Here is a 144,179-nt window from a genome sequence, read left to right on the forward strand (position 1 = left end):
CAACCGTCGCATTGGCCGCTCGCCTCAGCCCCCCGTACACATTTGCTGCTTGGCTCAGTCCCGCCCCCTGCACACATTGGCCGTTCGGCTCAGCCCCACCTCCGCACACATTGGTCGCTCGGCTCAGCCCCGCCCCCCGCACACATTTACCGTTCGCCTCAGCCCCGCCCCCCGCACACATTGGACGCTCGCCTCAGCCCAGGGGTGGGATTCAGCCAGTTCTGTCCGATTCGGGCGAACCGGTTGTTAAAATAACAGCCGCTTCACCGAACCGGCAACAATCAGTGTCGGCGATCCAGTTCCCTGTATTCATTTGTATCGGCGTCTTTAAGACGCAGATAAAAATGAATCCCCGTACCTTCGTGCACGCCGCACTTCCGGGTTCAGTGGAGCCAGTTTGCTCTCTGACCTGGCGTCCGGCGGCGTGATGACGCTGCAGAGGTCACGGCAACGTGGTGAGATTACCTCACCATACTGCCGCCTGTCAGCGTCAGTGTGCAAAGTGCCGCAGAGGAGGACGGAGAAGGGGCCGCCGACACTTGGAGCAGGTAAGCACTCAGTGAGCCAAAAATGCGACTCTGCAGGGGAGAGGAGGCCACATAGACGCTGCAGGGTAGAGGAGGCCACATGGAGCCTGCAGGGCAGGAGGAGGCCACATGGACGCTGCAGGGCAGGAGGAGGCCACATGGACGTTGCAGGGCAGGAGGAGGCCACATGGACGCTGCAGGGCAGGAGGAGGACACATGGACTCTGCAGGGGAGAGGAGGCCACGTGGAGCCACACCTCCCCACACATTGGCCACTTGGCTCAGCCCCCGCACACATTGGGCACCTATAAATCTCCCCCCAGGGCTACTCCTCCTATTATACTCCTCTCTCCCTAGGACTACTCCTCCTATTATACTCCTCTCTCCCCAGGACTACTCCTCCTATTATACTCCTCTCTCCCCAGGACTACTCCTCCTATTATACTCCTCTCTCCCCCAGGACTACTCCTCCTATTATACTCCTCTCCCCTCACCTCCAGGACTACTCCTCCTATTATACTCCTCACCTCCAGGACTACTCCTCCTATTATACTCCTCTCCCCCCAGGACTACTCATCCTATTATACTCCTCTCTCCCCAGGACTACTCCTCCTATTATACTCCTCTCCCCCCAGGACTACTCATCCTATTATACTCCTCTCCCCTCACCTCCAGGACTACTCCTCCTATTATACTCCTCTCCCCCCAGGACTACTCATCCTATTATACTCCTCTCTCCCCAGGACTACTCCTCCTATTATACTCCTCTCCCCTCACCTCCAGGACTACTCCTCCTATTATACTCCTCTCCCCTCACCTCCAGGACTACTCCTCCTATTATACTCCTCTCTCGCCAGGACTACTCATCCTATTATACTCCTCTCCCCCCAGGACTACTCATCCTATTATACTCCTCTCTCCCCGGGACTACTCCTCCTATTATACTCCTCTCCCCTCACCTCCAGGACTACTCCTCCGATTATACTCCTCTCCCCTCACCTCCAGGACTACTCCTCCTATTATACTCCTCTCTCTCCAGGACTACTCCTATTATACGCCTCTCTCCCCAGGACTACTCCTCCTATTGTACTCCTCTCTCCCCCAGGACTACTCCTTCTATTATAATCCTCTCCCCTCACCTTCAGGACTACTCCTCCTATTATACTCCTCTCTCGCCAGGACTACTCATCCTATTATACTCCTCTCCCCCCAGGACTACTCATCCTATTATACTCCTCTCTCCCCGGGACTACTCCTCCTATTATACTCCTCTCCCCTCACCTCCAGGACTACTCCTCCGATTATACTCCTCTCCCCTCACCTCCAGGACTACTCCTCCTATTATACTCCTCTCTCCCCAGGACTACTCCTCCTATTATACGCCTCTCTCGCCAGGACTACTCCTCCTATTGTACTCCTCTCTCCCCCAGGACTACTCCTCCTATTATACTCCTCTCCCCCCAGGACTACTCATCCTATTATACTCCTCTCTCCCCAGGACTACTCCTCCTATTATACTCCTCTCTCCCCAGGACTACTCATCCTATTATACTTCTCTCTCCCCAGGACTACTCCTCCTATTATACTCCTCTCCCCTCACCTCCAGAACTACTCCTCCTATTATACTCCTCACCACCAGGACTACTCCTCCTATTATACTCCTCTCAACTCACCTCCAGGACTACTCCTCCTCCTATTATACTCCTCTCCCCAGGACTACTCCTGCTATTATACTCCTCTCTCCCCAGGACTACTCCTCCTATTATACTCCTCTCTCCCCAGGACTACTCCTCCTATTATAATCCTCCTATTATAGTCCTCCTATTATACTCTTCTCTGAGGGGTGTGCAGCATGGGGGATGGAGCACCATGGGGGATGGAACACAATGGGGATACACACCTCCCCCAAAACACACACACACCGCCACACTCACAACACCCAACACATAAAACACCACGCACCCACAAACACCGCGGCACACACAGACAAATATACACAAACACCGCGCAACACACACACTGCACAAACATACCTCACCCCAAAACACATAGACGCACCCCACACACACCCACACACAAACCGCGCAACACACACAGCACCAAACACACATACAACGCTGCAGACACACAGAGCTCCACAAACAACGCAACACACACAATGCAACACACAAACAACACTGCTCTCACACACCCCCAACACCCAGAACATTTACAGCACCCTACACAACAACATTTATATATATAACAAAAATCATACATTAACTGCACAATACATTCTAGAATACCCGATGCGTTAGAATCGGGCCACCATCTAGTATTTGATAAACTGCAAATAGCCTTTGAAACCCGCACGGAAGCGGTGCTGAGGATGCAATTTTACAACTGCAGACAGCGCCCCCAGGAAAGCATTAGAGACTATGCCCTGAGGCTACAAACCGCCCTGCGCACCCTATAGCTAATAGACTCTATCAATGAACCAGAGAGCAATAAAATCCTTGTGAAGCAGTTCCTGCAGGGGCTGGGGTCAGCAGAAGATCTCAAGCAGCTGCGGCTGTGGGCCCTGGAGCACCCGGACTTAAACTTTGCAGTTTTAAAGGACCGGGCCATAAAGGTTCTACAGACCACAGAGGTCAATGACTCTATACCATCATCTTGGCCAGCTGACACCTCTCACCTGCTGGTGAAACCTTCTCTATTAGCGTTACCAGCACTTGCAGTGCCAGCAGCATCCCCTGGAGCCCCCGGTGACCTGTCATCCCAAGTTCAACAGCTGAGCAAGGACGTCGCTAGGATCCTCGAGGCCATGCAACTCCAGACAAAGACCAAGCCGGCGGAGAACATCTAGCTCACCGACAGCCCTGAGGACGTCCACTGGATGCAGAGAAGGAGCAGCAACCGGTATGAACAACCCGTTTGTTACAAGTGCAACAATACCGGCCATTACGCCCGACGATGTCCTTTAAACGGGCAACCCCTGAGGCCAAGGGCCAGTCCTCAAGAATAGACCAACAAGGCCCAGCTGATTGGCATGAGCGGTATGTCGTAGGCCGCCCCATCATCTCCCTCACCGTTGACGGGATTCCGACGTTTGCACTTCTGGACACCGGCTCGCAGGTAACGACTATACCCTATGTACTGTATAAACGCTACTAGTCTGATGATGACCTTACCCCGCCAGGTTCTGGCCTCACCATTATTGCAGCCAATGGACTCCCAATGACCCAAGTGGGGTTTAAAGAAGTGACTCTTAAGGTGGGGGAAGTGGAGTTAGAGCATCAAGAACTTATAGTGGTGCAGAATGACCCTAGTGATCGTAATCCGAAAATGGTCCTAGGAACCAATGTTATTGAAAATTGTATGGGGGAAGTATTGTACTTGCTTCAGCAGCTGTATGCAACTGCAGGAGCAGACGGCAGAGGGTCCTGCAACGTGAAATCCGGACACTCTTGCAGCAGCAACAGGTGACTCTGGCTGGTGGAGAGATTGGTGGTGTGCAAGTGATCGATGTAGCTCCCCTGGTACTGCCTCTGCGAAGTGAGATGATGATTTGGTGTAGGGCAGCAGTAGGTTCCCTTGGACAAGATTATCAGGCAGTGGTGGAGCCCCTGTCCGGAAGGGGAGAGTGCCCGCGAGAGTGATGAATTGCGGAGAAGAAGAGGTTAAGCTACCCAGATATGCCACTATTACCAAGCTGTTCACAGTAGATACACATGTCATCCAAGCAGCAGCATCCACCAACACTGCACCCCAACCAGTCAGTGGCAGCTCACCAAGTCAGTAAGAGGAGTGGTGTCAAGAATTACATGTAGGCACTGACTCCACACCATCACATCAAAAGAAGTGGGTCTACAGGGTAGTGCAAGAATACAAGCAAGTCTTCAGTAAACACCCGCTAGACTTTGGGAGAATAAAATGGGTCCAACACTACATTCCCACAGGTGCACACCCACCCATTAAAGAAAGGTACAGGCTAATACCACCTGCACATTATCAGTGTGCCAAGGACATATTGAGGAACATGAAGGAGGCTGGGGTTATCCGTAACATTTGTAGCCCCTTGGCAGCTCCGTTGGTCCTGGTAAAGAAGAAGGACGGCACCATGAGAATGTGTGTGGACTACTGAAAAATTATTCAAATCACCCACAAGGATGCGTATCCACTTCCCCGTATTGAGAAATCGTTAGCTGCCATGAGAACTGCAAATTACTTTTCTACCCTTGATCTCACTAGTGGCTATTGGCAAGTGTCTGTTGCTTAGGAAGACCGTGAGAAGACTGCCTTCGCCACCCCGATGGGTCTCTGTGAGTTCAATAGCATGCCCTTCGGGTTGTGCAACGCACCACGAACCTTCCAGAGACTGATGGAGTGCTGCTTAGGACACCGCAACTTCGAGACGGTACTGCTATATCTAGATGACGTCTTCGTCTATTCTAAAACGTATGAAGATCAACTGGAACACCTTGCAGAAGTCTTCGAAGCTCTCTCCAAGTAAGCGATGAAGTTACAACCATCCAAATGCCACTTGCTGAAGCCTTAAGTCCAATACCTCAGGCATGTGGTTAGTGCAGAAGGTGTGGCTCCGGATCCGGAGAAGATAACAGCTATCCAGAATTGACCAAGACCCACTACTATCAAGAAGGTACGACAGTGCTTGGGCCTGATGGGCTATTACCGCCGCTTCATCAAGGGCTATAACAAGATGGCAGCTCCTATGCAAGATCTCCTTGTCAGACACACCAAGCATGGCAAGCCTTCTGGTCCTCCATTCACATGGGGTGAGGAGCAGGAAAGTTCCTTCCAATATTTGAAGTCAGCCCTGACCGGAGAAGAGATCCTGTCATACCCCGACTACGGTCTCCCGTTTATACTGTATACGGATGCCAGCAACGTGGGATTGGGAGCTGTCCTATCCCAAATGCAGAATGGCAAGGAGAAGGTGATAGCTTACGCAAGTATGAAGCTCTGCCCAACAGAAAGGAACCATGAGAATTATAGTTCTTTCAAGTTGGAGTTCCTAGCGCTCGTCTGGGCTGTGACAGAGAGATTTAAGCATTACCTGGCTTCTGCAAAGTTCACTGCATATACGGACAACAGTCCTTTAACCCACCTAGACACAGCGAAGCTTGGAGCCCTAGAACAACGCTGGGTAGCCCGACTGGCGAATTATGACTTCACCATAAAGTACAGAGCCGGTCGTAAGAACACCAATGCTGATGCGTTGTCTAGAATGCCACACCTGCCTGATGATGGATTAGATGAGGACGAGTTGGAAGAGATTGAACTGCCCGCGTTCCATCAACCCGACAGTTTGGAAAACACCAAATATTACAGTGGTCAACAGGAGGCAGCATTCAACGCATTACCTCATCACGGTTGGCAAAAAGTGCAGGATAGAGATCCTGCAGTCCGATTGATCAAGTCGCTGATTTCCCAAGCTGATTCCAGGTTGGAGTCCACTGCTCCGGTATAAGCTCAGAGGCTGTGGAAAGAGAGGAGCCGGTTGTATTTGCAGCGAGGTAAGTTGTGCAGAGGACTGATCAATACGTAAATGGAAAGGTGAGTCCTGCACCACTCATGCGCCTCTGTTACCAGATTAGTAAACTCACATTCAGGAAGGTGCAGCACCAGGATAGGTATTACTCCGGACGCAGCGTGCTGGTCAGATGAGAAGAAGCATTCCATTCATCAAAGGTAAGGAGAAAATGACCGCAAAACAGCTGCTGTGCCGGATGATCTTTATTCAGACTTCAGTGCAGGATAAAAACATCGGCGGGAGGAGACCTGGATACCGGCCCCTCACTGAGGACGACGGCCGTTTCGCCTGTAATTAGGCTTCCACGGGTCCACTAAGATCCCCCTATGTCATACAACCCTCTGACTTTGATAATCAGAAGACCTGTCTTATTAGCAAAGACCAAGGCAGAATTACGGCTACATTCTCCAGGGATCACTTGAAAAAGTGCCCGGGACCTCTGAAGATCCCAGAAGAAGTTCCCACTCCAGTCCTGGGTGTCGAGAAACGGAAGGAGGTGATCCATACCGTCCTAGGTGACTTCTCAGCAGATTGGCCTATGCAAAATGGAGCAGTGATTGTTCCCGTTCTAACATTCCCACAACCCGTGGAAGAGCCAGAACCAGAGAGGCCTGCTGACATTGCACCAGTAAACACACCAAGAGTCGCATCTGTACCCATGCCACGCACCCGTAGGTTTCTACCTACAGTACCCATAACGGAGAGTGAGGAACCCGTAGACAGTACAGCACCACAGGGCCTAGGAGAGAACTTAGGGCTGAGGAGGTCTACACGCCCTAACCTAGGTCAGCCACCACTCAGATACAGGGAGTGAGAGATGCCTGTATGTACTTGTATATAGCAATGTATGTATATAAACAAACTGTAAGTGTTCATTAGTTGTTAATGTCAAAATGCCAATTAACCGTGTACCTCACCTGATTCACCTACATGAAAAGAAGGAGTAAACAGGTAGTGGAACCCGGCTACCCCCTTTCCCTGTTTTAACCCAGCTTTACCCTTTTTGTTGTTTATGGACCATGGCCTCAGGACTAGCAGAGGCCACCCAAAGACTTTCTTGGGTTCTTGTACATAACCCCATTTGCCTTCTTGTTCCTCTGCCCACCAGGACTGTAACACCCACTGGAGAGGACTGGTTGGAGGAAAGGCCTGTGGTAGAGTCGGCCGAGGCCCAGTCACTAACAAAACCGGTGGCTAACCTCCAGACCAGAGGGTTCGGGACTTTGGGACTCTTTGGGGTGGACTGGTGGGAAAGGGACTGTTTTTGCAATGTTCAAGTAAAGTGCCTCCCTTTGAAGGGATGAAATGTACATAATGTTTTATAACATGTTAACGTTTTACCTTTTACAAAAGCAGTTAAAATAAAAACCGGTGGCCGGATAGCCCGAGGACGGGCTGTGTTCTACCAAGGGGGAGCGTGACGCCCTGACAAAATCAGGTTGTCACAGGAGACTGCATCCATCTTCCAGATGCAGGATTCTCCCCTCCTTGGCCTTCCATCACAACCCCACACAGGTACATAACACCAGCCACAAAAGCCTAGTCACCCCCCCCAGGACAATAGGGACACACCAGTGGGCAGGGCTAGGCAGATGGTGACGCCCACCTAGGGGTTCTGAGGTGTCAAGGGGAGGGAACAAGTGAGTTAAGCTTGGACAGTGGAAGTGAGAGGAGTGAAGTGGTAGTTGGGGGTTGTAGCTCCTGGACTACTGGAGCTGACTAGGTGGCAGATGGCAGAGCAGAGCCACAGGCGACAGAGAACCGGTCGCGAGAGACCTTAAGTGGACCGGGGCAAGGTTGTAGCCCGCCAGTGCCGACAGCGGAAATCCGGTCCGGAGGCCATGCACAGTCAGGGGTACCTGGACCCTAGGGCGGGGACAGCTGCACCTTTCCAATTAACCAGCAGGAGACAAGATTCCAAGTCTTGTCCCACTAACAGCCCAGATAGAGCGAGACGGAAGCCCAACGAGGGGGATAGGGCGTCTGCAAGTGCCTGCTAAAATTTCACGGGTCAGTTCTCGTGGGCGACAGCTCCCACAGCATGGACACCGAGAGTGGACTTTCCCCATTTCATGCGGACTAGTCAACACACAAGACACCAACCTAAAGTGCAGGAGGAAGGGCCCCTGTTCTGTCCACCGGTGTGCGGGACCAGAGCACACCCCTCTGGAGGCTACCGGTTACCGGCAGTTGGTTTACTATATGGACTCTGTGTGACTTTATTCAAAACAGTGAGTATACCGGTATCATCCGTTCCATCACCGCAGACAGCGCCCCATGACTCTATCTCACCGACATCTGAACCCCGGGACAACACCGCCCCTACCCATGGAGGGGATACCATCCTGCTGCCTCGCTCCATCAGCCCCGGGCACCCCATACCGAGGCAGCGGTGGTGTCACCAACAATCACCGCAACCCACGGGTAGCATCACTGACAAACTCTCCCCTGTAAATAACCCCCCCTTTTCACTTGCGGGCGATGGACGGGTGTTCAGGCCCGGGTCCGACTTCCCCTCGAGCCACCGTCACAACCCCGGATCCGAGCATCTCGAGCAGCCCCCTTGCCGTGGTCTGTCCCCCGCCCGCAACACTAACTGTGTTTTGTATGAAGTATGGTGTACACCGGTGAATGACCTCCTCCTTACCCGAGATGGATACTACACCTCGGCTGAGATGCAGTACCCTGTGGCGCCTGAATCCGCAGGGGCGCCACATATGCAACCTTCACGAGTGACCATACATCTGTCACTAAGCCTTCATGGGCTCTTTCTAGAATGAATCATCACTTTCCCTCTCAGTTGACTCCTCCCAGCTAGTCCCAACACTTAACTACTTTTGACCTTGTTGTCAAGCAACTTAATTACTAAACATATAAATACTGTATATCATGCATTTCACTATATACCATAACAATACATTGATGAGATTGGTGAAAGCGATAACTTTCATCCACCACTCTTACAATGACATAAATGTACAAGATTGGAACACCTCTTTAAATTTGACATCATCGCTACATATTTGCATATCAAAAAAATATCTGACATCTGCCAAGGCTGGCACTCTACATAGCATATGGCAGAATCAATGGATGCAAGTGAAAGGGCTCCAAAGATAGAAGTCTCACTGTGATGCCCATGTGCCGAAATACAGTACGTGTAGTGCTGGTCCAAACATAGGAAATTGCCCTAATACAATATCATTGTTGTATTATCTCACGATCAACATTGATGATCTGACTATAGACCACGATGTCCGGATAGCTTCATGTATACAAATGAGGGTGTTGAGTTTGGGTCAGAGGACCCAGGGCCGCTCTGGACTTCATGGTCCAAAATCGGACAGCAAAGTAATATGTAATATGTTCGAGACAGAGGACCCAGGACCACTCTGGAATTCATGGTCTGAAATCGGGCAGCAAAGTAATATGTAATAGGTTCAGGACAGAGGACCAAGGCCACTCTGGATCATAGTCTAAAATCAGACAGCAAAGAAATATGTAATAGGTTCGGAACAGAAGACCCAGGGCTACTCTGGACCTCAGTCCAAAATCGGACAGCAAATAAATATGTATTATGTTCGGGACAAAAGACCTAGGGTCACTCTGGACTTGATAGTCCAAAATCAGACAGCAAATCAATATGTAATATGTTGGGGACAGAGGACCCATGGTTACTCTGGACCTCATAGACAAAAATTGGACAGCAAATAAATACATATTAGGTTCAGGACAGAAGACCCAGGGTCACTCTGGACCTGATAGTCCAAAATCAGACAGCAAAGCAATATGTAATATGTTGGGGACAGAGGACCCAGGATTACTCTGGACCTCATAGACAAAAATTGGACAGCAAATAAATACGTATTATGTTCAGGACAGAAGACCCAGGGTCACTCTGGACCTGATAGTCCAAAATCAGACAGCAAAGCAATATGCAATATGTTCGGGACAGAAGACGCAGGGTCACTCTGGACCTGATAGTCCAAAATCAGACAGCAAAGCAATATGCAATATGTTCGGGACAGAAGACGCAGGGTCACTCTGGATCTCACAGTCTGAAATCGGCCAGCAAAGTAATATGTAATAGGTTCGGAACAGAAGACCCAGGGTCACTCTGGACCTGATAGTCCAAAATCAGACAGCAAAGCAATATGTAATAGGTTTTGAGAAGTAATGTGATTTTTGGTGCTGTACCTCTCTATGGAATCCAGGTGGTACGAGTTGCTGAATGTTTTCTAAACCCTGAAAAAAAACCAGAATGATAAGTACACTGAAATATGTCAGTATAGAAATAAGAATATTTAGCTACTCAATATCCCATAAATACAGGGTCCAGGAAGCAGAGATCTGCGCTGCGGCATGCAGGGTCCTCGTAAGACAAGTCCTCCTTGTGTGACCACCATATTGTATATACAACAGACAATGTGCATGTTCCTAGGACCTTTCAGTATGACTTCGGGGAAGACAGAGCCTTGATTTTCCTGCTAAAAAAAAATCAAATTTTCCCCATAGCCATAGGACAGGAGGTAACTTGCTGATCGTTGGGGGTACTATTGCTGGGATCCCCAGTGATCCCAGGACCAGAGATTTGGAACCGTGTAAAAATGAGGCTCTGTAGCCCTGTCCTGAATGTTTCCAGAGCTCCAAAGACTCAATCTTGGGATCACTGGGGGACCTACATAGAACTCCTAGACAGCCCAGTCTAATTTTTTTGATACATGCAGGTTTAATTATATTAGGTACATGTACACTCATATACATGCATTTTAATAATTTTAATAATTTTCACAGTTACATTTTTCTTGATACAACATTTATTTTAGTATCGTTATATATTCATACACTCTATTTTTTGCGACACATGTAGGTTAATTTATATTTGGTACATGTATACCTATATATATGAATTTTTATAGTTGATGGGATATAATAATTGTATTTAAATTAATATTGTTTATATTTTTCACGTTTCACATTAATTGGATACAATAATTAAAATCACATTTTTTTCTACACTTATATAGATTTTTTATACATCATTAATATTTATATTAATTATGCATAAGTCACTTTATAGATATTTTGTCAACATAATATTTATAATTTTTATCACTATAATTATTAGTACATTGACTGTACTTTTCTTTTTTCACGTTTTTTAGTTTGATCTTATTTAATATTTGTATAAACATGTATATAGACATTTATATATATTCTTCAATATACATAGTTTATATATATATACTAGCTGTACTACCCGGCTTCGCCCGGGTTAATAACTGCTGTTAACAAAATAGAATGTATGAACAAAAATGTATTCTGCACACAAAAAACACAAAACAAATAGATATAAATGTAATTATAATGTCTGTGTCCCCCTCTGTATATATCTCTCTGTCTCTCTCTCTATCTCTTTGTCTGTCTGTCTCTTTCCCTGTCAGTCTCTGACTGTCTCTTTCTACATCTGTCTCAATCTCTTTCCCTGTCTGTCTATCTATCTCTGTCACTTTCCCTGTCTGTCTCTTTCCCTGTCTGTCTCTTTCCCTCTCTTTCCCTGTCTGTCTCTTTCCCTCTGTCTCTTTCCCTGTGTCTGTCTCTTTGTCTGTCTCTTACCCTGTCTGTCTCTTTCCCTTTCTTTCCCTGTCTGTCTGTTTCGTTGTGTCTATCTCTGTCTCTTTGTCTGTCTCTTTGCCTGTCAGTCTGTCTCTTTGTCTGTCTCTTTGAGTCTGTCTCTTACCCTGTCTATGTCTGTTTCTTACCCTGTCTGTGTCTGCCTCTTTCCCTGTCTGTGTCTGTCTCTTTCCCTGGCTGCATTGTGACATGCCAACATTCCATATAAGGGCATGGCTGCGCATTCTTCTGAAGTTCTGGCTGCACTGTGGCTCCCAGCTCCATTCACTTTAATGGAGGCACTTTTTTTGGCGAATAACTGTAAAGCACGGGGTTAAAATTTCCCCTCAAATCATAGCCTATGACGCTCTCGGGGTCCAGACGTGTAAGTGTGCAAAATTTTGTGGTTGTAGCTGTGACGGTGCAGATGCCAATCCCGGACATACACACACACAAACACACACACATACACATACACACACACACACACACATTCAGCTTTATATATTAGATACTAGCTGTACTACCCGGCTTCGCCCGGGTTAATAACTGTTGTTGACAAAATAGAATGTATTAACATTCCCGGGATAGAATGTGTAAATAGAATGTATTAACGCCTGGGGTAGTAACTGTCTCTCTGTTTCTCTCCCATTCTCTGTCGGTCTACCCCTCTGTATCTCTCTCTCTCTCTTTGTTTGTCTGTCTCTTTCCCTGTCTCTCTCTCTCTCTCTTTGTCTGTCTCTTTCCCTGTGTCTGTCTCTTTCCCTGTGTGTCTCTTTCCCTGTGTCTGTCTCTTTCCCTGTGTCTGTCTCTTTCCCTGTGTCTGTCTCTTTGTCTGTCTCTTTACCTGTCTTTGTCTGTCTCTTTCCCTGTGTCTGTCTCTTTCCCTGTGTCTCTTTGTCTGTCTCTTTACCTATCTTTGTCTGTCTCTTACCCTGTCTCTTTCCCTCTCTGTCTGTTTCCCTGTCTGTCTCTGTCTCTTTGTTTGTGTCTGTCTCTTTACCTGTCTGTCTCTTAACCTGTCTCTCTCTTTCCCTGTCAGTCTGTCTCTTTGTCTGTCTCTTACCCTGTCTATGTCTGTCTCTTTCCCTGTCTGTGTCTGTCTCTTTGCCTGGCTGCATTGTGACACGCCATCTGTGTCTGTCTCTTTGCCTGGCTGCATTGTGACACGCCAACATTCCATATAAGGGCGTGGCTGCGCATTCTTCTGAAGTTCTGGCTGCACTGTGGCTCCCAGCTCCATTCGCTTTAATGGAGGCAGGTTTTTTGGCGAATAACTGTAAAGAGCGGGGTCAAAATTTCCCCTCAAAACATAGCCTATGACGCTCTTGGGGTCTAGAAGTGTGAGTGTGCAAAATTTTGTGGCTGTAGCTGCGACGGTGCAGATGCCAATCCCAGACATACACACACACACACACATACACACACATTCAGCTTTATATATTAGATATATGTGTTGTGTCCTATGTGTGTTTTTATATATGTATTGTTCAATAGGTATATATGGTTTATAAATGTACTTTCCAGCCTTTAAGTGGTGATTTTTGTATGCACATATCTGTTAATTGCTATATTTTTGGCCGTTCAAATGTAGACACTGTTTTCTTAAATAAATATATATATATTGTGAGGTAGCGTCGTCGGCTGCGCTGCAGAAGACACGGGATCCAGGCACCAAGGTTCACAGCACACGGTTTATTATCCCAAAGACAAAGTCCACAATAGTACATATGTGCCTTTCCGGCAGAGAACTCAGGGAGATGTGATCACTCCCTCACACCCGGCACACCTGCCCTCGTTCCTGTTTCCATTTAACCCTTCCTTAAGCCTGTAGGGAAACAGCATTAACCCTGTAGTGGATTTACTTCCTATCATGGAGTGAGCACAACCGGGGCGAGACATACCGGCCGTCATAGATAACCCCGGTCACAGTCTCACAATATATATATATATATATATATATATATTTTCTTTTAAATACATTTTTTTTTACATATATTATTTATGTTTGATTACTGTATAACTTACCTGTGAATATGGATACGGTTTCCCTCAAACTCATGGTTCCTTGTCTTTGCTCACCAATACCATACTCTTTGACTTCTGAGCTATTGCGCTTGTGCGGGCGGGACGTTACCTAGACGCGTGTTGGTGTCTGTGCGGTGGCGGGGGTGCCTCTCTGTGTGACGTATTCCGGGTACGTCATCTATCTGAGGGGTAGGTCTGTCAGGGTTCGGACGCTTACCGCAGCGTGGTGCGTTGCCCCGACGACCGCAATTTCCGACATGACGGCATTTTTGGAGACAGCTGATTGGCTGTCTCCTATATAAAAGACACGCTGGTCACACTAATAACCACACCCCTTTTGAAGAAGCACGGCGGCGAAACGTACGTCAAGTGGGGTCCCTGCGGTAAATATATTTATTGTTCCCTGTGATCACATGTGGTGGTGACTTGTAATCCCTCTGTTTTATTGTCCTTGGACCTTTTCCACTTTATCATTGGCTGCGGTTCCTCGGTCTATGCTCCATGTGGAGTGAGACTTAATTAGTGAGGACCCATTTGAATGTAGCAATTTCCCTGGATGTTTCCATTTGGATTTAGCGAATATTTCGGGTATTTACTGCCACCTTGTGGTTTTAGAACTTATTGCACTTTATACAAAACTATGTGATTACTTGTGGGTTAAATTTGTAAAAGAGAATTTTTCTACTATTTATTACTGCATGGACCAAGGTGTTTTCTTGTGTCTACTTCTTTCTTTGAATTTTAATCTTTCTTTTATTGTAATACATTAATAAAGATATATATTTTTATGTGAATACAATTATGGAGTGTTTTTGTATAGGTTATACCACTCTGGATCATAGTCTGAAATCAGACAGCAAAGAAATATGTAATATGTTCAGGACAGAAGACACAGGGTCACTCTGGATCTCACAGTCTGAAATCGGACAGCAAAGCAATATGTAATATGTTCGGGACAGAAGACGCAGGGTCACTCTGGACCTGATAGTCCAAAATCAACAGCAAAGCAATATGTACTATGTTCAGGACAGAAGACCCAGGGTCACTCTGGATCTCACAGTCTGAAATCGGACAGCAAAGCAATATGCAATATGTTCGGGACAGAAGACGCAGGGTCACTCTGGATCTCACAGTCTGAAATCGGACAGCAAAGCAATATGTAATATGTTCGGGACGGAAGACCCAGGGTCACTCTGGACCTGATAGTCCAAAATCAGTCAGCAAAGCAATATGTAATAGGTTTTGAGAAGTAATGTGATTTTTGATGCTGTACCTCTCTATGGAATCCAGGTGGTACGAGTTGCTGAATGTTTTCTAAAGCCTGAAAAAAAACAGAATGATAAGTACACTAAAATATGTCAGTATAGAAATAAGAATATTTAGCTACTCAATATCCCATAAATACAGGGTCCAGGAAGCAGAGATCTGCGCTGCGGCATGCAGGGTCCTCGTAAGACAAGTCCTCCTTGTGTGACCACCATATTGCATATACAACAGACAATGTGCATGTTCCTAGGACCTTTCAGTATGACTTTGGGGAAGACAGAGCTTTGATTTTCCTGCTAAAAAAGAAGGGAATTTTGTTTACTTACCGTAAATTCCTTTTCTTCTAGCTCCAATTGGGAGACTCAGACAATTGGGTGTATAGCTTCTGCCTCCGGAGGCCACACAAAGTATTACACTTAAAAGTGTAAAGCCCCTCCCCTTCTGCCTATACACCCCCCGTGTCATCACGGGCTCCTCAGTTTTAGTGCAAAAGCAAGAAGGAGGAAGGCTAATAAATTGGTTTAAAGTAACTTCAATCCGAAGAATTTTCGGAGAACTGAAACCATTCAACATGAACAACATGTGTACAGAAAAAAACAACAGGGCGGGTGCTGGGTCTCCCAATTGGAGCTAGAAGAAAAGGAATTTACGGTAAGTAAACAAAATTCCCTTCTTCTTTGTCGCTCCATTGGGAGACCCAGACAATTGGGACGTCCAAAAGCAGTCCCTGGGTGGGTAAAATAATACCCCGTAATAGAGCCGTAACACGGCCCTTTCCTACAGGTGGGCAACCGCCGCCTGAAGGACTCGTCTACCTAGGCTGGCATCCGCCGAAGCATAGGTATGCACCTGATAGTGTTTGGTGAAAGTGTGCAGACTCGACCAGGTAGCCGCCTGGCACACCTGCTGAGCCGTAGCCTGGTGCCGCAAAGACCAGGACGCACCCACGGCTCTGGTAGAATGGGCCTTCAGCCCTGAGGGAACCGGAAGGCCAGAAGAACGGTAGGCTTCGAGAATTGGTTCCTTGATCCACCGAGCCAGGGTGGATTTTGAAGCCTGTGACCCCTTACGCTGACCAGCGACAAGGACAAAGAGTGCATCCGAGCGGCGCAGGGGCGCCGTACGGGAAATTTAGATTCTGAGAGCTCTCACCAGATCTAACGAATGCAAATCCTTTTCACATTGATGAACTGGATGAGGACAAAAAGACATGCTGTTATCTCCCCCGAACAATCCAGGAGGGTATATAGCCAAATTACAATAGTGCGACCGTACAGTGCAATGTATAGCATACAAGCATATCTCTATATGTGCACTTCGGCACTAGTGGGGTCAGCACCACAGGTGCTGCTTACCGCCCGCTCACAGCGGTTGTGTGACCACCAGAATCCCTGTCAGGGTCTCCCAAAGCTTGTCTCCTTTCTCAGCCACAGAAAAAACTGACAGGAATGGCTGCCGGTGTCCTGTGTAGAGGAGGAGGCCGTGGGCGTGCCCCAGAAAGTGCGGGAATCCGGTTTCACACTGTGCACAGTGAGAGGGGTGGAGTATGCAAAGCATGCTCCAGCTCTCAGCGCTGACGTGGTGTGCAGCGTCACGCCCTTCCCCTGACTGGCAGGCCTGTGGGCGGTAACGAAGTGAGACTAGGCCGCAAAAGCCGGGGACTAAAGTGATAAGCGCGGCCAGCATATAAGCCCCGGTCGGCGCGGAAGTCCCCGGCGCATTACAAGTCCCAGCCGCGCCTGAGATAAAAATGGCAGCGGCGGTTAGCGCGGCAGTCCCCCAATACACTAACACACCCAGCTACGCTGTAGTGTGCGATGGCACAAGTGCGGGCAGCGCCGCAGTCCCTGGCGCACTAACACACCCAGCAGTGCTGCCGTGTGTCTGTGCGCGGTCCCCACGGGGACACAGAGTACCTCAACGTAGCAGGGCCGTGTCCCTGATGCGACCTCCTCGGATACTCAGCTCCATGTCCAGCAGAATCCCCAGGGGCTGTGGATGGAGCACGGTCTCTGTGCCTGTAGACCGATAGGATCCCACTTCACCCAGAGCCCTAAGGGATGGGGAAGGAAAACAGCATGTGGGCTCCAGCCTCCGTACCCGCAATGGATACCTCAACCTTAACAAACACCGCCGACAGAGTGGGGTGAGAAGGGAGCATGCTGGGGGCCCTAGTATGGGCCCTCTTTTCTTCCATCCGACATAGTCAGTAGCTGCTGCTGACTAAACAGTGGAGCTATGCGTGGATGTCTGACCTCCTTCGCACAAAGCATGAAAACTGAGGAGCCCGTGATGACACGGGGGGTGTATAGGCAGAAGGGGAGGGGCTTTACACTTTTAAGTATAATACTTTGTGTGGCCTCCGGAGGCAGAAGCTATACACCCAATTGTCTGGGTCTCCCAATGGAGCGACAAAGAAAATCAAATTTTCCACATAGCCATAGGACAGGAGGTAAATTGCTGATCGTTGGGGGTCCTGCTGCTGGGATCCCCAGTGATCCCAGGATCAGAAATTTGGAACCGTGTAAAAATGAGGCTCTGTAGCCCTGTCCTGAATGTTTCCAGGGCTACAAAGACTCAATCTTGGGATCACTGGGGGACCTACATAGAGCTCCTAGACCCCCAGTGATCAGTGATCCCCCATCGATACATAGACGATAACTGGATTATTTAAGAATAATCCTAGAATTTATTTGTTTCCTAAATGTAATTTTTTAATTAGTCTTCATTAATAATTTTTTTTTTACCATTTTGCTGCTAAAAAGTCACACAAGTGCTACAAATCTGTCAGGGTTCCTGCACCTAATCCAGGTGACTGTGTCTGCCTTCCCCCTCTCTTCTTAAAGTGTAGGAGATAGCAGAAGGGAGGAGGCTGTACACAGATCTCCACGATGGCGAGTGTCACAGGTGACAGTCATGTGGTTTCTGGAAATAGAAGGTCACAGCGTTTGGCTGCGCAGAAGGCTCCCTGACTTTCTATTGTTCTGGCTGCGCCTAAGTACGGAACCTCCAGAGATTAGCAGTTGGTTTGGTCAGGGGTCACCATCTCCCCCTTCCCTAGATGCAGGGGTCCCCTTCACTTCCCTTTGCCACTCGCTTGGTCGTTCCCCATACCTAGCGTGACAGGGAGAGGAAGAAATCCATCTATAGTCTCAGGGAGGGCAGAGAAAACTGGCTGCATAAATGATGAAGATGAAATAAGTGCATGATGGAAAGTGAAAGATATACTGAAGGCAGCAGCACACAGAGCTCATATTGAGCCTATATTACTGACAGGCACACACCTCATTGTTCTCTTGCTCCAGTTTTTGTATTCTTTTATGTCGTACTTCTGCAATTTCCTCAAATCGTCTCGTACTTGGGCTGGTGGGACCTGACGAAGAGCATTGACAGACAAGGTTTCTGCTATGGATGGTGCAAAAGGATTATACGTAGATGAAAAGTAAAAAAAATATACGAAACCGAAAAAATAATACAGTGACATTATTAGCATCCATGCTGCTTACAAAACAGTACTAGAGGGAAAATATCAGATACAACTGCATTAACTAAACTGTGCCCAAAGGAGAAGAGCAGGGGCCTCGTAGGCAGCATTCACCAATCTTTCCAATGTTCCTTTCTTCTTATCTGATCCACTAGTCTCATAGTGCAGAACCCGTCCTATAAAGGTGGGTACACGCCATATTTACAAAGGTTTCCATTACCTGCTTAAATTTATTATCCTCCATGTACTGCTAAGTTTACCCCCAAGGAAAGCAGACACCCCCTAAATGAATCACACTTACCAGACCCCAAACAATTACAGCTGGCAGGTGAATGGGCTCTGACATACAAATCTGCATTGCTGTCAAGTCCCACTGCGTTCTACAGCGGTTGACTTCCCCTGGTGACTGGAGGCCGTATCACTCTTGCAGAATGATACTGGTACCCGATCTGTTTGTGAGAGCTGCAGTGCAATGCAGCTGGAACAGCGAGGACCTGACAGCAACGCAGATCTCTGTGTGAGAGCCCATCCACCATCAGCACTTGCCAACTGTAATTGTTTGGGGTCTGGTGAGTGTCATATTTTTTTTTGCAGGAGGAGGGGGACAGTTTCATTTTTTTGGGGGGTATGGCTGCTTTCTTTTGGGGATGTCTGCTTGTTTTTGGGGGTGGCTGCTTTCTTTTAGGGGTGTCGGCTTTCTTTTGGAGGTGTCTGCCTTCTTTTGGGGATGTCTGCTTGTTTATGGGGGTGGCTGCTTTCTTTTGGGGGTGTCTGCTTGTTTTTGGGGGTGTCTGCTTTCTTTGATAGAAAGTTCTGTTGTATTCTTTAACTTTCTTAGCTGCTTGGACACTTCCTTATGGAACTGCAAGAAGGGTTTTTTTTAAGTAGGCCTTATATTTTAAGCATACTCAAAAAAGCCCCAAAAATCTTACTAGGGCTTATTTTTGGGGTAGGTTTTTTTTTAGGGAAAGTATTAATCTTATGACTTTCCCCCAAAGGCAGATGGGTAAGCAGAGGAATGATTGGGCTGTTTGAATTCTACATGCCTTATCCTTTTGTCCTTAAAGGGAATCTGTCACCAGGGTTGTTTGCCACCTAATCTGAGAGCAGGATAACCTAGGGGAAGAGATCATGATTCCAGCGAAGTGTCTTACTGGGCAGCTTTGTGTAGTTTTGATCAAATTACTGCAGTAGATGATTAGAGGACTGCTTGGCGTGCTGCAGGTAGTCCAGCATATTCATGATCTCTGTAAAACTGCAGAGAAAACATTGATTTTATCAAAATAACAGCAAAAAGCTCAGTAAGTGAGACATCGCAGGAATCAGGGTCTCTATATCATGCTGCTCTCAGATGTGGGAGCAAAAACGTGGTGACAGATTCCCTTTAAGGGAGATAAGCTGCCACTAAAGGTATCTAGCATCCTATTACCTTATGAAATGGAATGAAAAAAGGGACATCTGCTTTACTTTTCCATTAGGAGACATCAAGCAAAAAGAAAAATGCTTTCTTAAGGAGGTATTTCTGTCGCGGGCGGGGAGGGCGCTGCGCTCACCATGCTCGGGTCCGGCTCTGGGCTGCTGCTTGCTCGCCGCTGCTCAGTGGCTCGAGCGGTGGGCCGGATCCGGGGACTCGAGCGGTGCTCCTCGCCCGTGAGTGAAAGGGGGTAGTTTGGGGTTGGAGGGTATGGTCCGTGACGCCACCCACGGTTTGTGGTGAGGTTGGACACCACCGCTGCTAGTGACGGGGATCCCGGGAGCGATGGCGGGGAGCAGCTTGGATGTTGTTTTCCCCCTCCGTGGGTAGGGGTTGGTTCTCCCGGGGCCCGGTGTGGTATGACGGGGGAGGCAGGGTTGGCGAGGTGCAGGGTCGCAGGGGCAGCGCGGTGCCAGACGGCACGGTGGTACTCACTCAGCCAATGACAAATACAGAGTCTCCGGTAAAACAAACGGCTGGATGGACGGGTCCCGCAGCCGGCTGCGGTGGTCACTCCCGGACGGGTGGTGGTGGCTGCCTTTCCCTGCACCTGTGGTGTGTTTTTGGCCCCGATAGCTTCCCACCGGTAACCCGCTCCGCAGCTTGGATAGATGCCGAGGGAGCCCCTTTTGCCCGCAAGCTCTGGCCCTGGGAATTGTAGCCTTGGCGGTGACTGTATTTCCCTTCTTGGTTTGGACGGTTGCCTTCAATCGGGTCTTAGCGACGGGAACCTCCGGGGTTTCCTAGCAGCAAACGGATTTGACCGGTTTAACGGCGACTCCAAGCCTGGTCGGGGTCCGTAGGCCCTGCCGAATGGTGCTGGCTTCTCTTCGCTCCCCGGTTCGGTACCGGCGGGCCACCGCCCGACCCCGGTCCTACGGTTCCGCGTCGATCGGCCTCTCCTGCAGACGGCCACCACCGTCTGCCAACCTTGCTGTATGTGCCCGGGCCACGTACCCGGACACGGTCAGACTGCTCCTCACTTGCCACTTACTCCTTCACTCTCCCTAACTGATCTCTACACTGACTTCCTTTTCCCGCCTCCAGGACTGTGAACTCCTCAGTGGGTGGGGCCAACCGCCTGGCTCCACCCCACCTGATGTGGACATCAGCCCCTGGAGGGAGGCAACAAGGATTTGTGTGTGCGGCTGATGTGCCTAACCGGGGTGTGGGGTGTGTTGTTGCAGTACCTGTGACGTCCTGGCTTGTCCAGGGCGCCACATTCCCCCTTGGTTAAATGCAGACCGTCCGCGGGCTGCCCGTCCATCACCGGTTTTATTTTTGCAACTGAAAAAGATAAATATACGGTAAACGGCAAACATATTAACATAAGCATTTTTCATGAAACTTCCCTTAACGGGAGGCACTTTCTTTAACGTTACTAACGGTGCATTTTTATTAACAACACACGGCTTCCGCTCTCTCCCACCCAAACAACCTGGCCCTGATGCTGCCCCTAAGAAAATGGGCAGCACCCCTTGACCCCAGTCCAGTTCCAGGCTGCCCGAGCGGGTACAGGTACGGTATTTCATACCCTACGGTCACTTCAGGGGACCCACGTCCATGGGGAACCCCTGACCCCCGGAAGATGGCCACCGGCCCAGGTGGTGGCCGGGCCCCAGCCTACTCTGCTGCGGGCTCTTCCTCCAATCTGCCTCTCCGGAGGCGGCAACGGAATAAAGCCAATTATTTACATGCCACAAGTTTGTGGTTGCCCTGCAAGTTCTCAGGCATGTCCGTAAGCAGTTCCTTACGCAAACGGTGCAAAGGGTCCCTTCGGGGACTACTTGCCGGCAACGGCCGGTTCAATCACGGTTGCTAATCAGGTAACAGTTCGGTTGATTCATTTTCATTTACTCATTCATTTAACTCACATAACGGTGCTGATGGTCCCAACGGGGACAACGGTGAAACGGGGGACCGCTGACTCACGTCAGGTCCACCCCACAGACCGGGGGAGGGGGCTGGGCTGGTGCTTGGGGCTCCTGGCTTCTTCTCAGTTTGGCGTCAAGGGCAAACCAGCCCCTCTCTCCGCAATGTGGCGTGTCCTGGACCAGATCCCCTGGGAGCAGGTTACGGCCCGGGTGGTCCTCCGGTAAGTGGGCATTAACGTCCCGGCGGGCTACGAACACTTCGGCCTCCAGGCCCGGCTAAAAGATGAATCCGTACCCCCGATGGACATCAAACTTCCTTACTTGCCCCTCGTGGATCAGGCCCCGTACCCGGAAGGTGGCTCTGCGGAGACTCTCCTTCTCCTGGATGGTGCGGGCTATAACTTCAGCTCTCCGCTTTTCTCTCTCCGCAATTTCTCGGCCTAGCGGGGTCGGTTCCCTGTCCCAGTAAGGGGCCACTGCTTGCCCCTGCGCGCGGGTTGGGCCCCGCGAGACTTCCACCACGCTGCCCATCACTGGCGCCCTCTGTGGAAGGTCCCGCAGTGTCATGGCCTGGGGCGCTGCCTCGCAGCAATGATCCGGCGCAGCCTCAGCCGAGGCGTGGGGAATGGGTACAGGGTTCCTCTCCCGCTTGACCTCCGCCTCCTCCTGCACGGGACGGACTGCCGGAGCCGGTACGGGACTAGGCACGGTCACTGCAAGTGCCTCCGGTACATCTCCGCTGACGGGCACGGTCTTCGGTAGCTTCCAGGGAAGCAGTTCAGGACGGTCACGGGCTTCTGCTGCAGGTCGGTCCGCTTGGGCGGACGGGCAGGGTACCGCTACCGGTTGGGCGGGTAGCGGGCCTAATGGCGGGGCAGTAGCGACTACCACAGGTAGCGGGAGAGGCAGCAGGGCAAGCGGGTGTAGACCGAGCCCCTCAGCCGCAGCGGCCGATCCCTTGGGAATACAGGGGCGTGGGTCTCTTACCCGCTCCTCCAAATCTTCCTCCACCTCGCGTCTCCGTATAGCCGCCACCACGTCCGCCATGTCGGCCTCCCACTCCTCCAGGAGGAGCTGCACACGGAGCTGCAGGCGGCTGCTTAGCTGGATGGTCCGGACTTCCACCCACGCCGAGGTACCAGGCGCGGGGACTACGGTGTTGCCGGACGGGCTATGCATTCTTGCAGCGGCCTCTTCCAGGAACCAAAGATGGCCGCAGGGTCCTGGCGTCCCTGCTTTTATAGCCGCGGTTTACATGCGGCCGGACGCCATCCGTCCCCCCTTGGTCTTTTCTCTGCACCTCCTCTTCAGGGGCGGAGTCTCGGCTTTCGCGCCTCCACTGCTCGAGAAGACAATCGAGCGGGGAAATCTTCGCGCCAAAGATGGCGGATTCTGAAACTTTTCGGCCGGACACCTCCGGCGGGACATAAGGCTCACCTCTACCAGCCGGTAGAGCGGTAAGATCCTGTTCGTGACGCCAAGTTGTCGCGAGCAGGGAGAGCGCTGCGCTCACCACGCTCGGGTCCGGCTCTGGACGCTTGCTGTCGCTTGCTCGCCGCTGCTCGATGGCTCGAGCGGTGGGCCGGATCCGGGGACTCGAGCGGCGCTCCTCGCCCGTGAGTGAAAGGGGGTAGTTTAGGGTTGGAGGGTATGGTCCGTGACGCCACCCACGGTTTGTGGTGAGGTTGGACACCACCGCTGCTAGTGACAGGGATCCCGGGAACGATGGCGGGGAGCAGCTTGGATGTTGTTTTCCCCCTCCGTGGGTAGGGATTGGTTGTCCCAGGGCCCGGTGTGGTATGACGCGGGAGGCAAGGTTGGCGAAGTGCAGGGTCGCGGGGGCAGCGCGGTGCCAGACGGCACGGTGGTACTCACTCAGCCAATGACGAATACAGAGTCTCCGGTAAAACAAACGGCTGGATGGACGGGTCCCGCAGCCGGCTGCGGTGGTCACTCCCGGACGGGTGGTGGTGGCTGCCTTTCCCTGCACCTGTGGTGTGTTTTCGGCCCCGATGGCTTCCCACCGGTAACCCGCTCCCCAGCTTGGATAGATGCCGAGGGAGCCCCTTTTGCCCGCAGGCTCTGGCCCTGGGAATTGTAGCCTTGGCGGTGACTGTATTTCCCTTCTTGGTTTGGACGGTTGCCTTCAATCGGGTCTTTGCTGCTAGGAAACCCCGGAGGTTCCCGTCGCTAACGGATTTGACCGGTTTAACGGCGACTCCAAGCCTGGTCGGGGTCCGTAGGCCCTGCCGAATGGTGCTGGCTTCTCTTCGCTCCCCGGTTCGGTACCGGCGGGCCACCGCCCGACCCCGGTCCTACGGTTCCGCGTCGATCGGCCTCTCCTGCAGACGGCCACCACCGTCTGCCAACCTTGCTATATGTGCCCGGGCCACGTACCCGGACACGGTCAGACTGCTCCTCACTTGCCACTTTCTCCTTCACTCTCCCTAACTGATCTCTACACTGACTTCCTTTTCCCGCCTCCAGGACTGTGAACTCCTCAGTGGGTGGGGCCAACTGCCTGGCTCCACCCCACCTGGTGTGAACATCAGACCCTGGAGGGAGGCAACAAGGATTTGTGTGTGCGGCTGATGTGCCTAACCGGGGTGTGGGGTGTGTTGTTGCAGTACCTGTGACGTCCTGGCTTGTCCAGGGCGCCACATTTCCATCTCGAATATTTGTTGCCTATTCACAGAATGAACCCGGTGTCACTAGAAATCTCAAGTGTTCTTGAGGTTGATGGGATTTGTATCTACTACACATTGATAGTATATCCTATGGATATGCCATGTATGTACAAGGTGGGCGTCTGTAATATAAGAGCCTATTGGCAACTTTTTCCACTGTATGTAGATTGAAAGGGACAGAGGAATACATTGGGAAATCCTCCTGACACATAAGTGGAACATATACTTACTTTAACAAAGACAGCTGCACTCTGAAATGTTAAAGCATGCCAGCATTTCAGAGTGCAACTGTCTATGTCACGTTGAGTTTTGCAGCCGTTCAGACTGCATGTTGGGACTGCCATCAGTTTTTTTGCCTATATAATTCTTTACACATCTAAGACGATACTGTTATTATGGGGTGTGGGGTACCCATGGGTGGTATACCTCCCCACCTCACCACCACTGCCAAATCACAAACATCATTGCAATCTTACTAATAGGTATGCAGTTCTGAAGGAAGAATCTCGCTGCTTTTTGTAATTTGTCATCCTGTGACTCCTCCAGAATCTGGTCCATGAGGGAAAGTCCGTGGCTTTTCAGCAGTTCATATTGATTTGCCTCTGTGGAATGAGACACTTATTAAAAACAGTTCACACTATGGTACTGATCTCATATCACTGATCTCGTATCGCTCCACCGCTGTGTAAATGTTATTGTGTCGGAGCTGCTGCCGTGAATGTTTTCCAGAAACAGAGCAGCATGTGGGTCAATAAAATATGAATGCAGAAGAAAGGATAAACCGTATCAAACCACAGTTATTTCTCACGAGATCCTACAATGCCCTTTGATTTCATTTGTGGGAAATGTGAAAAGTAGAAGTAGATCTTTATATTTTGCATCATGTTTATATAAGTACAGATATAAAGGTGCTATCACAATGTATTCTTCCCCGCGTTCAGTGGTCCCATCCGATCCCCCCACAAAACGGGATTCTGAACTTTTTCCATTGACTATAATGGTGCAGATGGAAGCATTGTGTGCACCATTTTCGAGCCTATATGCCTACTGGAGGCAGACACTCAGATGTAGTAGACTACCTGGTTGATGTGATGTAATTATTGTGATGTAACGCATGGGTGACATCACGCCAGGAAGAGCGGTCCTCAGGTCTCCTGTCCAGCGGTCACAGATCACTGACGACACGGATCACTGACGCGACCAATAAACCAGATCCGGCGAATCGACTCGCACCATCTCTAAGGCCCTCTTTACACGTCTGTGATCTCTGGTACTTATGAAAACGGACGTCATAAGTACCGGAGACATAGACATACACAGACCCATTAAAATCAATGGGTTCATGCACACATCCATGTTTTCTCACGGACCCGTCTCCATGTGGCGCACACACGTGTCCTTGTGCTACACATGGGGACATGTCCGTTTTCCTCTGGAAGCACTGATGTCACACGGCCCGTGCACTGATGTGATCCATGTTACATCAGTGTGGCACATACTGGAGAAAACACGTGTCTTTGAAATATAATGATTTTTTATTATCACCCGTCTTCGGCGCTGCTGTCACTAGCTTCCGGGCTTGCTCATTATGCTCATACATATTCACTGCACTACAGACCCAGAAGCAACAGCAGCGCTGGGGACAGCAGCGCCGGGGACAGGTGAGTATAGACGTTCCTGCTGTCTGTGTGCTATCACAGATAGCACATGGATAGCACACTGACAGCACATGCTGAACACACACACACGAAACACGCACACACATACATACCCACACCACGGACCATGAAAACGTGCGTGTCTATCACGGACGTGTGAACGGGGCCCTAATGGAAACTATTGACCATTGTAGAACACATACCGCAGTCTTCTGTGAGGTGTCCGATGGTGCGGACAATGCTCAACTTGTATTTTTCTTCCAGGTTTCCGCAGGACAAAAGACTCATCAGACTTGATATTATACTGTGATTTTCCAGGTGACGGATAGCCTCAGCTAGGAAACAAATAAATCATAGTACCAATGTTACTATACGTTCTCTATTATATCGCTACTATTTTGTGTTGATCAGGTCCCAGAAATGTTTTGATAGTTGGCTTCAGTGTAAAATTTCACCTAATGCCACTTTACATCTCATTCATTCCTGCATCTGAGGCTTTTCTTTCCAGCAGACTCCATTATACATCAATAGGTTCCATTGGGGACAATAATATAGGGTGTGAGATTAAATGATTTGTTGTTTAATTACATAGTGGAAAATCTGAATTGAGAATGTAGATGTGAACACTTATGCTGGTGTCACACATCCGTGTAGCTCGGACTTAGTACAGACTGACTGTGGGTCTCCTGCCCTGAAATCGACAGTCTTGTAAATGCCTATGAGGCTGCTGAATTTGGATCAGGAGACCTGTGGCTATTTCTGACATCGTGGTCCATACTGTGTGATATCGGCCACAATTTAATATCAGTTTCCTATATATAGTTGTACATACCAACATAAGGATGGACTGACATCCAGGCATTGGATTTATTCTCTGTGAGGAGCATAAGCCTCTCGCTGAAGTGTAGCGCTACTTATGAGCATATTTTTGCAATGAGTTTCCCCAGGTCTAATATATCACGATGGGTGGTAACAGAGGCATAACTAGAGTCCGATGGGCCCCGCTGCAAAGTTTGAGCCTGGACCCCCACCCATATGCTGGTCAGATGTTTTGGCCGCTATAGCGCTCTAAATCCTATAAAGACATATCAGTTTCTCCCCTCCCCCTTCATTTTGTAGTACTGCCCCCAATCCTGGACTAATGTCCCCCATCCTGGGCTACTTCCTGGTGAATATGTCCCTCATCCTGGTGTATGACCTCATCATGGCTATATCCTAGTGCAGTCATGGCGAACCTTTTACAGGCCGAGTGCCCAAACTGTAGCCCTAAACCCATTTTTTTTAGTGCCAACCAATCCTATTATATAAATAATTGATTGTAACCTTACCTTTGTCGTCTTCTCCTCAGCAGGGGACATCACACTCATGCTTACCACACACTGAAGCTGAGCCCCTGCCCTTTCCAGACACAGCAGTTGGATTGATCTTTTTGGAAAAAATTGCAGCATATTAGACAGAGATTTTAGCCTGGAATGCAATCAGATGTCACCATGTAATCCACATCTACATTTCAAAGTCTGAACACCCTGAAATCCCATAAAGACGTACGAGTTGCCCCCTCCCCTTCATTGTGTAGTTCTGTCCCCCTTCCTTGCCACTTCCTGGTAAACATCACCCCCATCCCCATCCTGATATATATATTTCCTACATTCTGGTATATTTGTCCCCATCATGGCCCCATCCTGGTAAATGTCCTCCACTCTGGTAAATGTACCCCATCACTGTAAATGTATCCCATCCTGGCATGTTCCCCCATGCTGTTAAATGACCCCATCCTGGTAAATGTACCTCATCCAGGCATGTGGCCTTATCCTGGTAAATGTCCCCTTTCCTGGTAAATGTCTCTTTTCCTGGTAATTGTACCCCTTCCTGCTAAATGTTCCCCATCCTGGCATTTGTCCTCATCCTGGCATGTTCATGTACCCCCATCCTGGCATATTTCCCCCCATCCTGGTAAATGTATCCCCCATCCTGGTAAATGTACCCCTTACTGGCATGTTCCCCTTCCTGCTAAATGTACCCCATCCTGGCATGTTTCCCCCCATCCTTGCAGCCATGTTTCCCCCCATCCTTGCAGCCATGTTTCCCCCCATCCTTGCAGTCATGTTTCCCCCCATCCTTGCAGCCATGTTTCCCCCCATCCTTGCAGCCATGTTTCCCCCCATCCTTGCAGGCATGTTTCCCCCCATCCTTGCAGTCATGTTTCCCCCCATCCTTGAAGCCATGTTTCCCCCCATCCTTGCAGCCATGTTTCCCCCCATCCTTGCAGTCATGTTTCCCCCCATCCTTGAAGCCATGTTTCCCCCCATCCTTGCAGCCATGTTTCCCCCCATCCTTGCAGCCATGTTTCCCCCCATCCTTGCAGCCATGTTTCCCCCCATCCTTGCAGGCATGTTTCCCCCCATCCTTGCAGTCATGTTTCCCCCCATCCTTGAAGCCATGTTTCCCCCCATCCTTGCAGCCATGTTTCCCCCCATCCTTGCAGCCATGTTTCCCCTCCATCCTTGCAGCCATGTTTACCCCCATCCTTGCAGCCATGTTTACCCCCATTCTTGCAGCCATGTTTACCCCCATCCTTGCAGCCATGTTTACCCCCATCCTTGCAGCCATGTTTACCCCATCCTTGCAGCCATGTTTACCCCCATCCTTGCAGCCATGTTTACCCCCATCCTTGCAGTCATGTTTACCCCCATCCTTGCAGTCATGTTTCCCCCCATCCTTGCAGTCATGTTTACCCCCATCCTTGCAGTCATGTTTCCCCCCATCCTTGCAGCCATGTTTCCCCCCATCCTTGCAGCCATGTTTCCCCCCATCCTTGCAGCCATGTTTCCCCCCATCCTTGCAGTCATGTTTCCCCCCATCCTTGCAGTCATGTTTCCCCCCATCCTTGCAGCCATGTTTCCCCCCATCCTTGCAGCCATGTTTCCCCCCATCCTTGCAGCCATGTTTCCCCTCCATCCTTGCAGCCATGTTTACCCCCATCCTTGCAGCCATGTTTACCCCCATTCTTGCAGCCATGTTTACCCCCATCCTTGCAGCCATGTTTACCCCCATCCTTGCAGCCATGTTTACCCCCATCCTTGCAGCCATGTTTACCCCCATCCTTGCAGCCATGTTTACCCCCATCCTTGCAGTCATGTTTACCCCCATCCTTGCAGTCATGTTTCCCCCCATCCTTGCAGTCATGTTTACCCCCAATCCTTGCAGTCATGTTTCCCCCATCCTTGCAGCCATGTTTCCCCCCATCCTTGCAGCCATGTTTCCCCCCATCCTTGCAGCCATGTTTCCCCCCATCCTTGCAGCCATGTTTCACCCCATCCTTGCAGCCATGTTTCACCCCATCCTTGCAGCCATGTTTCCCCCCATCCTTGCAGTCATGTTTCCCCCCATCCTTGCAGCCATGTTTCCCCCCATCCTTGCAGCCATGTTTCCCCCCATCCTTGCAGACATGTTTCCCCCCATCCTTGCAGCCATGTTTCACCCCATCCTTGCAGCCATGTTTCACCCCATCCTTGCAGCCATGTTTCCCCCCATCCTTGCAGCCATGTTTCCCCCCATCCTTGCAGTCATGTTTCCCCCCATCCTTGCAGTCATGTTTCCCCCCATCCTTGCAGCCATATTTACCCCCATCCTTGCAGCCATGTTTCCCCCCATCCTTGAAGTCATGTTTCCCCCATCCTTGCACGTTTCCCACATCTTTGCAGCCATGTATGCCCCGTGCTCTGTTTGCCCCGGGCTCTGTTTGCTTTCCCCCGTGCTCTGTCGGTTTGCCCCCGTGCTCCTATGTTTGCTCCCCATGTGTCCCCCGTGCGCTCCATGTTTGCCCCGTGCTGGCTCTGTCCCCTGTGCTCCCATGTTCCCCCGTGCGCTCCATGTTCCCCCGTTGCTGGCTCTGTCCCCTGTGCTCCCATGTTCCCCCGTGCGCTCCATGTTCCCCCGGTGCTGGCTCTGTCCCCTGTGCTCCCATGTTCCCCCGTGCGCTCCATGTTCCCCCGGTGCTGGCTCTGTCCCCTGTGCTCCCATGTTCCCCCGTGCGCTCCATGTTCCCCCGGTGCTGGCTCTGTCCCCTGTGCTCCCATGTTCCCCCGTGCGCTCCATGTTTCCCCGGTGCTGGCTCTGTCCCCTGTGCTCCAATGTTCCCCCGTGCGCTCCATGTTCCCCCGTTGCTGGCTCTGTCCCCTGTGCTCCCATGTTCCCCCGTGCGCTCCATGTTCCCCCGTTGCTGGCTCTGTCCCCTGTGCTCCCATGTTGCCCCGGTGCTGGCTCTGTCCCCTGTGTTTCCATGTTCCCCCGTTGCTGGCTCTGTCCCCTGTGCTTCCATGTTCCCCCGTGCGCTCCATGTTCCCCCGGTGCGCTCCATGTTCCCCCGGTGCTGGCTCTGTCCCCTGTTCCCCCGTGCGCTCCATGTTCCCCCGGTGCTGGCTCTGTCCCCTGTTCCCCCGTGCGCTCCAAGTTCCCCCGGTGCTGGCTCTGTCCCCTGTTCCCCCGTGCGCTCCATGTTCCCCCGGTGCTGGCTCTGTCCCCTGTGCTTCCATGTTCCCCCGTGCGCTCCATGTTCCCCCGGTGCTGGCTCTGTCCCCTGTTCCCCCGTGCGCTCCATGTTCCCCCGGTGCTGGCTCTGTCCCCCACACCTTGGCACAGCCACACACAGCTTAAAAATAAAAAAAACTCACCTTGCAACACTCGCGCCATCGCTGCGTCCTCAGTTCAGTTCCCGCGCGGCCACAAGACACCGGCACCGCCTACTGACGCTCCTCCGTCTCCTAGGCAACAGGCCTGCAGCCCAGGAGAGGAGGTGTGTCTGAAGGAGCAGAGATGTCCTCTGCTAAACACCAATTTGCACTGTCGGCGCGACCACACCGATAGTGTAAATTGGTGCAGTGTGGCGACAGCGCGCGTGCCAACAAAAAGGGCTCTGCGTGCCCAGTCTGGCACGCGTGCCATAGGTTCGCCATCACTGTCCTAGTGTATATACAGTATATCCCCATCATAGCCCATCCTGACATCCTAGTATATATCCACATCCTGACCCCATCCTGGTACATATGTCCCCATCCTCATATGTATGTCCCCATCATGGCCTCATCATGGCCCCAACCTGGTATAGATGTCGCCATAATGGCCCTATCCTGGTATAAATGTCATCATCATGGTCTCATCCTGGCATAAATGTCCCCATCCTGGTATACATATCCCCTTAATGGGTCCATCCTGGTATATATAACCCTATCATAGTCCATCCTAATATATATCCACATCCTAACCCCATGCTGGTACATATGTCCTCATCATGTCCCCTGTTGTGAACACATTTGGACTGGGTTCCAGTTTTGGGCTCCCTCTTGTGGCCAATGCTGGTAGTGGAGTTGGCTTGCTTAATAGAAGCCAGACAGCCGATGAGGATTGGAAATTGGGTTGTTCTGACTGGCCTAAATAACTGTGTAGTGTTCTCTTGTTCCTGGCCGGTGCTCAATGTTTCCTCCTGTGTTCTAGGATATCCTAAAGCCAGCCTAACCTTTTGTTTCTACCTGGACTCATTACAGATAAGTCTGGTCTTTGTACCCTGCTAATTGCTTCCATTTACTTGTTTGCTGTTTAGGTACTTAAGCTAATTTTCTGATTTTTGCTTGTGCGGAGTCTGGGTGTAGTTGGATCATTCTCTACTGGGAATGTCTGTGTACCTTGCTTCATTTTCTGCAGTATTTTTTGTTTTGTCATGCTTGGTACTGATTTTAGTGCCTCCTCTATATTAGTGTTTTGCTTGGATCCCAGTAACACCAAAGTACTGATATAGTAGGGGCAGAGTCCATGTAGACTCAGTATTTTTCCATATCAGGCGTGTTGGTATTTTCTAGGTTTTTGAACGTATGCAGACAGTGCTCTTTTCTATCCTTTCCTATATAGATAGTTTGGGTCTCATCTTTGATGAATCATTTTTCTTCCTTTGTATTGGGTTTCCATAAATCACCGTATTCTTTATACGTGGGGGGCTATCTATATCTTTGGGGGACTACTCCGAAGCAGATTAGCTTTTCTTGTATTTCTCTCTATAGGAATAATTAGCTCTCCCGCTGTGTCGAGGCAACTAGGTCATCATAGGCACGTCCCACGGCTACTTCTAGTTGTGTGTCAGTGTGAGGTCTGCAGTCCGATAAGATTTCAACCACTCTGGTAACACTCTGGGTTTCCCAGTTTTTGTCCTTTTTTCGGATCCTCCTCGGTCACTGAATCATAACAGGCCCAATCCTGATATAGATGTCTCCGTAATGGGCCAATCCTGGTATAGATAAGACCATCATGGTCCTATCCTGCCAAAGATCTCCCCATCCGGTTAGACATGCCCCCATAATGGCCCCATCCTGCTATACATGTCCCTATAAAGGCCGTGTCCTGTATTCATGTCCCCATAATGGCTCCATCCTGGTATAAATGTCACCATAATAGCCTCATTCTGGTATACATGTCCCTATAATGAAAATCCTATTACCAAATTAAAGATGTGTGTAAAGCACTGGTAATTAAAAATTAACTTTTAATAAATAACATTAAAATATTAGAAAAATCCTGACAAAGATACCACAAGGCAGTTAACACAAGGTACAAATTGGATGTGTAGAAAATGGACTCACAGGAGTTGTTATAAATTCATTCACAGTCCTACCGGTCCAATCATATTCATCTAAATGAATTAAAGTGACATTGTGCAAAGCCGTTGACCTCCCATAATTGCACTTTTGCCCTATGAGTATTACTCTTTTGGAAAGTGGCTACGTGCAAATTGATAAATAACCTCAGGTCATAAAAACACTGATATCAGGGAGGGAAAATAAATGGTTTAAGTGATAATAGTGCTCAAAAGTGCAAATAGTGCAGTCAATGGTGGCAGTGGGATCTATGCTCACCGTCCACCCCAACTGCTTCACCAATGATACAGGTGTTACCTTACAGAATTCGGGGGGGGGGGGGTGGGGGGGGCGACTCACAAAGCACCACATAATACCCCTTAGGTAACACCAATAACTCAATGTCCTCATTCCCGATGCGTATCCTCAAAAGCGATTCATCAGGGGAAAGGGAGGCTGTGGTGTCGGCATGTTGAGCTGAAAATGAAAAACCATTTTCAGGGGGTATTGTGTGGTGCTTTGTGAGTCGGGTGCCCCTACAGTCTGTCTCCCACTCCCCGCCAACCCCGCAGCTGCTGGTGTGACGCCCTGGCGAAAACCAGGTAGTCACACAGTTTAGGCCCCCGCATAACACCGCTCCCACACGGGGTTAAATCAGCCGATAAAATCCTAGTCACCCCCTCAGGGAAGGACGGACACACCAGTGGGCGGGACCAGGCGGAAGGGAAACGCCCACCTCTGGAGAGCCCGGGGCGGGAAAACAAGTCAGATGAGTTTTGAGGGAGTTGAAGGGAGGAGGAAAAGCTGACAGGTGTCAGGGTTGGAGCCCTGACACATTGGCTAGGTGGCAGACAGTGATCACCGCCAGCAGGAGACGGGAAGACGGCTCGGCAGATCCGAGGTGGACCAGGGCAGGGTTGTAGCCCGCCGGTACTGACACCGGAGACCCAAAACTGAAACCGTGCACACAAGGGGGTACTCGGACCCTGAAGCCAGGACCGGCACCGACGGCCTAGCTAATTAACAGATTGAGGGCAGGATTCTAGGTCCTGTCCCAACCTAAGTCCCGAAAAGTAGACAACCACCCACAGAGAGGCATAGGGCATCCGCCACGGCCCGGTAGATCCCACGGGTCAGCGTCTGACGGGCATGGCTCCGAACAAAAGGACCGGGAGCGGACTCCTGCGTTACACACCGGGAAGTCTAACACTGAAAACACACAAAAGTGCAGAGAAAAGGGGCAGTGACCACCGGCCCGGGTGTGGGACCAGATACACCCGTCTGCGGCAACTGGCCACCATCACCTTGGTTTACCAAAGGACTTGTGTGCTTTATTCAACTGTGAGTAAAATCCCCGGTCTGACCGGGCGCACCGGTCTGTGCCGCCATCAACCCCCCTGCACAGAGACACTGGGCCCCGGGGCAACCATCCCTACCCACGGAGGGGTTAACATCCAGCTACCAGTCCATTGCCCCCGGATACCCGACAACAGCAGCGGTGGTGTCACATCTCACCACACACCGTGGGTGGTGTCACAGACCGTTTATTACCAATCTCGTACAAATATGCCCCCTTTTTAGTTGAAGTGTCTGCGCGACCCCCAGGTCCGGTAGAATCCCTCGAGCCATACCGCAGATCCGGGTCCGAGCAGCACGGCTGCTGGCATGGGAGCGGCACACTGGCACAACAGTGTGTCCGCATCTGCCCACACTGCAGTATGTCCGCATCTGCCCACACTGCAGCATGTCAGCATCTGCCCGCACTGCAGTATGTCAGAATCTGCCCACACTGCAGTATGTCAGCATCTGCCCGCACTGCAGTATGTCAGCATCTGCCCGCACTGCAGTGTGTCAGCATTTGTCCGCACTGCAGTATGTCAGCATTTGTCCGCACTGCAGTATGTCAGCATTTGCCCGCACTGCAGTATGTCAGCATCTGCCCGCACTGCAGTATGTCAGCATCTGCCCGCACTGCAGTATGTCAGCATCTGCCCACACTGCAGTGTGTCAGCATCTGCCCGCACTGCAGTATGCCAGCATCTGCGCGCACTGCAGTATGTCAGCATCTGCCCGCACTGCAGTATGTCAGCATCTGCCCGCACTGCAGTGTGTGAGCAGCTGCGGGGATGACGAGTGCTGACATCAGGAGGTTAGCAAAGTTCATTACCTGTAGTGATAAAGTCCTGCACTCCTGACGATAGCGCTTGTCACTGGCTTCCATGCCTGACGTGTTCTCACATCAAGTCTCGTGAGCGGGCCGAGACTATGACTAGCTGTTATGTCGCAGGCCGCTCGCGATACTTCGCTTGTGAATGCGGCAGACAATGGGAGTCAGTGGAGAGCGCTGACGCAGGAGTACAGCGGATATCATCATCACAGGTAATGTACCTAGCTAAGCTCATGACGTTGGCGATCGTTATGTCTTGCAGTGACCTATTGATGTTAGCTCAGGTCACTGCACTGCTTTCCCAGCCAATGGGGAACATTCTGTTCTTCATTGACTGGGACACTGAGTATGGTTTGGATCGTCGTGGAACCCCTTATTGAATTACGCTGGACCCAGATTTGTTTTTCTTTTCAATTAATTAGTGAAAGAGGGAATGTTTTAGGGAGTGTTTTTGTCAAATAAAAATTTGATTGTCATCTTTTTTTTTTTTTTTTTTATTACTGACTGCATTTGTGATGTCGGGCATCTGATAGACACAGTGACATCACTAACCCCAGGGCTTGATGACAGGTGACATTACACAGCTGGTATCAACCCGATATATTACCCAATTTGCTAACGCACCAGGGCATTCGGGATGAGCCGAGTAAAGCTCCGGGACTGTCGCATGTAATGGATGAGGCAATTCCGGGCGGCTGCTGGCCGATTTTTTTAGGCTGGGGGGCTCCCAATAATGTGAGTTTCCCCAGCCTGAGAATACCACCCAGCAGCTGTGAGTCTTTATCTTGACTGGGATCAAAATTGGGGGGACCTCACGCTGTTTGTTTTTTTTAAATTATTTATTTATTTATTGTACTGTACGATATAGACCCGACTAACCAGCAATAATGCCGATAAGCATGGAAACAGTGAATATGAAATGAGCCTAATGAGCGGCCGGCTTCGGAAGAACAAAGAGCTGCTACAGGAGCAGTGTGACAGCCGCCCAGTGTTCGGTGAGTATGTAGCGCTTACTCCTACCCCTTTGTGCCGGATTCTGCTTCCCATAGACCTTATATGGGGACCAGCATCTGGCTAGATACCCTGGACTCTATGGAACTCTCCTTCCGCTTTTTGTGGTCCGCAAAAAAACGGAAGTCACGCGGATGACACACGGACTGTACACAGAACGGGACGGATGCGGTTGTCACCGACCAAGGGAGAGGTGGACAGAATACCATGCACATGGCGATGGGAAAAGTCCACACTGTGGGATTGTGTGGCCATGTGCCACTTGCAGTTCTCCATGTACAGCCTTGTTAACTTACAGTTTTCTGTGATGCACGTGTCCAAAGTCTCCGTAACCACCAAAGCAAGCCTGAAATCCAAACTTCTTTCTTGTAAACCATTCACTAGGTGGGAGAGAATATCAGCCAATATTTCTAGCCCTCCAATAGAGGCAAAGTAATCCTGGACAAATCCTAAGGAAACACAATGATTTCAGACATAAAACACAGTCTGACTGTACTTTTACATCTGGCAAACATTTTATGACCTGTCAGATGACACTAATGTTGGGGGAGGCCAGGCTCACAATCTCCATTATAGGGGTTGGATGGGGCTGAGGTCCGGGCCCTGTGTGGCCATCATGTTGTCCTCCCAACATCTGTATGGACTTTGTGCAAGCCGGACGCTATAAATGTCCAAAATGTCTTGTGCTGAAGTATTAAGATTTCCCTTCACTGGAACTAAGAGGCTTCGGCCTCCTCATCCATCAAACTGTACCGTGGGCACAATGCATCAGGGGGTAACGTTCTCCTCGAATCACCAAAGCCAGACTCCTCCATCCGACGCAGATAAGAAGTGTGATCCCTCACTGCCCAGAACATGTCTCCATGAGAGTCCAGTGGTGGTAGCTTTACACCGCTCCATCCGACGATCAGCATTGTGCTTGGTGATGTATGGCTCGGCATTATATTTGGAGATGTACAGCTCAGCATTGTGCTTGGTGATAAATGGTTCAGCATTGTGTTTGGTAATGTACGGCTCGGGCATTGTGCTTCGTGATATACGGCTCATTTTTGTGCTTGTTGATGTGCGGTTCGGCATTGTGCTTGGTGATATACGACTTAGCATTGTGCTTGGTGATATATGGCCCGGCATTGTGCTTGGTGATATATGGCTCGGCATTGTGCTTGGTGATGTATGGTTTAGGATTGTGCTTGGTGATATATGGCTCGGCATTGTGCTTGGTGATATACGACTTAGCATTGTGCTTGGTGATGTATGGCTCAGCATTGTGCTTGGTGATGTATGGTTTAGGATTGTGCTTGGTGATGTACGGCTCAGCATTGTGCTTGGTGATGTATGGCTCAGCATTGTGCTTGGTGATGTATGGTTTAGGATTGTGCTTGGTGATATACGGCTCAGCATTGTGCTTGGTGATGTATGGCTCAGCATTATGCTTGGTGATGTAAGGCTGCAGGTGGTTGCTAACTATTTTATAATGAAGAGTTAATGTATCAAGATAGCTCCCATACACTTACTACTATTGGCGACAATGGGTCTAATCATGCAACAGATAGGCCGCACTATCTCATGTTGGAGAGAATCATGAAGCCATTTGATCGCCTGTGGAAATGCTGAACTGCAGACTTTCTGGTTCTCTTCTGAAAGAGAAACACAAAATGAATGAAGCCATAGATTGACATGGAAAACCTGGCAGCACTCGCCCTTCATGGCTGAATAAACCCTATTCTCTCACCTGTCAGGAAGTGAACAGTGAATATAAAGAGATCTTACCATTCTGTGGGTTAGTAGCACAGGCGCCCAGCGCGCTGCAGACAGACGACCACAGCTGATATTCCGGATTTGTGCTTCCACTGACCAGCACCACATTACTTATCAATATTTTGCTGCAAAGCATAAAAAAGACATATAAAACTATATCTCTGTGTGGATTTCATCAGATGGGAGAAAAAGTCATTTCCATATTTTACCTAAATAAGAAGAGAAGTGTTTCAATACATCCCAATTCTCTAGCAAGATTCTGGCCGGTCTCTAAAAAACAAAAACAGAAAAAAAAACAATAAAACACAATAAATCAACCAACACATCTAGCAAGAAGAATGCGGCATAGCTGTCCATACACATCGAACAATCGGATGGAGGAAGGATTGGGCTGATGGATTTCGATATGCCCCATTCTTTTTGTCCTCATGGGATATTAGAAGGCGCCGAGGTTTCTGACAACGTATTTGCTTCTCTCTACACAAGCTCATTCTCAGCTTTAGGGCTTCTGCACATGGCCGTCATTGTCGGAGCCACAGGAAGGCTTCTGTGCGGTTACACTGTACCTCTGCTTTTAATCTGAGGCATATTGATGATTTGATGTGAAATTCACATTTGATGAATGTTTTCTCTCCTACAGATCTAGCAGCTATACAGAGCTCATGGATATGCTGGACTTCCTTGCACCAGGCCAAGTAGTCCTGTAATAATAATCTCCTGCTGATTAAACAGTGATTTTTATCAAAATCACAGGGACAGCGACCCTGATTCCAGTGATGTGTCACTTACTGAGCTGTTTGCTAAGCCTAATAAGTGACACATCGCTGGAATCAGGGTATCTGCCCCTACGTTATGCTGCTCTCAGATTAGGTGGCAAAAACCTGTTGACAGATTCCCTTTAATGGGAGCCCAGTAGAGATGAGCTAATAGATTTGCAGGACTGTCGTCCGGCAGCCACGTCACTATTCCATAGGCCTGCAAATCTCCTCTTTCCTGCTGTCTCTTCTGATTAGTAGGCCTGACACCACGTCATCACTGCACTTACTGATCAGAAGAGGCACCGGTAGGTAGGAGGTCATCCGCAGGGATCCTGTTCAGCGGCCACGGAATAGTGACGTGGCCACTGGACTAGGGTCCTGCTGCTCAATTCACATCTGTACTATCCACTTATTTCCAAAGTGGCCTTGAACTGGGCAAACTGGATGACGGACAGCGCTGAAACGACTAGGATGTAGCAGAACTACTAAACTTAGTGTGGACAGTTCCCTGACAGCTGAAGTGAGGACTTACTGTTATTAGACACCAAGACCAGGATCAAGAAGACAGAGATCCGCTTTAGATTTACCGAAGACCCCTCATCTGATAAGTATGTGCAGATGTATCCAAAGAATTCGGCGGTGCTCAGGATTTGCTGACAATACACTGGAATGGAAGTCAGGATAGAAATATTAAAAATATTTTGGACCATTTTACAATAAATTGTCAGAATTGGGGTCATCTTTACCGTTGCTTCGTGCCAAGACCGCCAGCGTGTATAAGGAGGCTCCCTTTACCCGGGAGTGACTGCTGGATTTGGCTAAATTATAGAGAAGCCTTAATCCACCCATGTCTACGAAGTACTTGCACAAGTCACCTGTAGAAAAAAAACAATACTATATTTATGCTTGTGCTATATGGCGTCACATAGCGCAAACTTTAACATACTGTAAAAGCCACGTCAGAAAGTGGGACGTGCCCTCGATTCTGGGGTCCAGTGAGTGGGACCAAGAAGTCATGTGCCCCTTGTTAGGGAATGTTCACATGTGGCGGACACACTGTGGACTTTCCAATTTACAAGAATACATTTTCAATGCAACATCAAAGCAGCAAAAAGGATGTACCGCAAGATCTGTGCGGACGTCTATACACAGAAGATTTGCACATGTGAATATACACTTAAGCGGGCTTTACACGCTACAATATCGTTAATGAATTATAGTCGGGGTCACGTTGTTTGTGACGCACATCCGGCGTCATTAATGATAACGCAGTGTGTGACACTTATGAGTGACCTGAAACGATCGCAAAAGCGGTCAAAATCGTTTGCCGCGGAGAGGTCGTCCTGAAACAAAAAATCGTTTTCTGCTTATTAGCGATGTTGTTCCTCGTTCCTGCGGCACCACACATCGCTATGTGTGACACCGCAGGAGCGACGAACATCTCCTTACCTGCCTCCACCGGCAATGAGGAAGGAAGTGGGTGGGCGGGATGTTACGTCCCGCTCATCTCCGCCCCTCCTCTTCTATTGGACGCCTGCCGTGTGACGCCGCACGAACCGCCCCCTTAGAAAGGAGGCGGTTCGCCGGCTAGAGTGACGTCGCAGAGCAGGTATGTGCGTGTGACGCTGCCGTAGCGATAATGTTCGCTACGGCAGCGATCACCACATATCGGCCGTACGACGGGGGCGGGTGCTATTGCGCTCGACATCGGCAGCAAATGCTAGCGATGTTGTACCGTGTAAAGCCCGCATTAGAGTCTTTAGATACAGAGCTCTTTAAGTAGGATGCTCGTGTTTTAGCTTAATGGATATAATATATATACATATATATATATATATATATATATATATAGAGAGAGAGAGAGAGAGCAGCAGTGAGGAGTACCGGGCACAGCTGTCCACATACGACTGGCTGTCACAGTTTCCCAATAAGTCAGGGGAGATCCGGGTGCGTATTCCAAAGCAAAGACAATGCAAAATCCAAGTATAGAAAAGAAGGGTCGCACTCCACAAGGATCGGATGAAAGATGAAGCTTTAATCCAAGCACATATCAGGGATACGGGTGGTGGGGGAGGGTGAGGACGTGCAGCGCCGGACATTAATACAGCCTCATCCAGCACCACGACAACTGAACTGTGAGTTTCCTGCTCCCTGCAATCCCTCTCACAATAACCAAGGCCCTGGGACTACAACTCCCCTCCCCTACCTTGCTGCCTAGATCCATCAGCCCTGGGTACCCCATATACCGGCAGCGGCGGTGCCATCTATCATCACCGCGTCCCACGGGTGGCGTCACTGACAAACACTTTATCCCTTGTAAATAACCCCTTTTCACTTGTGGGTGGCGGACCGCTGCTCGAGCCCGGGTCCGGTTCCCACTCGAGCCACAATAAAGCCCCGGATCCGAGCATCCCCGAGCAGCCCCTTAGCTACGGTCTAGCCCCTGCCCGCAACACCCCCATCGTGGTATAGGTAGGATCCTTGTGTATGCAGCATACTGGTCTGTGTCCCATCCTGGTATAGTCTTCATCTTTGTATGGCCCCCATCCTGGTATGTGGGTGTCTGTGTTTCATATGTGTCTGTGGGCGGGGCTTGATATGAGCGGGGTTGTGTGTGTGCGCACGGCGGTGTGTGTGTGTGGTGGTTTGTGTGTGCCAGTGTGTGTGTGTTTGTGTTGGGCTGTGTGGGAGTTGTGGTGTGTGTGTGTGTGTGTGTGTGTGTGTCTTCATTTCCCACTGACCATGAATAGTAAAGATTGGCTCATGAGCACTCTGGGATGCAGCTCTCCCACTAACGACCAATGAATGCAGGGGAAGCACATGGCTACTTAAATATTAACACTGCAGTGAATGTTAAGTACCCGCTCATGAATAGTAATGAGCGGCTCATGAATAGTAATGAGTGGCTCCTTAACATTCACAGCAGTGTTAATCTATAAGTAGCCATGTGCTTCCCCTGCATTTATCGTTGGTTAGGGAGAGCTGTGTCCCGGAGTACTGAGTTCCTAGTGTGCATCCAATTTGATGGATTTTGGGTTTGCTAGGGATTGTGGTTTCCCCATGGTTCCTTTGCAAAATCCAATTCCTTTAAGGGGCATTGATGCTACCCCTTTGGCAGAACATAAACCCCAATTTTGGACCCAGGTGCCTATGAGAGTTGCACCAGCGCATCAGGAAACTTGTACATTTTTAGTATTGCATAATCTACAGGATACCTTGGTACTGGGATTTCCGTGGTTGCAGACCCATAATCCAGTTCTTGACTGGAGATCCTTGTCAGTAGCTAGTTGGGGTTGTCAAGGTTTGCATCAGGACCTTTCCGTGTCGTCCACGTCTGCTCAGGGAGTTGATGTTCCGGCCTTCTTGTCTGATTTCCGTGATGTATTTAATGACCAGGAATCTGATTCTCTTTCCCCACACCGGGACTGTGACTGTGCCATTGAGTTGGTGCCCGGTTGTAAATTTCCCAAGGGGCGGATTTTCAACTTGTCTGTGCCCGAACATGGTGCCATGTGGTCATACATCAGGGAATCATTGGAGAAGGGGCACATTCTTCTTCTTTGTTGCTAAGAAAGATGGTTCGTTGAGGCCTTGCATTGATTACCGTCTTCTTAATAAAATTACGGTCAAATATCAGTACCCTTTGCCTCTGATGTCTGATCTGTTCTCTAGAGTGTAGAGTGCCAAATGGTTTACGAAACTGGATCTCAAGGGTGCGTATAATCTCATCCGTATTAAGGAGGGTGATGAATGGAAGACGGCTTTTAATACTCCTGAGGGGCATTTTGAATACCTAGTGATGCCTTTTGGGCTCACTAATGCACCCTTCGTCTTCCAGGCCTTCATGAATGATATTTTTCGGGACCTTATTGGTAAATTTTTGATTGTGTATTTGGATGACATCTTGATTTTTTCTGATGATTGGGACTCTCATGTTGGGCAAGTACGGGCTGTTTTTCAGATACTTAAGGATCATGCACTGTACGTTAAGGGGTCAAAGTGCCTCTTTGGGGTGCAAAGGATTTCCTTTTTGGGCTTCATCTTGTCTCCCTCCGCTATCGAAATGGACTCGGTTAAGGTTCAGGCTATTTACGACTGGGTGCAACCGACTTCTCTAAAATCCCTGCAGCGGTTTTTGGGGTTTGCTAATTTTTACCGTAAATTTATAGCCAATTTTTCTGCCATTGTCAAACCTCTGACAGATTTGACAAAGTAGGGAGCTGATGCTGAGTATTGGACCCCAGAGGCAATTGTGGCCTTCCAGGAGCTTAAAAGGCGATTCACTTCTGCCCCAGTCCTGCAGCAACCTGATGTGTCTCGCCCATTTCAAGTTGAGATCGATGCCTCAGAGATCGGAGCAGGTGCTGTTCTGTCTCAACGAGACGCTACTTCGGGTAAACTTAAGCCCTTTGCCTTTTTCTCTCGGAAGTTTGCTCCTTCTGAACGGAATTATGATGTGGGGAACCGGGAATTATTGGCTATGAAGTGGGCATTTGAAGAGTGGAGGCATTGGTTGGAGGGGGCTAGGCATCAAGTTGTGGTGCTTACGGACCACAAGAATCTCATCTATCTGGAATCGGCCAAGAGGTTGAATCCTCGGCAGGCCAGGTGGGCTTTGTTTTTTACCCGGTTTAATTTTGTGGTCTCTTTTTTGCCGGGCACCAAGAATGTTAAGGCCGATGCCCTTTCCAGGAGTTTCTGCGCTGACTCTTTGGAGGTTGTTGAACCGTCTACTATCCTGAATGATGGTGTAGTTTTCTCGGCTATTTCGCCTGATCTGCGGTTGGCACTGGCGGAATTTCAGGGGGATAAACCAGAGAGATGTCCTACGGGGAAACTGTTTGTCCCGGACCAATGGAGAGACCGAGTTGTCTCTGAGGTTCATTGCTCTGTTTTGGCGGGTCATCCTGGCATTTTTGATACTCGGGATCTTGTGAGACGCTCTTTTTGGTGGCCTTCCCTGTCCCGGGATGTCCGTTGTTTTGTGCAGTCGTGTGGAGTTTCTTCTAGGTCCAAGCTCTGTTGTTCACGTTCTAGTGGGCTATTATTGCCTTTGCCGGTACCTAAGAAACCTTGGACGCACATCTCTATGGATTTTATTTCAGAGCTTCCCGTCTCTCAGAAAATGACTGTGATTTGAATGATCTGTGACAGATTCTCCAAGATGGTCCACTTGGTTCCCCTATCTAAGTTGCCGTCTTCATCAGAGTTGGTGCCTTTGTTTTTCCAACATGTTGTTCGTTTGCATGGTATTCCCGAAAACATTGTTTCTGACAGAGGGGTGCAGTTTGTATCCAGGTTTTGGAGGATTTTTTGCTCCAAATTGGGTGTTCAGCTGTCTTTCTCCTCGGCGTTTCATCCTCAGACCAACGGTCAGACTGAAAGGGCTAACCAGACCCTGGAGACCTATTTACGGTGTTTTGTTTCTGCGGATCAGGATGACTGGGTTTCGTTTTTGCCTTTGGCTGAATTTGCCCTTAACAATAGAGCTAGCTCTACCACATTGTTGTCCCCCTTTTTCTGCAATTTTGGGTATCACCCTAGGTTCCTCTCAGGGCAGCTTGAGGCGTCTGACTGTCCAGGGGTGGATTCGGTAGTCAACAGAATGCAGCAGATTTGGGGGCAGGTAGTGGATAAATTGTTTCAGTCCCAAGAAACTGCCTAAAAGTTTGCCAACCGGCGTTGGACTGTTGGTCCCCGGTTTAAAGTAGGGGACATGGTGTGGTTGTCCTCTAAAAATATTCCTATGAGAGTTCCATCTCCTAAATTTAAGCCCAGATTTATTGGACCTCATAAGATTTCGGAGATTATCAACCCTGTATCTTTCCGTTTGATTCTGCCTGCGTCATTTAGAATTCACAATGTCTTCCATAAGTCCTTGTTGAAGAAACATGTTGAGCCAACAGTTCCTGCAGCAGCGCCTCCTGACCCTGTTTTGGTACAAGGGGATCTGGAGTATGAGGTTGAAAAAATTCTGGATTCCCATCGCAGTAGGCGTCAGCTTCAGTACCTTGTGAAATGGAAGGGTTATGGGCAGGAGGATAACTCTTGGGTTGTGGCTTCTGACATTCATGCGGACAGGTTGGTTCGCGCCTTCCATCATGCTCATCCCGAGCGACCCGATGGCGTTGGTGAGGGTTCGGTGACCCCTCCTCAAGGGGGGGTACTGTTGTGAATGTTAGTTATGTTTTGGCTGCTGGGAGGCTCCCTCTGGTGGCCAGGAATGGTTTGGACTTGGACCAGGTGTGTTGTGCAATGGGCGTTTCCTTTGCTAACTCTCTGCTTATTTAAATCCTGCTCTGATAGCAGGTGATGCTGGATGTCAGTTGTTCTTTGTATCACCAGCCTGCTTCATTCTGCTCCACACCACATCTACTCCAGATAAGTGCTTGCTCTTTATTTATTGTTTGGTTCTTTTGCTCTTTTCTGGGTTTGTCACTTGCTGTGGTAGTTTTCAGTTTATTTGCTTGCAGGGATTTTCCCCCTCAGTTGCTTTGCTGGGGAACTCCCTGCAGTTCTGTTTGGAGTATAGCTCCTTTGGGTCCATGTGTTTGTGGCTTGTTGAATTTGTTATGATTCTTGTTTTCTGTTCACTGGTATGACAAAAGCACCTGGTATAGGATGGAGTTCAGATCGTGCGATCTGAGGGCCTTTTTGTACTATCAGGAATTTGGAATTTTGCAGGGTTTTTCTCTGGCCACCATCAGTCCCTTTCCTGTCCTTTCCTATTTTAGTCAGTGGGGGCCTCACCTTTTGCTAATCCTGTCATCTATCTGTGTATTGTGTTTTTCCTATATCACCGCAGTCTTTGAATGTGGGGGGCTTGCTATTCTTGTCTATTTTCTGAGGCAGAGAGCTATTCATCTTTCCTTCCTTTAGGATAGTTAGTTCTCCGGCTGGGTTCGCGGTGCACAGGATGTTAGTTCACCCCTCGGCTACTTCTAGTTGTGATGGTTAGTAAGGGGATGGCGGCCAGATTAGTTGCCAATGCTCTTGTCACCTTTTACCAATGATTTGTGGTGGTCTTCCATGGTTCCGGATCATAACACCTCATCCTCTCTCTCCATACATGAAACTTCATCCTCTCTCTCCCCATACATGAAATCTCATCCTCTCTCCCCATACATGAAACCTCATCCTCTCTCTCCCCATACATGAAACCTCATCCTCTCTCTCCCCATGCATCACCCCTCATCCTCTCTCCCCATGCATGAAACCTCATCCTCTCTCTCCCCATGCATCACCTCTCAATCTCTCTCCCCATGAATGAAACCTCATCCTCTCTCTCCCCATGCATCACCCCTCATCCTCTGTCCCCATGCATGAAACCTCATCCTCTAAGTTTTCCCATACATCACCCCTCATCCTCTCTCCCCATGCATGAAACCTCATCCTCTCTCTCGCCATACATCACCCCTCATCCTCTCTCTCCATGAATGAAACCTCATGTCAGGTTTCCAGGTTTTCCAGTTCTCTTTTGACTGCCCTTGCCCTCGGTTAACATGGAGGTTACCGTTCTGTTGCCCTACTTCCTGTCCAGCTGCTTAAAAGGCCGCCTCCCAGCCCAGTCCAGTGCCTGAGTATACTGCCTGCTGTGTTTGCTGCTTATTCCTGATTGCCTCTGGATTCCCCTAAAAGACTACCTACCGATTGACTCTGGACTGTACCCGGCTCTTCAAGGCTGTGCCCGGATTCCGTTTACCATCTTCGGTCAGCACTCCGCCTGGTTCTCTTTTGGTTCGTAACCATTCTGGACAAACATTTCCGTACGGACACTCATTGACTTTACTGCTTGCTCCTTATCCCGGCTGCTGCGCATTTAGGCCTTCCGGGGTAGATTGCCGGACAGTCCCTGTATAGGGGTTCGCTCTGGTGGTCTCCCTGGGGGAGTCCGGTGCGTGGCCCCGGGAATCCCCTGCGCGTCTATTCCGGAAAGTATTGTATGTGTTATTGTGTTGTTGTGTTTGTTCTGTATCTACCGTGGTGACATACTATAAAACATCTTGTACCCGGAACTCGTCTCTGATTGTCATTGCCCTACGCTATCGAAATCCTCAGAACATAGAATAAGTATTACATTATACTCAGGCCTTTAGAGGATTTCGCTGGGGCAATGACTGAGACACGAGGAGTAGATCAGCTGTTCTCCATGATTAACTCCCTGCAGCAGGAGATGGAGGTGGTGCAGACTAAGCTTAGAGATGTGGAAGCGCAGCTGGGCCATGATCACCAGGTACTGGGTCCGGCTATACAGGATTTGCAAGTCAGAGTGGAGGCTCAGGAAGCCGTCCCCACTACGTCCGTACCAGCAGCCGGTATGCCTAGGTTACCCCCATTCCGTTTCAATGGTGATCGTAGTCAGTTCCGTGGATTTATTAACCAATGTATACTGTTTTTCGATGTACATGCTGATTATTACCGTTCTGACCGGTCAAAGGTGTTATGTATCATCATGTTATTAACCTCACGAGCACTGGCTTGGGCTAATCCTATGATAGAGAACCGGGACATCCGTTTAAATCACCTAGATGACTTTCTGAACGCAATGGCGCAGATGTTTGATGATCCGAATCGCCGTGCTACCGCTGAATCTGCTCTCCTTTCCTTACGTCAGGGAAAGCGCTCTGTCATTGAATACGCCACTGAGTTCAGGAGGTTAGTGGTAGACACCGACTGGGGAAACAATGCATTATTGTCCGTTTTCAGAAAGGGTTTGTCCGGTACCATCAAGGACGAGTTAGCCCGTTCCGAATCCCCAGGGGATTTTGACCTGTTTCTCCAGCACTGTGTGCGCATAGATACCCGTTTGACGGAACGTAGACAGGAAAAATGGGCAGCTATAAACCGTATAAATAATAATACGTTTCCTTCCAGAGAACCTGCTTTCAGGACGCCACGGGAGGCTGAGGACGTTCCTATGCAAGTGGACTCTCTACAAAAGCGAGAGACCAACGAACGTCGTGAACACCGGCTCCGTGAGCGTTTGTGTTTCTACTGCGGTCAATCGGACCATTTCTTAATCGACTGCCCGAAACGTCCGAATCGCCCAAATAAGGTATTGGCAGCCATGGCAGAGTGTGATAACACGGACGCAGAGTCTGATATCTCTGAGGCAAGTGGACACTTGGATGCGGTATTTCCCTTGACTGTAATGTCTACCTCACCGAAGGACTCAGAAGGGAAATATACCCATTGTTCACTCCCCATTCAGATCCGGTGGGAGGGACAGCTAATTCCTACCTCTGCAATGATAGACTCTGGGGCAGGGGGAAATTTCATGGACTTTTCTTTTGCTAGTAAACACGGTATCCGGACTCAGCAAAGATCCTCACCGGTTACCATGGAGACGGTAGACGGATCTCCGTTAACATCTGGACCAGTGGATCGGGAAACAGTACCGCTAGAATGCGTGATGAAACCAGGTCAGCAGGAGACTCTTATTTTCATGATGATCACTTCTCCACATTTTCCGATTATTTTAGGTATTCCGTGGCTACGGTCTACAAATCCGGTCATCAATTGGGAAACTAAGGAGATATCCTTCCCACCGCAGAGTGATCCGGCCATTTGTCCAACTGTTCCGGTTCCGGTAACACCACATGCAGAAGGCACGGTACAGGTACCCGTTTTACCCTCGGTTTATCGTGACTTCGCTGACATATGCGACAAAAGAAAAGCCGATCGGCTTCCTCCGCATAGACCGTATGATTGCCCCATAGACTTACTCCCAGGGGCAGAAATCCCGTTTGGTCATGTTTACCCGTTGGCGGCACCTGAGCTAGAAGCCCTAAAGGAGTATATTGATGAAAGCCTGGCCAAGGGATTTATTCGCCCGTCTACCTCGCCCGCAGGGGCACCCATCTTTTTTGTGAAAAAGAAGGAGGGGACTCTGAGACCCTGTATTGACTACCGGGAACTGAATAAAATAACCATCCGGAACCGGTATCCGTTACCGTTGATTCCGGAGCTATTGGAGAGAGTCCAACAGGCAAAGATATTCACCAAATTGGACCTCCGTGGGGCATATAATCTGCTTCGTATACGTCCCGGAGACGAGTGGAAGACCGCGTTCCGATGTCGGTACGGACATTTTGAGTATTTAGTGATGCCTTTTGGACTTTGTAACGCTCCTGCGGCATTTCAACATCTAGTTAATGATATTTTCAGGGATATCATGGACCAATTCATGGTGATCTATCTGGATGATATTCTAATCTTTTCTGATTCTCTCCAGGAACACCAGGAGCACGTCAAGACCGTACTTACCCGGCTGAGGGACAACCACCTGTACATTAAACTGGAGAAATGTGAGTTCCACTGCTCACAAATACAATTCTTAGGTTATGTCATCTCTCCTCAGGGACTGAACATGGAATCTAGCAAGATACAAGCCATTCTCGACTGGCCGGAACCGGGAAACATCAAAGAGGTACAACGCTTTGTCGGTTTTGCCAACTTTTACCGACGCTTTATCCGTAACTTTTCAGAGATTGTTCGTCCCATCACCCTGTTGACTAAGAAAGGACAGAAGTTTGTATGGTCCGCCCAGGCTCAGGAAGCGTTCCATCGTCTCAAGGGATGTTTTACCTCAGCACCCATACTAGTGCATCCGAATCCCGCACTTCCCTTCATCGTGGAGGTCGACGCTTCCGACTACGCATTAGGGGCCATTCTTTCTCAAAGGACCGGGGACAAGAGTCTCCTGCATCCGTGTGCCTTCTTCTCCCGCAGGTTGTCCCCTGCGGAAAGGAACTACGACATTGCGGATAAGGAATTATTGGCGATTATTGCCGCCTTCAAGGAATGGAGACACCACTTACAGGGAGCCACGCAGCAAGTGATAGTACTCACAGATCATCGTAATCTGGAATTTCTTAAGTCTGCCAGGTGCCTGTCTCCACGGCAAGCCCGTTGGAGCCTATTTCTTAACCAATTCAATTTTGTTGTTACATACCGTCCAGGTTCACGTAATGGGAAAGCCGATGCCTTGTCCCGAATCCCTGCCGTGGACTCCGTGCCTGGAACCCCGTCGCAGACCGTGTTATCAGATGCCAATTTCGTTGGAGTAATCCAGGACCAGGACTTGTGGAAGGACATCAAGCTGGCCTATGATGGTGATGTATTTCTTGCTGCCCCCCCGAATGATGTAACTCTTGTTCTTCGGAATGGTGTGTGGTTAAGAGAACGACGCATTTATGTCCCGGAGGCCGTAAGACTTCGGGTTCTCAAGTTGGTTCATGACTCCGTGTTGGCCGGTCATAGGGGGGTACAGAAGACGCAGGAATTTCTGAGCCGGTTTTTCTGGTGGCCTACCTGTTTAAAGGACGTGAAGGACTATGTCCACTCATGTGTGGTTTGTGCCCGGTGCAAGGTCCCTCGTGTGGCTCCTACGGGACTCCTCCAACCGTTACCCGTGCCATCTCGCCCTTGGGGGTCTATCTCCATGGATTTTATTGTGGAGTTGCCAGTCTCAGGCGGGCATAATACCATTTTAGTGGTGGTGGATCGATTGACTAAAGCTGCTCACTTCATTCCGTGTACCGGTCTTCCCTCAGCCGCAGAGACAGTGGATTTGGTTGTCCAGAACGTATTCCGATTGCATGGGGTACCGGATGAGATCATCTCCGATCGGGGCGTGCAGTTCACGTCTAGATTCTGGAAGGGGTTTTGTACGGCACTCCAGATTGATGTCTGTTTGTCTTCTGCATACCATCCTCAGACAAATGGACAAACCGAACGGACGAATCAAACCCTGGAACAATACCTTCGCTGTTATGTCAGCCATCTCCAAGACGATTGGTTGAAGATGCTTCCGTTGGCGGAGTTCTCCTACAACAACACACAGAGCAGCTCCACTAAGGTAACGCCCTTTTTCGCTAACCTGGGTTACCATCCGACTATTTTGCCTAGGTCACCGGTTGCGGTTTCGGTACCAGCGGTGGAGGACAGAGTGACAGAAATACGACAAAATCTGGAGGTTCTAAAGGACACCGTGGCTACGGCCCAGGAGCGTTACAAGAGGTCGGCGGACACTCACCGGAAACCGGCACCCATGTATAAGGTAGGGGACTCTGTATGGTTATCCACCAAAAACCTGAGATTGGGTGTTCCTTCGCAAAAACTAGGACAAAAATTCATCGGTCCGTTTAAAATCACCGGGATCGTGAGCCCTGTGGCCTGTCGGCTACGGTTACCGCACCATCTAAAGGTACACCCGGTCTTTCATGTGTCTCTCCTCAAACCCGTTTCCCCTAATACGTTTCATGGTCGTATTGTGCCTCCTCCTCCGCCTGTGATGGTCGACGGCGAGGAACAGTTCGTGGTTGAGGACATTATTGACTCCCGGCTCCATCGTCGTCGGCTTCAGTATCTGGTACGTTGGCAGGGGTACGCCCCCGAGGACGATTCCTGGGAACCGGTGGGTAACATTCGGGCACCCCGGAAGATTGCTCAGTTTCATCGACGGTACCCGGACAAACCTGGCCCTGATCCGTCCTGAGGCCGTCTGTGGGGGGGGGAGTAATGTCAGGTTTCCAGGTTTTCCAGTTCTCTTTTGACTGCCCTTGCCCTCGGTTAACATGGAGGTTACCGTTCTGTTGCCCTACTTCCTGTCCAGCTGCTTAAAAGGCCGCCTCCCAGCCCAGTCCAGTGCCTGAGTATACTGCCTGCTGTGTGCTCCTGCTGTGTTTGCTGCTTATTCCTGATTGCCTCTGGATTCCCCTAAAAGACTACCTACCGATTGACTCTGGACTGTACCCGGCTCTTCAAGGCTGTGCCCGGATTCCGTTTACCATCTTCGGTCAGCACTCCGCCTGGTTCTCTTTTGGTTCGTAACCATTCTGGACAAACATTTCCGTACGGACACTCATTGACTTTACTGCTTGCTCCTTATCCCGGCTGCTGCGCATTTAGGCCTTCCGGGGTAGATTGCCGGACAGTCCCTGTATAGGGGTTCGCTCTGGTGGTCTCCCTGGGGGAGTCCGGTGCGTGGCCCCGGGAATCCCCTGCGCGTCTATTCCGGAAAGTATTGTATGTGTTATTGTGTTGTTGTGTTTGTTCTGTATCTACCGTGGTGACATACTATAAAACATCTTGTACCCGGAACTCGTCTCTGATTGTCATTGCCCTACGCTATCGAAATCCTCAGAACATAGAATAAGTATTACACCTCATTCTCTCTCTCCCCATACATCAACCCTCATCATTTCTCTCCCCATGCATGAAACCTCATCCTCTCTCTCCCCATACGTCACCCCTCATCCTCTGTCCCCATGCATGAAACCTCATCCTCTCTCTCCCAATGCATCATCCTTCATCCTCTGTCCCCATGCATGAAACATCATCCCCTCTCTCCCCATGCATCACCCCTCATCCTCTCTCCCCATGCATGAAACCTTATCCTCTCTCTCCCCATGCATCACCCCTCATCCTCTCTCCCCATGAATGAAACCTCATCCTCTCTCTCCCCATACATCACCCCTCATCATTTCTCTCTCTATGTATGAAACCTCATCCTCTCTCTCCCCATACATCACCCCTCATCATTTCTCTCTCCATGCATGAAACCTTATCCTCTCTCTCCCCATGCATGAAACCTCATCCTCTCTCTCCCCATACATGAAACCTCATCCTCTCTCTCCCCATACATGAAACCTCATCCTCTCTCTCTCCATACATGAAACTTCATCCTCTCTCTCCCCATACATGAAGTCTCATCCTCTCTCCCCATACATGAAACCTCATCCTCTCTCTCCCCATACATGAAACCTCATCCTCTCTCTCCCCATACATCACCCCTCATCTTTTCTCTCCCCATGCATGAAACCTCATCCTCTCTCTCCCCATGCATCACCCCTCATCCTTTGACCCCATGCATGAAACCTCATACTCTCTCTCCCCATGCATCACCCCTCATCCTTTGACCCCATGCATGAAACCTCATACTCTCTCTCCCCATACATCACCCCTCATCCTCTCTCCCTATGCATGAAACCTCATCTTCTCTCCCCATACATCACCCCTCATCCTCTCTCCCCATGAATGAAACCTCCTCCTCTCTCTCCCCATACACCACCCCTCATCCTCTCTCTCCATGCATGAAAAATCATCCTCTTTCTCCCCATACATCACCCCTCATCCTCTCTCCCCATGAATGAAACCTCATCCTCTCTCTCCCCATATATCACCCCTCATCCTCTCCCCCCATGCATGAAACCTCATCCTCTCTCTCCCCAATGCATCACCCCTCATCCTCTCTCCCCATGCATGAAACCTCATCCTCTCTCCCCATACATCACCCCACATCCTCTCTCCCCATGAATGAAACCTCATCCTCTCTCCCCATACATCACCCCTCATCATTTCTCTCCCCATACATGAAACCTCATCCTCTCTCTCCCCATATATCACCCCTTATCCTCTCTCCCCATGCATGAAACCTCATCCTCTCTCTCCCCATACATCACCCCTCATCCTCTCCCCATGAATGAAACCTCATCCTCTCTCTCCCCATACATCACCCCTCATCCTCTCTCCCCATGAATGAAACCTCATCCTCTCTCTCCCCATACATCACCCCTCATCCTCTCTCCCCATGCATGAAACCTCATCCTCTCTCTCCCCATACTCTGTCCACAGATAGTTCCCTCCCCCATCCATACTGTGTATATACATATTGCCCCCTCCCCACCCTCTGTCCCCCCCATAGTCTGTGCACAGATGGTTCCCTCTCTCACCATCTGTCCCCCCCATAGTGTGTCCACAAATAGTTCCCTCCCCCCCCTCTCCCCGATACTGTTTCATAAATACTACCCTCTTACCCCATAATGTTCCTCCGTCCATGTCTTCTTCAGCTCCACAGTGGAGCACTTCTCAGCATTTCTCTGCCGCCTCTGCGCTGTGGCGCTGGCTTCCGGGTCAGCAGTCTGATCAGCTGACCTGATCACATGGCAGCCGTCGCGCTGATCCGGAAGTCAGCGCCGGCGTCACCGCTTCAATTGTCCTCGAATCTGACAGATACTAGGACAATTGAGCAGTGGGAGCCGCGCGCTGCAGCTTCTATGAGTACAGCTGTCAGCGTGACAGCTTCGCTCAGAGAATAGCGGCTCCCACCCGAAAGACTTCCACACCGCCGCATCAGGCAGCCCGACAGCGCCCCCTGGAGATGCCTCTGGCTCCTGCCTTCGCTCCACATGGCTAATTTGAATAGTTTACAAATTAGCCATGTGGACAGAGCCAGAGGCGCTCTTCAGATTTTCCGGTACGCTGTACCGGCGCGTACCACCGCAAAAAAAGCACTGCTTTTGTCCACCCCCTTTTTTATGTTTGGTGTGGAATTATATCCAATTTGGCTTTATGAAAATGTTTGTTTTTTTTCATTGAAGACAAATTATATGAGGATAATAATATCAAATAATTTGTGATTGCAATCATTTTCAGGAATAAACTGAGTATTCTCTGACAGAATTGCAGGGGTGCCAATACTTTTAGCCAGCACTGTATATATATATATACATATATATAGATAGATAGATAGATAGATAGATAGATAGATAGATAGATAGATAGATAGATAGATAGATAGATAGATAGATAGATAGATAGATAGATAGATATACACATATATATTTCTTACTATTCTCCTGGCAAATCGATTTCACGGCCCGCAAGGTCTCGTTCTGGGATTCAAGATCGTCCATTTGAACCTTCAGACGTTCCATTAAGACACTGAGTTCTGACTTCATTTCTGGTAAAAATGGAAATAATGGAAGTTATTTATCAATATGACAGAAAAATAAGAAGCCATACTTGCCAATGTACGGTTATATCATCAATACACTGCAGACAAGCAACACATGGGGAGGCAGCAAAATGCTGATGAGCGACCACTCACACTCCCATTCTCCTATAGCTGGCCTGGTGCACTACATGTAAGGCAAGGTGCAGAAGACTGTATTTTCGGTCAAGTGCGATTTGACCAAACATTGCATCGCACTCGGACAAACGTTATTTTTTCCTTGGTCCGAGTCTGTCTGATGAAAATGAATGCAGTATGCCCGATTTGCCTCTGTAAATCGGATCGTACTCGGCCATGCAAGCCAATGGGTCCGTTGAAAAAATTGGACCACACTCAGATAACATCTAAGTGAAGTACAATTTTCAGGGACTGACAAAATGGAGGAGATAGCCTAACAGCACTCTAAATTTTTCAGATGAGCATAATGATAGGCCCACGTAGCACCTTAGCTTGGTGACTTCATGGTTGCACAGACCCTATAATAGTATAGGTATGAAAAAGCTTTTATGTGTACTTCCCCTTTAATCCTGTTTCTTTCATCAACAGTAATGATAGGGTTAACAAATTTTTAGTGTTATTGTCGCGGGCGGGGGGGAGGACGGTGCGCTCACCACGCTCGGGTCCGGCTCGGGGTTGCTTCGCTTGCTGCTCGGTGGCTCGAGCAGTGGGCCGGATCCGGGGACTCGAGCGGCGCTACTCGCCCGTGACTGAAAAGGGGAATGGTTTTGGGGATTTATTGTCCGTGACGCCACCCACAGTTGTGGTGAGGTTGTGACACCACCACTGCTCTGGACGGGGATCCCGGGAGCGATGACAGGGAGCAGCTTAGATGTTGTTTTTCCCCTCCGTGGGTAGGGGGGTTGGTTGTCCCGGGGCCCGGTGAGGGAGGAATGGCAGGTGGGTTACGGGTCCTGGTGAGGTGCAGGGTCGCGGGGGCAGCGCGGTGCCGCACGGCACAGTGTTACTCACTCAGCCAATGATGAATGCAAAGTCTCCGGTAAAACAAACGGCTGGATGGACGGGTCCCACAGACGGCTGCGGTGGTTTTTCTCCCGGTAGGTTGGCGGTGACTGCCTTTCCCTGCACCTGTGTTATGTTCTCGGTTCTGATGGCTTCCCACCGGTAACCCGCTCCCCAGCTTGGATGGAGGCTGAGGGAGCCCCTTTTGCCGTAAGGCTCTGGCCCTGGGAACTGTAGCCTTGGCGGTGACTGTATTTCCCTTCACGGATTGAGCTGTTGCCTTCAATCGGGTCTTGGCTGCTGGGAAACCCCGGAGGTTCCCTTCGCTAACGGATTTGACCGGTTTTACGGCGACTCCAAGCCTGGGCGGGGTCCGTAGGCCCTGCCGAATGGTGCTGGCTTCTCTTCGCTCCCCGGTCCGGTACCGGCGGGCCACCGCCTGTCCCCGGTCCTTACGGTTCACGTCAATCAGCCCCTCCTGCAGACGGTCACCACCGTCTGCCAACCTTGCTGTATGTGCCCTGGCCACGTACCCGGACACGGTCAGTCTGCTCCACTACTCCTACACTCTCCAACCCTCAAACTCAACTGACTGCTCTCCCTTCCTTTTCCCGCCTCCAGGACTGTGAACTCCTCGGTGGGTCGGGCCAACTGCCTGGCTCCTCCCCCTGGTGTGGACATCAGCACCTGGAGGGAGGCAACAAGGATTTTTGTCTGACTTTGATGTGCCTAGCCGGGGTGTGGGGTGTGTTGTTGCAGTACCTGTGACGTCCTGGCTTGTCCAGGGCGCCACATTCCCCCTTAGTAAAATGCAGACCGTCCGCGGGCTGCCCGTCCATCACCGGTTTTATTTTTGGTTAACTGTAAAAGAGTAAAAACATATGAAAACACAAGCATTTTTAATCAAACTTCCCATAACGGGAGGCACATTCTTTAACGTTACGGAACGGTTGTCTTCTATTAAACGGTACGGTTTCCGCTCTTCTCCCACCAAAACAACCTGGCCCTGATGCTGCCCCTAAGAAGTGGGCAGCACCCCTTGCCCCAGTCCAGAACCAAGTTGACCGAGCGGGTACGGTCTCTTTCAGGGGACCCGCGTCCATGGGGACCCCTGAACCCCGGAGGATCGCCACCGGTTACGGTAGTGGCGGGCCTGGGCCATCCCTTTCCTCCAGGCCCATCCTCCAAATCTGCCTCTCCGGAGGCGGTAACGGTTTAAGCCAAACAATTATTTACATCCCACAAGTTTGTGGTTGCCCTGCAAGTTCTCGGGCTTGTCCGTAAGCAGTTTCTTATGCAAACGGTGCAGGAAGTCCCTACGGGGACTAGTTGCCGGCAACGGCCGGTTCAATCACGGTTCCAATCAGATAAACTTCTTCGGTTGATTCATTCTCATCATTTAAACTTTTAATGGTACTGGGGGTCCCAACGGGGACAACTTGCAGCGGAGGGACCGCTGACTTCAGGGCGGCTACCACCGCAGGGGGTCGGCCCACTCGGGGTCCGGACGGTACATTGGGTTCTCCCTCCATAAGTAGTGCAGTCCAGAACCACTGACGGCCGTTGGGAATGGTGGCGGGGGCAGCGTGCTTGGTACCCCCTCTTCCATCAGAGGCACTCTCTTTGGAACGCCGGCTGCGGTGCTGGCCCCCGGCTCCCACGCAATCAGGGCTGGTTCGGGAGTTTGGGTGGACTGATCGCGACGCGGCACGGCTGCAGCGGCCCCTTGCTCGCGGGCCCCCACTACGGCAACCATTCTGCGCATCTCCGCCTTCCAATCCAGCAGCTGCTGCAGGCTCTGCGCCCTCACCTTCAAGCAGAACCGGCCCAGCTCCCGCTCTAGCCACGCAGCGGTCCCGGCTGGGAGCTCACCCGGGCCGCAGTCTTCAAAGGCTACCCGGTTCCCCCAGAGCTTAGACGCTCCGGTGGCGAGTGCTCCCGCGCTCCAATTCGAGGACGCCGTCAACTCTCCATCCACGTCTCCCTTAGTCTTTCTCCGGCTCCTCCTCTACAGGGGCGGGGTTTCGGCTTTCGCGCCTCCACTGCTCGAGGAGACGCTCGAGCGGGGAGTTTTCGCGCCCAAAATGGCGGCTTCTCAAAATTTTCGGCCGGACACCTCCGGCGGTCACAAGGCGCACCTCTACCAGATGGCAGAGCGGTAAGATCCTGTTCGTGACGCCAAGTTGTCGCGGGCGGGGAGGAGGACGCTGCGCTCACCACGCTCGGGTCCGGCTCGGGGTTGCTTCGCTTGCTGCTCGGTGGCTCGAGCGGTGGGCCGGATCCGGGGACTCGAGCGGCGCTCCTCGCCCATGAGTGAAAAGGGGAATGGTTTTGGGGATTTATTGTCCGTGACGCCACCCACGGTTGTGGTGAGGTTGTGACACCACAGCTGCTCTGGACGGGGATCCCGGGAGCGATGACAGGGAGCAGCTTAGATGTTGTTTTTCCCCTCCGTGGGTAGGGGGGTTGGTTGTCCCGGGGCCCGGTGAGGGAGGAATGACAGGTGGGTTACGGGTCCTGGTGAGGTGCAGGGTCGCGGTGATAGCGCGGTGCCGCACGGCACAGTGTTACTCACTCAGCCAATGATGAATGCAAAGTCTCCAGTAAAACAAACGGCTGGATGGACGGGTCCCACAGACGGCTGCGGTGGTTTTTCTCCCGGTAGGTTGGCGGTGACTGCCTTTCCCTGCACCTGTGTTATGTTCTCGGTTCTGATGGCTTCCCACCGGTAACCCGCTCCCCAGCTTGGATGGATGCTGAGGGAGCCCCTTTTACCCGCAGGCTCTGGCCCTGGGAACTATAGCCTTGGCGGGGACTGTATTTCCCTTCACGGTTTGAGCGGTTGCCTTCAATCGGGTCTTGGCTGCTGGGAAACCCCGGAGGTTCCCTTCGCTAACGGATTTGGCCGGTTTTACGGCGACTCCAAGCCTGGTCGGGGTCCGTAGGCCCTGCCGAATGGTGCTGGCTTCTCTTCGCTCCCCATTACGGTATCGGCGGGCCACCGCCCGTTCCCGGTCCTTACGGTTCACGTCAATCAGCCCCTCCTGCAGACGGTCACCACCGTCTGCCAACCTTGCTGTATGTGCCCGGGCCACGTACCCGGACACGGTCAGTCTGCTCCACTACACTCTCCAACCCTCAAACTCAACTGACTGCTCTCCCTTCCTTTTCCCGCCTCCAGGACTGTGAACTCCTCGGTGGGTGGGGCCAACCGCCTGGCTCCACCCCCTGGTGTGGACATCAGCACCTGGAGGGAGGCAACAAGGATTTTTGTCTGACTTTGATGTGCCTAGCCGGGGTGTGGGGTGTGTTGTTGCAGTACCTGTGACGTCCTGGCTTGTCCAGGGCGCCACATTATATGTGAGAGAAGTTTTGAATCAGCTGTCAGGTGAAGAACCAGTTGGAAGCAGCTGTTTTGAGGTTTTTCCTCATCTATAATTGGACGGTTTAAAAAGTGCAGGGAGAATTTCCAGCACTTAACCCCGGACTCTCTGAATCAGCTGGCTGTATAACAGCTGGAGCAGGAACAAGAAACACAAGATGGCAGACTACTTTGGCAGCTTTCAGGAAGAAACCGCACAGACCCTTTGGGGCTCCACTCTCGGGGATCTGGGGCTGAGAAAAAAAGGAGACCGTCAGCTGATGACGAAATAGCTAGCCAAGTTATTGATTATTATCTCAAACCCATCTAGAACATCTTTTAAGGACTATATGTAGCACCCATGAAGCCTCAGGGTGCTACAAGGTTCTGCATCCCCACAAGGATGCAGGGCCTACCCCCTTAGGGACCCTGAGATCCAGTTCTGGTAAGGGCTCATGAGCACGTAACTGCTGAATATTCTGCAGCGATTTGACAGCACATGTGCGCGTCAAATCACTGCAGAAACACTGCATAATGGATGCAGTTTTTCTGTACAAATTAAGCCAATTTCATGTGTGACACCCTGGACTAGCCAGGTAGTCACAGTTAGAGCCCCGCACAACACCTGTCCCCTAAAAAGGTGTCATCAGTCAACCAGTAAACCCTAGTCACCCCTCTCAGAGCTTGATGGACACACCAGGGGGCGGAGCCAGGCGGTTGGCCACACCCACACAAGGAGTTCAGAGGGCCTGAGGCGGGAAATCAGGCAGGCAGTCCGTTGAGTCTAGTGAAGTGGAGTGAAGTGGAGTGATGGAGGTCTGACAGGTGCCAGGGTTGGAGTCCGGGCACCTTTGGCTAGGAGGCATACGGTGGCCTCAGCCTGCAGGAGCCGGGAAGACGGCTCGGTGGAACCGTGGTGGACCGGGACAGGGTAGTGGCCCGCTGGTACCGACCCGGGGAACCGACTCGGAAACCGGAGCACAAAGGGTGGTACTCAGACCCTGAATGAGGTCCAGAAGCCACTGAACTGAGTTAATGAACTGATTGCGGTCTGGACTATAGGTCCTTTCCCACCCAAAGTCCCGACTGAAGACAACAGCCCAACAAGAGGGATAGAAAGCCACCGCACAGGCATAGAGATCCCACGGGCCAGCGTCTGCGGACAAAAGGGCTCTCCCGACATCCACAAAGCCAGGGAGCAGACTTCCGACGCTGAAGCGCAGGTAGCCCACATATACACAACACGGTGCAGGAGAAAGGCAGAGACCACCAATCGGGTGGGGGACCAGACGCAGCCGGCTGCGGGCACCAACCACCATCAACTTGGTTTTCCAGAGACTCATGTGTGTTACTAATCGTGAGTACAACAGTGCCCTCCGGCCGCGCATTCCCCCCTGCACCGCCCAACAAACCCCAACGGGTCCCGGGGCCACCACCCCTGCCCACGGAGGGGTTAACATCTTGCTGCGTAACATCTTCCCCTGGGTGCCCAGTAACCGCAGCGGTGGTGTCCACCTTCACCACAACCCGTGGGTGGCGTCACGAACTTAACCACGGCTCCGGTCGTACATCTACGTCCCCTAAACCGCCAGCCCCTTTCAGATCGAAGTGACCACGGGGCCCCAGGGTCCGGAGATGCTCGAGCCACCCACCAGCGAGCCGGGATCAGAGCGGCTTGGTCGCAGCCGAGCCCAGGGCGGTACACATTGACTCTTCTGGCATCACGAACAGGATACTTACCCATTCATTTACCTAGTGAAGTGCGCCTTGAAGTGAAGTCAGCGGTGATCCGTTGTGAAATTTCTAAAATCCGTCATCTTGCCGCCATCTTTTGGCGCGAAGATTCCCGCCAGAGTCTTCTTCCCCACAGAAAGGGCACGAAAGTTGAAGCCCCGCCCCATGGGAACACGGCCGAAAAGCAAAGCCGGAAGTCGAAAAACGAAACTTACCGGCCGAAGAAGGGAGTGCCGCGAAAAGACCAAGGGGGGGCAGGTGAAGATTCAGCGACATGTGACCGAGCTGATAAAGGGCAGGGACTCCAGGACCCTGCCACACTTCTGGTTCCTGGACCCCGCGAGAGCGACATGGCCGACCTGTCCCGCAAGCTCGCAGCACCGGAGCCTGCACCTGGAACAGCGGCGTGGCTGGAAGCCCGGACCACCCAGATGTGTCGCCGGATACAAGCCCAGGCGCGGTTCTGAATGGAGCGGTGGATGGCCGAGATGGAGGAGCTGGCTGCGGCCGTGCGGGCACGCGAAGTGGAGGCAACCTTAGTGGAGCAGGTGAGCGACGAACGCCCCTATGTCCCCGAGGGACCGTCTGATTCGGCTGAGGGACCCGATCTGCCCCTGCCCTCTATATTGCCTCCTTCGCTGCCCGTACCGGTTGCCGCTGACCCTCCGCTTGGTCCACTGCCCCCAACACCGGCAGCGGAGCCCGTCCTATCCGCCCGTGAGGACCAGCCTGTGGAAGCAGCCCGCGGACTGCCAGTCACCTGACCGGCGCCAATACCGCTTCCGTGGAAAAGTAACCTCCATAAGGTGCCCGGCCCAGGAGTAAACCAACCGGTCCCGGAAGAGGCCGCGCCCCAGCTACCCCAGGCCACGGCATTCCGCCCGGCCGAGATCGAGGTGGATGCAGACTGGAAGTGGGCCCAGCGGGCGAAGCTGACCGTTCCAAAAAACCAGGCCTCGGCTGAGGCGTTGTGGGGTTGCCGCTGCGAGGCAGCCGAACAGGCCACGACACAGCGGGGTTCCCCAATGCAGAAGGTGCCAGTCGTAGCCGACACAGGGGAGCTCCGGCTGGGCCCGACCCCGGCGCAGAGTGACCCGGAGCAGGCAGACACTCCGTACTGGGAGCGGCAGCAGAACCAGCTGGGCCGGGAGATTGTGGCCCGGGAGAAGAAGAAAGCAGAGGTGCTGGCCCGGACCATCCATGAGTAGGACAACCTCCGCAATGCCACCTACCGGGTGCTGGGCCCGACCTTTGAAGGCCAAGTTTGGCATTTTGACCCCCACTGTAGATGGGGGTTCATCTTCGAGCCGGGCCTGGATGTGGAGATATTCGTGTCCCGGAGGGACGTCAATCCCAACCTCCCGATGGGTCACCCGGACCGGGACCTGGAGTCGGGTGAGCTTGTCACGTACACCCGGCATTGCGGGGAGAGGGGATGGTTTGCCCTCGATGTGAAGAGGAGGGTGAGCCGCAGTGCCCGGAGGCACACTCAGTCCCCTCCCCCGCCATACAGTCCCGAAGATGAAGACTGTTAAAAGGTAGTGGTTCCCGGCTACTGTCCGTCCCCGTTGGGACTTTGTTGATTCCAGCTGTTTTACCTCCATTTTACATAGACATGGCTGAGAACTAGCAGGCCACCCAAAAACTATTGGGCCTTGTAAATAGCCCCTGACCAACCTTTCATGTCCTACAGTCTCCGGAGAGGCTGGTTGGAGGAAGGGCCTGCGGCAGAGTAGGCCGAGGTCCCGTCACCATGCAAAATGGTGACAACCTTCCGGGCCAAGGGTCCCCTGGATGTGGGGCCTCTGAGAGACTGCAGGGTAAGGAACTTTGTACCCGGCCCGTGTGGGCAACACCCGGACCCGAACCCGATTCCTGGACTGGGGAAAAGGGGTGCTGACCCTGTTTTTAAAGGCAGCATCAAGGTTTAGGTTTGCTTGGGCAAAATGGAAAGGACCCAGTCCCGTCCCGTGACCGGTTAATAAAAACGTTTAACGTGTAACGTTTTCAAGGGATGAAAAACAAGCTTTCGTGAACTGTAAATATGTTAGTATACTTGTATACATGTTTTTTATTATCTTTTTCAGAACAAAATAAACGGTGGTGGTCGGACAGCCTGCGGACGGTCTGTAGTTAACTAAGGGGGAGTGTGACGCCCTGGACTAGCCAGGTAGTCACAGTGAGAGCCCCGCACAACACCTGTCCCCTAAAAAGGTGTCATCAGTCAACCAGTAAACCCTAGTCACCCCTCTCAGAGCTTGATGGACACACCAGGGGGTGGAGCCAGGCGGTTGGCCACGCCCACCGAGAAGTTCAGAGGGCCTGAGGCGGGAAATCAGGCAGGCAGTCCGTTGAGTCTAGTGAAGTGGAGTGAAGTTGAGTGAAGGAGGTCTGACAGGTGCCAGGGTTGGAGCCCGGGCACCTTTGACTAGGAGGCATACGGTGGCCTCAGCCTGCAGGAGCCAGTAAGATGGCTCGGTGGAACCGTGGTGGACCGGGACAGGATAGTGGCCCGCCGGTACCGACCCGGGGAACCGACTCGGAAACTGGAGCACAAAGGGGAGTACTCTGACCCTGAAACGAGGTCCAGAAGCCACTGGACTGAGTTAATTAACTGATTGCGGTCTGGACTATAGGTCCTTTCCCACCCAAAGTCCCGACTGAAGACAACAGCCCAACGAGGGGGATAGAAAGCCACCGCACAGGCATAGAGATCCCACGGGCCAGTGTCTGCGGGCAAAAGGGCTCTCCCGACATCCACAAAGCCGGGGAGCGGACTTCCGATGCTGAAGCGTAGGTAGCCCACATATACACAACACTGTGCAGGAGAAAGGCAGAGACCACCAACCGGGTGGGGGACCAGACGCAGCCGGCTGCGGGCACCGACCACCATCAACTTGGTTTACTAGATACTCGTGTATGTTACTAATCGTGAGTACAACAGTGCCCACCGGCCGCGCACCTCCCTGCACCGCCCAACAAACCCCAACGGGTCCCGGGGCCACCACCCCTGCCCACGGAGGGGTTAACATCTTGCTGCGTAACATCTTCCCCCGGGTGCCCAGTAACCGCAGCGGTGGTGTCCACCTTCACCACAACCCGTGGGTGGCGTCACAAACTCAAACACGGCTCCGGCCGTACATCTACGTCCCCTAAAAGCGCCAGCCCCCCCTTTCAAATCGAAGTGACCACGGGGCCCCCGGGTCCGGAGACGCTCAAGCCACCCACCAGCGAGCCCGGATCCGAGCGGCTCGGTCGTAGCCGAGCCCCGGGCGGTACACATGCGCTATGGCTGCTGCCCCCACCTTAGACAGAGTGGGAGCTGCATCCAGAACTCACAAATTAATTGACATGCTCATTTTATGAACGCACGGATTTGGGTCAAAATTTTAGCACCCAAATCGCTGCGTTCATAAAAGCATCGTGCGCACTATCATACACAATCTTCATACATTGTGCAGGGGACGCAGGATGCATGCTATGCACAGCGTAAATGCATTCAATTACGCAATGTGCGCACGAGCCCTTACACCAAAAATTCAGGTAATCCCAGTTTTTCCCCAACAATCCCTCATACAATGGAACCCAGCTAGGGTCGGACCAATGGATGGCCGCCTAGAGGTGGAACCAGTCCAGTCCACTAGTTGACCAGGTGGGAGGGGCAGACTGTGGAGAGTTGAAGTCAGTAGAGTGTAGAGACAGGAGGTGGACGCAAGGAGACGGTCTGATGCGGGTTGACAGTGACCTGGTACCCAGGAGAGTGGTTGCCGGTGGAGTACTCCCGGAACTAATCACCGACGGGGTACACGATCCTAGGACAGGAAAGAGGTCCAAGCCGACCTGTTAACACCTGCAAAGCAAGGGGACCATCAAGGACCTTACTGACCCTAAAAATCCGAAGACTCAGTAGCAAAGGAAGAACCGGGGACAGGACCAGAGACTCCAACCCCACAGGGTTCACGCTACCATCAGGCAGACAGAAGTGGACAAACCACTGGACAGGGACCCCCAGTTGTTCCACGCCACGGGGACCCATTTATCAGAGACAGGTGCAGGGGAAGAAGGTACCTGAGAACCAAACCGGCACTTCAACGAAGGGGATCTGCAGGTGAAACCAGCTGGCCTCAGGCAACCAGTTATCACCAACCAGCAGTGAGTAAAGACCAGTTACACTGAACTTTGGTGTGGACTCCCTTCTTATAACACCTGTCATATCACCCATCCACTGGGACCCGGCCCTGCTTGCGGAGGGCCTACCATCATAGCTGCAAATAACATCAGCCCCAGTAGTGATAATCTGCAGCGGCGGCTCCATCCCTCTAGGCGCAACACCGCAAGTGGCATCACATATGAACACTAACTTTATCCCTTGTAAATACACCACCATTACAAAAAAGGGCCCAGTGCACGGGACCGGGTAACGGCCACCACCGTGACATTCCCAAGACATACACTGCCCGGGTTCCGAGTACCTCAAATCCCTGGGCGGTACACTATACATTGTCATATTCTTTAGGCTTAGGCTGATTCTCCTTAGTTTTGGATGATTTTCTTACGACCCTGTTTGTGCCTTTTCACTTCCCAGTAGTAGATGTAGTCCCGCTGGGTGCACATGCGCGGGGTAGCCTCAGCATTTGTTCCTGCCGAGGGAGCTTCCTTAGGGGGATGCGTGGGTTAACTGACATCAGCGGAAGTATTCTTCCGATCCACGCCTCCCCTGAAATGACCGGATGAGACGGGCTCTATGTGCGGCGTCCTGCCCCCTGCACGCGCCCAAACAGCAATGATCTCGCTTGTTGTGAATGTCATGCGAGGGGGGGATGGTTTGGAGCTCCCTCTGGTGGTCAGGACTGGGGGTGAAGTTGACTGTGACTCAACAGATGTGGGAGTTAATTTAGAGTTTGGGAAGTCCAATTGCAGATTAGCCTAGGCCAGTGATGGCGAACCTGTGGCACTCCAGCTGTTGCAAAACTACAATTCCCATCATGCCTGGCCATTCAAAGCAAAAGCTTTGGCTGTGAAGACATGATGGGAATTGTAGTTTTGCAACAGCTGGAGTGCCACAGGTTCGCCATCACTGGCCTAGGCTATATAGAAGAGCAGTGTCTGCTGGCTGGGGCGGTGATAAACGTTTATCTTCAATCTCTAAATTGGCTTGGAGTTTGTCCTTCCATTTATCCTGTGCCTGTACCATTCCAGATAAGTTGCAAGTTATTTGCTTTATTGCCTGATCCACACCTAAGGGTGTTTGTGTTTCTTTCATTTTGCTTAAGGTCTGTTTTCTTGCAGGAGAGGAATTGTCTTTCTGTTTTGATGAGCATAGGGGTTCCCCCTCTGCAAGCCCCACTGCAAGAAAAGGGAGATTATCCCTGTTCTACTTGACTATTTGCACTTTTGTATTTCTTGTGTTTTTTGGTATTTTATTTCTCCCATTATTTACAAGAGTACCTGACATAGTGTCGGAGAGACCCAGTGGTCTCAGGGTTTCTTGTATATCAGTAGATTGTTATTTTTCCACAGGGTTTTGCACTGACCGCAATCAGTTATCTGTCCTGTACTGTTTTATCTAGGAAGTCGGGCCTGGCCTTTGCTAATCTATATTTCCTATCTGTGTATTGTGGTTTCTTACATCACCGTTGGCTCTATATGTTGGGGGCTTGCTATTCCTTTGGGGACTACTCTGAGGCAAGATAGGTTTACTCATTTCTATCTGTGAGGTGTAGTAAGTTTCTCCGGCTGTAACGAGGCATCTAGGTGTGTTTAGGAATGTTCCACGGCTACTTCTAGTGTATTCTGACAGATAGGGAATTGCAGTCAGCTCAGGTTCTAACTACTCTTGTGTTTTACGTGTTTTTCTGCTGATGGGATTTTTGTGATCATCCACGGTTAAGAGATCATAACACTAGATCATAACACTAGCCTTAGACACCCCATATAAAAACATGTACATTACACTTTCTCTCTGCGCCCCTCCCCCCAGTAAGCCATATGCAAAACACGCGTCAGGGCAACTCAACACATAAAGGTACAAGTGCACTTCATGGGTGAGTCAGCTCTGTTGGTAATAGTAATGGTAGCCTTTGAGGCTTAGGCTGTGTTACATGGGTGGTATTGGATTTTTGTGCTATCATAGCGCCATCCGGTGGCCATCTGTGACAATCACTTACCAGACCGTACTACCATGTCCGCCCTGACGAATTTTTAGATTGTCCCAGTGACCTTATTCCGAGCCTTATTGTACTTCCACACCAAAACCAGCTAAATCCCTAAAAACCCCTGAATCATCAACCCCACATGCTCTCCAGAGCCCAAACAAAATGCATTGTCCTGAGTACTTCTGGCAAAAGCCAGCCCCAACACCTACAATGAAAACCTGGTCCAAACAGCCAAGCTAAAACAACCCCTCAGGCCTCACATATCCCTGATACCGCCGAGACTCCCAATGACCACTTCTCTCAAACTATCTTGGGGGTCAACCACATCAGCAGTCTATGTCCCCTCTTCCGATGTAGAATGAATGCGGCACATTACTCGCCGTATCCAAACCAAAAAAGCCCCCAACTTATATTGAGTGGGGTCCTCGAAGCTCAAAAATCAGTAGTTTAACTAAGAAACCTATTAACATTAATTTGCCCCCCAGACCACACTTACTCCAAGCCATAATTACCAGCTCGGGAGCATCAATGAAAAAAGAGGTTGGAGTGGGGGTGAATAAATACCAAACACGGGACCGGATATTCCATTGCCATCGGTCCCCCAAATCACCAGACCATCAACCAAAACAGTAAATTAAAAAGGGGCGATCAATATTTCCACGGAACCCCCAGTAACAATTTACGCCAACTTCGAGGACCCACTCCAACCTTCAATCCTTTTCCCGCCCCTCCCTTAAGGAAAAAACCCATTGGCGCCTGTTGTACCACAAAATTCTTAGTTAACTTCCGGCGATGATGAAGCTAAAACCAAACATCAAACCTGCAATCAGCCGACGAACCTTCGCTGAAGACGAACCAGCCACGGACCACTGACCGACCCAAAGCAACCGCCTGCCCATCAGCTCCTCCTCAGATAAAAAAATAGGGGGGACTCAAAGCAATCCACCAAGCACTCCCATTGTCCCCGCTTGCTGATGATAAGCCCCAGAGCATCCGCAAGACCTCCCTAAGCCAGTGCTCGACAGCCATGGCACCACACTCCTGGGTTTGGGAGGGCCCTCCATCCCCTTGAACCAGTGACCCACAGCAACCACATGCCCACCAGCTCTTCCTCAGATAAAAAAGGGGAGTGGGGGGGACGCAATCCACCAGGCACTCCCATTGTTCACCCTTGTTGATAAGCGGTCCACTTGCAGTGTCTGCCAAGACATGTTTAATCAAGTGCTCGCTACACTCCCGAGATCGGGAGCGCACTCCATCTCTGCAGCCTCTGCCTCCTGGGCCAACACCCGTAAACATTCCCACTGAAAACGAAAGAGCGCATGTGTCGTGGGCAGGGAGGAGGCCGCCGCCGCTGCACTCTCGCTAACGCTCGGGTCCGGCGCTGCGGCTGCTTGCTGCTGGCTGCTCGGTGGCTTGAGCGGTGGGCCGGATCCGGGGACTCGAGCGGCGCTCCTCGCCCGTGAGTGAAAAGGGGGGGTGTTTGGGTTTGGGGAGTTGGTCCGTGACGCCACCCACGGTTTGTGGTGAGGTTGGGGCACCACCGCTGCTCTGGACGAGGATCCCGGGAGGGATGACAGGGAGCAGCCGAGATGTTTCTTTCCCCTCCGTGGGTAGGGGGATTTGGTGGTCCCGGGGCCCGGTGAGCTGACGGGGGAGGCAGGGTTGGTGAGGTGCAGGGTCGCGGGGGCAGCGCGGTGCCAGATGGCACAGTGGTACTCACTCAGCCAATAACGTATACGGAGTTGTCGCGGGCGAGGGTGCGCTTCTCGGGTCCGGCTGCTGCTGCTGCTCGGTGGCTCAAGCGGTGGGCCGGATCCCGGGGACTCGAGCGGCGTTCCTCGCCCGTGAGTGAAAGGGGTAGTTGGTTGTTGGGATTTGGGATGTTGGTTTGTGACGCCACCCACGGTGTGTGGTGAGGTTAGGACACCACCGCTGCTCTGTACGGGGATCCCGGGAGCGATGACAGGGAGCAGCTTTGATGTTTCTTTCCCCTCAGTGGGTAGGGGGATTTTGGTGGTCCCGGGGCCCGGTGATGTTGACTGGAAGGTGGATTGCGGGGCTTGGACAGGTGCAGGGTCGCGGGGGCAGCGCAGTGCCAGACGGCACGGTGGTACTCACTCAGCCAGTAACGTACACGGAGTCTCTGGTAAAACAAACGGCTGGATGGACGAGTTCCACAGACGGCTGCGGCGGTCACTCCCGGTAGGTTGGCGGTGACTGTCTCTCCCTGCACCTTTGATGTGTTCTCGGCCCCGATGGCTTCCCACCGGTAACCCGCTCCCCAGCGGTGTATTTGCCAGAGGAGCCCTTTTTGCCAGCAGGCGCTGGCCCTGGGAACTCTAGCTGTGGCGGTAGCTGTATTTCCCTTCACGGTTGAGCGGTTGCCTTCAGTCGGGTCTTTGCTGCTGGGAAACCTCGGAGGTTCCCGTCGCTGACGGATTTGACCGGTTTAACGGCGACTCCAAGCCTGGTCGGGGTCCGTAGGCCCTGCCGAATGGTGCTGGCTTCTCTTCGCTCCCCGGTCCGGTACCGGCGGGCCACCGCCCGTCCCCGGTCCTTACGGTTGTGCGTCAATCGGCCTCGCCTGCAGACGGTCACCACCGTCTGCCAACCTTGCTGTATGTGCCCGGGCCACGTACCCGGACACGGTCAGACTGCTTCTTTACCACTTTTACTCCTTCCCTTTCACTGTCCCTCACTTAACTGCCTTCCTTTCCCGCCTCCAGGACTGTGAACTCCTCAGTGGGTGGGGCCAACCGCCTGGCTCCACCCCACCTGCTATGGACATCAGCCCCTGGAGGGAGGCAACAAGGATTTTGTGTGTGCGGCTGATGTGCCAAACCGGGGTGTGGGGTGTGTTGTTACAGTACCTGTGACGTCCTGGCTTGTCCAGGGCGCCACAGAGTCTCTGGTAAAACAAACGGCTGGATGGACGGGGCCCGCAGCCGGCTGCAGTGGTCACTCCCAGACGGTTGGTGGTGGCTGCCTTTCCCTGCACCTGTGGTGTATCTTCGGTCCCGATGGCTTCCCACCGGTAACCCGCTCCCCAGCTTGGATATGGGCTTGAGGAGCCCTTTTTGCCCGCAGGCTCTGGCCCTGGGAATTTTAGCCTTGGCGGTGGCTGTACTTCCCTTCTCGGTTTGGACGGTTGCCTTCTATCGGGTCTTTGCTGCTAGGAAACCCCGGAGGTTCCAGTCGCTAACGGATTTGACCGGTTTAACGGCGACTCCAAGCCTGGTCGGGGTCCGTAGGCCCTGCCGGATGGTGCTGGCTTCTCTTCGCTCCCCGGTCCGGTACCGGCGGGCCACCGCCCGTCTCCGGTCCTTACGGTTCACGTCAATCAGCCCCTCCTGCAGACGGTCACCACCGTCTGCCAACCTTGCTGTATGTGCCCGGGCCACGTACCCGGACACGGTCAGATTACTCCTCCACTGCCACTTTGCTCTCCCTAACTGCACTCTCTGAACTCTAAACTCCACTGACTTCCTTTCCCGCCTCCAGGACTGTGAACTCCTCGGTGGGTGGGGCCAACCGCCTGGCTCCACCCCACCTGGTGTGGACATCAGCCCCTGGAGGGAGGCAACAAGGATTTGTGTGTGACTGATGTGCCTATCTCGGGGTGTGGGGTGTGTTGTTGCAGTACCTGTGACGACCTGGCTTGTCCAGGGCGCCACACATGATCTATAGAGTTCTGAATACCCGGTACATGAGAGGCAGTCAAACCAGCATTACCCAAGGAACAAACCCGCCGACAAAGAACACTAACCACAGCAGCTGAAAAGGCTGATAAATGATTTATCGACAGAACCACTCCACTGTATCACCATCCAAGCGCATTCTCCTGATCTGAAGCTGCTTCTTCCACAAAATATCTGCCCCCCCAGAGCAGAAAAAAGCTTAAAAATATTTTTTTTTTTTTTTTTTAATTCCAGAACCGAAAATACATCACCCCATGCTCCTCCAAAATTTACGTCCCTGAAAATAAAACCCCTGTCGCACTAGCAAATAGATCATATTTTTCAATTATCCACCAGGGGGTCCATGAGCAATGAACGGCTGTTATGCTCACACGAGAATGTCCCCCAAACTACTAAATCCATTTTGACCTTCCGCCGACATACGAACATAGTGAAGCAGCGCCAGCATGACGGCTGTAGCATAGGTGAGCCGACGGAAAATACACCGGCCTGCCAACTTAAGGTTCCCAAGCAGAGTTTTCCGGGCCCTCCCACTCACCAAAAGGGGGGGAGGCGTTCAAAATGCCCCGCTAACCTTGTTATTGCCGCAAAAATAATACAAGAAGTCTCAGAAACCACAATGGGGCCGACACCGAAAACTCATCCTGGTAACAAAACAAAACCCCTGAAATGTCTCATACCACACACCCCAAAAGGAAGTAAATAATTAGAACAATAACACGACAATGAACAGCCTATAGATAGTCACCTGTCAACAAAACACACCCTGTCCCAGAAGCAGCCGAGAATGCGAACAGTGTCAGGATAGACCAGCAATAAAACCAAATGCCAGTTACATATCCATTTTTTTTCCATTAGGGCCCCCCTGCCACAATAACGAATCCCACTCTTCCACCTTGTCAAACATTGTGTAACTACCGAGCAAAATTGTGCATCAATACCACAGTGACCAACCACCTTAACTTATTCCCTCTTTGGGAGCCACCCCCAACAGGGAAAAAACTTCCAAATCCAGAAAAATCAGAGAGACCAAAAAAAGGAATGGGGGGGGGGCCCAACGATCCCTAACCCCTGCTGGATACCACTAAGTCACCTGGAGATTTTTTTTTTTTCATAAAATCCACAGAATCCAAAAGACAGAAGAGAGAATCTGAAAACCCACAGAAAACCCTTTATCAATAACACCACCTTCTCCTGATCAAGAAACTTTACTGAGATAAGGGAGCATGCTTGAAACCTCACCATCATCCGTCTCACACTGCCAGGCTGCTGTCCCGCACCCGAAGGGTCCTCGTAGGGGCTTCTGTGCCACCACTGAGGCCACACAGATGCATCCCTGGACAGCCCCGCTGGCAGCCGGGGCCTGCGGGAAGGGCGGTCCTGCGGCAGAGCAGAGAAGTACACTGCAGCACTGCAGGGGACAGGCACGCCGATGCCCGCGGGAAGGCCGCTCCTGTGGCAGAGCAGTGGGAGGGTGGGTGGGCGCTCAGAGGCTGCAGTGGACAGCCCCGATAACGGCCGAGGTTTGAGGCCCTCCTGCGGCAGAGCACAGGGGAGGGGGATGGGACTCAAGTGCTGCAGTGAACAGCCCCACCGACGGCCAGGGCCTGCGGCAGAACATAGGAAGACTCATGTGCTGCGGGGAGCTGGCGCCAGGACCTGCGGTGAGTCTGCTCCAGGAGCAGAGAGGAGGCAGGTACCAGCCAGCAGACGAGAACCGCACCGGCAGCCAGGGCCTGCCTGAAGGCCACAGCATGTATTGGTCGTCAGATGGAGGTAGGACACAATCCCAGGGGAGCGCAGGCCAAAGGATCCTCAACCCCCAGGCTGGCCTCCATATACTCCAACTGACCCCTAATCCCACCCCCACCCCATTCTGGGGGCCACCTCCTCCTAACCAAGTCATGCTGGCCTCCACCCACACAGGGGGTGGGGTTCCGACCTTGTACTTTAGACTCCGCCATTTTTTTTTCCCACGTGCGTAGAACACTGTTGCCATAAGCAACAAACACAAAATTTTGAAAACATATATTAGACACATAAGGCTTTCATGTGATGTAACATTCATTACCATTGAAAAAAAAAAAGATCAAAGCCAAAGACTTATCAGCAGCCCCTCGTACTTTGGTGATCCGTGCCGGTAATGCAATGATGACATATCGTCTGAGTATTCAGGGTCCTGACTTCAGCAGTCTTGTGCTGTACATGCTGATATCACTACTAGAAGACTGCAGCGGTCATGTGAATGATGGATAAGACGTCATCGCTGCAGGACCCACGAGGACCTCTGTAGCGTCAGGAGATTCCTGTTTATTTTTTTTTATTAATGGTGTGTTGTTTGCATTTAACTGTTTGTGAAACACCCATCATTTCTTTTTCTTAACCCAGTAGGTAAAAACAAATAAAAAAATCGGATCCACACAATATTGGTCTGTTTATATAGACCAGAAAAAAAGAGGTGTGTGAATTCAACCACAGGGAATGGTCATCATAACTTGACTAGGTGTGCACAATACCTGGGTGACATATGTGGTACATACATAGAGGTGCATATTTGGATTTAGGACTGTAAACCCCTTATTTCTTACTTTACCTAGATCCTTTTCTTCTCTAACTGGAGCCTGAGGTTTAGAAGGGGTTAATCTGTAAGAAAAAAATATACTAAGAGTTGGTAAATTCAGAATACTTTTTTTAACCCCTTCACCCCGGGCGTTTTTCCGTTTGTTTTTTATTCCTCTCCTTCTGTAAATTTTATATTTTTCTATCAATCTTCCCATATAAGGGCTTGTTTATTGCGGGATGAGCTGTACTTTTAAATGACTCCATAAGTTTTACCATATAGTGCACTGGAAAACAGCAAATAAATTACAAGTGTAGAAAAACTGCAAAAAAAAAGTGCAATCGCACAATAGGTTTTGGGATATTTTATTCATCATTTTCAATATATGGTAAAACTGATGTTTGGGTGTGATGCCTGAGGTCAGTGCGAGTTCGTAGACACTAAACATGAATAGGTTTACTTTTATGTAAGGGGTTAAAAAAATTCACAAGTTTGTCCAAAAAAAAGTGGCTCACATATTGCGCCATTTTTCAAACCCCGTAGTGTTCTAATTTTTTGTGATCTACGGCTCAGTGATGGCTTATTTTTTGCGTCTTGAGATGACGTTTTTAACCGTACCATTTTTACGCAGATGCTACATTTTGATCGCCTGTTATTGCATTTTGCGCAAAATCTTGGCGTTTGGATTTTGTTTTCCGCTACACCGTTTACCAATCAGATTAACTGGCTTTATATTTGGATATATCGGGCGTTTCTGAACGCGGCGATACCAATTATATGCATATTTTTTACCCTTTAATTATCAATGGGGTGAATGGGGGATGATTTGAACTTTTAGGTTTTATATTTAACTTTTTTTTTATTTTATTAGGTCCCTTAGAGGACTATAGCGATCAGCAGTCTGATCAGTCTTCCATTTCTCCAGATCACAGCTATACAGCTGAGATCTGGAGAAAAACTGCTTTACTCTCACAGCTGACACTCTGCCAACATTGACAGAAAGTGACTCATGATAGCTACAGGCGTCATCACATGACCCTGTGCTACCATGGCAACCACCGGAAGTCACGTGATCATTTCATGTGACTTCCGATATGGCTGGGTAATGGCGGCGCACTGATACATCTCGATGCCAGATTTTGGAAGCGAGATATAATGGGTTAATAGTTGCGGGTGGAACGCGGTTCCACTCGCGACTCGCAGGCACACATGTCAGCTGTTGAAATCAGGCAGCTGCAGGGATTAACCTCACACGATCCATGACGTACCCAGTACGTCATGGGTCGTGAAGAGGTTAAAGAAACATTTTTTATCATGATATTTAAAGGGTTATTCTATCACTTATCCATAGGAGAGAGGGATAACGTGCTTATCGGTGGAAGTCCTACCGCTAAGACCCTCCCCCACTGATCCAAAAAAATGGAGCTCTGATGTTGCTATAAAGTATTTGGAGGGTCTCGTACAATATTGAAGGTACTAAAAGTGCACCAATCACCAAAATTTTCCTATATAACTTAAAGCCAGAGCTATTCTGGCACTATCATGCTGATTCTATACATACCTTTAGTTGTCAGCTTAACTGTATAGGTTTTGAAACACAAACACAAAAAGTTTGTAAAATGGGCAGAGGGTCAAAGTCAATGGGTTTCTCTCATCACCAATTGCAATGCATAATGGTACACGTCAGGGGTGCCCCCTTTCCTCCCTACTTTATGTCCTGGTTATGGAACACCTTGCCGTGGCCATCAGAAACAATTCCAGTATCCACGGGATAGGGGTGGGGGGTGGAGAATGCAAGGCAGCTCTTTACGCAGATCATCTACTTCTGTTCATTTCACAGCCTCGCCTTTCCTTCCCCTCACTTATTCAAGAATTTGAAAACTTCAGTCACCTCAGCAACTTTAAGGTCAATTACTCAAAATCCGAGGCATTAAACATATCTCTCCCTGATGCTGAGGTGGATCATATCAAGAAAAATTTCCCCTTCAAGTGGCAGGACTCCGCCATTACTTACTTAGGGATAACAGTCCCCATGGATCTCTCAAAACTATATCAGCTTAACTACCTTCCCCTTCTGAACAGGACAAGAAAGGATCTTACCTCATACAATAGTAAAAGACTATCCTGGTTTGGACGAATAAATGTTATCAAAATGGACGTTTTGCCTCGCTTTTTGTACTTGTTCCAGACGGTCCCCTTGGTTCCTCCTGCGGCCTTTTTCTCCAGCCTGCAGTCAGTTATCACGCGCTTCGTGTGGGGAGGTAAGCGCCCGAGGATAGGCTTCACTACCCTTTGCAGACTTAAAAGCCAGGGGGGGCCGGATTGCCCAACCTTAAACTCTATCATAAAGCGGCTCTACTGATGCGATTACTAGATTGGCAATATCATGGGGCCACAAACCAGTGGGTAAGCCTAGAAGAAATGGACCACGAGATCCCCTTGCGTTACCTCCCTTGGATTAGCTCGGGCTCCAGGGGCCAGCCTCTCTCTGAGGCTGATCTCTTGAGGGCGACATTGAGGACGTGGGATTTAGAAACCAAAAGGGGTCGTCTGTCCAGGCGGTGCAGTCCCCTCTCCCCTATATTTTCAAACCCAGATTTTGCCCCGGCAGTTGGGGCCGATGTTTTCCTGTGCCGGAGGAGGAGCGGGGACGTGCGCTTCTTTCACATACTTCAGGGATCCCCATTGCCCACATACGACTTGCTCTCTGCCTCTGCCTTGGGAGGGGCCATACCCTGGTTTGAATACTTCCAGATCAGGTCTTTCTTGACCGGATCAGGCCAGGAGGCACTTTATGCTGCCCCCCCCTCCTCGTTTGAAAAGCTCTTTCTTTTGGAAGATGCTCTGGGACATACCCTGTCCCTTATCTATAACCTTTTGATCCAGAAGGGGGATGTGGACGAGCTCAAATTTGTGGGGGGATGGAGTAGAGACTTGGGCGTGACTATCCGGGTTGAGGAATGGAGGACTGCTTTTCTTTTCACTCACAAATTTTCTAGGGCCTGTTCGGTCCAGGAAAAGGGTTATAAAATTCTCACCCACTGGTACCGCTGCCCTCATGCCCTACACGCAATCTTCCCTTCAGTGTCAGACAGATGTTGGCGGTGTAATCACGAGAGGGGGGGATATGTTGCATATATGGTGGAGCTGTAGCCTCATTAAGCCTTTTTGGAGCAAGGTCTTCTCGGCATACAATAGCATTAGTGGGGAGGCCCTCTCTGGTTCTCCACAAATCGCTCTCTTATCTATACTACCGGGGTCTGTTAAATCTCAGAAAATGGGACTATTGCGGTTTTGCCTAGCGGCTGCCCGAGCCGTGATCCCCAGACACTGGAGGTCCACCCGTGCCCCCGCCTTGGATGAGTGGCTTGAGGAGATGGCCTCCCTTTACAGAATGGAGAGTCTCACTGCTGAAATTCAGGACGCTACTGAAAAATTTATTAAGATCTGGAGTCCCTGGGTCATTTTTTTGGATTCTCCAGACTTCAGGTCCCTCTTTGGGGCGAGTTGAGATTCTACCTAGATTTTTCCTGCTAGTTATTCCCGGCCCTTTCTTGCCCTTCCCCATGATCCTTTTCCCCGTCATCATTCACTTTGTCTACTTCCCTCTTTCTTTCTCTCTTGATTTCTTTTCCTTCGACTGACCATTATGTGCCTCTATGGTATGAATGGTAAATCTTCGCTGTTTATGGTATAGTTTATGGATTTTATACTTTTATAATGGTTCAAGACAGAATGATATAAATGTTCTTAAATGTTCTTTATTGTAACAAACTGTATATGGCTACAACCATGCAAAGCCTTTCATGTTTCATTGCATTCTTGTTTTTTTTTTGTTTTGTCTCTATTTGGGGGTTTGCCTTGGTCTGCAGCCCTGCTTATTGTAACCAACCTTAATGTTTCAATAAAAAAGAGATTAAACATAAAATGGGCAGCTTTTTGAATGACAGCAGCTGCCGATCAGCTGATAGCTGGGGTGTGTATTCATAGTGATTCCCACCCCCCCTGCCTATTGTTCCTCCCCCTGTTATTTATGATAATTCTTTTACAGAATCGCTTTACTATCTGACTAGAAGGACCTGTGCTGATGTCATATCCATGTGATCAGAAGGAGCAGGACCTCAGCCAACATTAAAATAATGTTGCTTCCTGATATCAGCTATGTTGGCTGGGGCCCCGCCCCTTCTCATCACATGGGTATGACATCAGCAAAGGTCTTTCTAGCCACTTAGTAAAAAAATTCTATAATAGAATTAGCATAAATAACAGGGGGAGGATGGAGAGGCAGGGGGATGGGAATCACTATGAATATACCCACCCCAGCTATCAGCAGCTTCTGTTATTCAAAGAGCTGCTTATTTTACAAACTTTACTGGTGTTTCAAAACCTATACATCCTAGCTGACAACTAAAGGTATGTATAGCGTCTACATGATAGTGCCAGTATAACACTGGTTTTAGGTTATATAGGAAAATCCTGGTGATTGGTGGACTTTAATGTGTAGGTGATGTGACAACATATTTTACATTTGTGACAGAATACCCTTGACTACTCTGGTCATCATCCTCTGATGTCTTATTGTCCTCTGATGTCTCGTCTGGTGGCGGGAGATCATTATTAATTTTCTCCATAGCCGGATCCGGTAGCTGGAGAACATTTTGCTAGATTAAAGAAAAAAAACAACTTGTGAAAAATGAGCAGAATATAACAAATTGCACCAGAAACCTCTTCTAAGCAAGGTGGAAACCAGCAATGGGCACAGCTGGGAAGATGCCAGATGCTACTGCCCCATAGGAGAATTCTGATGTAAAAGGGGTATTCATTCACATCTAGAACATTTATGGCATAGGGTACCCCATAAATGAATACTACCAATGGCAGTCACATTTATCTCAAGGACTAACACTACGATCATTGGAGAGGTGAAATTCTGACCACCTCTCCACCAACAGCAGCCCCATAGTTGAGATAAATGCGGACCAGCATCTACTGAACATTTCTGACATGTCCTATGGATATGGTGATTGACTCCGAACACCCCTGCACCCTACATGAAATATCAGATCCGGGCTGGGTGTGCCGATTTGAGCCATGTCGGCTGGGAACCCCTGCCGCTGACGTCAGCTGGCCAGGAACAGATGGCAACTTACCAACAGTTCACTAATCCCATGTCCAGTCTCATTAGGGGTCACATGATGACCGAAGTAAAGCCCTGCAAGCCCGGACATCTAGCGGGAAACAGCTCGATTGATAGTTCACACATCAGTTGAGGTTAACCCGGTATCTTGACGGTTTAAAGGGCCTTGCTGCTAGGGTTCTGTCCTCCAGTTCCTATCATCTGGGGCCAGTCCGTCCAAGGATTGGTTTCTCGTTCCCACTTCATGTATCCGTCCACACTCGAAGTTCATGGTATCTCGCATTGTTTCCTTTCCATTGCCACAAACCACCCACAGTATGTGACGCGCCCACGGGGTCTTGGGTGTTACTCGTCACCGGGCCGGTTTCGGTATAGGATGTCACAGCGGCCAGGCCCGGTTCCGTGACCCCGGCGGTGTCAATAAAGATGGGGATGATGGGAGTAGTTATTCATGACGCCACCTGTGGTGTGCAGCCAGGTATCAGCCGCCGTTGCATGAGGTTCTCTCTGGGGCGGATGGTGTGACGAAGCAGAGTTGGTAGAGCTCTCCACAGGCAGAGCTGCGCCCCAGGGTTGTTGGGAGTAGTAGTGGATGGGGGTGCAGGGGCGCGAAGATGAGAGCGCCGACAGTGATGAGACGACAGAGAAGCTACAGTCATGGTTCTTTACTCACTGAAGTATCACCGCTTTTGGGGTGCCGAGCTCCGCTGTGACGGGCTCCAGATCAAAAAAGAAGGGAATTTTGTTTACTTACCGTAAATTCCTTTTCTTCTAGCTCCAATTGGGAGACCCAGACAATTGGGTGTATAGCTATGCCTCCGGAGGCCACACAAAGCATTACACTAAAAGTGTAAAGCCCCTCCCCTTCAGGCTATACACCCCCCGCTACGGGCTCATCAGTTTTGGTGCAAAAGCCAGAAGGAGGAAAAAAATTATAAACTGGTTTAAAGTAAATTCAATCCGAAGGAATATCGGAGAACTGAAACCATTTAACATGAACAACATGTGTATACAAAAACAGGGGCGGGTGCTGGGTCTCCCAATTGGAGCTAGAAGAAAAGGAATTTACGGTAAGTAAACAAAATTCCCTTCTTCTTTGTCGCTCCATTGGGAGACCCAGACAATTGGGACGTCCAAAAGCAGTCCCTGGGTGGGTAAATAATACCTCATAATAGAGCCGTAACGGCTCCGTCCTACAGGTGGGCAACTGCTGCCTGAAGAACTCGCCTACCTAGGCTGGCATCTGCCGAAGCATAGGTATGCACCTGATAGTGTTTCGTGAAAGTGTGCAGGCTCGACCAGGTAGCTGCCTGACACACCTGCTGAGCCATAGCCTGGTGTCGCAAGGCCCAGGACGCTCCCACGGCCCTGGTAGAATGGGCCTTCAGTCCTGAGGGAACCGGAAGCCCCGAGGAACGGTAAGCTTCGAGAATTGGTTCCTTGATTCACCGAGCCAGGGTTGATTTGGAAGCTTGTGTCCCTTTACGCTGGCCAGCGACAAGGACAAAGAGTGCATCCGAGCGGCGCAGGGGTGCCGTACGGGAAATGTAGAGTCTGAGTGCTCTCACCAGATCTAACAAGTGCAAATCCTTTTCACATTGGTGAACTGGATGAGGACAAAACGAGGGTAAGGAGATGTCCTGATTGAGATGAAAAGGGGATACCACCTTAGGGAGGAATTCCGGAACCGGACGCAGAACCACCTTGTCCTGGTGAAACATCAGGAAAGGAGCTTTGCATGATAACGCTGCCAACTCAGACACTCTCCGAAGTGAGGTGACTGCTACTAGAAAAACCACTTTCTGCGAAAGGAATATTTTCCACGTCCTGTGGTAGATCTTGGCGGACATTGGTTTCCTAGCCTGTCTCATAGTGGCAATGACCTCTTGAGATAATCCTGAAGACGCTAGGATCCAGGACTCAATGGCCACACAGTCAGGTTGAGGGCCGCAGAATTCAGATGGAAAAACGGCCCTTGAGACAGCAAATCTGGTCGGTCTGGCAGTGCCCACGGTTGGCCGACCGTGAGATGCCACAGATCCGGGTACCACGACCTCCTCGGCCAGTCTGGAACGACGAGGATGGCGCGGCGGCAGTCGGCCCTGATCTTGCGTAACACTCTGGGCAACAGTGCCAGAGGAGGAAACACATAAGGAAGCTGAAACTGCGACCAATCCTGAACTAAGGCGTCTGCCGCCAAAGCTCTGTGATCTTGAGATCGAGCCATGAATGTTGGGACCTTGTTGTTGTGCCGTGACGCCATTAGGTCGACGTCCGGCATCCCCCAGCGGCAACAGATCTCCTGAAACACTTCCGGGTGAAGGGACCATTCCCCTGCGTCCATGCCCTGGCGACTGAGAAAGTCTGCTTCCCAGTTTTCTATGCCCGGGATGTGAACTGCGGATATGGTGGATGCTGTGGCTTCCACCCACAGCAGAATCCGCCGGACTTCCTGGAAGGCTTGCCGACTGCGTGTCCCACCTTGGTGGTTGATGTAAGCCACCGCTGTGGAGTTGTCCGACTGAATTCGGATCTGCCTGCCTTCCAGCCACTGCTGGAACGCTTTTAGGGCAAGATACACTGCCCTGATCTCCAGAACATTGATCTGAAGTGAGGACTCTTGCTGAGTCCACGTACCCTGAGCCCTGTGGTGGAGAAAGACCGCTCCCCACCCTGACAGACTCGCGTCCGTCGTGACCACCGCCCAGGATGGGGGTAGGAAGGATTTCCCCTTCGATAATGAGGTGGGAAGAAGCCACCACCGAAGGGAAGCTTTGGTTGCTTGAGAGAGGGAGACGTTCCTGTCTAGGGACGTCGGCATCCTGTCCCACTTGCGTAGGATGTCCCATTGAAGAGGACGCAGGTGAAACTGCGCGAAAGGGACTGCTTCCATTGCTGCCACCATCTTCCCCAGGAAGTGCATGAGACGCCTCAAGGGGTCAAGGGGTGTGACCGACCTTGAAGGAGAGATTGTACCCCTGTCTGTAGTGAACGCTGTTTGTCCAGCGGAAGCTTCACTATCGCTGGAAGAGTATGAAATTCCATGCCAAGATATGTCAGCGATTGGACCGGTGTCAGATTTGACTTTGGAAAATTGATGATCCACCCGAAACTCTGGAGAATCTCCAGAGTAACGTTGAGGCTGTGTTGGCATGCCTCTTGAGAGGGTGCCTTGACCAGCAGATCGTCTAAGTAGGGTATCACTGAGTGACCCTGAGAGTGGAGGACCGCAACTACTGTAGCCATGACCTTGGTGAAAACCCTTGGGGCTGTCGCCAGGCCGAACGGCAGTGCCGCGAACTGAAGGTGTTTGTCTCCTATGGCGAAGCGCAAGAAGCGCTGATGCTCTGGAGCAATTGGTACGTGGAGATAAGCATCCTTGATATCGATCGATGCTAGGAAATCTCCTTGGGACATTGAGGCGATGACGGAGCGGAGGGATTCCATCCGGAACCGCCTGGTCCTTACGTGTTTGTTGAGCAGTTTTAGGTCCAAAACAGGACGGAAGGACCCGTCCTTCTTTGGAACCACAAACAGGTTGGAGTAGAAACCGTGACCCTGTTGCTGAAGAGGAACCGGGACCACCACTCCTTCTGCCTTCAGAATGCCCACCGCCTGCAGCAGAGCCGTGGCTCGCTCGGGAGGCGGAGATGTTCTGAAGAATCGAGTCGGAGGACGAGAGCTGAACTCTATCCTGTAACCGTGAGACAAAATGTCTCTCACCCAACGGTCTTTTACTTGTGGCAGCCAGGTGTCGCAAAAGCGGGAGAGCCTGCCACCGACCGAGGATGCGGTGTGAGGAGGCCGTAAGTCATGAGGAAGCCGCCTTGGTAGCGGCACCTCCGGCGGTCTTTTTAGGGCGTGATTTAGACCGCCACGCGTCGGAGTTCCTCTGATCCTTCTGAGGCCTTTTGGACGAGGAGAATTGGGACCTGCCCGCACCCCGAAAGGACCGAAACCTCGACTGTCCCCTCCTCTGTTGGGGTGTTTTTGGTTTGGCCTGGGGTAAGGATGTTTCCTTTCCCTTGGATTGTTTGATGATTTCATCCAATCTCTCACCAAATAAACGGTCGCCAGAAAATGGCAAACCAGTTAAGCACTTTTTGGAAGCCGAATCTGCCTTCCATTCCCGCAGCCACAAGGCCCTGCGTATTGCCACCGAATTGTCGGCTGCAACCGCCGTACGGCTCGCAGAGTCCAGGACAGCATTAATAGCGTAGGACGCAAATGCCGACGTTTGAAAGGTTATGGACGCCACCTGCGGCGCAGACGTACGTGTGAGTGCGTCAATTTGCGCCTGACCAGCTGAGATAGCTTGTAGTGCCCATACGGCTGCGAATGCTGGAGCAAAAGACGCGCCGATAGCTTCATAGATGGATTTCAACCAGAGCTCCATCTGTCTGTCAGTGGCATCCTTGAGTGAAGCTCCATCTTCCACTGCAACTATGGATCTAGCCGCCAGTCTGGAGATTGGAGGATCCACCTTGGGACACTGAGTCCAGCCCTTGACCACGTCAGGGGGGAAAGGGTAACGTGTATCCTTAAGGCGCTTGGAAAAACGCTTATCTGGACAAGCTCGGTGTTTCTGGACTGCCTCTCTGAAGTCAGAGTGGTCCAGAAACATACTCTTTGTACGCTTGGGAAACCTGAAACGGAATTTCTCCTGCTGAGAAGCTGACTCCTCCACTGGAGGAGCTGAGGGAGAAATATCCAACATTTCATTGATGGACGCAATAAGATCATTCACTATGGCGTCCCCATCAGGAGTATCCAGGTTGAGAGCGGCTTCAGGATCAGAATCCTGATCAGCTACCTCCGCTTCATCATACAGAGAGTCCTCTCGCTGAGACCCTGAACATTGTGATGATGTCGAGGGGATTTCATAGCGAGCTCGCTTAGTCGGTCTGGGGCTGCGGTCCGTGTCAGAGACGTCACCCTGGGATCCATGAGACACCCCGGGAAGACATTGCTGTTCCAACTGAGGGGGACCAGGGGACAATGATTCCACAGTGCCCCTGGCTTGAGATGCCGGCCTGGACTGCAAGGCTTCTAATATCTTAGCCATAGTCTCAGAAAGTCTTTCAGTAAAAACTGCAAACTCCGTCCCTGTCACCTGGACAGCGTTAACAGGTGGATCTCCCTGGGTCACCCTTAGCAGAGACTCCGGCTGAGAAAATGCCACAGGGGCCGAGCATTGCACACAATGAGGGTCAGTGGAACCTGCCGGCAGTATAGCCGTACATGCTGCACAGGCAGCATAGTAAGTCTGTCCCTTGCTATTTGTGGACGACATGCTGTTGTCTCCTCTGAGCAATACAGGAGGGGATATAGCCAAAAATCAACAGTGCACCATACAGTGTAAAGTATAGACTATAATCAATAAACTATAAATACACTTCTGCACTAGTGGGGCCAGCACCACAGGTGCTGCTTACCGCCCGCGCAAAGCGTTTGTGTGGGCACCAGAATTCCTGCCTGGGTCTCTTTGAGCTTGTCTGTCCTCTCCAGCGTTAGCAGAGCTGAGAGGAATGGCTGCCGGCGTCCTGAGGAGAGGAGGGAGCCGTGGGCGTGACCCAGAAAAGTGCGGGAACTGGTGCCCCACTGTGCAGAGTGAGGGGGGTGGAGTATGCAAAGCATGCTCCAGCCCTCAGTGCTGCCGTACTGTAGCCATGCCCTGTACAGCGTCCCGCCCTTCCCCTGACTGGCAGGGCTGAGGGCGGGAAGAAAAAGAGACTAGGCCGCAGAAGCTGGGGACTCGAGTTATAAGCGCGGCCGCCGTATAAGCGCGGTCGGCGCGGAAGTCCCCGGCGCACTAACAGTCCCAGCCGCGCCGCAGTGATACCCATGGCAGCGGCGGTCAGCGCGGCAGTCCCCCTACACAAACACACTCAGCGACGCTGAGTGTATAGTGGCACAAACACAGTCAGCGCTGCTGTCCCCGGTGCACTAGCACACCCAGCAATGCTGGAGTGTTGCTGTGCGCGGTCCCCACGGGGACACAGAGTACCTCCAAGTAGCAGGGCCATGTCCCTGAACGATACTCGGCTCCTATCCAGCAGGGTCCTCAGGAGCTGTGGATGGAGCACGGTCTCAGTGCCTGGAGACCGATGGGATCCCACTTCACCCAGAGCCCTAATTGAGGGATGGGGAAGGAAAGCAGCATGTGGGCTCCAGCCTCCGTACCCGCAATGGATACCTCAACCTTAACAAACACCGCCGACAAGAGTGGGGTGAGAAGGGAGCATGCTGGGGGCCCTGTTATGGGCCCTCTTTTCTTCCATCCGACATAGTCAGCAGCTGCTGCTGACTAAGCTGTGGAGCTATGCGTGGATGTCTGACCTCCTTCGCACAAAGCAAAAAAACTGATGAGCCCGTAGCAGCACGGGGGGTGTATAGCCTGAAGGGGAGGGGCTTTACACTTTTAGTGTAATGCTTTGTGTGGCCTCCGGAGGCATAGCTATACACCCAATTGTCTGGGTCTCCCAATAAGGAGCGACAAAGAAAGATCTGACATCTGCCAAGGCTGGAACTCTACTTAGCATATGGCAGAATCAATGGATGTAAGTGAAAGGGCTCCAAAGATTGAAGTCTCACTGTGATATCCATGTGCCGAAAACAGTACGTCTAGTGCTGGTCCAAATATAGGAAATTGTCCAAGATGCCATTGTGACGCCCTGGCAAAACCAGGTAGTCACACATAGGCCCCCGTATAACACCTTCCCTCACAGGGATACACACAGCCGACCAGAAACCCTAGTCACCTCCCCCAGGGAAAGACAGGCACACCAGTGGGCAGGACCAGGCTATTGGAGAACGCCCACCTAGGGGTCTGGAGAGCCCGGGGTGGGAAAACTGTTCAGTTCAGATGAAGTTGTCAGATAAGTTTGGAGTGAAGAGGAGAGTGGAAGTGGAAGCTGAAAGGTGTCAGGGTCGGAGCCCTGACACATTGGCTAGGTGGCAGACGGTGGGCCCGTGTCTAGCAGGAGACTGGAAGACGGCTCGGCAGATCCGAGGTGGACCGGGACAGGGTAGGAGCCCGCCAGTACTGACACCGTAGACCCGACCGGAAACCGTGCACAGAGGGGGTACTCGGAGCTTGAAGCCAGGACCGGAACCAATGGCCTAGCTAATTAACCGATTGAGGGCAGGATTATAGGTCCTGTCCCAACCTAAGTCCCGAAAAGAGATAACCACCCACAGAGAGGGATAGGGCATCCGTCAGAGCCTGTAGATCCCACGGGTCAGCGTCAGCGGGCACGGCTCTCAACAATAGTACCGGGAGTGGACTCCCGCGTTCCACACCGGGAAGTCCACCACATCACAACACAGTGCAGAGAAAAGTGACACAGACCACCAGCCCGGGTAGGGGACCAGAGTACACCCGGCCGCGGCGGCCGGCCACCAGCACCTTGGTTAACCATTGGACTTGTCTGATTTCTTTCACCGTGAGTAAGCTGAGACTCCCTGGTCTGACCAGGTGCGCCGGCCCCTGCCATCACCGTCCCCTGCACCAAGCCACTGGGTCCCGGGGCAACCATCCCCACCCAAGGAGGGGTTAACAACCACCTGCCATCCTATCGCCTCGGGTGTCCCACAGCAGCAGCGGTGGTGCCACATCTCACCACACACCGTGGGTGGCGTCACAGACAGTTTACTACAACCCGAACAAATACGTCCCTTTTTAGTTGAAGTGTCCGCTCGAACTCCGGGTCTGGTAGAATCCCTCGAGCCACACTGCGGATCCGGATCCGAGCAGCCAGGCTACTGGCACGGGGGCGGTACAGGAACCTATCTAGAGTGGGGAGGGACTCCAGGGACCAGCAGTTGGTTTGGTCAGGGGTCACCATCTTCCCCTTCCTTAGATGCAAGGGTCCCCTTCACTTCCCTTTGCCGCTCGCTTGGTCCTTCCCCATACCTAGCGTGACAGGGAGAGGAAGAAATCCTTCTATAGTCTCAGGGAGGGCAGAGAAAACTGGCTCCATAAATGATGAAGATGAAGTAAGTGCAGGATAGAAAGTGAAAGATATACTGAAGGCAGCAGCACACAGAGCTCATATTGAGCCTATATTACTGACAGGCACACACCTCATTGTTCTCTTGCTCCAGTTTTTGCAGTTTGTTAAGTAATTCTTCATCCATTTTTTCCTCCAAGGGTCTCTTCCTTTGGCTGGTGGGACCTGACGAAGAGCATTGACAGACAAGGTTTCTGCTATGGATGGTGCAAAAGGATTATAAGTAGATGAAAAGTAAAAAAAAATATACGAAACCGAAAAAATAATACAGTGACATTATTAGCATCCATGCTGCTTACAAAACAGTACTAGAGGGAAAATATCAGATACAACTGCATTAACTAAACTGTGGCCAAAGGAGAAGAGCAGGGGCCTTGTAGGCAGCATTCACCAATCTTTCCAATGTTCCTTTCTTCTTATCTGATCCGATCCGCTAGTCTCATAGTGGTGGGTACACGCCATATTTACAAAGGTTTCCATTACCTGCTTACATTTATTATCCTCCATGTACTGCTAAGTTTACCCTTAAAGGAAAGCAGACACCCCCTAAATGAATCACACTTATCAGACTCCAAATAATTAGAGCTAGCAGGTGAATGGGCTCTCACATACAAATCTGCATCGCTGTCAGGTCCCTCTGCGTTCTACAGCGGTTCACTCCCCCTGGTGACTGGAAGCCGCATCACTCATGCAGAATGATACTGGTACCCGATCTGTTTGTGAGAGCTGTAATGCCCCTATCCTGTAGTACTGTGCCCATCCTAGTCCCCATCCTATAGTAATGTGCCCACCTTGTCCCCATCCTATAGTAATGTCCCCATCCAATAATATTGTGCCCATCCTTGTAATGCCCCCATCCTTTAGTAATGTCCCCAGCCTTGTCCCCATCCTATAGTAATGTGCCCACCTTGTCCCCATCCTATAATAATATACCCACCTTGTCCATATCCTATAGTAATGTGCCCACCTTGTCCCTATCCTATAGTAATGTCCCCATCCTTTAGTAATGTTACCGCCTTATCCCCATCCTATAGTAATGTCCCCATCCTTTAGTAATGTGCCTACCTTGTCCCCATCCTATAGTAATGTCCCCATCCTTTAGTAATGTGCCCACCTTGTCCCTATCCTATCCTATAGTAATGTGCCCACTTTGTTCCTGCCGTGGATGGTGCTGGTGATGGGAGAGGAGTCGATGCCAGCGGCGCCGGTGGGCGCAGGCTCCGTTCATCCACTGGACTGGGTTTCCTGGGGATCTGCAATGCCATTGGCTGACTGTAGGTGGCGGGTGTCTCCCAGCTGAGGTACAATCATTCAGCTACAGCCTATGGGAAGACACCACACCCTTTTTAATTTCCCTCCTGTCTGCTGACCTCTGCCAGAGATAGTTCTGAGAATTCTGGCTCCTGTTTCTTCCTGTGATTTCATGCTCTCATTACCGCATGTTTCCTGACTACCCTCCGGCCTACCTCGCTGCCCGATCCGGTTTTGACCTCTGCTTGTTTCTGATTACGTCTTTGCCTGCCGATTCCGTCCCTGTTCTGCTATTCCTCGTCTGACCCTGCCTGACGACTACTCTCTCAGACTGCAGCCTTCCACAGGTAGTGATCTCCAGGGCCCTGTGTAATTCCAAATCCCTGTAAAGGGGTTAAAGGGTTTCAGGGTTCTGGGGGTCCTGCTTGGCGAGTGGCTTCCCTCTAGCCTGTCCATTACAGCCCGTCTGAGTCTTTGGATCCAGGCAGGCGTTACAGATCGGTTACAAGGCCGGTCTCTCCAATCAGAGCTGGGGACGGGTGAAACAGAGGTATAGCTGCACTGATCATGGCTGGATTTCAATGTTTCAGCCATTTTCAATGGCTGAGCCAATCACAGCCTCCGTAGGTCCGGGGAGGACACACCACCCCTCCTGAGGTCAGGCAGATGTCCCCTCCTCCCTGGTATTTGCACAGCGATCACAGCCACCGGGGCCGCGATTTCGCCATGACATACCAGGTACGTCATGGGTCCTTAAGTACCAGGGAGCCATGATGTACCCAGTACATCATAGGTCGCTAAGGGGTTAACATACACACACAATACACATGATAAAAAAAAAACACCATTTTTCTCACCCGTCCCGCGTCCCCTCGGCTGCCTCATCTCTGCCTCTTGCTGTCTGCAGGCCTGTGCCCCCGTTGACTATCTCGGCAGGTGCAGGTGCCACAGCCCCTGTCAGCGATTTATGTGATGATTGTTTTGCCGCAGAGCGCTTGACTCAAAACATTAATCTAAAAGCGCAGAAAGGGGCTGCGGTTGGCCCCTACACCTGCCGCGATAGTCAACGGGGGCACGGGCCTGGGGGCCGCACGAAGCCACCTGAGGAGACGCATGCGGCCCGCGGGCTGCCTGTTTGAGACCTCTGATTTAGACTATCTTTTATATATTCCATGTGTGCGGTACTACGTGCATAACAGTGACATGGCATCTGCCATCTACTACAGCCAAAATGGTGCTTCAAAATTCAAATAGCGCTTCTTCCCTTCCGAGCTTGGAGTACACCACTTTTGGGTATCTGTCTACTTGAGAAATATCACAACAAAATGTATGGTCCATTTTCTTCTCTTACTCTTGTGAAAATAAAAAAATTGTCTCATGTGCAACATGTCTGTGGGAAAAATTTATTTTTTTCATTTACATGACACAAAGTTATAAAATTCCGTGAAGCACCAGTGAGTTGAAGGGGCTCACCACACCACTAGATAAATTCCCTGAGGAATATAGCTTCCTAAATGGGGGTCACTTGTGGGGGTGTTCCACTGTTTAGGCACATCAGAGGCTCTGCTAATGTGACATGGCATCCACTATCCATTTTAGCTAATTTTGCAGTCCAACAGTTAAATGGTGCTTCTTCCCTTCCAAGCTCTGCCATGCGCCCAAACAGTAGGTTTCCACCATATATGGGGTATCAGGGTACTCAAGAGAAATTACAAAACAAATTGTAAGATCCACTTCCCCCTCTTACCCTTGTGAAAATGCAAAATTTGGGGCTAAAGCAACATTTTGTGAGGAAAAAGAAAACTTTTCAGTTTTTTTCTTTCACATTGATTTAATTCCTGTGAAGCACCTAAAGGTGGCTTTACACACTACGATTTCGCTACAGCGATCTCATTGGGGGTCACGGAATTTGTAACGCACATCCGGCCGTTGTAGCGATCTCGTTGTGTGTGACTCCTATGAGCGATTTTGAATCGTTGCAAAAACGTTCAAAATCGCTCATCGGTGACATGCCCCCCTATTCGCAATTATCGTTGCTGCTGCTTGGACGATGTAGTCCGTCGTTCCTGCGGCAGCACACATCGCTACGTGTGACACTGCAGTAACGAGGAACCTCACCTTACCTGCGTCCCGGCAGCAATGAGGAAGGAAGGAGGTAGGCAGGATGTTACGTCCCGCTCATCTCCGCCCCGCTGCTTTGATTGGGCGGACACTTAGTGACGTCGCTGTGACGCTGAACAAACCGCCCCCTTAGAAAGGAGGCGGTACGCCGGTCACAGTGACATCAATATGAAGGAAAGTATGTGTGACGGGGGTGCGCGATTTTGTGGGCAACGGACAGCGATATGCCCGTGTCGCACAAACGATGGGGGCGGGCACGCACGCTAGCGATCTCGCTAGCAAGATCGCAGCGTGTAAAGCGGGCTTAAGGGATTAATAAACTTCTTGAATGTGGATTTCAGCACTTTGAGGGTGCAGTTTTTAAAATGTCACTTTTTTTTTGTTTTCTGCCACATAGGCCTCTCAGTCATTTCACATGTGATCTCTAAAAAACTGTTTGAAACACAGTACAACATGTCACAAAAAATAGAGAAAAATCTCAGAATCACTGGAATATATTGAAATTCCAGCGTTATTACTTCATAAAGTGACACTGGTCAGAATTAAAAAAAATGTACCTGGTCAGGAAGGTCAAAACAGGCATGATATGAAAACTACATAAAAAAACACAATACTAAGATACAATTTAATACAGTTGTGCTCAAAAGTTTACATACCCCGGCAGTTTTTTTTGCTTTCTTGGCCGTTTTTCAGAGAATATGATTGATAACAAAAACTATTTTCCACTCTTGGTTAGTGGTTTGGTGAAGCCATTTATTGTCAAACTACTGTTTTCTCTTTTTAATCATAATGACAACCAAAAACATCCAAATGACCCTGACCAAAAGTTAACACACCCTGGTGATTTTGGCCTGATAACATGCACAGAATACATAATCCATAGGATGAAAGGCACTCACCGGTGTTGCTGTATCAAAAAGGCTTTATTCCTGAATCAGGTTACATGTGAAGGCAAGCGGGGAGGGGGAGACACAAAACACATAGGACAATGGCTGTTTCGCACCTGCACACGGCGCTTCTACGGGTCCACAAAGAGTGACATCATTTCCTTACTCTTATAAGACACACCTGTGTACTTAACTGACATCACTATACTAAAAACATTGTTAAAACACCAAGAAAAGAAGGGAATTTTGTTACTTACCGTAAATTCCTTTTCTTCTAGCTCTTATTGGGAGACCCAGACGATTGGGGTATAGCTACTGCCTCCGGAGGCCACACAAAGCACTACACTAAAAAGTGCAAGGCCCCTCCCCTTCTGGCTATACCCCCCCGTGGTATCACGGGTTCTCCAGTTTTAGTGCCAAAGCAAGAAGGAGGAAAGCCAATAACTGGTTTAAACAAATTAACTCCGAGTAACATCGGAGAACTGAAAAACCGTTCAACATGAACAACATGTGTACCCGCAAACAACAAAAACATCCCGAAGGACAACAGGGCGGGTGCTGGGTCTCCCAATAAGAGCTAGAAGAAAAGGAATTTACGGTAAGTAACAAAATTCCCTTCTTCTTCAGCGCTCTATTGGGAGACCCAGACGATTGGGACGTCCAAAAGCTGTCCCTGGGTGGGTAAAGAAATACCTCATGTTAGGGCTGCAAAACAGCCCTCCCCTACGGGGGTGTCACTGCCGCCTGCAGGACTCTTCTACCTAAGCTGGCATCCGCCGAAGCCTAGGTATGCACCTGATAATGCTTGGTGAAAGTGTGCAGACTGTACCAGGTAGCTGCCTGGCACACTTGTTGAGCCGAAGCCTGGTGTCGTAATGCCCAGGACGCACCCACGGCTCTGGTTGAGTGGGCTTTTAGCCCTGAAGGAACCGGAAGCCCCGCAGAACGGTAGGCCTCTAGAATTGGTTCTTTGATCCATCGAGCCAGGGTGGCTTTAGAAGCCTGCAACCCCTTGCGCGGACCAGCGACAAGGACAAAAAAAGTGCATCGGAACGGCGCATGGGCGCCGTGCGGGAAATGTAGATTCTGAGTGCTCTCACCAGATCTAACAAACGTAAGTCCTTTTCATACCGGTGAACCGGATGAGGACAAAAGAAAGGCAAGGATATATCCTGATTAAGATGAAATGAGGATACGACCTTAGGGAGAAACTCCGGAATGGGGCGCAGCACTACCTTGTCCTGGTGGAACACCAGGAAGGGAGCCTTGGATGACAGAGCTGCCAGCTCAGACACTCGCCGAAGCGATGTGATCGCAACGAGAAACGCCACCTTCTGTGACAGGCGAGAAAGGAAACTTCCTTCAGAGGCTCGAAAGGCGGCTTCTGGAGAGCAACTAATACCCTGTTGAGATCCCATGGATCTAACGGCCGCTTGTACGGGGGTACGATATGACAGACCCCCTGTAGGAACGTGCGCACCTTAGAAAGACGTGCTAGACGCTTCTGAAAAAACACGGATAGTGCCGAGACTTCCCCCTTAAGGGAGCCGAGCGACAAGCCCTTTTCTAACCCCGATTACAGGAAGGAAAGAAAAGTAGGCAATGCAAATGGCCAGGGAGACACTCCCTGAGCCGAGCACCAGGTTAAGAAAATCTTCCACGTTCTGTGGTAGATCGTAGCAGAGGTGGACTTCCTAGCCTGTTTCATGGTGGCAACGACCCCTTGGGATAATCCTGAAGACGCTAGGATCCAGGACTCAATGGCCACACAGTCAGGTTCAGGGCCGCAGAATTCCGATGGAAAAACGGCCCCTGGGACAGTAAGTCTGACCGGCCTGGTAGTGACCACGGTCGGCCGACCGTGAGATGCCACAGATCCGGGTACCACGATCTCCTCGGCCAGTCTGGGGCGACGAGTATGACGCGGCTGCAATCGGATCTGATTTTTTGCGCAGTACTCTGGGTAAGAGTGCCAGAGGTGGAAACACATATGTGAGCCGGAACTGCGACCAATCTTGCACTAAGGCGTCTGCCGCCAGAGCTCTGTGATCGCGCGATCGTGCCATAAATGCCGGGACCTTGTTGTTGTGCCGAGACGCCATTAGGTCGACGTCCAGCACCCCCCAGCGGCGACAGATTTCCTGAAACACGTCCGGGTGAAGGGACCATTCCCCTGCATCCATACCCTGGCGACTGAGGAAGTCTGCTTCCCAGTTTTCTACGCCCGGGATGTGAACTGCGGATATGGTGGATGCTGTGTCCTCCACCCACATGAGGATTCGCCGGACTTCCTGGAAGGCTTGCCGACCGCGCGTCCCTCCTTGGTGGTTGATGTATGCCACCGCTGTGGAGTTGTCCGACTGGATTCGGATCTGCTCTCTTTCTAGCCACTGCTGGAAAGCTAGTAGGGTAAGATACCCTGCCCCGATTTCCAGAACATTGATCTGAAGGGTGGACTCCTGCTGAGTCCACGTCCCCTGAGCCCTGTGGCGGAGACAAACTGCTCCCCACCCTGACAGACTCGTATCTGTCGTGACCACTGCCCAGGATGGGGGTAGGAAGGATCTTCACTGTGACAATGAGGTGGGAATAAGCCACCATTGCAGAGAGTCCTTGGCCGTCTGGGAAAGGGAGACTTTCCTGTCCAGGGAGGTTGACTGCCCGTCCCATTGGCGGAGAATGTCCCCTTGCAGTTGGCGCAGATGAAACTGCGCAAAGGGAACTGCCACCATGGCTGCCACCATCTTCCCTAGGAAGTGCATGAGGCGCCTTAAGGGGTGCGACTGGCCTTGAAGGAGAGACTGCACCTCTGTTTGCAGTGAACGCTGCTTGTTCAGCGGAAGCTTCACTATCGCTGATAGAGTGTGAAACTCCATGCCGAGATACGTTAGTGATTGAGTCGGTGACAGATTTGACCTTGCCAAATTGATGATCCACCCGAAAGTCTGGAGAGTCTCCAGCGTAACATTCAGGCTGCGTTGCCATGCCTCTTGAGAGGGTGCTTTGACGAGTAGATCGTCCAAGTAAGGGATCACCGGGTGTCCCTGAGAGTGCAAGACTGCTACCACTGCTGCCATGACCTTGGTGAACACCCGTGGGGCTGTCGCCAGACCGAATGGCAGAGCTACGAACTGAAGATGGTCGTCTCCTATCACAAAACGTAGAAAACGTTGGTGCTCCGTAGCAATTGGCACGTGGAGATAGGCATCTTTGATGTCTGTTGAGGCAAGGAAGTCTCCTCGAGACATTGAGGTAATGACGGATCGGAGGGATTCCATCCGGAACCGCCTGGCGTTCGCATGCTTGTTGAGCAGTTTTAGGTTCAGAACAGGACGGAAGGAGCCGTCCTTTTTGGAGCCACAAAAAGATTGGAGTACAAACCCTCGCCCTCGTTCCTGAGGGGGGACAGGGATCACCACTCCATCTGCTCTTAGAGCGTCCACCGCCTGCAGCAGGGCATCTGCTCGGTGGGGAGGTGGGGCCGTTCTGAAGAATGGAGTCGGAGGACGAGAACAGAACACTGTCCTGTGCACGTGAGCACAATGTCCGTCACCCACCGGTCTGTGACCTGTGGCAGCTAAATGTCGCCAAAGGCGGGGGAGTCAGCCATCAACCGCGGATGCGGAGAGAGAGAGAGAGCTGAGAGACATGAGGAGACCGCCTTGTAGCGGTTCCTCCGGCTGCCTTCCTTGGGCGTGATTGAGCCCGGCCGGAATCTGAGCCCGTCTGAGGTTTTGTAGCCCTTTTGCACGAGGACAATTGGGACCTGCCCGAGCTTGGGAAGGACCGAAACCTCGACTGTACTTTTAGGACAGCATTAATAGGATAAGTCGCAGAGCAGACATTACGGGGTTACGGACGCCTCTGCGGTACAGATGTACATGTGCTCAAGGCCAGCTGCGCAAGAACAGCTGAAAAGGTTAGGTTGCCTACACGGCTGTGAATGCCGGAGCAACCGACACGCCGATAGCCTCCTAGACAGATTTCAACCAGAGTCCATCTGTCTGTGAATGGCATCTTTAAATGAAGCCCCATCTCCAGTGCAACTATGGCTCTAGACGCAAGCCTGGAGATTGGAGAATCCACCTTTGGACCCTGGGTCCAGCGCTTGAACACGTCAGGGGAAAAGGGATAACGTGTATCTTAAAAACGTTTGGAGAAGACGCTTATCTGGTAAGCGTGGTGTTTCTGGACTGCTTCTCTGAAGTCAGCGTGGCCAGAAAAATACTCAATATCCGTTTGAGATACTGAAAAGGGACTTCTCCTGCTGTGAAGCTGACTCCTCCACTGGGGGAGCTGAGGGAGAAAGATCCAACCTTCCATTGATGGACGCTATAGGATCATTCCGTATGGCGTTACCATCCGGTGTATCCGGATCGATAGCGATGTCAGGATCAAAGTCCTGGAGAGCTCCCTTATCATACAGAGAGTCCTCCTGGGACCCCCCCGTTCCAAATTAGGTTGGTCAGGAAGATTGCCCAGGGCCTGTCTGGACTGCAAGTCTCTATCTTATGACAATATATCTGTCGAAACTGCAACTCCGTCCCTGTCCTTGGACAGGGATAACAGGTGGTTTCTTTGGCCACGACTAGTAGAGACCCCGGCAGACGAAGTGCTAGAGACCCCGGCAGACGAAGTGCTACAGGGGAGCATGCACAAAATGGAACGGTGTCATAAACAGCATCCCATGTAGTAAAAACAGCACTGAAAATCTGTGTTGCTTTTTTGCCGCTGCCGACTAGCCATCTAGAAGTATATAGCCAATATTGGTGACCGTACAGTGCAATGTATAGCATACAAGCATAAAGTACAAATGAACACTGCAGCACAAGCAATACAAGCAGCATAGAAGCCTGTGCCCTGGCACCTCTGCTCTTCTGCTGCTGTAGACTAGTCATCTAGGGGAATATAGCCCAGAAGAGTGACCATACAGTGCAATGTATAGCATACAAGCACAAGTACAAATGCACACTGCAGCCCATGCAATACAAGCAGCATAGAAAAAAACCTGTGCCCCAGCACCCTTGGTTTTCTGCTGCTGTAGTCTAGCCATTCCAGGAGAATATAGCTAAAACTAGCGACTGTACAGTGCAATGTATTACAAGTATAAACACAAATGTGCAATACAAGCAGCCTAGAAAGCCTGTGCCTTAGCACACCTGCTTTCCTGCTGCTGATGTGTCGCTCTCCAAACGGGCATATAGCGACCTATGCAGTTAAAATACACATGTACACACTGCAGTATATATTGGGGTCAGCACTATGTGTGCCGCTTACCGCCCGCCTATAAGCGGGTGTCTGGTCGCCACCGCCGAAAGTCCGAGCCCGGACTGCAGTAATGGCTGCCGGCGTCTTCCCCAGCTCGTGTGAGGAGGGGCGGGCCGTGGGCGTGCCCCCTAGTCGGAGCGGGAATCCGGCGTCCGACAGTGTGCAGTGAGAGGGCTGGAGCATGTAAATAAAGCTCCAGCCCTCGGCGCTGCTGATTGCTCAGCGTCTGTCCCCTTCCCTGAGTGACAGGGAGGGGGCGGGAACGAAGCGGCACTAGGCCGCAGAAGCCGGGGACTGGATTTATAAGCGCCGCCGCCGTAAAAGCGCGGTCGGCGCCCAGTCCCCGGCGAACTACAAGTCCCAGCCGCGCCGCCGCTCCCGGAGCGTCCGGCGCGGTAGTTCCCAATACACAAAGTCACTCAGCAAAGCTGCAGTGACTGTAACCCTTTACTGTCCCCGGCGCACTAGCACACCCAGCAAGTCTGGAGTGTGCTGTGCCTGTGTGTACGGGGACACAGAGTACCTGTAATGGTGCAGGGCCATGTCCCTGAACGGTACTCCAGCTCCGTATCCAGCAGGTTCAAATGGGTCTGTGGATGGAGCCCGGCGTCAGAGCTTTGAGGCCGGCAGGATCCCACTTCCTCAGAGCCCCTCAGGGGGATGTGGAAGGAAAACAGCATGTGGGGTTCCAGCCCCTGTACCAGCAATAGGTACCTCAACCTTACAACACCATCAACGGGTGAGAAGGGAGCATGCTGGGAGCCCTATATGGGCCCTCTTTTCTTCCATCCGAAATAGTCAGCAGCTACTGCTGACTAAAATCTGTGGAGCTATGCATGGATGTCTGACCTCCTTCGCACAAAGCTTGAAAACTAGAGAACCCGTGATACCACGGGGGGGTATAGCCAGAAGGGGAGGGGCCTTGCACTTTTTAGTGTAGTGCTTTGTGTGGCCTCCGGAGGCAGTAGCTATACCCCAATCGTCTGGGTCTCCCAATAGAGCGCTGAAGAAACAACAATTTTTAACTACTTTTAACTACTTCATAACCTGTATTGCTAGAACTCAAAAACACAATGGAAGTTACTTATAAAAAAAACTGACAAGTCATTTTTGTTATTGAATCCTAACGGACCCATTGCATTATATTTTATAATGCATGGTGATTCCTTCCTTATTTCTTCTTTCTATGAACTCTGTAACATGCAGAGAAGTTGACATAAATGAGTTTGAATGGCTAATAAAGGTAACATCCTCCCCTATGACTTGTTTGCTTGAAATCAGTATGTGTGCATAAAAGCAGAGTGAGTTTCTCGGATCCAGACAAACTCTTGCATCTGTCATCCAGCCACTGATGTTTCTGAATTGTGAGTCATGGGGAAAGCAAAAGAATTGTCAATGGATCTATGGGAAAAGATAGTTGAACTGTCTGAAACAGGAAAGGGATACAAAAAGATATCTAAGGAATTGATAATGCCAGTCAGCAGTGTTCAAACTGTGCTTAACAAATGGAAAATCAGGGGCTCTGTAAAAACCAAACCACAAAGAGGGAGACCAACAAAAAATTCGGCCACAACTGCCAGGAAAATTATTTGGGATGCAAAGAAAAGCCCACAGGTATCAGCTGAAATACAGGACTCACGGAAAACTAGCGGTGTGGCTGTTTCAAGATGCACAATAAGGAGTCACTTGAAGAAAAATGGGCAGCATGATCGAGTAACCCAGAAGAAAGCCATTACTGCGCAAATGCCACAAAGTATATCGCCTGCAATACGTCAAACAACAAAGATACAAGCCTCCAAACTTCTGGAACAAAGTAATTTGGAGTGATGAGACCAAAATCAACCACAACCATAAACATTGAAGAAGTGTCAACAAGGCCTATGATGAAAGGAGCACCATTCCTACTGTAAAGCATGGAGGTGGATCGCTGATGATGTGGGGATGTGTGAGAAACAAAGGCACAGGAAACTTGGTCAAAGTTGAAGGAAAGATGAATGCAGCAAGTTATCAGCAAATACTGGAGGCAAATTTGCACTCATCAGCCTGGAAGCTGAGCACGGGACATACCTGGATGTTTCAACATGACAACAATCAAAAACACATGGCCCTGGAGTGGCCATCTAAGTCACCTGACCTCAATATCATTGAGCCACTCTGGGGAGAACTCAAGCGGGCAGTTTATGCAAGAAAGCCCAGGAATTTACAGAAACTGGAGGCTTTTTGCCAAGAACAATGGGAAGCTTTAACATCTGAGAAAATAGAGAGCCTCATTCACAACTACCACAAAAGACTTCTTCAACCTGTCATTGATGTTAGAGGGGGCAATACACAGTATTAAGAACTGGGGTATGTGAACTTTTGATCAGGGTGATTTGGATGTTTTTGGTTGTCATTATGATTTAAAAAGAGAAACCAGAGTAGCTTGACAATAAATGGCTTCACCCAACCACTAACCATGAGAGGAAGAAAAGTTTTTGTGTTATCCTTCATATTCTCTGTAAAAAGGCCAAAAATGCAAAAAAAACCTGCCGAGGTATGTAAACTTTTGAGCATAAGTATATATTCTTCACCTAGTAGGCATTCTTCAAAAGAAGCACTGACCCTATACTATCCAGTGTTAGAATCTACAATACAATCTGATAATAGGTACAGGAAAACATTCACATAAACATGTACAACACACATCTTACCTTTTCGGAGTCTGAACAGGTGGCTGGGATAGTGCTGTTCATATACATACATTGCCTTTGGCTTAAGCTTTAGCCTTTCACTGCGGCGAGGTCCTTCCTCCGACTGTGAATCTGCTTCTAAATTGCTGAATGACACAAAAAAACCCTAAAAGTTAGCCAATATTTACTACATATCTATTTTACATCAGCATCATCTCTGAAATCCCCTTTTATACCATATGAGAAGGTTTAAACGTTCTAATGCTTAATGCGACAGTAAACACTTTTGGGTATTTTCTGTCACCTCGGCTTCTCAAAGTCACATCATATGTAATGTGGGACCTAAAAAATGGTTTTGTAAATTTTACTGTAAAAATGAGAAATTAACCCATCTAATTTCCTAACAAAAAAATAAAGCTGTTTCAGAAATGGCGCTGATGTAGACATGTGGGAAATGTTATTGATTAACCGTTTTGTGACACAAATTTTTGGTTTAAGGGCATACAAATTCAAAGTTTGAAAATTGCAAAATTGGCTCCGTCATTAAGGGGTTAAGGCAGAAAGACAACAAACAAGGTGAAGTCAGCTGCAGTAAATGTCCACAAAGCATCACCAAGGAGTATAGCCAGCATTTCCAGACGTCATGGCTTCCAGACTTGAGGCAGTCATTACCTGCAAAGGATTCTCTACAAGTATTAATCCCTTTATGACCAAGGACGTACTGGACCGTACTTGGCAATGTCTGTCCCATGCACATCCCCGCACATATCTGATCTGATCAGCAGATATATGAGGCTAACAGGCGCGGGTGGATCAGACTAGTAAAATCAGGTAAAAAAAAAAAATGTCTTCACTTTTTGCCAAGGCTTTTTTAATATTTTTTTCTACCAAGCTCATCCATGTGCAGTTGGTTCCTGTACTGATCCGTTGCTGAGCTACAGGTGGATCCTTTATATGCCTGGTCTCATCATCAGGTGGTAAGCCGGCTATTCTCCTTTTTTGTTCTTTTGCAAATAGTTCAAATCACACCCCTTTTGCCCACCTTGAGGATAAAACAAAAAAAAATACACCTTTGGTATCGTCGAGTTTAGAAATGCCAGATCTATCAAAATACAAAAATCAATTAATCTGATCGGTACACAGCAAAGCGAAAAAAATATTCCAAAAGCCAAAATTACGTTTTTTTGGTCTACGCAACATTGCATTAAAATGCAACAACAGGCGATCAAAACATTACATCTATACAAAAATAGTAGAATTAAAAATGGCAGCTCAAGACGCAAAAAATAAGCCGTAACTGAGCCCAAGATCCCCAAAAATATGAATTTTACGGATCTTGGAAAATGGTGATAAAAGCGCGATTCTTTTTTGGACAAACTTCTGATTTTTTTTCACCCTCACATGTTTCGCATCTACGAATTCCTGAGGCATTGTACGGACACGTCTTTTTTACCTTATAGTGAACATTGTGAAAAAAAGTGAAATTCTACAATTTTTTTTTATTCATTATTTTTCCACATTTGGAATTTTTTCTCATTTTCCAAAAAGAAAAAAAAAATCGCCCAGGGGTGAAGGGGTTAAAAATTAACATTTTATTTATGGTAAAGTTAATTTACCCAATTACTTTTGAGCCCTTGTAATGAGGAGGCTTTGAAGAAAAACGGTCAAAATTTCTAAACATTTTACAGGATATTTTTGTTCAGCCCCTTAATGACTGCCAAAACACATTAAACGGTGGTTGTTAAAGGGACCCAAACATCAGGATTTTCATGTATAAGCTGCAGCCAGTGCAGTACTGGCACTATCAGGCACAGTGTGTACATACACAGGGGGCAGCTCGGGTGTTTAGGCAGTGAAATCCAACTTTATAAAGTTTGAAAAATCAAGCACTTTTTGATTGACGTGTGCACCTCTCTCCTAATGTCCGGGTGGGTTATGCACGTGTATCCCCCCTCCCCCGCCGCCTGTTCCTCCTGCCTCTGGTTGTATTCAAATTTCTCTCTTCAGAAACATGGCGCCAGAGTTGGCACCTGCGCATAGCGCTTATCTCCGGCGCCATATTTCTGAAGCCTGCAGTAGCTAGTATTACCTGCAGCTACGATATCGTGCCGCCCCTGGACACCGTGCCAGCACAGCAGCCACCAAGGACACCGGGACCGGGTCTCGCAGCACTGCCGTCACGGGGTCATGTGAGTCCATTGTGAACTTACCTCACCTGACCCCCGATGTCGCTGGCAGGCTGCTGTTGGCTTTTTCCTGTGGCGTCCCGGTGTCCTAGGCGGCAGCTGTGCTGGCACGGTGTCCTGGGGCGGCACAATATCGTAGCTGCAGGTAATACTAGTTACTGTGGGCTTCAGAAACATGGCGCCGGAGATAAGCGCTATGCGCAGGTGCCAACTCCGGCGCCATGTTTCTGAAGAGAGAAATTTGAATACAACCAGAGGGAGGGAGGAACAGGCGGCGGGGGAGGGGGGATACACATGCATAACCCACCTGGATATTAGGAGAGTGGTGCACACGTCAATCAAAAAGTGCTTGATTTTTCAAACTCTATAAAGTTGGATTTCCCTGCCTAAACACCCGAGCTGCCCCCTGTGTATGTACACACTGTGCCTGATAGTGCCAGTACTGCACTGGCTGCAGCTTATACATGAAAATCCTGATGTTTGGTTCCCTTTAAGGGCCTTACTCCCTCGTCACCGTTATAAAAAGGCGATTGGGAGTAAGTGAATAGCGTAAACCCATTTTTGTAAAATAATGTTTTTAGTGTGTAAAAGTAGCAAAGCATAAAAAAGCGTCAAACACGTGATATCACTGTTACTGACCCGAAGAATAAATCGGTCTTATCGCTTTTACCGCATGGTGAATGGCGCAGAAAATAAAAAATAACTAAGTTCCTGTTTATTTTAGATTAAGAGCCAATAGCCCCTTTGTTAAAAGTGAAAGTAAGAAGCTTAGTAATGTGAAACTAACGAATGTATGCGCGTGCAAAGGATACCAACATTTAGCCAATAGGATATATGTATATGTTAATGGCAGCACTGTGTAGGAGATAAGCTGAGCCAATTAGGATACTACAATATATGCCCATACAAATGCCTATATACAGTCATATCAAAAAGTTTGGGCACCCCTATTAATGTTAACCTTTTTTCTTTAAAACAATTTGGGTTTTTGCAACAGCTATTTCAGTTTCATATATCTAATAACTGATGGACTGAGTAATATTTCTGGATTGAAATGAGGTTTATTGTTCTAACGAAAATGTGCAATCCGCATTTAAACAAAATTGGACCGGTGCAAAAGTATGGGCACTTCAACATAAAAGTGACATTAATATTTTGTAGATACTCCTTTTGCAAAAATAACAGCCTCTAGTCGCTTCCTGTAGCTTTTAATGAGGTCCTGGATCCTGGATGAAGGTATATTTGACCATTCCTGTTTACAAAACAATTCCAGTTCAGTTAAGTTTGATGGTCGCCGAGCATGGACAGCACGCTTCAAATCATCCCACAGATGTTCAATGATATTCAGGTCTGGGGACTGGGATGGCCATTCCAGAACATTGTAATTGTTCCTCTGCATGAATGCCTGAGTAGATTTGGAGCGGTGTTTTGGATCATTGTCTTGCTGAAATATCCATCCCCTGCATAACTTCAACTTTGTCATTGATTCTTGCACATTATTGTCAAGAATCTGCTGATACTGAGTTGAATCCATGCGACCCTCAACTTTAACATGATTCCCGGTGCCGGCATTGGCCACACAGCCCCAAAGCATGATGGAACCTCCACCAAATTTTACTGTGGGTAACAAGTACTTTTCTTGGAATGCCGTGTTTTTTGCCTCCATGCATAACGCCTTTTTGTATGACCAAACAACTCAATCTTTGTTTCATCAGTCCACAGGACCTTCTTCCAAAATGTAATTGGCTTGTCCAAATGTGCTTTTGCATACCTCAGGCGACTCTGTTTGCGGTGTGCTTGCAGAAACGGCTTCTTTTGCATCACTCTCCCATACAGCTTCTCCTTGTGCAATGTGCGCTGTATTGTTGACCGATGCACATTGACACCATCTGCAGCAAGATGATGCTGCAGGTCTTTGGAGGTGGTCTGTGGATTGTCCTTGACTGTTCTCACCATTCTTCCTCTCTGCCTTTCTGATATTTTTCTTGGCCTGCCACTTCTGGGCTTAACAAGAACTGTACCTGTGTTCTTCCATTTCCTTACTATGTTCCTCACAGTGGAAACTGACAGTTTAAATCTCTGAGACAACTTTTTGTATCCTTCCCCTGAACAACTATGTTGAATAATCTTTGTTTTCAGATCATTTGAAAGTTGTTTTGGGGAGCCCATGATGCCACTCTTCATAGGAGATTCAAATAGGAGAACAACTTGCAAGTGGCCACTTTAAATACCTTTTCTCATGATTGGATACACCTGCCTATGCCAGTATCAGCAGATTCTTGACAATAATGTGCAAGAATCAATGACGAAGTTGAAGTTACGCAGGGGTTGGATATTTCAGCAAGACAATGATCCAAAACACCGCTCCAAATCTACTCAGGCATTCATGCAGAGGAAAAATTACAATGTTCTGGAATGGCCATCCCAGTCCCCAGACCTGAATATCATTGAACATCTGTGGGATGATTTGAAGCGTGCTGTCCATGCTCGGCGACCATCAAACTTAACTGAACTGGAATTGTTCTGTAAACAGGAATGGTCAAATATACCTTCATCCAGGATCCAGGAACTCATTAAAAGCTACAGGAAGCGACTAGAGGCTGTTATTTTTGCAAAAGGAGGATCTACAAAATATTAATGTCACTTTTATGTTGAAGTGCCCATACTTTTGCTCCGGTCCAATTTTGTTTAAATGCGGATTGCACATTTTCGTTAGAACAATAAACCTCATTTCAATCCAGAAATATTACTCAGTCCATCAGTTATTAGATATATGAAACTGAAATAGCTGTTGCAAAAACCCAAATTGTTATAAAGAAAAAAGGTTAACATTAATAGGGGTGCCCAAACTTTTTCATATGACTATATTTTCATCTAATATACATACTCTCCAGTATATAAACACCTCTCGTGTTCTTTTTCTTTATTCCACTTAATGACATATTTATCAGCACTGTCTACACATATGTTTTTTACATTTTTATATAAAAATATACACTTTCACAGCCATTTATAACTTAGTTAATAATCAATTTTTCATATATTATGTATTCACATTTATCTTTATTTTTTTCATTCATCACCAACCTGACTAATCATATTTTTCCTCTTTCTTTTAGGCAACTTACCGGCACGTATACAAGGCCTTCCTGACCTTGTCACACTGACCAGTATTCCATCTCACTTCCCTGCATCTCATCAGCACTCGCCTCTCATTCCCTCACTATTGTTGCACAGCGCAACTTACTGCGCATGCGCGAATTCCCTCAGTCTTATGATCTGACTGCGCACGCATGCGTTCCACCTCGCTAGTTTGCGTTCCACCTTGCTAGTTTGCGTTCCACAAAACCGCATCACTTCCCCAGGCCTTTATAAGAATGGAGGATGCCAGGGCACTTGAACCACCACTGCAGGTATGTTTTTACTCTCTGTCACTTCATGGAATCCTCATTCCTTTTAGATTCTATTTCGGGCACTTTATATCTGGCCCCCCACCTTTGAATATCCATGTAGGTTTCTGGCTCAGGGTATGTCCCATTTATTTCATTTCACTTGTGTATATTATCTCAGGGGGATCCCTCCCTCTGAGCCCTATTAACTCTCAATTTCCCTGATACTATCTTCTCTAGATATTGAACCCTAGTGACCACTCACTGTATACATATTTTGCCAGTACGGTGATCTGCTCATCATACAGGTATGTTTTTTATGCATTATCACAACATTGGTATTAATAATACATTCATTACAGTATATGTTCATGTCACATATCACTGCAGGTTCTGGCCTAGAAACTTTAAATTGACAGTGGCTGAAATGAGTTCATATTCCTGGACAAGTATATACGTTGAAGTCACATACTAGTTATGTTAGTCAGTTTACTCATAATATCACTGAATATCACACGTAGATTCAGTTTGTACATTTCCCTTACAGGAATATCTATCCAGTACATTCCTGTACAAATTCCCTTATTCACCTACATGGGAGACTTTGTTGTTCTATTTCCCAATAAGGTATGAGTATTTGCCCTTTATGTTGATCACCTTTTCTTATTTTTTAGTGTTTACTTTATCTTTGTGTCTTTTGTACATTGCTGTCCCCTTGTGGCATACCTTGAAATTACATGGATATATTCATGATTGACTTATAGTCATGTGACTTTCTTTTCTTTCTAGAACAAACATCTGCTTGCTGTGCACAACCAAACGTGTGATAACGTATAGTCACATTTAATTAGATAAGTATGGAATGCTATGTCCCTCTGGTATACACCTTTTGTCATTTTTGCAGATTTCTGTGAATTGTTATATTCATATTGTCATTTTTTGTCATTTTATACACCGGATTGTGGTGTTTACTTATAGAATATTTGTTCATTTGTTTCATGCTGTACAGGTCCCCATTACCTTGAAAAAGGTCCATACTTGGCCCGAAACGTCGATTAGACGGGACTTATTTAATTTCCGTGGTTTAGTGGGACTCTTGTTTGTTTTCCACCGCAATAAAAGCACAATTCAAAGAAGCTTTTCCAATTCATTTTTACTGTATGAGTGCCGAAGTTTACTTTTTTCTGGATTGTTATATTTAGTTCAGAGCACCCTTTTTATCATGGTCGAGCCAGGTTTTACTTTTTAATAATTACTACAGGATGGGTACATTACTACAAAATGGGGTCAAGGAGGGTGCACACAGGATGGGCACCTTAGTAAAAGGGGACAAGGATGGGTACTTTACAACAGGATGGGGCACATTACTACAGGATGGGGAAAAGGATGGGGCACATTATATAGTATGGGCACATTACTACAGGAAGGGGACAAGGATGGGCACATTACTACAGTATAAGGACAATAAGTGCACAAATTACATTTAGACAAACGTAACAGGAGTGTTAGACATGGGATAAAGTTCCATAATTCCCAATGTGGTGAAAATGCATATATCCACACATAGAATTATATTAAGGAGAGGACAAAGTGGACTAAATGACATAAAAAATACAAATTTTATCAAACATATTAAAAAATAGATATAGAAAAGCAGACGACAGTAAATGTGAATGCAATAGTTCAGGATCACACATGATATATAAAATGAATTGTTCACATATTTGGCATGTAAACGTGTGTAGCGCCGGTGCTCCGTAGTGTCCTTGCGCCATGTCTCTGCCCCCTCCTCTTACCTTCATTTCCATCCACGTCTAGTACGATTAGTGCGATACCCCTGCAAGACCACATGTGCGTAATCTTCAGCTCCTGCCTATGTAGCGCCCCTGAGGCCATCGGGGAGCTACAAGGTACTGCATCCCCACCAGGATGCAGGGCCTACCCCCAGTGACCCAGAAGACCAATGCCGGTAACAGCAAAGAAGGGAATTTTGTTACTTACCGTAAATTCCTTTTCTTCTAGCTCCTATTGGGAGACCCAGACGATTGGGTGTATAGCGCTGCCTCCGGAGGCCACACAAAGCAATTACACCAAAAAGTGTAAGGCCCCTCCCCTTCTGGCTATACACCCCCAGTGGGATCACTGGCTCACCAGTTTTAGTGCAAAAGCAAGAAGGAGGAAAGCCAATAACTGGTTTAAACAAATTCACTCCGAGTAACATCGGAGAACTGAAAACCGTTCAACATGAACAACATGTGTACCCGCAAACAAACCAAAAATCCCGAAGGACAACAGGGCGGGTGCTGGGTCTCCCAATAGGAGCTAGAAGAAAAGGAATTTACGGTAAGTAACAAAATTCCCTTCTTCTTCGGCGCTCCATTGGGAGACCCAGACGATTGGGACGTCCAAAAGCTGTCCCTGGGTGGGTAAAGAATACCTCATGTTAGAGCTGCAAGACAGGCCTCCCCTATAGGGAGGCAACTGCCGCCTGCAGGACTCTTCTACCTAGGCTGGCGTCCGCCGAAGCATAGGTATGCACCTGATAATGTTTGGTGAAAGTGTGCAGACTCGACCAGGTAGCTGCCTGGCACACCTGTTGAGCCGTAGCCTGGTGTCGCAATGCCCAGGACGCACCCACGGCTCTGGTAGAATGGGCCTTCAGCCCTGATGGAACCGGAAGCCCAGCAGAACGGTAGGCTTCAAGAATTGGTTTTTTGATCCATCGAGCCAGGGTGGCCTTAGAAGCCTGCGACCCTTTGCGCTTACCAGCGACAAGGACGAAGAGTGCATCCGAACGGCGCAAGGGCGCCGTGCGGGAAATGTAGATTCTGAGTGCTCTCACCAGATCTAACAAATGTAAATTCTTCTCATACTGATGAACTGCATGAGGACAAAACGAAGGCAAAGAGATATCCTGATTAAGATGAAAAGAGGATACCACCTTCGGGAGAAACTCCTGAATGGGGCGCAGCACTACCTTGTCCTGGTGGAAGACCAGGAAGGGAGCCTTGGATGACAGCGCTGCCAGCTCAGACACTCTCCGAAGAGATGTGATCGCTACCAGAAAAGCCACTTTCTGTGATAGTCTAGAAAGTGAAACCTCCCTCAGAGGCTCGAAGGGCGGCTTCTGGAGGGCAACTAGTACCCTGTTCAGATCCCATGGATCTAACGGCCGCTTGTACGGGGGTACGATATGGCAAACCCCCTGTAGGAACGTGCGCACCTTAGGAAGGCGTGCCAAACGCCTCTGAAAAAAGACGGATAGCGCCGAGACCTGACCTTTAAGGGAGCCGAGCGACAAACCTTTTTCTAACCCAGATTGCAGGAAAGAAAGAAAGGTAGGCAATGCAAATGGCCAGGGAGACACTCCCTGAGCAGAGCACCAGGATAAGAATATCCTCCACGTTCTGTGGTAGATCTTAGCGGACGTGGGCTTCCTAGCCTGTCTCATGGTGGCAACGACCCCTTGGGATAATCCTGAAGACGCTAGGATCCAGGACTCAATGGCCACACAGTCAGGTTCAGGGCCGCAGAATTCCGATGGAAAAACGGCCCTTGGGACAGTAAGTCTGGTCGGTCTGGTAGTGCCCACGGTTGGTCGACCGTGAGCTGCCACAGATCCGGATACCACGCCCTCCTCGGCCAGTCTGGGGCGACGAGTATGACGCGGCTGCAATCGGATCTGATCTTGCGTAGCACTCTGGGCAAGAGTGCCAGAGGTGGAAACACATAAGGGAGCCGGAACTGCGACCAATCTTGCACTAGGGCGTCTGCCGCCAGCGCTCTTTGATCGCGAGACCGTGCCATGAAGGTTGGGACCTTGTTGTTGTGCCGGGACGCCATTAGGTCGACGTCCGGCCTTCCCCATCGGCGACAGATTTCCTGAAACACGTCTGGGTGAAGGGACCATTCCCCTGCGTCCATGCCCTGGCGACTGAGGAAGTCTGCTTCCCAGTTTTCTACGCCCGGGATGTGAACTGCGGATATGGTGGAGGCCGTGGCTTCCACCCACATTAGAATCCGCCGGACTTCCTGGAAGGCTTGCCGACTGCGTGTCCCCCCTTGGTGGTTGATGTATGCCACCGCTGTGGAGTTGTCCGACTGAATTCGGATCTGCTTTCCTTCCAGCCACTGCTGGAAGGCTAGTAGGGCCAGATACACCGCCCTGATCTCCAGAACATTGATCTGAAGGGTGGACTCCTGCTGAGTCCACGTACCCTGAGCCCTGTGGTGGAGAAAAACTGCTCCCCACCCTGACAGGCTCGCGTCTGTCGTGACCACCGCCCAAGACGGTGGTAGGAAGGATCTTCCCTGTGATAATGAGGTGGGCAGAAGCCACCACTGCAGAGAGTCCTTGGCCGTCTGGGAAAGGGAGACTTTCCTGTCCAGGGATGTTGACTTCCCGTCCCATTGGCGGAGAATGTCCCATTGAAGTGGGCGCAGATGAAACTGCGCAAACGGAACCGCCTCCATTGCCGCCACCATCTTCCCGAGGAAGTGCATGAGGCGTCGTAAGGAGTGCGACTGACTTTGAAGGAGAGCCTGCACCCCAGTCTGTAGAGACCGCTGCTTGTCCTGCGGAAGCTTCACTATCGCTGAGAGAGTATGAAACTCCATGCCAAGATACGTTAGTGATTGGGTCGGTGACAGATTTGACTTTGAGAAGTTGATGATCCACCCGAACGTCTGGAGAGTCTCCAGTGCAACAGTCAAGCTGAGTTGGCATGCCTCTTGAGAGGGTGCCTTGACCAGTAGATCGTCCAAGTAAGGGATCACCGAGTGTCCCTGAGAGTGCAAGACTGCTACCACTGCCGCCATGATCTTGGTGAACACCCGTGGGGCTGTCGCCAGACCAAATGGCAGAGCTACGAACTGAAGATGGTCGTCTCCTATCACGAAGCGTAGAAAGCGTTGGTGCTCTGTAGCAATCGGCACGTGGAGATAAGCATCCTTGATGTCTATTGATGCTAGGAAATCTCCTTGAGACATTGAGGCAATGACTGAGCGGAGGGATTCCATCCGGAACCGCCTGGCGTTCACATGCTTGTTGAGCAGTTTTAGGTCCAGAACAGGACGGAATGAGCCGTCCTTTTTTGGCACCACAAAGAGATTGGAGTAAAAACCTTGACCTCGTTCCTGAAGAGGAACAGGGACCACCACTCCTTCTGCTCTTAGAGAATTCACCGCCTGCAGAAGGGCATCTGCTCGGTCGGGATGTGGGGAAGTTCTGAAGAACCGAGGCGGAGGACGAGAACTGAACTCTATCCTGTACCCGTGAGACAAAATGTCTGTTACCCACCGGTCCTTGACCTGTGGCAGCCAAATGTCGCAAAAGCGGGAGAGCCTGCCACCGACCGAGGATGCGGAGGGAGGCGGCCGAAAGTCATGAGGCAGCCGCCTTGGAAGCGGTACCTCCGGTTGCTTTCTTGGGGCGTGAGTGAGCCCGCCAGGAATCAGAGCTCCTTTGCTCTTTCTGAGTCCCTTTGGACGAGGAGAATTGGGGCTTGCCCGAGCCTCGAAAGGACCGAAACTTTGACTGCCACTTCCTCTGTGGAGGTTTGCTTGATCTGGGCTGGGGTAAGGAGGAGTCCTTACCTTTGGACTGTTTAATGATTTCCGCCAATTGCTCACCAAACAGTCTGTCTCCAGATAATGGCAAGCTGGTTAAACATTTTTTAGAAGCAGAATCTGCTTTCCATTCCTTTAACCACAAGGCTCTGCGCAAAACTACAGAGTTGGCGGATGCCATTGAGGTACGGCTCGTAGAGTCCAGTACCGCATTGATAGCGTAGGTCGCAAACGCAGACATTTGTGTAGTTAGGGACGCCACTTGCGGCACTGCTGGACGTATGAGAGAGTCCACCTGTGCCAGACCAGCTGAAATAGCTTGGAGCGCCCACACGGCCGCGAATGCTGGAGCAAACGACGCGCCGATAGCTTCATAGACAGATTTCAACCAAAGGTCCATCTGTCTGTCATTGGCATCTTTAAGTGAAGCCCCATCCTTCACTGCAACTATGGATCTAGCTGCAAGCCTGGATATTGGAGGGTCCACTTTTGGACACTGGGTCCAGCGTTTGACCACGTCAGGGGGAAAAGGATAACGTGTATCCTTAAGGCGTTTAGAAAAACGCTTGTCCGGATAAGTATTGTGTTTCTGGATGGATTCTCTGAAGTCAGAGTGGTCCAGAAAAGTACTCAATTTACGCTTGGGATACAGGAAATGGAATTTCTCCTGCTGTGCAGCTGCCTCCTCTGCAGAAGGGGCTGGGGGAGAAATATCCAACAGCCTATTGATGGCCGCTATAAGGTCATTTACCATGGCGTCACCATCTGGCGTATCCAAATTGAGTGCGGCGTCAGGACAAGACTCCTGATCACCCACCTCTGAGTCATCATATAGAGACCCTTCTCGCTGAGACCCTGATCCGCGTGATGACGTGGAGGGTCTCTCCCAGCGAGCTCGCTTAGGCGGACTGGGACTGTCATCGGAGTCAGAGCCCTCAGCGTGTGATGCCTGGGACCCCCTTGAATTACGGATTAATTCCAGCTGAGGGGGGCCGGGGAACATAGACACAGCGGTGTCCATGGTCTGAGCAACTGGCCTGGACTGCAAGGTTTCCAGGATTTTTGCCATAGTCACAGACATTTTATCAGCAAAAACTGCAAATTCTGACCCCGTCACCGGGGCAGGGTTCGCAGGCGACTCTGCCTGGGCTACCACCACCATAGGCTCTGGCTGACGAAGTGCCACTGGGACTGAACATTGCACACAATGAGAGTCGTTGGAGCCTGCTGGTAGATTAGCCCCACATGCTGTACAAGCAGTGTAAGCAGCCCTTGCCTTGGCACCCTTGCGTTTTGTGGATGACATGTTGTTGTCTCCCCAGAGTAATATAGGGTATACAGCCAAGAAGCGACCAAACAGTGCAGTATATATACATATAAATATATCTGGTACAGCGAAAAACAGTACGCAAATATAACACTGTGGCACTAGTGGGGCCGCACGTATGTGCTGCTTACCGCCCGCTTAGCGCGGGTGTGTGGTCGCCAGAAATCCCTAGCCTGGGTCCCCCAGAGCCTGCGTCCGTTCTCCAGCCAGACTGCATGTGTATAATGGCTGCCGGCGTCCTGGGGAGCTGCAAGCCTGGGGGCGGGCCTAGGGCGTGCACAGAGAAAAAGCGCGAAGCCTGTGTCCTACTGTGCTCAGTGAGAGGGCTGGAGCATGTAAATCGTGCTCCAGCCCTCGGCGCTGCCGATTGAACAACGTCTCTCCCCTACCCTGATTGACAGGGTGGGGGGCGTTAACGAAGCGGAGCTAGGCCGCAGAACAAACCGGGAACTAAAGTTAGAAGCGCCGCCGCCGTAAAAGCGCGGTCGGCGCGTCCCCGGCGCACTACAAGTCGCAGCTGCGCCGCCGCTCCAAGGGCGGTCGGCGCGGCGATCCACACACATAAAGTCCCCCAGTAATCTGCGGGGACTATAAGCCCAGCGCACAGCGCTACAGTCCCCGGCGCACTAGCACACCCAGCAAGTCTGGGATGTGCGTGGCCTGTCATACGGGGACACAGAGTACCTGAAAGTTGCAGGGCCTTGTCCCTGAACGGCACTCCCGCTCCACATCCAGCAGGTTCTATGGGTCTGTGGATGGAGCCCGGCCTCAGGGCTTGGTGGCCGGTAAGATCCCACTTCCTCAGAGCCCCACAGGGGGATGGGGAAGGAAAACAGCATGTGGGCTCCAGCCTCCGTACCAGCAATAGGTACCTCAACCTTACAAACCGCAAGTGGGGTAAGAAGGGAGCATGCTGGGGGCCCCATATGGGCCCTCTTTTCTTCCATCCGATATAGTCAGCAGCTACTGCTGACTAAACAGTGGAGCTATGCGTGGATGTCTGACCTCCTTCGCACAAAGCAGAAAACTGGTGAGCCAGTGATCCCACTGGGGGTGTATAGCCAGAAGGGGAGGGGCCTTACACTTTTTGGTGTAATTGCTTTGTGTGGCCTCCGGAGGCAGCGCTATACACCCAATCGTCTGGGTCTCCCAATGGAGCGCCGAAGAAAACCCAGGTAATCCCAGTATTTCCCCAAATTCCTCATAGACTTGTGCCAAACTAGGGTTGGACCTAATGGATGGCCATTTAGAGGTGGAGCCGATCCAGTTCACTAGACGACCAGCTGGGAGGGGCAGAAAGTGGACAGTCAGAGAACGGAGTGAGAGCAGAGCGAGTGGAAGCACTGACAGGAGTGTGGCGGTGACCTAAGTGCCCAGGCGGTTGGTTGCCGGTGGAGCACAGTGGAGTACTCCTGGAACAATAGCATCAACGGGGTACAGAATCCAAGGTCAGGCAAACGCTCCAGGCAGACCTGATAAAATCTGCACAGTGAGGGGACCATCAAGGACCTCACTGACCTTGAAGTTCTGGACACAGTAGCAACGGGAGAACCGGGGAACAGGACCAGAGACTCCGACCCCACAGGGTTCACGCTACCGTCATACAGACTACCGTTGAGACACTACCAGAAGGGGACTCCCAGCCGCTCCAAGCCACAGGAACCCATCAACCAAAGACAGATGCAGGGGAAAGAAGCCACCAGGTCACAAAACCAGCACTGGGACTACGTGGACCAGTGGTCAAGACCAGCCTTCCTCGGGTGAAGAAACCTGTTACACTGCAACCCCTTGTGTGGCCTACCTTCTTTCTACACCCATCTACATCACCTATCCTCTGGGGCCTGGCCCTGCTTGCGGAGGGCTTAACATCCAGGCTGCCACCAACACCAGCTCCAGTAGCGAGAACTTTGCAGCGGCGGCTCCATCCACATAGCCGCAGACTGCAAGTGGCGTCATGTATAAACTTTTTCAATTAAATTCCCCTGTAAATATACCCCTTTTTAAAAAGCGTCCCTAGGACACGGAACCGGGCAACGGCCACCAAGTGACATCTTCCCAGCAATACACCGCCCGAGACCGAGTACCGCATAGCCCTGCGCAACACACCTAGGCCCTGCAGATGTGTGGGGGGTTTCCTGGCATCCAGCCTAGGGGGGGCGCATGCTTCCTACCCTTTTATTAGGAAGCATGTGCAACCTGCTTAGGTGTCCACAGCCTATGGCTGGGAGGCATCTGGTATAAAAGTTCCTTTTCCCTGATGGGAGTGGCCAAGCAACTGCTTTAGGTTATTAATCCTAGCTTTGTGTTGGCCGTGCCATGTTGCTCTGGTCTGCCCACATCCAGCACCAGCCCTGACAGCTAATAATAATAATAATAATATTTATTCATTTATATAGCGCTATTAATTCCACAGCGCTTTACATACATTGGCAACACTGTCCCCATTGGGGCTCACAATCTAAATTCCCTATCAGTATGTTTTTGGAGTGTGGGAGGAAACCGGAGTACCCGGAGGAAACCCACGCAAACACGGGGAAAACATACAAACTCCTTGCAGATGTTGTCCTTAGTGGGAATAGAACCCAGGACCCCTGGACTGCAAGGCTGCAGTGCTAACCACTGAGCCACTGTGCTGCTAGTTCTGGCATACTGATGTCTGCCTTGGACCTGCCCTATCCATGTGTATCCCTGATATTAGTTTCTGTGTTATGTTCCTGTAACCCTGCTGTGAATAAAGTCTTGTTTGTGTTTAAACCTGAAGTCTGGAGAGCCTGCTGTGCTGGCACCAACATGACACGGTCCAATCCCGCTTGTTCCCACACCACCTTGCTGTGGTCGAATCCTGCTTGTGCCTGCACCGCCTTACTGCAGTCCAATCCCGCTTGTGCCTGCACCACCTTGTTGCAGTCCAATCCCGCTTGTGCCTGCACCACCTTGCTGTAGTTCAATCCCGCTTGTGCCTGTACCACCTTACTGCAGTCCAATCCCACTTGTGCCTGCACCACCTTGTTGCAGTCCAATCCCTCTGTGCCTGCACCACCTTGCTGCGATTCAATCCCGCTGTACCTGCACCACCCGACTACCTCTGCCTAATGACAGGAGCAGGGGCGTAACTACCGCGGTCGCAGCGGTCGCCATTGCGACCGGGCCCGGGAGGCTAGGGGCCCGGCGGCCGCCAGGCAGATCAGCAGCCAGCTCCTGTCAGTGAGAGAGGAACTGCACTGATCTGTCACAGACCACACGGCCGCTATATGACCCGGTGCCGCCGACACCGGACCCCCCTGCCTGGTGTCAGCGGTGGCACCGGGGCCCCCTGCTTGGTGTCAGCGACTGCAGTGGCTCCCCTGTCACCGCGCACAGTAATGATGAAGCATAGCGCGGCCGGTGCCGCGCTATGCATCATCATTCTCCCCCAGTGCCTGCGCGGTGACATCACTCCCGTGCGACTGCTGTGCTGAGTGCACAGAGCGCAGGACGGGAGGATGCCGACCGGAGCACCGGGAGAACGAGGAGAAGGGAGAACGAGCAGCGGTGGAAGAGGAAAGCGGTGATGACAGAGCAGCGGCTGGGTAACGAGGAGAGAGGTGAGGACAGCAGCGGTGGAAGAGGAAACGTGAAGACAGAGCAGCGGTGTAAGGAAGAGAGAGGGTGAGTACTTGTTGTTTTGGTTTTTTTTCTTTATATAAATTAGGGAGTACATGGTGGCCAGAGGCTTGGGAAGGCTGCATTATACATGCAGTTCTGGGGAGGCTGCATTATTATACATGGAGGCCTGGAGAGGCTGCATTATACATGGAGGTCTGGGGAGGCTGCATTATTATACATGGAGGCCTGGAGAGGCTGCATTATACATGGAGGTCTGGGGAGGCTGCATTATTATACATGGAGGCCTGGAGAGGTTGCATTATACATGGAGGTCTGGGGAGGCTGCATTATCTTACATGGAGGCCTGGAGAGGCTGCATTATACATGGAGGCCTGGAGAGGCTGCATTATACATGAAGGCCTGGAGAGGCTGCATTATACATGGAGACCTGGAGATGCTGCATTATAAATGGAGGCCTGGAGATACTGCATTATACATGGAGGCCTGGAGATACTGCATAATACATGGAGGCCTTGGGAGGCTGCATAATACGTGGAGGCCTGGGGAGGCTGCATTATACATGGAGGCCTGGGGAGGCTGGCTGCTATATTATACATGGAGTCCTGGAGAGGCTGGCTGCTATATTAAACATGGAGGCCTGGAGAGGCTGGTTGCATTATATATGGAGGCCTGGGGAGGCTGCATTATACATGGAGGCCTGGGGAGGCTGGCTGCTATATTATACATGGAGGCCTGGAGAGGCTGGCTGCTATATTAAACATGGAGGCTTGGGGAGTCTGGCTGCTATATTAAACATGGAGGCCTGGAGAGGCTGGCTGCTATATTATAAATGGAGGCCTGGAGAGGCTGCGTTATACCTGGAGGCCTGGGGAGGCTGCATTATACATGGAGGCCTGGGCAGTCTGGCTGCTATATTATACATGGAGGCCTGGAGAGGCTGGCTGCTATATTATAAATGGAGGCCTAGAGAGGCTGCATTATACATGGAGGCCTGGGGAGGCTGCATTATACATGGAGGCCTGGGGAGGCTGGCTGCTATATTATACATGGAGGCCTGGAGAGGCTGGCTGCTATATTATTCCTGGAGTAAAGTATAGAAGCACGGTCTGATAGAGCGCTAAGGAGGCCACAGTATTAGATTAATTTTTTTTTTTTAGAATTTATTGTTTTCTATCAGCCACAACGCGTTTCGATATACACAATATCTTCATCAGGTGGATATAAAAAACGGAATGTGGAGAGTACTATTTAAAGGGACAGGTGCGATTCCATTGGTCAGCACCAAATTAATTGAAATGTTAACCCTTAATGTATCACAACCAACCCTTCAACAATAATATAAAAGCAAATAAAAGATATTTAAAAAGGATTTTTCAAAAAGACTCTGCCATAAAAACATTATTTAAAAACACATGTGATAATATAATCATATAAATCATATATTAACTCCTAAAACGTAATACATAAAATCATGAGAACTTTTCAAAAAAATGATCTGAGTATGCCTGCACTACTAACATGTAATAATATTGTTATAATGTATGTCAGTGTGGGTAGATCAAGAATTTAATTTTATAAATTAGGGAATGGATATTCTTATTTTTAAAATTGCGTTAAATGTCTATTTAATCTCAACCACTGGGTGCATATGCTAGCACAATAGGTGTTGTGAATCACTTTTCCAGCACAATAGGTGCTGTGAACTGCTTTTCCAGCACAATAGGTGCTGTGAACTGCTTTTCCAGAACTGACAGAAATAGCTATTGAATCTCAAAACTGGGTGCATATTCAGCACAATAGGTGCTGTGAATCATTTTTCCAGAATCCGAGCAGTGGAATCATACATGTGCCAGCACAATGAAGGTTCCGATTGCATTATTAAATGTCTATTGAATCTCAACCACTGGGTGCATATGCCAGCACAATAGGTGCTGTGAATCACTTTTCCAGCACAATAGGTGCTGTGAACCGCTTTTCCAGATCTGACAAAAATGTCTATTAAATCTCAACCACTGGGTGCATATGCCAGCACAATAGGTGCTGTGAATAATTTTTCCAGCACAATAGGCGCTTCATAGATGACCTGCTCCTCATTTGGAGGGGATCTCTATTACAAGCCAATCACTTCATTTCTCAACTCAATGTCAATTCCTGGGGTCTCACCTTTACCGCTGCGGTTTCTTCCAGCGCCCTCCAGTTCTTGGACCTGATGGTGAGGTTAGATGAAAATGGGGGGGTGTCCACCTCGACACATTTCAAACAAGTAGATGTCAACAGCTACTTGAGGTTCGACAGTGGACACCTCCCTAGTTGGATAACCAATATTCCATACGGGCAATACTGGAGGGTCAGAAAAAACTGCACCGGTGATGGTGATTTCCTGCAGGAATCCAATCTCCTGAGAAAAAGGTTCAGACAAAAAGGCTATCCATCTAAACTTCTGGAGGATGCCTTTAGTAAGACTAAGCAACTCACTCAGGACCTTTGTATCCGAAAGATCCAAGAGAAACAGCATAGTATTACAAAGAGTGAAGATAAATTGAATCCACGAAAATGGAGTTTAGTAACCACTTTTTGCAAATCCAGGATCCAAATTCACAAACTTCTAGAGAAATACTGGTTTATATTACAGGGTGACCCGCTACTTCGAGATCAGATCCCCCCTAAGCCCTCCATCATCTACCGGAGGAATATAAACTTGAAGAATCTAGTAGCGCCAAGTAATCCTAATCTTAAAGATTCTCCTAAAACCACCATTGTTTCCAGTAACAACGGAAACTATCGCTGCAACACCTCTAGGTGTAAATGCTGTGAGGTTATTGGTGATAAGATCACTTGCTTTACATCCCGGACCACAAATGCTCTTTTCCCCATTCAATTTCACCTAAACTGTCAGAGCACTTATGTTGTTTACCTGCTTGAGTGCACGTGCGGTCTACAGTATGTGGGCCGTACAGTACAAACTATGCACGCCAGGTTGAATAAACATAGGTCCAATATCAAAAACGGCTTCCAACAACACAGTCTATCTCGACATTTTCAAATTGCACATCAGAAGGATCCCAAACAATTGTGATTATTAATTATTGATCACATAGATAACTCCGGATCCGATCGGTTCGAGAGACTTATTAAAAGAGAGAGTTACTGGATATTCAGATTGGGTACCTTACACCCTGAGGGTCTTAATATGACTATTGAGAATGTAGCCAAACATTGAATTGATTTAATGAATTCTGTTGCTCGGGTTTGGGAAGAAAAAAAAAAAAAAAAAAAGGCATTCACAGCACCTATTGTGCTGGAAAAATGATTCACAGCACCCATTGTGCTGACATATGCACCCAGTGGTTGAGGATCAATAGATATTTCTGTCAATTCTAGAAAAGTGATTCACAGCACCCATTGTGCTGGCATATGCACCCAGGGGTTGAGACTCAATAAGCATTTAACAATTGAATCGGAACCTTTATTGTGCTGGCATATGCATGATTCTAGTGTTCGGATTCTGTAAAAGTGATTCACAGCACCTATTGTGCTGGAAAAATGATTCACAGCACCTATTGTGCTGGCATATGCACCCAGTGGTTGAGATTTAATAGACATTTTTGTCAGATCTGGAAAAGCGGTTCACAGCACCTATTGTGCTGGAAAAGTGATTCACAGCACCTATTGTGCTGGCATATGCACCCAGTGGTTGAGATTCAATAGACATTTAATAATGCAATCGGAACCTTCATTGTGCTGGCACATGTATGATTCCACTGCTCAGATTCTGGAAAAATGATTCACAGCACCTATTGTGCTGGATATGCACCCAGTTTTGAGATTCAATAGCTATTTCTGTCAGTTCTGGAAAAGCAGTTCACAGCACCTATTGTGCTGGAAAAGCAGTTCACAGCACCTATTGTGCTGGAAAAGTGATTCACAACACCTATTGTGCTGGCATATGCACCCAGTGGTTGAGATTAAATAGACATTTAACGCAATTTTAAAAATAAGAATATCCATTCCCTAATTTATAAAATTAAATTCTTGATCTACCCACACTGACATACATTATAACAATATTATTACATGTTAGTAGTGCAGGCATACTCAGATCATTTTTTTGAAAAGTTCTCATGATTTTATGTATTACGTTTTAGGAGTTAATATATGATTTATATGATTATATTATCACATGTGTTTTTAAATAATGTTTTTATGGCAAAGAGTCTTTTTGAAAAATCCTTTTTAAATATCTTTTATTAGCTTTTATATTATTGTTGAAGGGTTGGTTGTGATACATTAAGGGTTAACATTTCAATTAATTTGGTGCTGACCAATGGAATCGCACCTGTCCCTTTAAATAGTACTCTCCACATTCCGTTTTTTATATCCACCTGATGAAGATATTGTGTATATCGAAACGCGTTGTGGCTGATAGAAAACAATAAATTCTAAAAAAAAAAAATTAATCTAATACTGTGGCCTCCTTAGCGCTCTATCAGACCGTGCTTCTATACTTTACTGCTGATCTTCCCTCTGTGGGTTCACGGCAAGAGCTGCTTGATACGGAGGTCAGATTACCAGAGACGCCCAGTGATCTGTCATGTGACCAGCTCTTCAGGAATTTGCTTCCCTGGATGGACATCGTGGGCTAACAGGTCAGAAGAGCTCTGACACCACACTCCTGCCTTATACCGTGGTTGTGCGAGGGCTGCACAACCACATCAGGTGAGCAGATTCCTTTTCTTCTCCTCACCGCTATCTCCCAGAACCTTCACATGCGCTCCCTTGTTTAATTTTTATCCATATTATTCCTGGAGGCCTGGAGAGGCTGGCTGCTATATTATACATGGAGGTGGCCTGGAGAGGCTGGCTGCTACATTATACATGGGGGCCTGGAGAGGCTGGATGCATTATTATACATGGGGGACTGGCGAGGCTGGCGGCATTATTATAGATGGAGGTCTGGGGAGGCAGGCTGCATTATTATACATGGAGGTCTGGGGAGGCTGGCTGCATTATTATACATGGAGGGCTGGCTGCATTATTATACTTGGAGGCCTGGAGAGGCTGTCTGCTATTTTATACATGGACGCCTGGGGAGGCTGGCTGTATTATTATACATGGAGGAATAGGGAGGCTGGATGCATTATTATACATGGAGGTCTTGGGGGGCTGCATAATACAAAATGAAGGACACCTTATACATGGAATATAGGGGTGCATTATGCATGGAGGAGTATGGGGCTGCATAAAACAATATGAATTTTTATGGGGTTGCGTTATAATTAGAGATGAGCGAACCGGTCGCGGTTCGGCTCGAGCTTGGTTCGCCGAACCGAGGTCTCGTTCGAGTTCGGCGAACCACTCAAACCCATAGGAAACAATGGGAGGCAATCACAAACACATAAAAACACATTATAAATGTACACGTACAGTTAATAAACATTGCCATAACACTCACCGGTCCCCGGGATGCGTCCTGCACTCTGTCTCCTGACGCTATTCCTCCCGATAATCGCTGCATCCTTGGTAACCAGCAGCACTGACAGGACCAACGTGATGTCAAAATAGCATGTGACCAGTCACGTGTCTGTTATCTCATTGGCTACAGACTGGTCACATGGCTAGACGTCATGTCCTGTCCTGTCCTAGGTCCTGTCATTGCATCTCCTAGTACACGGTGATCGTTTGTGTATCTCCGTGTACTGGCGAGATGCTCTGGCACATGGTTGTCTCCCCGTTCTGCTTCCCCGTTCCGTTAGTGACCGGCTGACACAGCCGGTCCATAACGGAGATCACTGTTGCCATAGCAACGTGCCTGTCAGTGGTGACGTGACTCTGATCACTCAGGCTGCATGGGAAGAAGCGTTCTTTCTCACATGCACCGCTGCTAATGTAGCAGAGCTGAATGTGTTGAAGGAGAAAGAAGACAGAAGACCATGAATCGTGGAGGGGTGAGAGGGAGTAATACACATGGAGTCTCTAATGTGTCTGTGTATTTATTTCTATTAAAGTATTTTAACTGTGTGTGGTGTCTTTTTTTAACCCTTTTTTGGAGATTCTTAATGGCCGGGTCAAACTTGCCTGACATTAAGGCTATGTGCCCACGCTAGAATGTCCCTGCGGATTTTTTTGCCTGAAAATCCGCGACTTTCGCGGCAAATCCGCACCCGCGGATTTGCCGCGGATTTACCGCGGATTTTCCGCGGATTTCATTTTTCTTTTTTTCCCCATTCAAAACCAAAAATCCGCACCAAATCTGCACCAAACAATTGACATGCTGCAGATTTTTTCGGATCAAAATCCGCGGCAAATCCGCAGCGGAAAAATCCGCAGCATGGGCACAGCATTTCCAAAATGCCATTGAAATGGCTTGGAAGTGCTGCTGCTGCAGATTTTCGGCAAATCCGCGGTAAATCCGCGGCAAAATCCGCGGCAAATCCGCGGTAAATCCTGTAGCGTGGGCACATAGCCTAAGAATCTCTGGCTTAATACTAGCTAGTAATACAAAGCCAGTATTAACCCTTATTACCCAGCAAGCCACCATCCCCAGGGCTGTTGAAAGAGTTGGATACAGCGCCAGATGATGGCGCTTCTATGAAAGCGCCATTTTCTGGGGCGGCTGCGGATTGCAATTCGCAGCAGAGGCGCCTAGAAACCTCAGGCTAACCTGTGCTGCGGATTCCAATCCCCAGCTGCCTAGTTGTACCTGGCTGGACACAAAAATGGGGAGAAGCCCATGTCATTTGTTTTTTAATTATTTAATGAAATTCATGAAATAATTAAAAAAAGGGCTTCCCTATATTTTAAGTTCCCAGCCGGGTACAAATAGGCAGCTGGGGGTTGGGGGCAGCCTGTACCTGCCTGCTGTACCTGGCTAGCATACAAAAATATGGCGAAGCTCACGTCATTTTTTTTTTTTTAGTTTTTTGGCAAAAAAAAGTAAAAAATGCTTCCCTGGATTTTCCATTGCCAGTGAAGGTAACACCAAGCAGTGGGGGTAGGCAGCCAGTAGCTGCTTGGATTACCCATAGTTAGCAATACAAAAAATGCAGCGGGAGCCTATATATATTTTTTTTAATTATTTATATAAATAACTAAAAAAAAAAAGGGCTTCCCTGTATTTTGATTGCCTGACATGACAGAACTGTAAAAATAAATAATTAAAAAAATGACGGAGCGCCCCGCGGTATTTTTGATTCTTAGCGCAGATAAAGCAGACAGCTACGGGATGCCACCCCCATCTGCCTGGCGTTACCTTGGCTGGCAATCAAAATACAGGGAAGCCCATTAATTTTTTTTATTTAAAAAAATAGTTTAAAAAAAATGACGTGGGGTCCCCCCATTTTTGATAGCCAGCTAGGGTAAAGCAGACGGCTGTAGCCTGAAAACACACAGCTGGCAGCTTTAGCGTTGTTGGGGATCCAATGTGGAGGTCACCCCAGGCTCTTTTTTATAATTATTTTATAAATAATAATAATTACAAAAAAAAGTAGGGTCCCCCCCAAATTGGATCACCAGCCAAGGTAAAGCGGACAGCTGTGGTCTGGTATTCTCATGGTGGCAAGGTTCATAGTTATTGGCCTTTCACAGCCTAAAAATAGGCCGCAGGCGCCCCAGAAGTGGTGCATCCACTAGATGCGCCAATCCTTGCGCTTCACCCCAGCTCAACCCGTGCCCTGGTGCATTGGCAAATGAGGTAATAAATGGGGTTGATACTAGCTGTAAGGTCACCTGACATCAAGCCCAGCAGTTTGTGATGTCATGGCATCTGTCAGATACCCGACATCACAAGCTGTCAGTACTAACAAAAAAAAATAGACAAAAAAAAATTATTTGAAAAAACACTCCCCAAAACATTCCCTCTTTCACCAATTTATTGTAAGAAAAAAATAAAGGGGTCCCATGATGACTCTGGACCGTCTAGAATATGGGGGGACACGCTCAGGGAACGTATCCCCCATTTTCTAGGAGTGCAGACCCTCCATGTGAGGAGTGTGGGTGCAATGAATCTGCACCCACTCTCCCCGGGTCCACAGCAGCAGAGTCCATGTCGAAACTGTTGCTACCAAAGCTGCAATGCCCTGCTCATGAGGTAAGGGCATGCCTAATCAGGAGAACTATTCTACATTTCCAAATATTGGTATTTGCTGATATTACAGCTATTCCACCTACTATATATTGGGGATAGGATCTTGGAGATGGAATACCCCTTTAAGTCCAGTTATCCAGCTGAATGAATACTAAACAGAGCTCGCTATTTAGATGTGTTTTCTTGTGGCGTATAACGGACTCTCATGTTTGGTAGTCGTTCAGCAGGGCAACTATAAAATCAAATACCTCCATTTGGAAATGTAGTATAGCTCTCCTGATCAACTATGTTCCTTACCTCATGAGCAGGGCATTGCAGTAATAATAATAATTTATTCATTTATATAGCGCTATTAATTCTATAACGCTTTACTTACATTGGGAACACTATCCCCATTGGGGCTCACAATCTAAATTCCCTATCTGTATGTCTTTGGAGTGTGGGAGGAAACCGGAGTACCTGGTGGAAACCCACACAAACACAGGGAGAACATACAAACTCCTTGCAGATGGTGTCCTTTGTGGGAATTGAACCCAGGACCTCAGCGCTGCAAGACTGTGGTGCTAACCACTGAGCCACCGAGCCGCCCATTTAGCTTACAGATGCATAACCACCACTCACTGTGTCTGAACACAGGAAGCTGAGCTGACAGCCGCTCTGTGCATGCGGCAGCGTCTATTGTGAAGGAGGGGGCAACGGGGGATCAACGTTGCACAGGTACCGTGGGACACCGGGGAACACCGGTGGTGTTATAAGGGGTGACCTAGCAGGGCTTGCGAAGGAGTTTTCTGTCGCATGTGTCATGGCACATGCGACAGAAATCAGTGGAGTAGAGTGAATACGGCCGGCGCGCTGCTGTGCGCGCGGCCATCTTGGATTTCCGGGAGGGGGTCAGGGGGGGAACTTTGGCGACACCGGGGGACCGGAGGGTCACCGGGGAGGAGATTTATCATGTTTGTTCATGCCAGATGGGAGATAAATAATTTTTTACCGACACTGTCATTTACTGTAACGTGATCATTGGTATACGGTGTATACCGTTGATTACGTGAGCGGGGACCGGAAAAACCGTCCTGAATCATGATCTCCAGGGTCTCAGCTACCCCCTGAAAACCCGGAGATTTTCTGATGCTGGGAGGCGCTAATCACTTATTTCTGCCTGCTGTTTATAAACGGCAAAATAGAATATGTCTGGCTCACTGTGTATATAGTAGGTGCTCAGAAAAAGTAGAAGTCAATTCAATAAAAATAGCTCTGGCACACTATAGAGATCAATAATGTAGGCAAGAAACTCTCGGAAAATGCTGAAAATTTCTTTATTTGTGCAAAAGGATAATTCATCCGACGTTTCGACCTTGTTTTCAGGTCTTAATCAAGGACAAAGTTATCTATATGGGTAACAGGATGATGTGTGTTCAATTGTATAGCGTCATTGCCAATAGGGTACAAATGAAAAACTTGTAATCCTGTAATGCTACGTGATAGTAACTGATAGGTATCACTTGACAATTCAGGCAAAAAAGGACTCCTTTATCACAGGGTTCTCAGTCACCTCAGAGTCATGGACAACTGCGTTGCCACAGAGAGGCCCCTGGTTAATGTTGAGAGGGTTAATGGAAAGCCCTCACTGAAGGGTTCTCAGTTGCCTCAAGTTCATGAAAATTGCTGTATTGCTAAACAGTAGCCACTACTAGGCTATTTTATGAAGGTTTAGGTGAAATAGTAAGATTCCTTCACTGAAGGATTCCCAGTTGCCTCAGGTTCACAAAATTCTTTGTGTAGCCTCAGGTACTGACCATTAAGGCACTGGGGACATGAAAAGGGGAACAAGTCGTCCCACTGGGGCTCTATAGGGAACCCTGGTATAAACTGATGGAAAGCGAGGAACAGAGCGCTGTATATAGGGATCTTTCAGTGGTGATGCAGGGTATAGGCCCCAGGGAAGAGTCCCGCTCATCTCCGCCCCTCCGCTCCTATTGGCCGCCTGCTGGGTGACGTCGCAGTGACGCTGCACGACCCGCCCCCTTAATAAGGAGGCGGGTCGCCGGCCAGAGCGACGGTCGCAGGGCAGGTGAGTGCATGTGAAGCCGGCGTAGCGATAATTTTCGCTACGCCAGCTTTCACAAGATATTGTACCTGCGACGGGGGCGGGGACTATCGCGTGCGACATCGCAGCATCGGCTTGCGATGTCGCAACGTGCAAAGCCCGCCTAAAGGCTACTTTACACACTGCGATATCGGTCCCGATATCACTAGCGTGGGTACCCGCCCCCATCTGTTGCGCGACACGGGCAAATCGCTGCCCGTGCCGCACAACATCGCCCAGACCCGTCACACATACTTACCTGCCAGGCGACGTCGCTGTGACCGGCAACCGCCTCCTTTCTAAGGAGGCGGTCCGTGCGGCGTCACAGCGACGTCACTGAGCGACCGCCCAATAGCAGCGGAGGGGCGGAGCTGAGCGGGACGTAACATCCCGCCCACCTCCTTCCTTCCACATAGCAGCCGGGAGGCAGGTAAGGAGAGCTTCCTCGTTCCTGCGGCGTCACACATAGCGATGTGTGCTGTCGCAGGAGCGACGAACTACATCGTTACTGCTGCAGTAACGATAATCGAGAATGGACACCATGTCACCGATGAGCGATTTTGCACGTTTTTGCAACGATGCAAAATCGCTCATCGGTGTCACACGCAGCAACATCGCTAATGCGGCCGGATGTGCGTCACAAATTCCGTGACCCCAACGACTCCGCATTAGCGATGTCGCAGCGTGTAAAGCCCCCTTTAGTCTATGCCTCAAATCCTCAGGGACCCAGGATCACAATTATGGAGATCCCTGAAGTGATGAGGAAAAGTATTTCAGGAAACCACACCGGCCGCTGTCCTGGCCATGCCAATGTCCCGCACATGTGCTCTATGACCTGTACTTCTCTGGAGGTCAGGCCAATATAGATTTTGGAGCAACTGTACATGGCATGATATACCCCATGGGTGCTTTTACACGTCTTGTAGTGATTTATTTTGTAGGAAGGAGAACCATCCGCTGTCTCAAAAGTGAAGCAGCTCAGGATATTAGCGCATGTAGCACAGCAGCCACATGGATAACGATAGGACCTTTGGTGTTAAAGGGGTTTATTATCTTAGATACATAATGACTTTGGATAAGGACATCACAGAGGTTATAACTGATCTCTCAGATAAGAATTGGGTGAAGGAGGGCTCCATGTGTAAGATGGACCAATGTACCAATGTTTTGAAAGGATGGCCTTTATAGATACATACATATATACTATATATATATATATATATATATATATATATATATATATATATATATACATATATATATATATATATATATATATACCTGTATATATATATATATATATATATATATATATATATATATATATAAAACCACTCACAGTTGTATGTTGAGACGAGTCTCAATTTTTGTTGAGATCCATCTTTCTTTGTTGGTTGAAGTAATTGAGCGCGAGGAGTGGATTTTGCCCTCTTGTACCTTTAATGCACCTGTTGCTGTAGCATCTCTGTAAAAAGCGGGTCGTAAGGGTACTTTACATGCTGCGACATCGCTAGCGATCTCGTTAGCGATGTGAAATTCTAGATCGCAAGTGTGATCTTTTGAGATCGCACATAAGTCATTTTACGTATGTGCGATCTCGAAAGATTTCACTTGCGATCTAGAATTTCACATCGCTAATGAGATCTCTAGTGATGTCGCAGTATGTAAAGTACCCTTTAGGCTATGTGCGCACTAGAAAAGTGATTTTTCTCAAGAAAATTTCTTGAGAAACTTCTGGGAGTTGAAGATTACCACACCTGCGGTAAAAAACCGCAACAAAACCGCGGGAAAAACGCATGCGTTTTTCCAGCGGTTTTACCGCGGTTTTTCCGCGTTTTTTCCGCAGGTTGGTCCCTGCGGTTTTTTTATGCTGTAACTGCAATAAATAATATAGATAATAGATAGATAATCGATAGACAGACAGATAATGGATAGAGGGAAAGATGGATAGATAGATGAATAGATAGAGAGATAGATAGATAGAGGGATAGATAGATAGATAGATAGATAGATAGATGAGAAAGACATATATAATGTCCCACTCTCCTGCATTTTCTAAGCTGGCACCCTTTAGTGACTTTCATGTGGCACTAAAGGGTGCCTAGCCTTGTATTTAGCCATAAAATAAATAAATAATAAAAAAAAAAACCGACGTGAGGTCCCCCTATCTTTTGTAGCCAGCTAGGGTAAAGCAGACGGCTGCAGCCTACAAACCACAGCCGGCAGCTTTACCTTGGCTGGTAATCCAAAACAGAGGGCACCCCACGCTGTTATTTTACATTAAATAAATAATTTAAAACAAAAAACGTGGGGTCCCCCCCAAATTGGCTCACCAGCCAAGATAAAGCGGACAGCTGTGGTCTGGTATTCTCAGACTAGGGACACTCCCCAGCCTAAAGATAGCAGGCCGCAGCCGCCCCAGAAGTGGCACATCCATTAGACGTGCCAATCCTGGCGCTTCGCCCCAACTCATCCCGTTGCCCTGGTGCGTTGGCAAACGAGGTAATATATGGGGTTGATGCCAGATGTGTAATGTCACCTGGCATCAAGCCCTGGGGTTCGTGATGTCACGCGTCTATCAGATACCCGACATCACCAACCCAGTCAGTAAGAAATAAAAAATAGACAACAAAAAAAGTTTTATTTGAAAAAACACTCCCCAAAACATTCCGTCTTTCACCAATTTATTGAAAAGAACAATCAATTTCACGTCCGGCGTAATCCAATAAAGGGATGGGGGGGCCCACGGCGATCCATACCATAGTCACTGTCCCAGTCAATGAAGAACAGAATGTTCCCTATTGGCTGGGAGAGCAATGCAGTGACCTGAGCTAACATCAATAGCCCAGGTCACTGCAGGGGATGACGAGCGCTGCCATCAAGAGGTTAGATGAGATCATTACCTGCAGTGATCATCTCCTGTACTGCTGACGTCAGCGCTGTCACTGACTTCTATGCCCGCCGTGTTGTCAGCAGTATCGCGAGAGCCCGTGACGTCACCGCTAGTGACAGTCTTGGGCCACTCGCGAGACGGGCATAGACAGCAGTGACCGCGGTGACGTCAGGAGGCAGGAGATCGTCACAGCAGGTAATGATCTCATCTCACCTCCTGACAGCAGCGCTCGGCATCCCCGCGGCTGCACGCACTGATGTGTCAGTGTCTGCTTGCGCTGCAGCGTGACAAGCTGCTGATACTGCGGGCAGACAATGACACTGCTGTGCAGGCAGCCGTGGGGCTGGCGCGAGACACAGACTGCACGGGCACCTGGAGGTCACACGGAAGTGCTTCTGTGCGGCGTTCAGGGAGTGTGACGTGTGTGTTTACTCTGCTCCGCTTCCTCTTCTGTCATAATGACATCACTTCCTGCAAAACCGCAGGCAGCCACGAGCATTACCGCAGGTAAATCGCGGCTATACCGGGGGTATACCGCACATCATTTGCTACCTACGGTATACCCCCGGTATTTCGCGATTACATTACAGTGAATGGAGTGAAATACCGGGGGTATACCGCAGGTACCTGTGGAAAAGAAGTGACATGCACATTTTCTCAAGAAATTTTCTCAAGAAAATCTTCAGAAAGAATTTTCTTGAGAAAAAAACGCAGTGTGCGCACTGCTATTTTTTTTTCCCATAGGTTTTGCTGGGAAATGTTTGCAGGAAGATTACAAACATTTCTCAAAACCGCGGGTAAAACGGCCTAGTGCGCACAGGGCCTTAAGGTCACTGGTCTGAGCCTCAAAATGTTCTTCGGTAGCGCATGTCCACCTCATCCGCAGGAACTGGCCAATCGGGATAGCTCTAATGGAAGAGCGTTGGTGCGAGGAGGATGTGTGAAATAAAGAAATTAACCGACTTTTTTTACTATAAACATCGGTCTGCACAGCACCCCCTCAACCAAGTTCTAACTGTATGTCCAAAAAATACATTTTACAAGGATCCCACCTGTGTGTTAATTTGATGTGATACTCATTGTCATTGAGTGTATGAAAAAAAACATGGAGCTGCTCAATTGTGGTTTGCCAGAAAATCAAAATATCGTCACTTATCTTATCCAGCATTGGATATGGGAGGCGACCAGTGACTGTTCCCCCCTCTCGCCAAACAAACCCCACTCCCAGTACACCCCAGGAAGAGGTTTGCATAAGAGGGGGCACAGGCCGCCCCCATTGCCATGCCGTTGAAGATAAAAGGAATCCTTGAACACAAAAAAATTGTGTGACAGGGCAAAGTTGAGCAGCTTAACAATCATCACATAGGTGTCCAATCCAGTTGGCCACCCTGAGGAAGACACAAACTGCCTGTAGATCATTATGGTCAATGCAAGTACACAGAGATTCTACATCTGCTATAACCAACAACACGTTGTCATCCACAAAGATCCCATCAACCCTATTCAGGACATCCATTGTGTCTCTGACATATGATGGTAATGTCTCGACAAGTGGCTTAAGGTAGTAGTCTATGAAGCTTCATATGGGGTTTCATAGACCATCTATCTCTGACACAATGGGACACCCTGGTGGGTTAAGGAGGACTTTGTGTATTTTAAGGCGTACATAAAAGGTGGGTACTTTGGTATAGGTGGTGGTAATGCCGTCATCAAATGCCCTAATCAAAATGGCTTATAGTTGTCTAGCAAAGAGAGGTAGGGGGATGGAGTGTAGTTTAGTATAGGTATCAGTGTTCCTCAGCTGCCTAAAGACTTCCCTCTCGCATTGGTCCTTAGGCCAGATCACTATGTTCCCCCCTTGTCTGCATTTTTAAATATCACTTCATCCATGGTCCTAGGTTCCCTCAGGGCATCCCTCTGGGTTTTTGTGAGATTACCAAATTTACGTTTTGTTTGGACTTTGAGATCCCCAGTGACAAATTTCACAAAAATGTATGGGGACAAGGAAGGGCACGTTACTACAGACTGGGGACAAGGATGGGCACATTGCTACAAAATGGGGACAAGGATGGGTACATTACTACAAAATGGGGACAAGGATGGGCACATTACTACAGAATGGGGACCAGGATGGGGCATATTACTACAGAGTGGGGACAAAGATGGGGCACATTACTACAGAATGGGGACAAAGATGGGGCACATTACTACAGAATGGGGACAAAGATGGGGCACATTACTACAGAATGGGGACAAGGATGGGGCACATACTACGGAATGGGGACAAGAATGGGGCACATTACTATGGAATGGGAACAATGATGGGCACGTTACTACGGAATGGAGACAAGGATTCATAAAGGGGTTATCTTAGTATTGGACAACATTTTTAAGAGAGTTAAATAAGACTTACTTATTCAATTCAGGTCTTATTGGATATGGTCTTTGCCGTATCTGTTGGAGAAAAACAATGCAGAGTATTTAGGATTTCTAGTTCAGAGCACTTTAAAGCAATGATAAAGCCGACCTGTCACATGGAACATTCAGCCTCATTCAGGTGTCTATCCAGTATGAGTTCTATATCCAAGCTTTTCACAGATAGAAATCATAGCCATATACTTTATGTGGTATTCACATGTCTGCCCCAAAACACGGGGACACATTCACATATCATCTGAGTCAGGAATTAAACCCGACAAACAGAAGTCTTTGGATGTGTGAGGATAAAAGTGAGACAGCACTTGGATGCCACATTAATCTGTATTCTGGCCGATTTTCATGTTTAAAAATATTCAAAAACAGCCACAGCCACACCATGATTTACCAGATGGATATATAAAGGCATAATACAAAAAACATAGTGTTTACATAGGACTGGATGGGGACTTAGGCAAGTCGCTATATTGTAAATAACAAAGAGAGAAGCACATGACCAAAGCCTGATGTGTTAAAAGTGAAATCTTTATTGACAAAAGGGGGAGAAGGGTGCGGGGCGGCACAGAACAAGTGAGAACACTGGCGGGCAATCACTGATAAATAAAGAATAGTCTTACAACTACTGGCAATCCATACTCACATCCATAATTGTGATGTGCAGCAATTATACAAAAATTCAAGATACATATATAGACCAAAGGATGTCAGCAGTTCACCAGGCAAGACATTATATTAGTGGGTATTAACAGGTGATGGAACCCAATGTTAGAAAAAAGTCTCCCATTACACTCACAGAAACAATCCATTGAAAATTCAACGCTGTGGTTGTGTAACAAAGGCAAATATTGTTGCACTATATCGAAGTTTTTGGAGCGGAGGTGTCATGATTCGCCTCCCTATCCATATGGCTAGGGGGCGGAGCCTTCTCTCGGGCCTCACTTCCGGCCCCTGGATGCCTTAAAAGCTGACACTTCCAGTGAACCAGCGCCGGCTATAAGCTTAGATCTGCTTTGCCTGTGATTGCTGGTCCTGTGAGTGATATCCTGATCTGTGTGTTCCTGTGCCCCCGTGCCCTTGTCTGTGTTCTGTCCCCTGGTCGTCCCTCCTGTCCTGTGTCCCCCCTCCTATTTCCTCACTCGGTTGCTTCTTCCGGTACTGACCTTAGCCTGACTTTGACTTCGCTTATGCTCACTCCTCCGGTCCTGCTTCTGCCCGTACGGTGTTTGACCCAGCCTGTCTGACTATTCCTCACATACCCTGCAGTTCTGCCTCACAGCTGTGCTGATTAGGCAGTGCATGAGAACGCTGTGCATTTTCTTCCTGGTTCTCATTGCTCTGTGTAGTGTCGTCTGCTGCAGAGCTCTGGCTCCCCCTGGTGGCAGCATTACAGTATAGCCGGCCCCAATAGGCTTTATCTCCCATAGGAAAAAAAAAAAAAAAAAAGCCATTTAATTCTTGGTAGTTGGATCCAACTTTGCAGGATAACAGACTGTAATGGATCCACTCAGTACTTTGTGCGAGCAAGTAGCCAACCTTACGCAGCTGGTGCAAGATTTGGCTGCAGAGCATCGCACCCTGGTAGCTTCACACAACATTCTGCAGAGTGAGGTTTCTGCTTCTGCGAGGGCCACCTCAGTGGCAGTTACCTCACAAACCGTAGGACAGCATAGTCCCACTGATGTCCAACTGACCTCCCCTGAACCCACGGTGATGCTCCCCGATAAATTCTCGGGGGAGAAAAACCATTTTCGGACATTTAGGGAGAGTTGCAGGCTTCTTTTCACTCTCCGGCCTCGGTCCTCGGGGAATGAGACCCAGCGGGTGGGGATCATCATGTCGTTGCTTAGAGGGGGTCCCCAGACCTGGGCTTTTTCCCTACCCCCTTCGGCCCCGGAACGGCATTCGGTCGACCTCTTCTTTGACTCCCTCGGGGTGATATATGACGAACCAGACCGTGTACGGGTGGCTGAGGACAGGATCATGTGTCTCACTCAGGGAAACTACACTGCTGAGCTATATTGTTCTGATTTTCGGCAGTGGTCCACTGAGGTACGGTGGAATGATTCTGCACTCAGGTGCCAATTCCGGAGAGGTCTTTCGGACTCCCTGAAAGACGCTTTGGCTCTGCACCCACCTCCCAGCACCTTGGATGATGCGATGACGGAGGCAGTTCGTATGGACCGCAGATTACGGGAAAGAAGAGGAACCATGCGTGAGATTCCGCCCCCTCTACCTAGGGCACCTTCTTTGCTGGCCATGGAACAGATGGAAGTTGGAGCCATCAGTCCGGATGAGAAGGAGAGGAGAAGACGCCGGGATCTCAAGCTGTGCTTCTATTGTGGACACCATGGACACTGGAGGAAAGACTGCCCGGCTTGCCCCTCCGCTAAACAGTCGTCGGGAAACTTCTAAGTCTGGGTAACGGTCGAGGAGGTTGCCCAGACTATCAGGTACCTTTCCTCTCCTCCAATAAGATACTTCTGAATGTCGACCTCCGGGTCAAGGAGTCGGTCTGGTCTGCTACTGCCTTTGTTGACTGTGGGTCCGCTATGAACTTCATTGACTCTGAGTTGGTCCAAAGGTTAGAGTTAAGGACAGTGAGGTTAGAAGGACCCATTCAACTCCTGGCAATTGATAAAACTCCGCTGCCTCAAAACCTCATTCGGTTTGCTACAGAAAAATTTACTCTGATGATCGGGTCTCTGCATTCTGAAACTATTTCTTGTTTTGTAATGGCCAATCTCCCTGCTGGATTAGTGTTGGGGTATCCATGGTTAAGGTTACATAATCCCGTTATTGATTGGGAGTGTCGTACCATAGTCAAATGGAGTCCTGCTTGTCATAAAAGGTGTTTACAATCTGTACCTGTGTTCTCCGTAAGTCCTGAGGGTCTTCCGGAATACCTGAGGGACTACGGAGACATATTCTCGGAAACAGAGGCCGAGGTTTTGCCGCCTCATCGCCCATATGACTGTGCCATCGATTTACTTCCCAATATCAAATTGCCCAAGGCCCGTTTATATCACCTCTCGGGTCCAGAAAGGGCTGCTATGAAATCATACATATCTGATAGTATACGTAAAGGGCATATCCGTCCTTCTTCTTCCCCTGTGGCTGCTGGGTTCTTTTTTGTAAAGAAGGACGGAGGATTAAGGCCATGTCTCGATTTCCGAGAATTAAACAAAATTACTGTGAAAAACACGTATCCACTTCCACTCATCCCTGATCTCTACAACCAACTCTCTGAAGCCCGGTGGTTTACCAAACTAGATCTCAGGGGGGCCTATAATCTTATCCGTATTAGAGAAGGGGATGAGTGGAAAACGGCCTTTCTGACGTCAGAGGGGTTATTTGAGAATTTGGTGATGCCTTTTGGTCTAACAAATGCCCCTGCGGTGTTTCAAAATTTCGTCAACGATATCTTCTCTGATTTTCTTGGTCGTTTTGTGGTCATCTATCTCGATGACATTTTGATTTATTCTGCCGATAGAGATACGCATATTATGCATGTTCGCTCAGTATTACAGAGATTGCGTGATAACCATCTGTTTGCCAAGCTTGAAAAATGTGTTTTCTCTGTTCAGGAAATAGCCTTTCTTGGGTTACTCCTTTCTCGTGATGGGTTTAAAATGGACCCAGGAAAGGTGCAGGCTATCGTGGATTGGGTGCAACCCAGGGATATCAAGGCACTACAACACTTTTTGGGTTTCGCAAATTATTATCGAAAGTTCATTAAGGGGTTCTCTCAAATTGCCAACCCATTGACTGACCTTACACGGAAAGGGGCGGATCTGCAGAACTGGTCGCAAACGGCTGTCCAGGCCTTTCTTGAGTTAAAGGACCGGTTCATGTCCGCCCCAGTCCTGGTACAGCCTGACCTCGAGGTGCCATTTGTTGTGGAGGTGGACGCCTCAGAGGTGGGTGTGGGAGCTGTTCTCTCTCAGGGCCCTGCTACTCTGACTAATATGCGACCATGTGCGTTCTTCTCCAAGAAATTCACTCCGGCTGAGAGGAACTATGATGTGGGTAACCGTGAATTATTGGCGGTAAAGTTGGCATTCGAAGAATGGAGGAATTTTTTGGAGGGTGCTGTTCACCGTATTACTGTCATCACTGATCATAAAAACCTCGCGTATATCGAGTCCGCCAAGAGACTGACGCCTCGACAAGCGAGGTGGGCTCTTTTCTTTTCTAGATTTCATTTTTGTATTACTTTTCGGCCAGGGTCAAAAAATGTGAGGGCAGATGCACTGTCTCGTAGTTTGGACCCGGTGTCACCTCCAGAGCCTCCTTCCTCCATTCTTCCACGAGGGGTGGTGGTCGCTGCCTTGTCGTCCGAGTTAGAGGCTGAGGTCAGGGAGGCCCAGTCCTCAGCGCCATCTTCCGCTCCAGACACTAAACTGTTTGTCCCTTTGCACCTCCGGTTACGGGTACTTCAAGAGTTCCATGAGTCCGTACTTAGTGGCCATCCTGGAGTTACAGCCACTCGCAGGGCTGTTGCTCGACTGTTTTGGTGGCCATCTCTTCACTCAGATGTTGCTCGGTTTGTGTCTGACTGTGCTACATGTGCCCGTGCTAAGGTATGTCGTAACCGGACGGCCGGGGAACTGGTTCCATTACCTGTTCCTGAAAGACCATGGACCCACTTGTCCATGGATTTCATTACGGACCTCCCTGTCTCAAATCGTATGACTGTGATCTGGGTGGTGGTGGATCGTTTTAGTAAACAGGCACATTTTGTTCCCCTCTCCGGTCTACCTTCTGCTGCGGCCCTTGCCAACCACCAGGTGGTTCGGTTACATGGGTTGCCCCTGAATATTGTGTCTGACAGGGGGGTACAATTCATTTCTCGGTTTTGGAGGGCCTTGTGCAGGCGGTTGGGAATTGAGTTGTCCTTCTCGTCCGCCTATCATCCCGAGTGCAATGGGCAGACGGAAAGGACGAATCAGACCCTTGAGCAAATCCTGCGGTGCTTGGTTTCTGCTCAGCAGGAGGATTGGTGTACGTTTTTGCCCCTTGCAGAGTTTGCATTCAATAGCAGAGTCCATCAGTCTACGGGAACTTCTCCCTTCTTTTGTAATTACAGGTTTCACCCTCACTTCGGGACCTTCTCTAGAGTGGATTCGGGGTGTCCAGGGGCCGACTCCATCGTTCAGTATCTGGGGGAGGTGTGGAAGGAGGTACGGCGGTGCATCGTAACGGCTCAACAGTCCCAGAAACGCCAAGCGGACAAACGCCGTTCTCTGGGACCCCCCTTTTAGGTGGGGGACAAAGTGTGGTTGTCCACTCGGAATATCAGGCTCAGGGTTCCGTCTGCTAAGTTGGGTCCTAAGTTTATAGGGCCCTATGAGATCATCGAAGTGATCAACCCGGTGGCCTTTCGGTTGCAACTGCCCCAGACCTTGCGCATTCCCAATGTGTTTCATACCTCCTTGCTTAAGCCATTTGTTCCTTCGGTGGTGGATTCTCAGACCATTCCGGCACCGATACTGGTGGACGGTGAGGAGGAGTACGAAATTCAGCGTATTATCGACTCTCGTTGGGTTCGTAGTTCCCTCCAGTATCTGATTCATTGGAAGGGTTACGGTCCGGAGGACTGGTCCTGGGTGCCGGCTCGATCCGTGCGGGCCGATCGGTTAATTGCGGCTTTCCACCGAAAGTATCCTGGGAAGCCTGGGGGTCCGGTGGCCCCCCCTTGAGGAGGGGGTACTGTCATGATTCGCCTCCCTATCCACATGGCTAGGGGGCGGAGCCTTTTCTCGGGCCTCACTTCCGGCCCCTGGATGCCTTAAAAGCTGACACTTCCAGTGAACCAGCGCCGGCTATAAGCTTAGCTCTGCTTTGCCTGTGATTGCTGGTCCTGTGAGTGATATCCTGATCTGTCTGTTCCTGTGCCCCCGTGCCCTTGTCTGTGTTCTGTCCCCTGGTCGTCCCTCCTGTCCTGTGTCCCCCCTCCTATTTCCCCACTCGGTTGCTTCCTCCGGTACTGACCTTAGCCTGACTTTGACTTTGCTTCTGCTCGCTCCTCCGGTCCTGCTTCTGCCCGTACGGTGTTTGACCCAGCCTGTCTGACTATTCCTCACATACCCTGCAGTTCTGCCTCTCAGCTGTGCTGATTAGGCAGTGCATGAGAACGCTGTGCATTTCCTTCCTGGTTCTCATTGCTCTGTGTAGTGTCGTCTTCTGCGGAGCTCTGGCTCCCCCTGGTGGCAGCATTACAGGAGGAAGGTCCCTAACACCATATATACATCATACAATCAATAGAATAGCAGTGTATCTATTACCTGGAGAGGAACAGTGATCAGCGTGGAGCCTGTGTACTAGCCAGTAGTAGGGACCTTCCTCCGCTCCAAAAACTTTGATATAGTGCAACAATATTTGCCTTTGTTGCACAACCACAGCGTTGAATTTTCAATGGATTGTTTCTGTAAGTGTAATGGGAGACTTTTTCTAACATTGGGTTCCATCACCTGTTAATACCCACTAATATAATGTCTTGCCTGGTGAACTGCTGACATCCTTTGGTCTATATATGTATCTTGAATTTTTGTATAATTGCTACACATCACAATTATGGATGTGAGTATGGATTGCCAGTAGTTGTAAGACTATTCTTTATTTATCAGTGATTGCCCGCCAGTGTTCTCACTTGTTCCGTGCCGCCCCGCACCCTCTCCCCCTTTTGTTAATAAAGATTTCACTTTTAACACATCAGGCTTTGGTCGTGTGCTTCTCTCTTTGCGATTTTCATGTTTGCTTAACCCCTTAAAGGGAAGGTGCCGGGTTTTTTAATTTTAGTATTAATAATGATTATGGAATCAATTATTTTTAATACAAAATGTAATTCATTGTTTATTTAGTTTTTATTTCTAGTTTCACTGAAACACTGGGCGCTGCCATCTTTGATTGGCTGTGTGTAACGACAGTTACTCACCTCAAATACGATGGCCCCTGTGCATAATGGCTGATAGGGTTGGATCCCGACTATCACACTATCTTTTACACTGTGTCTGCTTCCTGCTGTGACCTGCACACACCCCCTGGGCTGTCCAGATAACTAAGATGTCACAGCTCTGAGAGGAGACCTCCGCCATATTTGTGAAGCCCACATCGTATGCTGCGCAATCCACTTTACCCCTGTGACCGCTCTGTGCTCAGCGCTAGTCAAGCGGTGACACTGGGCTGAGAGGAGAGTTGAACCTAAAATGTACGGGTCCTTCCAGATGCCTTCTAGTGTCTTTATTAGAGAGTCTGTTAAAATGTACGGGCTGCAGTCAGGACCTGGAAGGAGCCCGTACATTCTAGGTTCAACCCTGACAGGAGATGCTGCCGTTAGTGGAGGTCCGAGAATGAGGTGAGCACATTAGCTGCGATCACTGGCAGCTCCTCCTGTCACTGTACTCAGCGGTGACTGGAGTATCTGCCGAAACACCAAGCTCACAGGAGGTGCATGTGTGGCGCCCCTGAGGCTCCAGTCGCCACAGAGGTACTGCACCGCAGCCAGAGATGTGGTATCTCATTCCCAGGTAAGGAGGAGGTCATAGGTCGGTTTACACATACAAAGACACTTTTATTTAGCGACACCCCATTAACCACGGTTCTGACATAGTCAGCTTGGAGGTGGGGTTTAGTTAATGGGGGGCACTGTAGAAGGTTAGGGAGTCGAGTGGTAGCAGCAGAGTGTAGTGAAGACCTGTGGTCTGGAGCTGGAGCAGCTTGACCCAGGCACAGGAGAGAAGGGGTCCAAGAGCTCATGGGAGGTGCCCCATACACCCGTGGTCTCGTTCCACATATGACGTAATGGAGTAAAGGGACTTGGCTGCATTCAGGGACCCGGTCCCTAGACTAGAGGAGAATAACCAACGTGCTCAACTAGTAAACCTGGAGGCTAAGGATACTGAAAGTATTCGAGGCCACAACCGCACACGAATCCACTGGAAAGTGACCATACTGTATAGGGCCAAGGGACAGAGCTTCAAGCCACCCAACAAGGCCCACGGACACCGGCACAGGGCACTGTGTGCTTAGGAGAGACAAGATAGGCGGGAGAGGTCAGCGCAGGAAGGCGACCAGGGAAGGAACATAGAAGGGTGCACCGGCTTGGCCTCCGAACTACCCTGGATCGGCTTTGGCCCATCACAGTGGAACTCAGCACTCCAAAGGCGGTCACTGACTAGATGTGTTAACCTGGAACTCGTAATATGACGCCCCTGAACTAGTCAGGGTGTCACAGGGTACTGCACTTCTTCTTCTGGTGCAGGTCTGAACCCCCCATGGTTCTGAGATCCCAAACGTTGGTAATGCTCCATCAGCATGCAAATCCTAGTCACACCTCACACCACACTCTGTCAGGCACACCAGTGGGTGGTCTAGCTGGAACAGGGCCACTCGCCTAGAGGTGAAGCAGACTGGTGGGAGGGAGGAAGTCAGTGAAGGAGGAAGTGGCAAGCAGAGCAGGGCTGACAGGCAGAACAGAAGTAGCTCCCAAAGAGTGAGGAGCTGGGAGCAGCAGCTCCCTAGTCTAGAAGTAGCTCTCAAAGAGTGAGGAGCTGGAAGTTGGAGATCCCTGGGCACTTTTGGCTAGGTCGCACATGGTGGTCTGGGACCGAAGGAGTCGGAGACCCCGTCGCAGGGTATTGGAGGAAGGTGCCAGGCTTAGTTTTGGGGAATGGCGGGCACTGGAGTACTTAGTAACCGAACCGGGATCGAGCACGGCGGCAGGGTACTGGACCCTGGATCAGGGAGTAGCTTCACGCAACATGATAATTAACCTGTGGAGGATAGTTTCTTTATGGACTTTCCCCAAGAGCTCAGAGATCGAGGGCATCAAAACAAAGAGGGGGATAGGGCTTTCCAGCTTATGCGGCCCACTGAAATCCCAAGTGTCAGCCATCGAGAGCATAGCTTCACTACTTAACAATGGGGAGCGGGACCCCGACAGCTTCAAGCATAGGGGTCACAACGAACACTAAAATACAGTGCATGGAGGCAAGGTACAGATCATCAGAAATACCAAAAGGAGTGGACTCCCGGACGGGCTCCCCTGAAGTGGCAGCGGCACCCAGTGACTTGGTTTACCTCTGTGTCAGAGTCTGCTTTGCAGTCGCATCACTACCAACACTGCCTGAGTGAGTACGCTGTCCTCCCCTGCTTCCAACCTGCACCACGCTCTCCTACACCCCCTTACATCATCTAGAGTTCCGGGGCCTCCCCTACCCGTGGAGGGAACATCATCTGGCTGCCCCACTCCATCTCCCCCGGGTACTCCCATCGGCAGCGGCGGTACTCCTTTACCGTGAACCACGGGTGGCGTCACAAACTCTTATCCCCTGTAAATACCACCTTTTCATTTGAAGTGGCCGCAAGCCCCCGGGTTTAGAGACCCTCGAACCACAGCAGCAACCCCCCGGATCCGAGCAGTTCGACTGATGCAGGGGTGGCACAGTAAGGGGCACTTTGCACACTGCGACATCGCAGGTGCGATGTCTGTGGGGTCAAATTGAAAGTGACGCACATCCGGCATCGCATGCGACATCGCAGTGTGTAAAGCCTAGATGATACGATTAACGAGCGCAAAAGCGTCGTAATCGTATCATCGGTGAGCGTCGGCGTAATTCATAATTACGCTGATGCGACGGTCCGATGTTGTTCCTCGCTCCTGCGGCAGCACACATCGCTGTGTGTGAAGCCGCAGGAGCGAGGAACATCTCCTACCGGCGTCACTGCGGCTTCCGTAAGATATGCGGAAGGAAGGAGGTGAGCAGGATGTTTATATCCTGCTCATCTCCGCCCCTCCGCTCTGATTGGCCGCCTGCCGTGTGACGTCGCAGTGACGCTGCACGACCCGCCCCCTTAACAAGGAGGCGGGTCGCCGGCCACAGAAACGTCGCACGGCAGGTGAGTGTGTGTGTGAAGCTGGCATAGCGATAATTTTCGCTACGCCAGCTATCACCACATATCGCTGCTGCGACGGGGGCGGGGACTATCACGCTCGGCATCGCAGCATCGGCCTGCGATGTCGCAGCGTGCAAAGTACCCCTAACAGTGAGTAAAAACCTTGAGACTGCATTCCTGTGTTGCTCTGTTATTCGCCTGCGCCTCCAGCCCTGCACCCAGCCTTCACAACACCATAGACTTCCTTTATCATCGGTGAGGACTACTACTCCCAACAGCCCTGGGGCCCAGCTCCTCCTGTGGAGAGCCATACTGTCACGTCTCCACCGGAGTCGACTTCTGCTTCAATCACCAGACGCCATGTCCCCACTGTGGGCGGCGCTGAGGACGAGGGAGCAGTCAGTGGCTCTGCTGGGCGTAGGCTCCGCTCATCTATTAGGCTGGGTTTCACTAGGACCTGCAGGACTGGTTGACTGTGGTCGTGTGTGCCTTCCGGCTGGAGTAGCTACCTTTCAGCTGGGGCCAATGGGAAGGCACCACACCCCTCTTATGCTTTCTCCCTTCTGCTAGCAGGTGCCAGATATAATCCTGTAATTCCCTGCTAGACTCTGATTCCTTGCTGTTTGTTTGTACTGTTTTAGCTTGACTACCTGACCACTCTTCCGCCTGCCATTCCTTTACTTCGCTGCTAGCTCCGGTTTTGACCCTTAGCCTGATATCTGACCACTCTCTCGCCTGACGATTTTTGTCCCTGTACTACCTTCTGGATTTGACCCTTTCTGGTTACTGTGTACCGCCCTGCGCTCGGCTGCAGCCGAGCCGCTCGTCCGGGCTCGTCGGTGGGTGGCTCGAGCGCGTCCAGATCCGGGGTCACTTCGCTCTGAAAGGGGTTTGCTGGCGCTACTTTGGGGGGTGGTAGGTTGGTTGACAGCCGGAGCTGTGTTTAAGTTTGTGACGCCACCCACGGGACGTGGTGAAGGTGTAGACACCACCGCTGCAGTTACGGGGCACCCGGTGGAGATGGCGATGCAGCAAGATGTTAACCCCTCCGTGGGCAGGGATGATGGCCCCGGGGCCCGTTGGGGAGAGTAGCTGGGTGGTGCAGGGCGGCGTGCTGCCGGATGGCACTGTTGTACTCACAGTTACTGACACACACAAGTCTCTGGTAAACAAAGTTGATGGTGGTCGGTGCCCGCAGCCGGCTGCGTCTGGTCCCCCACCCGGTTTGGTGGTCTTGGTCTTTCTCCTGCCCCGTGTTTTGAATGTGTTGACTGCCTATGCTTCAGCAACAGAAGTCCGCTCCCCGGCTTTGTGTATGTCGGAGGAGCCCGTTTGCCGGCAGACGCTGGCCCGTGGGATGTGTCTGCCTGTGCGGTGGCTTTATATCCCCTCAGTGGGCTGTTGTCTTCAGTCGGGACTTGTGTGGGAAAGGACCTATAGTCCAGACCGCAATCAGTAGATTTGACTCGGCACAGTGGCTTCTGGACCTCTTTAGGCTCTGAGTACCCCCCTTGTGCTCTGGTTTCTGAGTCGGTTCCCTGGGTCGGTACCGGCAGGCCACTACCCTGTCCCAGTCCACCACGGTTCCACCGAGCCGTCTTCCCGGCTCCTGCAGGCTAGACCACCGTCTGCCTCCTAGCCGAGGTACCAGAGCTACGACCCCGGTACCTGTCAGATTGTCACTGGCCTGTACCACAGGCCTGACCTCCTCTCACTTTCACTTCCAAAACTAATCTGACTACTGGTTTCCTGCCTCAGGCTTCCTGAACTACTCGGTGGGCATGGCCAACCGCCTGGCTCTGCCCCCCTGGTGTGTCCATTAAGCTCTGCGGGAGGTGACTAGGCTTTTAAAGGGTTGGCTGCTGTCACCTTATTGGGGGAAGGTGTTGTGCGGGGCACTATCTGTGACTACCTGCCTAGTCCAGGGCGTCACACTCCCCCTTGGGTAACTACAGACCGTCCGCGGGCTGTCCGACCACCACCGTTTATTTTCTGAACTGAAAAGATAAGAAAACATGTATACAAGTATACTAACATATGTACAAGTATGGTTACTTTGTTTTCTTCCCTTACGGGAGGCAGGTTACTTCAAACGTTGCAAACATGAAAAAACATTTTTATCAATAACCGGGAACGGGATGGGACCGGGTCCTTCCATTTACCCACCCAAACAAACCTGAACCTTGATGCTGCCTCTAAAAACAGGTCAGCACCCGTTTTCCCCAATCTAGGAAACAGGAACAGGTATTGCCCAAACGGACCGGGTACAAAGTTCCATACCCGGCAGTCTCTCAGAGGCCCCACGTTCAGGGGACCCCAGGACCTTGGCCTACAACATCCCGCAGGCGCTTCCTCCAACCAGCCTCCCCAGGGACTGTAAGACCTGAAAGGGTGGTCGGGGATTATTTACAAGCCAAAACGTTTTTGGGTGGCCTGCAAGTTCTCAGCCTTTTTTCCAAAACGTTTTTTATTGATTTTTCAAATTTGTAAAAACATGACAAGTATCATTGCAAAAGAAGAACATTCGTCTGACAAAATGTGACATAGAGGTGGGTGAAACCCCAATTTGGAGTTCCATGTTGCTGTTCGATTTAAGATAGTATACAGTAACATTAAACCAAAACAGAGGTAATGAAATATAATATAACATATGCAATACAATTCGTTAAATCTCTGTGTCGTCCCTGAATGATTTCAATTTTGCTAGCGTGCCTTGGTATTCCCAACCGTCTCGTCTCCCCCTCCCGCCAGAGCCCCCTCCTAGGTGATTCTCAGTTTACCCAGGCTGTCCTGGATATCGCTCAGGATATACCACTCCGAGTGAACAAAAGGTGTCATCAGGTTAATTATTTCTCCCTGTGTGAATTGGCTTTCAATAAAATGTCTCCATCTCACAAAAAACTTGGCTGTCAACCCATCTTTATCCCTCTCCGCTTCTAGTTTTTCCCACTTCAGAAGGTTGTGTAGTTCGCCCATAACCTCCTTTATGGATGGGCCCTCCCTTTGAATCCAGTGTTTTAAGATGCAACGCTTAGCTATCATGGCTATGTCATGCGTTATTGCGTATTTCCTCTTTTCCTGCGTGTTCGGGCCTCCTCCTACTCCTCCCTCAAAGGAGTGGAAAATCCACACCATTAAGTCTAGTTTGCTGAAAATTCCCCATGTTGACTGGGCAAATAGTCTGACTTGGTTCCAGAACCTAGCGATTGTCTCACATTCCCATAGCCCATGCAGCATATCCGTTTTCTCTTTTTGACACTTAGGACACCACCTATCCCTACCTGGTATGTTGAAACCCATAATGGCCCTATGTAGAATTCTGAATTGAGTGTCTCTCCATCTCTCATTGGTAATATGTTTCCGCACTTGTACCCATCCTCTCAGTATATCATCCACCACTTCTTCCCTTCCCAATTGTTTCCCCCACGCTGTTAAAGTCCGACTTTCCTCCCGTGAGATAAGCACCCCCCTTAGCGATCGATAAATTTTAGAGACATTTATACTTGTTACATCACATTCCAGTAACTCATCAATCGAACTTCTGTTCAGCTCTCTTCCAACTACAACAAGGTCTCCTATTATTCCATGTTTCAATTGTTCATATTGGATGATATGTGAGCTATTAAGGTTGTACTTATCCAACACTTCCCGACCTGTCATCCACCTCCTGTCCTCCACATTCATGACATCTATCATTCTCCTGACTCCCCTCTCTTTCCATCTAGTAAATAGCTTGTTTTCTCGTCCCAGGGGAAAATTTGGGAATGCCCAGGGGTTCAAGTACTTGGACACTTTCCATGAGAGCCCCAGTTTTTTCCTTACCAACTTCCATGTTAGCATGGTGTCTCGGAATATAATTGAGTTCCTTATGTGCCCTTCAACCCTGGATAGTGGGGAGTGCAGAATGGACGTCAGATCCCACGGTGACGCATATTTAGTTTCCATCGCATGATCTGAGTGCCTACTCGTTCCTCTCACCCAATCAATTACATGCCTCATGATACATACAAGATTATACCCTTGGACATCTGGAAAGTTTAGACCTCCCTCCTCTGTTGACTTCATCAGCGTACGCAGCTTTATTCTGGGTTTCCTTCCCCTCCACAGAAATTCTGTATACGCGGAGTTGAGCTTATTCACATCCTTTAGTTTTAGCAATAGCGGGATTGTCTGGAAGGGATACAGCAGCCTAGGAAAGCTCATCATTTTTATCAGGTGGCATCTTGCCAGTAATGGAAGTGGCAGACCTTTCCATCCCTTTAATTGAACTATAATTTTCCTGATTAGCGGTCCATAGTTCAAGTTATAGATTGTTTCCACCGATCTTCCTATATGCACTCCCAGGTATTTAATTGAAGATTGTGCTATAGGAATTCCACATAGACAGCCATCCCTTATTTGTCCCCCCATTGTCCCATGATGCCCCTTTAGGAACAAGATCTCGCACTTTTTTTTGTTCAGTTTGAAACCAGAGAATGAGCCAAATTTTTCAATCAAGGCAAGAGTCTGTGGCAAATCCGCACCGGGGTCCCCCATATAAAGTATGATGTCATCAGCAAAAAGCGCTGTCTTTACTTCTGAACCCCTTATCTTGATTCCTTTAAAGCTATTTTGTCCCTGTAGTATTCTTGACAACGGC

General features: G+C 49.8%; 1 protein-coding gene across 1 annotated transcript; it reads right to left on the reverse strand.

Moving 5' to 3' along the window:
- Window positions 1-14,913: 14,913 nt before the first annotated feature.
- Window positions 14,914-77,955, reverse strand: LOC142302355 (telomere repeats-binding bouquet formation protein 1-like). Its single transcript, XM_075343415.1, has 14 exons — window positions 77,878-77,955; window positions 77,270-77,388; window positions 72,761-72,810; window positions 54,095-54,205; window positions 39,207-39,335; window positions 38,993-39,124; window positions 37,912-37,972; window positions 37,715-37,827; window positions 37,459-37,581; window positions 36,241-36,393; window positions 26,347-26,478; window positions 24,962-25,087; window positions 18,251-18,339; window positions 14,914-15,021 (listed from the first exon to the last, which is right to left on the reverse strand). Exons 1-14 carry the CDS (start codon window positions 77,953-77,955, stop codon window positions 14,914-14,916), a joined length of 1,524 nt encoding a protein of 507 aa, XP_075199530.1.
- Between the last annotated feature and the right edge of the window lie 66,224 nt (window positions 77,956-144,179).

The sequence above is a fragment of the Anomaloglossus baeobatrachus genome, chromosome 4 (genome assembly GCF_048569485.1).
Source record: "Anomaloglossus baeobatrachus isolate aAnoBae1 chromosome 4, aAnoBae1.hap1, whole genome shotgun sequence".
NCBI lineage: Eukaryota > Metazoa > Chordata > Amphibia > Anura > Aromobatidae > Anomaloglossus > Anomaloglossus baeobatrachus.

Coding starts and splice junctions, on each gene's coding strand:
- LOC142302355 (XM_075343415.1), bottom strand. CDS start 77,955: ATGTCCGGGCTTGCAGGGCTTTACTTCGGTCATCATGTGACCCCTAAT. Junction 36,394..37,458: donor ACCCATTGTCGCCAATAGTA/GTAAGTGTATGG, acceptor GTGTTTCCTTAG/GATTTGTCCAGGATTACTTT. Junction 26,479..36,240: donor CACGTGCATCACAGAAAACT/GTAAGTTAACAA, acceptor TTTGTTTCCTAG/CTGAGGCTATCCGTCACCTG.